Raw genomic sequence first — 144,179 nt, 5'->3', positions numbered from 1 at the left:
CTGATAGCCACGATAAAAAAACCAACTAATATTAATAAGTGAAACAGGTTTCATATACTTTATTGAATGTAGTCCGTTCAAATAATCCTCATTTCAGTGTGCATACAGCTGCTGGTTTTTCCAGTGTTCTCTTGGAGTGAGGGTTTTGGGCTCTGGTGTGTGTGTGTGTGTGTGTGTGTGTGTGTGTGTGTTTTACTTCCAGCACATCTCAGTTTGGGTCAGCCATATTGCAAAGGGTGAGTGCTGCCGGCTAGAGGCCATTGGGTTGACTAGTCCAGCTATAAAATATCAGGGTCTGTCTCTGTAACCCTAAGAGGAATTCGATGTAATTTTATCTGCGTTTGTTAGAGTGCCATTAGCCCCAGGGCCAATACACTTCTTCTGAGCAGTTGTAATAAATCTTCATTGACATGGAGACAGTGATCCTCTCCCCCTGTCCCCCAAGCACACCCCACACAATATACTGTCACTATATAGTGTCTCCCTAAACTGCAGGGAGTCTGTGCTCTGGAGAGCTGGTCCTGTCAGAAGGGGAGTTTCATCCTCTGCATGCTCCCTGATTTTTGGATGAGAAAATGAATGGAGGGTTTTTGTGGCTTGTGGAGGTCAGGTAACCACTCTACCGAACTGGAAGGGATTTGATGCTAAAGCCTTCACTGTGACTCTAGGGCGTCAGGCACTCACCTTCCTCTCCCCTCACTCAGCAGATCTGTGTGGGAGCAAGTGTAGATGCTTGTGTATACTGCACCCGCTCTGCTGGGGTGGCCTCCATTAACACACTTTGAGTGACAATGAATTGAAAATAGGTCTCTCGTGCTTTTCCGGAGTGCAGAAATTGCACCCTTTGTCCCTTCTTTGATAGTCACTGGAGACCAGATGATTTTGAGAGACTATCAGTCCTCCCCAAGCCGGTCCCTCACCCCCAACTCCCATGTTCTGGATAGATCATGGAGGAACCTTTGCATTGAAAATGGACAGGTTTTGTTCATGCTTTCCAAGAACTCAATACGAACCAAATCAAAACAGAGAATGTTTCCAGGGAACTGCTGGATTGGAGATGCTGGCGACAAGACTGGGACAAAAGGAGAGGTCTGTGAGCTGGGAGAATGCATGTTACACACTTGTGCTGCATCGGTGGCTCGGTGCAACAATAGAACAAGGTCCGGCTCTGTCCTGGCCTGCCTCTTCCCTTGTTTTAATTAGAACTGATCTGCCCATCAGTGTTTCTCTATACAATGTACACAGTGAGCTGTAGCATCTTAAATGTTTGGCAGGACATTCATGCTCATGACATCACATGCTGGGAGGACAGGGAGGCCACTGTGGGACTGGCCCCGGGGAGAGGCAGCATCAGGATAGCCTTTGAGATGGCCCCACAAAAGAGTGTGTGACAGCCAGATGTGCAGCTTCATGGGGACTGAAGCGGGATTGTGGGAGGAACGTTGGCACATGCTGCTCGTGGCTTGAATAGCAGCTCTTGAGGAATCTGTTTCTGTAGCTCGTGCATACTCAGAGCTCAGGCACCGTGGCCGTGTCTGGAAGCGTGAGTGGAGATGGGGGGACTAGTCACTGCTTTTTATTTCTGTAGAAATAAAAAAAGAGAGTTGAAGCAATTCCTAGGGGACCGTGGGGGACACGTGGATCATGTCTGGGGTAGCTTCAGAAGAGTGATGACACCCAATTGTCATGGCCAGGGGTTTTCTTTAATTAAAATGGTTTTGTCTCTCTCTTAAGCTGAGTTATTTGTAGCTCTGCTAGTTAATTCTTGTTAAAGTGAAGACTCTGACTGATCCATGTGGTCAGCCCCAAGTTCTGCATTGACTAAAACAATGGAATGGAAATTCTTGTTTTTCACTGATTTACATGTGTGTGGTCACACACATGCCATACTGTGCTTGTAGAGGTCAGAAGACAGAGGACCAGTTCTCTCCTTCCACTGTGTTGGTCCCAGGGATTGAATTTAAGTTGCTGGACTTGTCAGCAAGCACCTTTATCCCCTGAGCTGTGTTGCTGGCCCTGATTTCACATTTCTAACAGGCTTTCAGAATGTGCTGGTACTGCTGGTCCATTCTGGTACTTGGGGCAACCATCCCCTAGAGGCTGCATTCCACGGAACACAGGCCAGCCTTATGTGTGCACACAGTCTACAGGCCAGCCTTATGTGTGCAAACAGTCTACAGGCCAGCCTTCTGTATGCATACAATCTTCAGGCCAGCCTTGAGCATGCACGTAAGTAGGCCATCCTTTCTTAAGTGTGAACATAATTACAGGGTGGCCTTATACATATACACAACCACTTTTGCACAAGTTACTGGGGATTGTTCCTGTCTTTCTGAATAATTCTACAATGGTCATTGTGGTGTAGAATCACTCATTTGACTTCAGGCCCTTTGTTCCTCATCAAAACATTAAGTAGCCTGTAGGGCAACTCAGGAAAGCTGGCTATTTCAATTCTAGGGATTTCGTGTGCCAGTTGGTGTTACACAGGCAGCTTTGTAATAGCTGTGGTGGCACATTTGTACCAAACACTACAAATCAAGCTTCTCTTCCAGTTGGCTCCCAGTTTCTGGGTAGTCATCAGGTATCGGCCCACTCTAGCCCATCTAGGAGAACCGTAGATTAAGTCAGTGGAGTGTATCACACCTTCATTGTGAAAGACGCAGCCCTCATTTTCTTCAGTATAAAGGAAGGTAGGGAGAACAAGGAGAATGTGGGGAAACTGAGGAAAAGGGGAGGAGCTCTCCTAATAGAAATTGCAGTTGTATCCTGGTCCCACGTTGAGTGAAGGCCTCAGTACTTTCTCACCTTTTAATAGGAGCCTGCATCTTTGTTTTGGAGTACAGGTGGGAAAATTCAACCACCAGGGCTCCCAGGCAGGTGCCTAGAGCCACGCTGATGGCACTGAACACATTTACTGTAATTGTTGGTCTCCTTAACTAGGTTCCTGAGAGTTTTTCTACCTGATTACAAGAGTAATAAATCTGTTAACATCCACTGGAAGTGTGTTCTTTACCGGGTACAGCGATTCTCTTAGAGATCGATAATACCATGATCTTCATAACTTGCAAATCAGGAAATCAGGACTGCATCCCTCTTTACAGATGACAGGGTTAGAACAGGGGCGATGCTTCCTGAGTGTCACAGTCACTGAGTAACTCCTGTTCATAATAGAAAACATGAGCAATGAAAAAGGCAAAAATCCCCCAAAATCCATAAACCCAAAAACAACAACAACAAAACAAACAAACAAACAAACAACCCCACCACCAACCTAAGAATTCCAAAATACTCATTAGAGTCATTCCTTTGGAAATATTCTTCCCTGATTTTAAAATAAAAGCCCACGTTTCTACATGTAGTTTTGTATGTTCCTAAAGAGAGAAAGGGTACTGGCGGGCACTTCCTCATGCCCTTACATAGTGTTTAAACTTCTACACAATCTTTCAGTGTCTGAGTGTATCCTGGTGAATTCTCAGGAATATTTTTTGCTAATCTGGTTCCTTTCTAGTTTCTTTTGAGAGGAAAACCTTTGCTTATCTACATGGTGAACACTTCAGTTCTTAGGAAGTAATTCCTGGTCCTAAATATCTTTTATTTGTAGAGAGAGGAGTCTAGCTTCTCCTAATGCTTATAGTAGAAGGTTGTATTTCAATTTTTGATGCTGTTCCTTTAAAATTAATTGCAATTTTTTTTTCAGTTTCAACGGCATGGTATCATAGATAAAAAGATTTGGAATAAGTAGTTGGTAGAAAAAAACTTTAAAAATATTCACAACAAGAGAAAAGGTGTGCCAAGGAGAGGTGGGGAACTGGAGTCCTCTTGAGGTCATCTCAGTGGGCTCTGCTCCTCAGAGAAAGGAGACTGCTTATATTCCAGAAACTCTGCATGGAGGTATGCTGATACCTTTATACTTACAGTCCCAGGTTTGGACGAGGATTCTAGGTCTTGTTAGCTAAACTACTTCTTAATTTTATAGCTAAATATAACCCACAAGACAATTAAAACTAGGAAAAATAAGTGGCTTACCCATTTCCCAAGCCTTCATTTATCTTGTGTGTGTGTGTGTGTGTGTGTGTGTGTGTGTGTGTGTGTGTGTGTGTGTGTATGAGGGCAGGTGTAAGCTTGCCATGACCCACATGTGGAGGTCAGAATACAACCCCTGGGAGTCACTCCTCTCTTGCTACTTTGTGGGAGTTGGGGTATCGGTCTTCAGGACTATAGGCAAGTATCTCTACCATCTGAACCATTTTGCTGGCCTGCCTTCCATGGACAACTTACCTCTCCTCTTCAGCCTGGTTTTTTTTCCTGTTTTAATGACAAGTCATGGAAAGAAGCATGGACACATCTAGACATAGGTGTGAGAAGGCCCTGCCTACTGGGGATCAGAACACTTGGGCTGCCGAGGGTCTTTGTGTGTCCCCTTTGCTCCTGTGCTGGCCTCTGAGTAAAGCTGAGCCCTCCATCACATGGTGAGGGACCTCACTCCTGCCCCACAGGGCTGACTTGGCTGTGTGACCCTTCCTTTGGTTACCAGGCCACTTCCTCAGCTCCTTCAATAGCACGGATCCTAGATTGCCTGGTCACACAGGTCCAAGCAAAGCTCTCCAGTCATTCTCTCTACCATAGGAATTATCAGACACACAACTCACTCAGTAAAATTCGTGACTCCCACCTCATCCCTGGGTGTGTGTCGGGTAAGGAGTCAGTGACTGGAGGGGGTGCTTGGGAAACTAGCCAGGATGTTCTTGTTCACCCTAAAATCCAAGAACCATGGAAAAAAGGATCAACAAATATGAGTTAAAGTGATTTCACTTGGACATGTTGTTAAGGAGTCCTGTCTGGTGGCCCGAGACTTTTCAAAACAATGGGGCTGTGGTTTAGGGCAATGCTTCCTGTGAACAGCCATTCTCTCAAAGTAGGAGCTGCTCCCCTTCTGGTTGTGAAGTGAGTACCTAACTCAGGCTGGACCAATTATGGCACTCCCTTCCCCTAGACGAGTTAGATTGGCCCAGAGGGTTAGTATTTCACCCCCTTCAGAGCAGCCATGTTCTTTCTTTGGAGCTGTGGGGAAGAACACCTTTTGCCTTGACAGCAAACAGGAAGGGGGTGAGCCTAGGGCCTCCCACCAGCAGCCATAGTAGCTGTGTGGAAGGAAAACAGAACAACAACAACAACAACAACAACAACAACAACAACAACAACAACAACAAGCCAAAGCCCCTCGTCTGAGACAATGAGGTCAGGATGCAGAGGGAAGCAGGACTCTAAAAAGGAGCAGATGATGTATGGGAGACTGGCTCACGCCTCCTGAGGCCTTTTGCTTACATAAACAGGTATCCCCACCTTTCCCCCTTGGGCTCTGTCAGCTGAAGCCTAAAGCATCTTGCCCAGGTGGACTGTAGTTGTAGTCACTATGGAAACGCCCTTGGATATTCTGTGGCTTCTTGGGACGTTTTTCATTTACCAGCTGTACAATCTGAGTGGAACTGTGGCCCCATTCAAGTCCATTCAATTGCCATTGGAGGTCCAGAAGGTGTGTGTGTGTGTGTGTGTGTGTGTGTGTGTGTGTGTGTGTGTGTGACATCAAGTCCTCTTCATGCTTAAGTTCTTCCAGTGCTCATGGTGTCCGTTGGCCTGGTGTGGCGGAAGTTGGTAGCAATGGAGAGGAAGCAGACATCAGACATGGAAATCAGCGCACCAACAATGTCAGCCCTCTAGTACTAGGTAACTGGGGAGCCAGCACACGGCAGGATTTTTGGCCAGAGCTAGTATACTAATTACTTTTCTTAATTAACAGTAATGCTGTGATAAACACACAACAAAAACAAACTTACAGGCCGTAAGAGGAAGAATTACAGGGAGAGGAAGAATTTATTTATGTTCATAAGTTTGAGGGCCCAGTCTATCACCTGAGGAGGAGGGGGAGGGGGAGGGGGAGAGAGGGAGGGAAGGAGGGGAGGAAGGAGGGAGGGAGGGAGAGAGAGAGAGAGAGAGAGAGAGAGAGAGAGAGAGAGAGAGAGAGGTAGATTTGGGTGGTCTTCTTCCTTTCATTCACCCATAGGATGGACTACCACAATCAGGGAAGGTCTTCCTTCCTCTCTGGCAATACTGTCATGGACACACCCAGGGCTGGGTCTCCTAGGTGAGTCAGTCAAAAAGACAAACAACAACATCACATCTGGTCTCAGGTGAGGTGCTGGCACTTTCTGTTATTTCCACCTCCTTCTCCTTCCTCGCCCCCCTCCACTTCCTTCTCCTTCCTCGCCCCCCTCCACTCCTTCTCCCTTCCTCCCACTCCTCCTCCTCACTTAGTCTCACCATACGTCCCAGGCTAGCCCGGAACCCACTGTACAGATAACTCTGCAGCAGTCGACCTGTCTTGGTCTCACGCATCTGAGACCTTTCACCAACCACTGAGGCTGTGTGCATGAGTCACAGCACCAGCTAATCACTGTCATTTTCCATTAAAAGCCTCCCCGGGGGCCTGCAGAAACGGCTAGGTAGGTAAGATCACTGGCTGCTCTTGCAGAGGACCCAGCTGGATTTCCAGCACCCACATAGTGGCTTACGGCCATCTGTAACTGCAATTCTAGGGGACAAAATTCCCTCTTTTGGCCTCTGTGGGCACCAGGCACACACACAGTACAGACACTCATATGCATCAAATAAAAATAAATAAATCTTAAGAGGAAACCAAACCAAACCAAAAGAGAATTGGTGTTTTTAACCAAGGAAAGGGGATGGTGATGCTAAGAGGATCCAAATAGGTGTCCATGGTACTTCCCAATGCCCCATGGTTTAATTCAAGCTCTTAACTTCTTCTACACTGTCCCCACCCCCAGCTGCTGTAGACCCATGACCTCACCAAGAGCGAATCAAACACTAAACAAAGGACACTGTGTGGAACTGTATCCTGGAGAATTAATTGTGACAAACCCTTCCTCTAAAGCCATTTGCATTTTCAGTAAATCTACAAAGCTTGCATTAACTAAAATCTCTCCCCCATTCTGCCTTCTGTACAGAAAGAGTGAACGCTGAAGAAGCAGGGTAGGGTACCAGCTACCAGTCTGCGGCCGGATTTTGTTTCTGATCATATTACCTTTCTGACAGAGACCTTGGAAATCTGCTTATTTGGTGTCTGAAAATTCACAAACTCTTAGAAGTTTGGTCATTTATATTGGTTTTGTGAGCATCTGCTAAGATTGTGTGTGTGTGTGTGTGTGTGTGTGTGTGTGTGTGTGTGTGTGTGTGCGCGCGCGCGCGCGCATGTGCATGTGTTTGTGTATCTACCTATGTAAAGATGCATGCATGTTGTCCTGGGTTGTTTTGTGTTAACTTGACCCAAAGTAGAGTTATTTGAGAGGAGGAAGCCTCAATGAGATCTTATGCCTCCATAAGATCGGCCGTAAGATATTTTCTTAGTGGTTGATGGGGCCAACTGCTCCATTGTGGGCAGTGCCATCTTTGGGCTGATGGCCCTGGGTTCTATAAGAAGCAGGCTGAGAAAGGCATGAAGAACAAGCCAGTAAGCAGCATTCCTCCATGGCCTCTGCATCAGCTCCTGCCTCCGGGTTCTGGCCTGTAGGCATACAGTTTTTGCAACCTACTTTTAATAAGGGTTCAACCTCTGATCTAGCCCACCACCCAGCAGACATAGTGGAAGAGAAATGTTATTAAGATATGGGAGAAGTGGACCTGTTCGGCAATAGTTCTTTGGGGGTGAGCTCAATCTCCTTGGGCAGCAGTTCGGTCCCATAGCAAACACCAAATACAACTCAGCATCTGCAGAGCAGTCCTCTCAGTAGGCAGACACCAGGCACAAACCAGCAGCCACAGTCCAGTCCTTTCAGCAGGCAGACACCAGGAAGCTGTAGTTCAATCCTGAAGAAACCACCAGGCTCACCAACCCACCTGAGGCAAGGCTGTGGAAGTAGCAAGCTGCTGCAGGAACTTCATGAGCAGTTCTTGGGCAAGTTTCCCTCAGTGGCGGCGTTACCACAAGTTGAGCTCAACAATGCTATATAAGGCGAACCAATACCTGGGTGTCTTTAGGGAAGAATAATGAGGTGGAGCAAACCAAACCAATGCTCAGTGCTCGACCCCACTGTCTGTGGGGTCATATTTATACTTCTTCATCCTGGGTCCTTTCACGTGTCTGCTATATCCAAGCATCCTTTTCCCTGTGTCTGCTTCAGGAAAGCAATCTTTAAAGTCTTTGCTGTATCAAGACATCCTTTCGCTTGTGTGCCCCAGCAAAACATCATTTGACACAGCTAAATTTCCAAAGAACTAGAAGTTTCCAGCTCACCTGCCCTGTTTGAGTTCCTGTCCTGGCTTCTTCAGTGATCGAAGTATACACAGAATATACACAATGAACTTCTACAGGGAAGCAGAGCTGGATAAACCCTTCCTCTCCAACTTGCTTTTGGTTACGATGTTTCACCACAGGAGTAGTAACTTAAACTGAGACACGTGTAGAGGCCAAAAGACAACATCGGGTGCCATTTCCCAGGTGTCACCCACTTTTATTTTCTATTTTTGAGACTGGGTCTGTCATTGGTCTGGAACTTGGTAAGTAGGCAGGGTTGACCAACCATTGGGCCACAAGGGTCTGCCTGTCTCTGCTTCCTTAGCACTGGAATTACAAGTGAGCCTATTATTATTATTATTATTATTATTATTTTGACAAGGTCTCCCTGTGTATGTCTTGCTGTCTTGGAACTTGTTATATAAACCAGGCTTGCCTCATATTCACAGAGATCCTCACACTGCCTCCCAAAATCCTAGGATTAAAGGTGGGCATCTCTGTAATGCCTGGTTCTACTCTACTTAAAAAAATAACACCCATCATCACCATCATCATCATCGCCACCATCATCACCATCATCGTCACCATCATCATCGCCATCATCATCATCGCCATCATCATCGCCATCATCATCATCACCATCATCATTGTCACCATCATCATCGCCATCATCATCATCGCCATCATCATCGCCATCATCATCATCGCCATCATCATCGCCATCATCATCATCACCATCATCATTGTCACCATCATCATCACCATCATCATCGCCATCATCATCATCACCATTATCATTGCCATCATCATCATCGCCATCATCATCGCCATCATCATCATCACCATCATCATCACCATCATCACCACCACCATCATCACCATCATCATTGCCATCATCATCATCACCATCATCATCGTCACCACCATCATCGTCACCATCATCATCGCCATCATCATCGCCATCATCATCATCACCATCATCATCACCATCATCATCACCATCATCATCACCATCATCATCGCCATCATCATCATCACCATCATCATCATCACCATCATCATCACCATCATCGTCACCATCATCATCGCCATCATCATCGTCACCATCATCATCGCCATCATCATCATCACCATCATCATTGCCATCATCATCGCCATCATCATCATCATCATCGTCACCATCATCATCGCCATCATCATCGTCACCACCATCATTATCACCATCATCATCGCCATCATCATCATCATCATCATCACCATCATCATCACCACCATCATCGTCACCACCATCATCGCCATCATCATCATCGCCATCATCATCATCACCATCATCATCGTCACCACATATATTCATGTGTGTGAGTGTATCACATGAGAATACTTTTGGGGGTCGGTTTTCTCCTTCCATCTGTGGAGAGCTTTTGGGGCTGCTTGGCAGGAATTTGACATTGGGCCAGGACAGGGAAGTTAGCTCAGAGAGGAATCTGATTTTAGGCTAGAACAATGAACTAGGCGTCAGGCAAGAGTATGACTTTGGGTTAGGACAGGAAGTAGGCTCAAGTATCGTGGTCTTCCTGATAAACACCTGGAAACAGTGATCCCAGGACTCTGTTTATTGCCTTGCTTGCTCCTTGACGGTTTGTGTTTATTGTCTTGCTTGCTCCTTGACGGTTTGTGTTTATTGCCTTGCTTGCTCCCTTAGCCTAGAACTGTCCTTATTACTTGCATGCAATTAAAAGGGTATAAAAGCAGACTGGGGAAAAAATAAATTCGTCTTTCGGCCTCAGAACTGGCTGGGGGTCATGCTACAGTGTTGTCTTGTTGTCTCTTTTCAATTCTCGCTCTGCCGCTGGAGAACCCGTTGGCTGACTGAGCTGGCTTGGCTGTCCACCTTTATGAGAGTTCAGAGGTTGAGCCCAGCTTGGTGAAGTTTGGTGGCGAGTGCCTTCGCTCACCGAACCATTTGGCTTGCCCCAAATTTAGCCTTTTCACTTTCATTTTCTTAATTAAGTTTATTGATTTATTTTTATGCTTTGTCTGCATGTATCTGTGCATCGTGTGGGCAGCCATGTGGGTGCTGGGAATCAAACCGTGGTCCTCTTGAAGAGCAGCGGTATTCTCAACTGCCGCACCATTCCTCCAGCCTCCATTGCTTAAAGAAGAAGGATAGTTTTCACTCTTCCCCTGACAATCTGATATATGTAAACATATACCTTGGTCATATTCACCTCTGGCTCTCCCCTCCTGCCCACCGGGCACACACCCAGCATGCCCCACCCCTCCCTGCTTCACGTCTTCTCCTTCCCTTTATTAACCCATTGAGTCCTCTTAGCGCTGTGTGTTGGAGGCTGACTGGTGGTGTTGGCTTAATCTTGTGCAGGTAACTGCAGGGGCAGTGAGTTCACGGCTGTAATGGCCATGTTGTATCCAGAAGACAGTATTCCACACAATTCTCCCTCAGGCTGTGGCTTGGGCAGTCTTTCTGTCCTCTCTTCTGGGATATTCTCTGAGCTTCGGGGGAAGGGGTTGATATCACTACCCCATGTAGGGTCAGGAGACAGGGGTTTCAGGATTAAACTCAGATCCCTGGCAAGGCAAGCACGCCATCACCTGGCCTGTGTCCCCAGCCCTCCTATATGCTGTTCCTTTAACCTTCTTTTCTTGACTAAGAAGCCGTTTAGTGAGCACTTCTCACATGACTGTGAGACATAAAAAGGAAACACGAAGACAGCCTCAGCCCTCAGGAAAATTCAGTCTGGGTTGGACTCACACTCTGGACTATAGGCTGTGTAGTGGCACTTCAGTGCCTGCCACTTTCGTCTTGGATCTACACTGGGAGGTCACACAGGCTAGAAAGGGAGACCGGAGCGTCTTTTCACACAGACCCTCACCGCGGCCTGGAGCTTGCTTGGGTAGGCTAGGCTGGCTAGGCCCTGCGCCCCAGCCAGCGATCTGCCAGTCTCTGCTTCTCCAGCACTGGGGTTGTAAGTGTGCACCCCACACCTGGCTTTCTCGTGTGGCTTCTGGGTGTGGAACTCAGGTCCTTATGCTGTACAAGGTGAGACTGTCCTGTTAATGATCTCCTCTTGAGTTTAGCTGCCCGCTGGCTGCACAGAGCTGCAAACAAGGCTGAGGAAACAGAGCTGCTGTCAAGGCTCCTCTCAGAGCCTGGGCCACTCATTAAAGGTGTGAACACAGAAAGCTTTAAAAATCGGCCTCTCTCTCTTATTGGGTTTTCACTATTTAATGTCATTCTCAGTAAAGACAAATAAATACACTGATGACTTTAGCTAGTTGACTTTTATAGAGTACAATACCAATTTCTAAGAAATATTTATTATTACTTTATTTGTGGCTATGTTTGTTCTGTGTGCATGTATGTAAACCTGTGCAGGAACCCGAGGAAACCAGAAGAGAGCATGGGACCCCTGGAACTGGAGTAACTGGTTGCTGTAAGATTCCAATGTGTTTTCTGGGAACTGCACTCGGGCCCAGTGCAAAAGCAGCAAGTCCTCTTAACCACTGTGTCAGACGCCAGCTACAATGAAAGTGTTAAATACAAGTAAAGGATTAACATTTAACATTTACCCCCAAACAGAGAAACAGGACAATGTACTCAATAACTTGTACATGCATTTATATTTTGCTTTTTTAGTGGAACAATGAAAATATCCCTTACACAACTAAAACTCTTTTAGGGACAAGGTCCCATGTAGTCCAGGCTGGCCTCAAACTTAGTTTGTAGCCAGTCTTCTTGCTCCTACCTCTCAAGTTCTGGGCTGATAGGCAAGAGACACTATACTAGGTTTCTACCTTAACTAAAATAGCATTTCTAGGGCTGGAGAGATGGCTCAGTGGTTAAGAATGCTCTTGCAGAAGACTGGAATGTGGTTCTAAGCACCCATATCTGGTGGCTCACAAATGCTAGGAATTCCAACTTCAGAGGATCCCTCACCCTCTTTTGGCTTCCTCAGGCATGTATGTACACACACACACACACACACACACACACACACACACCCCTGAAAAACAAAATAAACCTTAAAAAACATATTACCTCAGTGTACACAGGCTTTACTCCTGCTGAGTCAGGGAGGACTGGCTTGCACAGAAACTGGGTGGCCTTCTTTCTCATCCCTTCTATACCATCACTTCATTAGAGTCACTGACTCATGCAGCGAACTAGCAGAAGCAAAGCTATGCTGGGCTTCTTAGTCATTTGCGTTTCTCAGAACTCTGTTGTCTTCACTCTTGGAAGAAGTTCTGGTTTCGGTGGTAAGTGTGGCCCCTCACAACTACCATTCACTGTGTGTGTCCACTCAGTCATAGGCCACATAGTCACACACTTAGCACCGAACCTGCTGAACACCTACCCAACAGGTCCACCTGCGTTCTGTGCTCATGGGACACTGGGAATGAGTGGCTCCTGCAGGCAGGGTGTGAAGAAGCTTTCTGAACGCCGAGCACTTCATCTGCCCCCCCCCCCCCAGCATAAGCCCCCACCCCATAGACTCTGCTTACAAAACACAGCTTCCCTGAAGAAGTTATCAGTCATGTGCAGATGGTGGGAGCAGAGCTCTAAGCTAATGGCAGCTTCTGTCTCTGGGGTGCTGAGATTGATGTGGCGTTTCCCTATGAAGCTCGCCCTAGTCTTTTAACTAGCTTGCTGGATGCCCAGGGATAATTTAGATAAAGTCTATAAAAAAGAAGAGAACATAGTGGCTGCCCAAGCCACAAAGTTAGACAGTTCCTGGGGGAATGCACCTTATGAAGAGCTAGGAGGGGCTCAGGGAGCTGCAGGAGGAAGCCCACTTACTGAATCAGTAAGATCCTGTGTCCTTGGACATAAACACAGTCCTCATTAAAAATGTTAGTTTTAGCCTGATGATGCTGGTGCACACCTTAATTCCCAACATTCAGGAGCCGGGTGGATTTCTGTGCATTTGAGGCCAGCCTGGTCTACAGAGAGTTCTGGGACAGCAGGGTTACAGAGAGAAACCCTTGCTTTGAAAAAACAAAAACAAACAAAATATTAATTTTAGATGTAGGGTGGATTTCTGGGTCTCTTTGTCTTCCAAACTGACATTCTTTTTTTTTAAAGGGGGAGCTCGCGAACGCAGCTCCCCCACTGCCACAAATTATGCAGTCGAGTTTCCCGCATTTGGGGAAATCGCAGGGGTCAGCATATCCGGAGTGCAATGGATAAGCCTCGCCCTGGGAAAACCATCTTCGTGATCATGGTACCAACCAAACTGACATTCTTAAACAAGGACCCTCTATGTATCATCAACTTGAAATAAGGAGAAGGCAGCTTCTTCACAGTCCAAGGGCTATGGGATATTGCTTTGGAGAGAGGAAATATACACTCCTCCCTACCTACCCACACAGGTTCTCAAGAAGGAGTGGGTGTTGCTAGCCAAGGGGGTGAACTCAGAGGTAGGCTTTTGAGGACCTAACTAACCAGGGAGTTCATGGTTTCTATTATAGCTGTGGGGTCATATGGGAGTCTCCTGTACCAGAAGTGCCTCTGCTGACTCAGCATGTTAGGCGGGCATGGAAGGTGTTCATGCTGTAGGTTTGATTGGTAAGCAAAATGTTAAAGTGAGTAACACACTTGTGAGTGTCCATTTGAAGCGCGCGCGTGTGTGTGTACACACACACGCGCGTGCATGTGTGCTGTGTGTGGCGGTGCCTGCGTGTAAGTGTGCAGCTATGCGCATGTGCAGACCAGAACAGGCCATTTGGCATCTTTGACTATTACTTTTTCCGTGTTGCCTTTCTACAGGGCCCCTCACTGAGTGAAAACCTCACCAGCAGCCTAAGCGTTTGGCTGCTGAGCTCTCAGATCCACTGTCTCTGCCCCACCACAGCACTGCAGCTGTAGGCATGCACAAGCGTGCTGGGCTTTTTATGTGTGTGCTAGAGGCTGGAAATTAGGTCCTCATGCTGCATAGCAATCTGTCTTACCACTGAACTTCCTCCCCAGCCACGCTCTTCTTTCTCTTTAAACATTTATCTTCCAATCCTGGAAGACTCTTACAGGGCCCCTAGGACCTCTTTTTGCTCTTTTAAACCGGCTTTGTGATGGAAAAGAAGAACCAGGGATCTGATTTCTCAGCACTGTACTGTCCTTCCTAGGCAAGGAGAGAGCAGTGTACCAAGACCCAGGAGATCATCAAAGAGCCCCCCTGCCTGTAGGGTTGGGAATCCCCTTCTGCTGTGAAAAGAACAAAGGAATCTCTGGGTCAGACTGGGTGACCGCTGCGCTCAGGGTGGGGCAGCGGGCTAAATTCCCTCCTCCAAGACCTCCCCCAACCAATCTAGTCTCCCTAGCTGGCTAGAGGTTGTTCTCCACGGATTTCTCCGACCCCTCCTTGAAGACTGAAATGTTCCAGCTACTCTGTCACTTGGAGTTAACAAGGGCCACATGTTTACCACCCAGGGTGAGAGTAGTTTTCCCTTTCACTTGTCCTCAAATTGCATCTCGCTGGCTGCTTGCTTTACCCCATCGATTGCTCATTTGGCCGCCTCCTCTCTTTAGGTCTTTAGTACTAGGAAAAGCTGTTCACAAGCGGGAGGGTCTCCCCGAAGAAGCCCAGTTAACCGTTTTGCCGGCTTCCTGGGCAGGGTGGTGAACGAAGTCTGTTCAAACGCATCCATCTTCTAATCTAAGTGGAAACAACAGCATTGCAGAATCCACCGGAAGAAGACAAAACACGATTCAATCTCATTCGCAAAACACTGAACTGCTACAGGTTGATAAATGAAGAAAATGCCTCTAATTTCTTCCTGGGTTCTCTCCTCCTAATTGGCTGGGCATTTTCTGGCACCAGAGACTTTCAGTCACATCCGTGAGTTCAAATAAGTGTGCTCTTAGGAAAGATACTACACGTGCTTTTATTTGGTAAAGTGAATTTGCTTAATAATCAGGGTTTGACAAAAATGACACATTGGGTATGTTTTCAAGATGCACACCCGTATATTATGTGTTCTTAGACACACACACACACACACACACACACACACACACACACACACAATTAGGGATGGCATGGTGGCAGGAGCTCATAGCAGCTGGTTACATTGTGTTCAGTCAAAAAACAGAGAGGGATGACTTCCCTTTCCTCTTTTATTGAGCCTGGGACCCAGCTCAGGGAAGCGGTTTCACCTACATTCAGGGCAGGTCTTCCCACCTTGTTTCAGTCAGTCTAAGATCCCTCCCCAGACATGGTGATTTTAAAACCAGCTGACAACAAACATTAGCTATTTTCTCTTTCCCCAGTTTTGTGTCTTTCCTTATAGAACTCATGGCATCTTAAAAATCTATGCTAATAAACCTTACCTGATTTTCAATATGTGAACTTTTATTGGCTATCTCTTCTATCTGGAGTTGTATGTATGTGTAATATGTTTGATGCATAATTATACAAATCTGTTACGCACAGTAGAAGATGATCACAAATATTGGAATAATGGGAAAGACAAAGCAATGCCTAAGTTTTGTTTCATTTTATTTATTAATGATACAAACTGTTTATCTATCTTTTAATACTAGTGATGACATTTTAGTGAGACAATGATTCTGACCAGATAGCCACTGAGGACTAACTTCCATAGTACCGGAAGATGTTCTGCATCTGTCAAGGGAGAGAAGTAATCACTAGCCCTACCCAGCTGTGATGCCATGAGCCCAGCAATGTCGATCTTGGTAAGATAGCCCCAAAGAGCAATAGTGGTACTTATATCTTGGTGGTAACCAAGTCTAACTGAACTTAAGGCCCACTAAACAGGGAGGGAATTATGCCTGCTACCAGAAGCCTAGGTAATTACTCCTTGCTGGTTAGACCATGGACCTTAGAAGAGAACTTACTGACATTTTCCCAAACCAGTATTTTGAACCCTTTCCATTATTTACTATTTACATTAAAAATTCAGTATCTCTAGTGTTAGTTTTTTTCCTTTCCTGTCTCTTTTTCCCCCTCTTATAAAAAGGACTTATTTTTAAGTGTGTGTGTGTGTGTGTGTGTGTGTGTGTGTGTGTGTATGTGTATATGAGTGCAGGAGATCAAGGAGGTCAGAGATGTCAGATTTCCAAGGCAGTTGTGAGGCATCTAATATGGGTTCCTGGAACAGAATTCCAGTCTTCTGCAAGAACAGAATATACTCTGAATTGTTCAGTAATCACCCCATTCTTGCCCTTTCTCCCTTTCTTCCTCCCTTCCTTCCTCCCTTCCTTCTTTTCTTCTTCTTTTCCTTTTTGGTGCTGGGGCTGAGGCAAGAGCCTCATGGACCAGAAGCGTGCACTGGGTCACTGAGCTACACCCTCAGTTCTGTAATGGCTTCTTTGGCAAAAAATATCTCCTATGCATATATAGACTCATAGTTGGAAAATACATCGGTAGATTATTACACTGTGTCAACATCTACCAATCTTGCAATGCTTTTGTTAAAATCTGACAGTTCTCATTTTCACAGGTGGTTTCCTTTCATTCCTGCAAACTAATCAGAATCCATAATACTTTTGTACTCCCAAGACATGTTTTGAAAGCCTAAGGACATTCTTCTTGATTTGTAAGATTATTATCCTAACTTTAAAATTCTAAAACGTCTTCAGATATAACCATCAACTGTTTGCATAGTTGAAATACATGACTTTTAATAGTAAGATTATATACACATCCAAATGTCTCTTTACACAGTATTAATTTTCTTTGAAAATCAGTTGCTGTCTTAGTTAGGGTTTTATTGCCATGGAGAAACACCATGACCAAGGCAACTCTCATTAAGGAAAATATTTAATTACAACTGGCTTATAGTCTCAGAGGTTCAGTCCATTATCATCATGGTGGGGAGCATGGCAGCCTTCAGGCAGACATGGTGCTGGAGGAGCCAAGAGTTCTACATCTTGATCCATAGGCAATGGGAGACTGTGTTCTACTCTGGGTGTAGCTCGAGCATAGGAAACCTCAAAGCTTGTGCCCTCAGTGACACACTTCCTCATCAAGACCCCACCTACTCCAAGGCCACCCCTCTCAATAGTGCCGTTCCCTGTGGTCAAGGATTCAAACACGCTGGTCTATAGGGGCCATACTCATTTAAAGCACCACACTTACTTTCTCACGAATTATCACAAGATCATAGATTAACAGTGTTTAGTGTGTTAAAATCCCAACAAGGTAGCAGACCTTTGAACTTTTTACTGTAATGGTGTCTTTGTAAAAATCTTTTAAACTGAGTTTTTCTGGGCTTAGTTTGGTAAAAATAATAACACACTATTAGAAATGTACTTAAATGGGCATTTGTGATCTACAAATACCTTATCTTATGAACTACATTATCACACTATAGTTCATAAATTTGTGTAATTACTTTGTCAATTAAATATTTTCAAAAAATTAATATTTGGGATGCAGGGAGATGGTTCAGTTGGTAAAGTGGAAGTACAAATGTGGAGATCTGAATTTGAATTCCCAGAGAGTAAAGGCTGGTCGTGGCGGCCAATGGATGTAGCCCTAGTGCCGGAAGTTATGTGTGGAGACAGGTCAATTGCAAGAGCTCATTGGCGACCCACCTAGACAAATGGATGGGACACGGACTCAGTGAGTAGCTCTGACTGGGAATAAATAGGGTGAAGAGCAGTAGAGCTTTGGTTTCATTACGTATTGTAATGCTAACTACTGTCTCATAAGGCCTGGTTTGCCTCCAGGCATGCACACAAGAGGTGCTATGTAATCTTGCCCCCAAGTTATCCCTGATTGGTGAATAAAGATTCCTACAGTTGGGCAGCAGAAAGATTGGTGGGGTTTGGGTTCCTAGGCTTGGGGTCTGGGGAAGACCTCGAGGAGAAGATAAAAGAAGGTGGAGAGAGGACAAGATTCCATGGGTAGGTAAGTCATGAAAACATGGCCACAAGGGCTAGCCAATTGGAGTTAAGAGCTGCCCAGAAGGAAAACAGTGTTATAACTTGGGATTACTGATAGGGAATTAGAAATAACAGCATAGAGGGTAGTTATTTGCCCAGATCCAGTGGAAACAGCTTATTATAAATGCAAAGATTGTGTGTCTTTTATCTGGTAACTGAATGATCAAAGGTGGGGTAGAAACTCCTGATTGAGATTAAATATTTAGTACAACAGAGAGTAACTGAAGAAGATGCCCAGTGTCAACCTCTGGCCTCTGTGTGCATATACACAAACATTCACCACACACCTACACGTATAGAAACGTGTACATAGAGCATACATGTACACATGGAAAATCATATTTTGAACAAAAGAGTATGTTGCTGTGTGCTCTCCTCACTGATGGAGATCTGCCTCCTTGACTATGAGGTTCACAGAAAGGCAGACTTTTGTTGTATGAACCCCATACAGAATCCACCATTAGCTCCATAATATAACACAATGCAATGCAATGAAAATTACCTTTCATATTAAGTGTACAAGAACTTGTCCTTAACATTTAGACCAGGGATAATCTGGAAAATTGTTCCAATGTGTGTATATCTCATATCTTCCTGGATACTGCATTGACATGTAATATATGCTTGTACATGATGAAGAAGGTTTCACATAGCATGGCATATGTGGTTGGAGGAGAGGGAGGGTCAAAGGGCAAATTCTAGAAATTTAATGCCAAATGACACACTTAAGAGGAACTTGAAGGGTGAAAGATATGTTCAAATTGACGGAGAGATGAGGGAGATTTGAGAAGCCACAAAGAAGATGCGACTGTATTTATACACCAAGGAGTGTGGAGCCAGGAAACAGAGCTCCTCGGGGGCAGGGAGGCACCAGACTAGAGTTGTATGGACGCAGATTCTGAACGGCTTTGTTCTGTTAGCCTTAGGGAGACACTGGAGATTAAAATAAAGGAATGACCTCAATGGAAGATATATAACATTTGTAAAGCTTGAAGAACATGGGTGTTTTGAAAATAATTTTTGATAAGTGTAGATGAAATTCCTTTGAATATAACTTAATAAATGCTTATTTGACATAGTCTTTGTCAGACAGGATTACCAGGGCACGATAGAAGTAAATCAGAACATATTTTATATCAGGTGGAAGGACTAAGCTGAATGTTTGCCATGATGCTGCCAAGATTTGCCAACATGTTCATTTCCTTTAAAATTGTGTTTTGGGCGTGGAGAGAAGGCTCAGCGGTTCAGAGCTGCTCTTCTGGAGGACCCGGGTTTGATTTCCAGCACCCACACAGTGGTTCACCATCATTTGTAACTCTAGCTCCAGGCGATTCCATGTCCAAGAGGGTTGTATTACTCACCATTCTGCGGTGGTGATAAAACGCCAGGACAAAAGCAACTTCCAGAAGGAATGGCTTATGGTTCTAGAAGGGTACGAGCCCAGTAAGTGAGGAGGTCCAGCACCAAGTGTTAGGCATGGTGGCAGGAACAGGAAGCTGAGAGCTGATTTCTCCAAATCATGGTCACATGGTCACAAAGTCACAAAGCAGAGAGCGAGAGCGAGAGCGAGAACTGGAAGTGGCGTAAGGTTTTAGCTCTCCCCCCACCCCTACCTCTTCTCCATGACATACTTCCTCCAGCAAGGCAGCACCTGTAAACCTTCCCAAAACAGTGCCATCAACTGGGGACCAAGACTTCAAATATTTGAGCCTGAGGGGACCTTCTCACTCAGCCACTAGAAGAATGAGGTACCGTAACCAGCACACACTGACAAGGAGAGAGATATCAGGACAGTGTGAACTCAGAGCACAGCTTGTTTCTTGTGCCATTATTTGTAAGAGGAACCAGGATGACCTTTTGGTTGTCTGTTAAGGGACATGGAAAATACCTGAAAAAAACAATAAACCCACCCAAACTTCCAGCGGCCCTGAGACTACTAGGATCAGTGTTGCGGGGTGGCTCAGCGAGAAGGGAGACACGCCATGCACGACCCACAACCTTCGTTCCATCTTGGGCCCTGTAGAGAAAGGAAGGAGGGTGCTAACTCAGGGACACTGTTCCTTGCCTTCTGCACAGCCACACACAGTGGCAGGTGAAAACTGCAAGAAATAAATGAGATCAGCCACATTTTGTTTCAGGCTATGGAAGTGAAATTTGCCTTTGAAAGACAACTGGGAGAAAAGAACAGCATACAGTACACAGAAGAAAACTCAAAACCTGCCCTATTGCACTTCTCAGGGTTGGTGTTGGTCAATTCAGAACGATTCCCAACTTCTGTGTAGTCACCGTGTTATAGGACATTGTGCTGTGCCTCCTCACTTTAACTGGCGTGTACCTCTCTAAAACCGTAAACCTGAGTAAGTCCTTCTTCAAGTTGCAGAAAAGCAAGTAACCCAATCCCCTTGAGCATGGAGTCTCCTGGAACTAGAGTTATGTTTGGGACTTAGCATGGTGAGTAGAGAATCCACATGCTATATAACACATGCCTTTGCTTACCGTGAGGCCCAACGGGCTCTTTGTGTCTCCTCTCTATGATTCAATTAACCACAGTTTGAAAATGCTTGGGAAGAGAGATGTCCATACTGTACTTATGAGGACTTGCATTCTTACTATTCCCCAAATGTCACATTATGGCAAGTGTTTATACAGAATTTACACTGTACTTGTTATTGTAAATAATCTAGAGATAATTTAAAGCCCATGGGAGGACTTATGCACCTATATACAAAACCACATCACTCTGTAAAAGGAACTTTAGCATCTGTGTCTTTTGGTACCTTTAAGGGAAACCTAAAAATCACCCCATATGGGGATTATCAAAGGACAGATGTCTTGAGTTATTTTTGTTGTTCTTTAATTAATTTGAACCCCCAACCCATCGTTTTGAGGTTTGGTTGATTACATTTTCCATGGTGATCATAAATATGTCCTCTGGTATAAACATCTGGCCGTATCTCTGTTTATTTTCCTAGGGCTAGTTTATGGATGTAAAGAGAGGACCTGGAATTTGTCAGACATGCGAGCCGCTGACCACTTACATGGGATGATGGGAATTAGCTTCACTTTTGCAAAGGCACAGCAAGGCCCCCTAGATGGTTAGTGTCTATTGATTTCCTTACCTAATGCTTACTGAATGTGGTCGGTAGCACAGGCTGTCCATCAGAAGAGAGACACACATACCCCTCCTAGCAGTGACCTGGGAAGCTAGAAATCATGGGTCAACTTGTTTGAGGATGAGGAAACAGGGGGCATGTCTTGTCATAGTTTATGTGGTGAGTGATGAATGATGGACTCTCACAGTTATCCCAGCAGCCTTTTCTTCCTTCACAATGGTCTTTGGAGCGTCTTGTCAGGGCTGTGGTATCTTTCATCCCGGTTGATCTATCTCTGAACAAGACTGTGAGGTAAAGAAAGGCGAGTAGGCCTTTTGGCACCCTGACCTCTTGATTAGGTACCTTCTCTCCTCCTGGTCACCCCAAATTCTGCCATGCACCCGAGGGACTTTGTAGTCATGTCTCAAGACTTATGCAAACCTGAGGGAGTACATGGCACCAGCCATTCCCATCTTTCTGTGGATGAGTTAAGACCCTGTGTTCCTTCTTTGGACTGTGGGGGTGAATGGTGGGCATGTGGGTGGGCAGGTGAGTGGGTAGGTGGGTGGGCAGGTGGATAGGTAGGTGGGTGGGTGATGGGGGTAGGTGGGGGGCAGTTAGCCAGGAGGTGTTTAGAATAGTTTATTTTTCCCCCTGAGGATCAACAGACATTGTTTCCAGTGGAGGAAGCCCACTTGCTATCTGCTGATAGAGCAGAAGGACTTTTCTCCTCAGGCCCTCAAGTCTCTCAGGCTGATATGAAAAGCTTCTATTTGTCCTCCCTTTCCTCCAAGCTTGGCTCACACAGTCTCAATCTTCTCATCCAAGATAGAAGGCGAGTGGCAGAAAATCCAAGGATGTTGTATTAATGTCATGCCTAGAATAAATTTAACCCCACCCCATTCAAGGGGCACCATTGGAAACAGAGCTCCACAGACTAAGAAAACCCCACTACCTGCAACCCCCTCCCTGCTTCCTTTGCCCCACCTCACCCCATGAGGAGCATCTCTGGTGGTGGGGAGGGAATTTAATCGTTGTCTTTTAGCCACCAGGATTGAGTTTGGACTCTGTTCCAAACTACATTCCTGCTCTGTGTTTGATGTTAATTAGAGCCACAAATCATTCTTATTTCCCCTCTCTGCAAGAAAGCTAGCCACGGCACGCACCTCATCCAGATAACGGATGAGGAGAGGGCACATTCCTTTCTGAAGATATTCTCAATGACTGAGGGGTGCACAGCAGCTTTGCAACAATGTCTGTAATAAAAGCTTGGAGAGCAGCGATTTCTGGGTTATGGAACGGGGCCTTGTGGGTATTTTCTGAGATCTGTACAGTTGAGTGTTTCACTGCAGTGGGTTTGCTAGAGGGTGGTAGGAGAATGGAAGAAGGTACCTTGACCAGGGAAGCCAGACCTGTGGGCAGAGGAGGAAGGAGATCCCCAACCAGATAGACTGTTTGCCAGCCAATGGACTGTCGACAGCTGGAAAGAAAACACAAGAAAGCTGTCATCTTAATGTTTGGGATGTGGAATTTCTAAAATTTCTAATGGAACAGACACTTGTGTGTGTGTGTGTGTGTATCTGGTGTATGTAGATGGATGCAAATAGGGGTGTGTGTGTGTGTGTGTGTGTGTGTGTGTGTGTGTATAAAGGTTAATATTGTGTGTCTCCCTCAGTTATTCTCTCCATCAATATCAGCGTCACCATCATCACCACCACCATCATCATCATCTTAAGGGAGGATCTCTCATTGATCCTGGAGCTCACTGACTTGGCTACTTGGCCAGCGAGAGAACTCCAGATCCCTGACTGTCTTTACTCCCACAGAGCTAAGAATTGCCAGTGCCCTCCACGCCTGACTTTTGCATGGTTCCGGAGATCTGAACTCAGAACGCCATGCTTGCATTGCCAATGTTTTGCCCATCTCTCAGCCCCTGACATGTTTGATTTAAAAAAAAAAAACAGTTTTAGAGTTATAGTTTAAGGAACCGTTGCCTCTGAAGCAGCTCTCGCACTCTGAATGAGAGACTTCTAGTTAAAAACCTGTGGTGAAATGTCTGCGACATGAAACACACCACCAACATCATCATCGTCATTCAGAGGCACGGAAGACACTGCTTTGTCTTACAACCAGCACGGCCTCCCGAACTCTTCATCTGCATCCCCTAAGCCTCACCTGTTGCCTGCAGAGTGCTCAGCAACCCCATTTCAGTAAGTACCCATGGGAGCAGAGTCCTCTAGCATATGCTGTTTTATGACCCGTTCATTTCACATAATGTAACATTTTCAGTGTTCACCCTGTGGCCTGCGTGAGATTTCCTATCCCTCTGAATGTGGAATTTTCTGTTGTTGCTGTCTGCCACTTTTGCAGACCCACTGTTGAGCACCTGGGGCTGACTCCTGGTTTAGCTGTTGTGAAGGATGCAGATGTGTGCAGGCGTGTTCACATGCCTCTAAGACCTTGCCTTAATTCTTTTGCATATATATAATACATACTATATAAATGGCTGGATCATATGGTGACTCTAGGTGAAATACTTTGGAGGTAATGCATTATTTTCCATAGCAACTATGACAGTAAACGTGTCTGCCAGTCAGTGTACTTAGGTCCAATCTATACACACTCTAACACATGTTCAATACTGATGAGAGCCATGCGACAGGGTTGTATTTTAGAATGTTAATCTAGTCAGTTATTGGTAATTTCTGGTGCTAGGCTGTTCTGCAACCTCTTTCTGATATGATTTAAAATTTCTTCAGTGGGGAAAATCTGTAATCATTCTACCAGTTATGGGACTAAGAATCCCCAAGACAAAGGGAGGTTTGGTTAGACTAAAGGATGATTGCGAACCTACCTGCTGTTCTCACTATATCATGGGAAGGAGAAGAGAAACAGAGGCAGCATGGAGAACCCTCCCCACAGTAGCTGTTACAGTAGGAGCAAAGACATCTCCTACCAGTGGGTGGGCTAGTTGGAAAGGACATAAGTGATAATGTATAGTTAAATGTATGCATAATAAACTCACCAAAATAAAAAGCCAGTTCCATTTTAAAAATCATTTCTTAATCTGCACGGTGTAGTCAACATCACCACCATCAATTTCAAGCTAGTGATGTGAACCAGCCCTGCTAGAGTTGGGGAGAGAGGGAACATCATTGTCTAGTAGTCCCTTTACATAAAAGAAAGAGCTAATCAAAAATCTTAAGGAACAGATAGTAAAATGTAATACAACAAAAAAATTTAAAAAAAATAATGAATCGAGCAGTTAGCGGTTAGTGTTTGTTACACTTTATTGCGCATCCTAACATTACTAACCTATTTATAAGCTTCAAAAATGATTGCTTGAAAAGCTTCTCATCACGTCTGAGAGATTCTGTGGCACGCACTGGCTCAAAGCTTCCATGATGGAGCTCAGAAAGGACAGCGTGTTATTGGAGGAGGGGACGGCTGCATACCCGTTGCCTGAGGTGGCACATGTGGTCCCTCAGGTCTCAGGACCATGTGCTTCTGAAGTGGACCAGCAAAGGCTTTGATTCTGAATGGAGAGGCACCACTTTTCAGGAAAGTGACAGCTGAGTTGTGTCAGACAATGGACTGGGACAGTAGCACCATCCTGAAGGCCAGATGACCAGATGGGCCAGTCATCTTTAGAGGTCAGCTGTCCAGGGAGTAGCCTAGGTAGACAGTGTGAGGCCATGTCCTTGATGAACTAGAACATGCTAGTTTTCACCTCTGTCTGCCTTCCTTAGGAGATCCTGTGAGTTCTTGTGTGTGCATGTGTGGTACTGCATGAGTAGAGGTTAGAGGACAACCTGGGGCGGCTGTCCACACTTCCCACCTTGTCTGAGACAGGTCTATATTTACCACTGCATGTAACAGGCTGGCTGGCTGGCCCTTGGGTTTCTGGGGCTTCTAGGGATTCTCCTGTTTCTGCTTCTGATCTTAAAGTAGGAACACTGGGATTGCAGGTGCACACTGACATATCCAACTGCCCATGGACGGTGTGGATGATGGGGATCTGAACTTATTGGACCATCTTTCTAGCCCTGTCTCTTTTTCCCCAAGACAGGGTCTCGGGCAGTTTAGACTGGCCTTGAACTTGCAATGTGGCTCAAAACTACCGAGCGCTGATGTTTCTGCTTCCATCTCGCAGGTGCTAGGATTACAGGTGACGTCACCAGGCCTGGATAGGTATCAGGTGTGTTTTATGGAATCGAAACAGTCAATATTAAGCCACTATTTATGCCAGGGTGTCTGGGTCGGGATGGTGGGCAGGCAATGTTTTCCTAACTTGTTTTCAGGATGGGAAAAAATGAGTAGAATATTCCACATTAATCTTACTGAGAGGATCATACTGAGGGGCGAGGATGCTGTGGCACTGGGGTTGGGGCAGTGCCACACATAGAGCATGGTCAGAGAAAGGTTCTCCTGGAAAGTCCACCAGAGTGGATAATCTGGGCCGTCCTCCAAGGAGAAAAGTGAATATAGAAGGTTTTGTGGTTCTGACGTTCTGCAGGTTTGCCTTTATTAGTTGATAAGCTGTGATTTTAGGGGAATTTTGATGCTGAGGATGAATGTTTTATAATAAGAGTAGTTCTAAATGGAGCCCTTCTGTGTCCCTTCCACAGAGGATAGTTGAAACGTGGACGGTAAGCATTGCTTCCGCATCTCCGTTCCGGGATGGAGGAGAACAGCAGGCGTCAGGCACTGTGAGGTGTGAAAGAGCAGGGAATCCTCCCATTTCTCCCCTCTCTCCTCGGGCAGATCTCTGAGTAAAAGTCTGACATACTGTGAGCATTTAACAGCAAGACAGTTTGGTTTCTGACTTTCTTTTTAATAACCAAAAATTTAAATGTAAAGGCACACAATAAAGCTTTATGCATTTATTAAAATATACACATTTTGGTAAATTTATAACTTTCCCTTAGTATCTTGATAAATCAAAATATTATCAACGCCACAATCATTTGAAAATAAAACACACTTTATAGTACATCTGCATATTATCTCTTTTGTCATGGTACATTACAAGACCCACCCCATTGTATAGTGCACCAATGGGAGTTAGAAACCACAAAACGAACACACGTTAACAATACAGCAATTTCATACAGGAAAGAAAAAAAAAGAGTAGCAGAGAACACACCAGAAATTACCATCTGCAAATGCAAGTTATACTTTGTAAGGACCAAACGAAACGGAACCAAGTTAGTGAAATCTACAGGTTGTATTATAACTTTGGGATAAGAATTGAATGGTTGTGTTACTTTTCCACAGTGAGAAAAATCTAGCATGTCGGGTTTGGATGGCGTGACTTTGTGGAGTGAGTACATTAGCCGCCCTCTTAAAAGCCTGTAGCTCCTTTCTCAGCCCAGAGAGTTGAGGTATTTAGGTGCCTTTACAACATCAACAGAGTCTCTGCTTTGGAAAGTGGGTGCTTGTGATTCCCAATGTGAAGTCTCAGCTTCATGCCTGTGAACATGACCATAACATCAGCAGCCACACTCAGTGGATGTCCTTGGACCGGACACCATCATCCCAACGCCAGAGTGAACACAGCCCTTCAGGGTCTGTGCTTCTCACAAAATTCACACCGCCCAGTTTCCTTTAGCTAATACCAGGAAATGTCAGGAAAGCAAACAGAAACAGAGTGCAGATGGAGTTCTTAACATAAACCCAGGCTGCCCCTGCTTCCTGATTCTAACAGAATGCCATGTCTCTTCCCTATGTGATCTAACGTGCACTAAATATTCCTAAGGAGTCAGAGGTTAGAGCTACCTGTGGTCAGGAGCCGTCACCCTGGTGTCTGTGGAAGTCTCCTTTGGGCATGTGATTCCATGCATGTAGAGTACTGATGAGTGGTTTCAACACTATTCTAGCTTATGTGGCAGAGTACACACGCATTTCTGGTGGACTTTAATTTTTCTCTAATCCCTTTGGGGTTTTAATCCCTAAACAGGAAAAGAGGACATCCCATATTTCTTCAAAGAATTGTTTTTATTTAAAGTGTGTGTGTGTGTGTGTGCGTGTGTGCGTGTGTGACTGTATGTGCATGTGAGTTCAATACCCGAGGAGGACAGAAGGGGTTGCTGGAGCTCCTGGAGCTGGAGGTATAGGTGAGTGGAGGCCACGGGTGAGCGCTGGGAATCAAACTCAGCTCCGAGGAAGGGCAGCTCTTCACCACTGAGCTCTCTCTCCAGCTCCTTTTTATAGAAGCAATTTTGGCAAGAGGCATGTGCCTGAGTGCTTCAGAATGATTTGTGAGTTGCTGAAACAGAGTGGGGGGTGGTGATGAGTAAAGTGTTTCAGAAAGGAGGTTGCTTTTGAGGAATAAAAACTAAAATGAAAACAAAAGCAAACGAGACAGTCCTGTGTTATAACACCTTGGAGGAAGTAAAGCAGGACACAAGATTGGCGGGGGCGTGTCTTACTGTCTGCTTGTCAGCGTTCCAACAGATACTGAGACAGCTCCAGGAGGAGGCAGCCTCTGGACCTGCTGGTGGAGATGAGGTTGGGATGCTGTTTCTAGCCTGAATAGTGTTAACTGAAACTGAGAACGTTTTCAAGGTCAGGCCACTGCTGATCGACTGCCGGCCTTAGGGGCTCCAAAGGGCCTCTCTGTGGATGAAGGAACGATCAGCATTAAAGGAGTAACTGGGAGCAGGGCTGACAGACTTCATAAAGATGTGTTGGAAACCCCTGTCTTAACAAGTCTCTTTGACACGGGCATGAGAGTGCACAGAAATGTCACCACGCTGCCCCAGCACCTTCTCCTAGCTCTCTTCCCTACCCCTCTCCACAGGGAGCAGAAGCCAGCTCTGGTCCACTCTGTTTATGGACACCAGAGTCTAAGAATGGACCACGCCTCCCGGGATTCCCAGAACTGATCCCATTCTGGCTTCGGCGCATTTCCTGACTTTCGACTTTATGTCATAGAGCATCAGACATAAGGCCGGAAACCTGTGTCTGGGTCTCAGGGATTCTCCAGGCCCCTGGTAAAAACCCAGTGGCAAATGGGACACTGGTTTCCCCTAGTCTCTCAGGTGGATACTTGGATGGATAGAAATTCTATTTATGATTCTGTATATTTAGAAGAGGGAGTCTCTGCTGATGTGCTTTCCAATAAGAACGATTTAAAGGGTATCGAGTTTCTGAAGCCTTTTTAGCAGTGTAGATATTTCCCTTGGTCTTATTTTCTAACAGCGACTGAATTTTAGCATATGACCAGCACAGAGGCACAGAGGCACAGGCCCAGATTCTTTGATTAATTCCAACCTCCAGCTTCTCCCTCTATTTTAAAGCAGCCTAGTGCTCAATTTGAGTCAAGCCGGGAGCGGAGGTCTTACTGTTCAGATCACACGATAAAAGGAGTTTGTTAGATTCGGTCTTTGAAAGGAATTTAGAAAACTGTTGTGGCTAAAAAAAATTGTGTTATGTGTCTGCAGGCCAGAAGATTACACGTTTCCTAAGGTAACATGGAATCTCACAAAGAAGGGAGAGTAGTATGTTGCTTTGAGTCTGCCATGTTTTCGTTACCATGTTAAAGGAACTCAGTGTACGTGACCGTCCACTCCTTGCCTGGGTAATGATGCCACTGCCCAGTTTTCCTCAAGTCCAACCTTGCCTGACTCACTGCCCAAGCACTCCCGACCCTCGGAGAACCTGTGGGCTGGCTGTGGCAGTCCTGACACATGCGAATCATTACAGCTCCAGTCAGACTAGCTCCTTACTGGTCTTGGAGGAAGGCAGAGGACAAACCTCTTTGAGGACAGCGCTCGGCCATAGTCTGGATCTTAGACATCATCTTCCAGTTCTACCTCATGGTGACTCTGCTACTTCCATAGGCTGCACGCGTGTGTATACTGTATTCCTTGCTCTTTCCAATGTGTGGAAATTTAAACCCAAACAACATGCTAACATCTTCAACTCACATGCCATCTTCGGTACTATTTGAAATAGATCCAATTTCTCCAAAGAATTTTGTTTTCAAATATGCATATGCATCCATGGTGTGTGTGTGTGTGTGTGTGTGTGTGTGTGTGTGTGTGTGTTGTGTATATGTGTATGTATGTGTGTGTTTGCCCACACACGTATGTACATGGGTGCATGTGTTCCAGAACACCCACATTACAGAATAATGATGTGGAGTCAGTTCTCTCCTTTCATATTCATGCAGGTTCCAAGGATCAAAGGCATCAGGCACACCTTTGACTCCCCCCCACACCCCGGGCTGTCTGGCCAGCCGTAGATCTCATTTCTTAGGAGCTGAATCTTTCACATATTATGGCATCAGAGTACACCAGAGCACACAGTAGGCCCACTATGAATAATTGCCGAAAAGTTGATTTCCTTCTATTTCATTCATTCACTCAGTTTTCCCAAGCAACCAATCATTTCTTCCAGGACAGGCTTTCTCTGTGTATCTCTGCCGATCTCAGAACTCCCTCTGTGGGTCAGGCTAGCCTCTGCCTCTGGGTGCTGGGGTTAAAGGTGTGTGCCACCACCACCCAGCCGGTATTTCTTGACAGCCACTACCCAGCAGGCACATGTAGCTAGTGCAATTTAGGCTTGAAGCCTCTCTGTGCACTTCAGTGGTTTGTGGTATTTTAACATGCTGCCCTAATAGGGGAAAGTCTTATTTTAAATCATGTGGCAGTACTGGTTGTCATTACTGAGAAGTCTGTAACTTTCTAAGATGCCCTTCATTGGAAGACTTAGCCACGCCTTGAGAGTACACACTACCCACACACACCTCTGGCTTTGTGCTACCTTCTCTTTTTTTGTTTTAGTTGTTTTCTCCCCTCTGTTTTAGAGCACATACAGTTTAATAGCTACTTCCAATCTTTCTGAAATAATGCAAAGTGCTAATAAATATATAGAATACAAAGATATTAAATTATTGGCTCCACACACACTGAAACCCACCAGAAGAGCTTTCCTAAGATATTATAAAGTGATCCATCTTCTAATGCACTCTCACAAATACAGTGTTCAGATGTGTTAGGAAACCCCTAATATTGTTGTCCCTGTGGTTGATGGTGTTTGAAAACCGCTCTGTGAGACCTGGGACTCGTCCATGGGAGCTGAGAAACACGCTGACCCTTGCTATGTACCTGAGAACACTTTCCAAATCACAGTTTTTAAAAACCAGAAGAGCTAAGAAGATGACCCCAACAATGTTAGAAAAGTGAAGAGAGCAGCGCTCAAAAACATCCAAAGCTACAAACGGAGACACACGGCTTCTGAAATGACAATAATTCCCTGGCTCTGCACAGAATCAACACCAATGGCATTAACTAGTAAAGCCCATGCTCGCTCTTCTTATGCTACAGAAGTTGCACCACAGCTGCCACCAGACCATTGCTACTTTTATACCTAAACACTGACAGTAAAAGGAAACTTTCTACTCACGTGAAGATGTCACTTTGTATCCATACATCTTCTAAACATACCTAAGGGAGAGACCCTTACCACATCTATCTAGACACCGCTCCAGCTTAATAGAAACTATTTAACTAGGCAGATTTCTTGCTCGTAAACCAGTTTAAAACTTAGTTTTAACAAACATGACATCATTATTTGACACTGAATTCTCCAGGTGATTTGTCACAGGCCAGACACTGAATCATGATGGTTAAGTTTAGGCAAGAGGAAACACAGTTTTGTCAGACATTATGTAAGAATGATCCAATAAATACTGGGCTCTATGTAATTAATATGAAGTGATCTAAAAACTGTAGTTATTTGAATGCAATGGCATACACTAGCTAGGGGCACGATATGCAATTTATCGAAAAGCACTGTCTTAAAAATAGTTTCAATTGATCTTTATCTGTTATGTTGAAGCCTCTTGCATTGGTCATGGGACTCCAAAGCTGGAACTCCCTGTACTGTAAGCTCCAAGGGCGGAGGTTACAGGTCTCCTCATGCCTGTCACTTAGCCATTGGTGAATTTCAGTGAGTTAGCTGAACAGGAAGGGCACTTTCTCTCTGGAACTCTAGTGCATGCTAAGAAAGCACAAGCTTCAGACTTTAAGAAAGAAAAGAGGAGAATGTTCGTTGATCCTTAGGAGAATTTTTGGGAGATGATAAACTGAGAAAAAGAGGGTAGGGGATTTGCTTTTTGCCCTACTTTTTGAGAAAATTCTCACAAAAATCTTATTATGAGGAAAATTATCTTCATATACATGTATGCATGGGCCGTTGAAGCCATAGGATTCATGGCTGTCAGGGGATGTAACTTACACATTGTTCCTGTTGCAATTCACCTATCCTGTTTTGGGGGAATTCTTCTATGCATCCTGTCCGTGGCGTACACTTAAATGTCACCAGGTGGCATTTCTCTGGGGCTCTGTGAAAATACTTTGGGAAGGAACAGGAAAAACACTCTAAAAGCGGGCTCTTCAGAGGCATGAGGTCCATAGGAGAAAGTGATCTCTCTGAGCTTAATGACCTAAGTCCCTGGCCTCTGCACCTCTGTTTTCAATGCAGCTGCAGCAAGCCAAGTGGTTGCCTAGCTTAAAAAAATTCTCTCTGCAGATTTTATAATTTTAGAAATATGAAGTAGGATTTGCAATGTGATCTCAGTGGCTGAGTTTCCTCTTCCCCCAAAGACTTTTATCAGATTGTAAAACAAATAGCCTACTTATTCCAGGCATATCAGAGGTACGGCATCACACTCCACCGCTGCCCTGTCACCATAGCAACAGGAGCTTAAAGTCTAGTATAAGGGAACGCATGACAGACAGTTCCTGTCTGCCAATGCCTTTCCGACCTCTGCAAAAGATTGCTATCTAAACTTTTTTCCTTTTTTTTTTCCCCTGGAACTCCGATGGTGTATCTCACTATACTATTGTGTCTACACGGGTGTTTTATGAGGGAATGTGTTCTCAGTGTCCTCTATCCTTTCTGGATCCTGAAATTATAGTCTGGAAACCGTAAGAACTTTGGTGAGTAAGGAGAAGGCTGGGTCCCTTCCCTGGTTAGTTTAGGGGGAGGTGAGATGTAAGGACACAGTGTTGCTGACAGAGAAAGTCCTGGAACTGCCTGACCTACTGACCTGGGAGAGGAGCTCCCAGGGCTGCTCTGGCAGGGCTGACAACTGCTTTGCACCTCAGCCACCTTTATGACTCCTTCCGGGGTGGGGGGGCTGTGTTCTCAGCTTGGGTGGAGGAAGCTTCCTCATCTTAGTAAGAAGCACAAAGACCCATCCTGCAAAGCGAACATTTGCTGCCATCGGCTGGACGTCTCACTAACATAGGATTTCGTGGAGTCTTTTGATTTTGACTTTTTTTTTTTTTAACGAGAGGGCTGGCTAAGGGCCCTGGGTAAAACCCTTCAACGGTATTCCCCTGAACAGCAGAAACAGCAAATGACAGATTATGCCTGGGGATGGACCTTGGGGAAGGCTGGGTTTGTGAAATGAGAGTCGGAAGAAGTTTCCACCTTCTAGAACACAGGCTGATTTACCCTCTCTAGGCTCCTGCGCCTTACTCAGGAGAGCAATCTAACTCGTCATTCTCGATCAGGGCCTCCGAGTTCTGTTTGTGTTTGCTTTTGCTTTTCGCTTTGCTACTGGTCCGGCTGTTTGCCTTCGCATCTGACATCTGTTGGTAATAGAAGCCTTTGTCCTCAGCCGGCCCACCCCAGTCCTCCTGGCTCTCGCCCTCGGTGGCATAGGAGAACCCCTCCTCCACGGAAAAGGGGTCATCCACGTCGTAGCGCTGGTATGTGCTTTGGTGCAGGGCCTGCTCTCGGGCGCTGATTTCCAAGGTGCTGTTCCAGATACCATACCCAAAGTAAATGAGCATACCTGTTGGGAGGGGAAAAGCACGATGAATAAGCAGTTGTTTTGGGGTCCGGGGAGTCACTGGGGAGGTCACACTTGACTAGAGCTGGGGTGAGGTACATTCTCAGATCTACCACATTTTGAAAAGACTTGAATTAACGCCCTTTCCAGCCCCAGAGTCCACATAAAAGGCCCCTTACGGTGGTCCTCGCTAAAAATCCAAGCTCTGGGAGGTAGGATCAAGCAGATTGCTGGGGCCCATTGGCCAGTCACCCTAGCTAAACTCCTGAATATCTGGTCCCAGTGAAAGACCGTGTCTCAAATCAACAACTCCTGAGGAAAGGCACCCAATGTTGACCTCTGGCTTCTGTATACACAGGTACAAACATAGGCCACCCACCAAGAGGCACAGCCTTCACAAAACTGGCAGATCTGAGTATGGCGGGGCATATCTACAATCCTAGCACTGGGGAGGCTGAGGGAGGAGGGCGGGAATTCGAGGCGAGAGTGGTAAGACCCTGTCTCGGTAAAGGAAAGCAAGTCAACAACAAAGCCAGAGTAACATTGAGGAATCGCAGCCCAAATTTACAGCTTCCGTGGAGGGTTCTGAGGCAGTGTCTTTGCTCGTCCTAGAGGGTCAGGCTTTGACTGACAGTGAGAGATAGCTGCCTCTTTAGACAGGATCTGGCCTTTCAGTCACCTTAGCCCTCATCTCCCATCCTTACCTCCTCTCCCTGTCATTATTCTCACAGAGCTACATACCAGGGATCTGCATCTTCTGCCCTGGTTTGTACTTACAGATCAGGGAGTCCTGTGGGCATTAGAACAACAATGGCCCCAAGGCTCATAGATTTGAATGCTTAGTCACTGGGAAATGGCAACGTTTGAAAATATTAGGAGATGCCTTATTGGAGGAAATGTGTCACTGGGGGAGGCTTTCGAGGTTTCGAAAGCTTGAGTCAGGCTCAGTGACACCCATTGTGCTGCCTTTGGATCTGGATGTGCAATCGTTCACTGATTGACTGTAGCGGATGGACTGGCTGGTCAGAGATTCAGAAAGAGCACGATTGGAAAGTGAGAAAGACAACATGTGGGGAAGAAGTTGTGGCGAGAGCTCTGCAAATGGCTGAAGGATGTAAAGACCCTCCTGTCCCACGTAAATGCTCATCAAAACTTCAGCTGAGGAGGAGTTCAATAATCAAATGGGTAGGATGACCCGCTCTGCGGATGGTCAGCCTCTTTCCCCAGCCATCCCTGTCATTGCTCAATGGACCTGTGAACAAAGGGGCCATGGTGGCCAAGATGGGGGTTATGCATGGGCTCAACAATAAGGACTTCCAGTCACCAACGCTGACCTGACAGCACCTGCTGTTGTGTGCCAGATCTGCCACCAGCAGAGACCAACACTGAGCCTCAGGTACGGCACTAATCCCTGGGGTGACCCTCCAGGACCTGGTGGCAGGTTGACTACTTTGGACCACTTTCTCTGTGGAAAGGACAGCACTGTTCTTACTAGAGTAGGTACTTATTGTGGTTACAGGTTTGCCTTTCCTGCATGTAAACCTTCTGCCCAAACCACCATAAAATCGGAACCATCTCAGAACATTTGTCCCCGGCCTCCATGTCAGGCCCTGGCACTTGCTCTGCCCTTAGCCATAGACATATGTGCTTTATCTTCGTGTTTCATACTCACCAATGGAATTTCTATTTCTGACCCCTAAGCTGTTTCTTTCTTCCGTGTGGACTTCCAGGCCGCCTAGTGGTACAAGCAACTGTTATGACCCATACAACATCTGTCATGTGATTATCTGCACTGGGTGCTTCTAGTGTATAGTCTTGGGCAAAAACTGGCCCTTAATGTGTGTTAACTGAATGAATCAGGATTCCTGATGAACACAGACTGGTGTACTGTCTCTGCGTTGACTTCATTCTAACCAAAGGAAACTCATTTCACTGGTAAAACAGCCTTCACCTGGCTAATGTTCCTTTTCGATATTTTTTATTGGACATTTTTATTTATATTTTTTATCCCTTTCGATATTTTTGAAAAGCATATTAGCTTCCTTTTTAAATTCGAAATGCCCTTGAAATCCAGAGTTTGTAAAGGCAAGGTTTAGGGACCTATTATAAGAGTGTGGGACCTGGGTTTAAATCCAGTCTCCACCATTCTAACAGACATAACCTTGGACCTATGGTTTACCCTGTCGGCCTTCTATTCTGTAAACTGTGAGAAGCAGGGCTTACGTGCTGAACAAGAGTACCTGCTTCTAAGTGTGAAGACCTAAGTTTACATCTCAGTGCATGCACGTGCGCGCGCGCGCGCGCGCGCGCACACACACACACACACACACACACACAGAGAGAGAGAGAGAGAGAGAGAGAGAGAGAGAGAGAGAGAGAGAGAGAGAGAGAGAGAGAGCGCTGGTGTGGCCATGCATGTGCCTGTGTGGTGAAAGTGGAGATGGGGACAGGAATGGGAGGATTGCTTGAGTTTCTGCTTACAGTTCAGCCAGAGACCCTCTCTTCTGTGAATAAGGTAGAGGGAGATGGAGCAGGGCACGGGATGTACTCTGCTGGCCCCTAAATGTTCTTTAAGAGGTGTGAGCACAGGAACACACCTGTGCATATATCACACACACATTGAGCATACTTAACACACATACACACGGAATACACACAAAAGAAACCATAAACACAAACAAAACCAACCCCTGTCCCTGTGAGTCAGAGTGATTAGTGGACAACCTGGGGTAAAATGGGGCCATGGTCTGGACACTGAGGTCCCGCATCCCTTGTCAGCAGCAGCAGCAGCTCCTTTGTCTCCGCTGACCCTGGCCACCTGCTCAGCTGTTTGCTCAGAAGGCAAAACCAGCCAGCTTTCCCACTCTGGCCCTTGAGAACTTGTGCTCCATCTTGAATCTGAAGCCCGTCTCTTTAAGCTTGGATTTCTCCCCCCTTGTCTCAAGTGACTTTCTCCCATCCCTTCCAGCCCCCCACCAGTCAGTGAAATCAACTTTGCAGGAGCCAAAGTAAGCAGAGATTTATGGTCCTAATTGGTGGTAAAGCTTGGAGTTAATCGTTTGCAGATGTAGATATTTGGGCTCAAATAGCCTGATCTTTTTGGGTGGGGGTGGGGGAGCCTTTATTGTCTGGGGGCGGAGTGGAGGAGGCTATCCAGGACCGTTATTACTCTGTGTGGAACCAGACCCCCATTCACACTAAAAGGCCAGGGTGTGCGTGCTTAGAGAATGCGGGCTTGAAGCCTGCCTGGGAACCGAGGATTGCACGTGGCTAGGTGGGACCAGCAGCACAGCTCTCAGTTTCTCATTGTTCCTCATTTCTCCTGAACATCCAGGCTGGGGGCCAGCCTTGCCCCTTACCCCTGCTTCATTAATCCTCTCCCCTTGCCCCCGACCCAGTTTATAGGTGATTCTTTCTCCTATGGAACTGAACATTTTTCTGTTTCCCTTGCTTCCACATCTCTGCCCCTCCGCGGATCAATGTGACTGGGTGACATTTGTTCTGGCACACTTTCTCCCAGAGCAGGGTACGTGAGTGTTAGGTAGACTCCTGTTACAGGTCATGATGTAATTGCTCTAACATCACAGATAATAGAGCCAGAGATGACACTACAGGTGAAGAACCTAACCAATGACTTCATTTTACTGGAAAAGCAGAGGCTGCGGACATTAGGAGCCGTGCTTGGTTCTGCAGGGGGCGGAGTCAGCCTTCTCGCTGGGTAAGGTCTTTTACACACCCAGTCCTTCACACTTCCCTCCCGAAGCTGGCTGACGATACACTTACTGTAGTAAATATTCAGTAAGAGTTAGGTCTATGTGTTCTTTGGGAATGCCAGGCCTGGAAGGAACATGTATAATACATACCAGCCACAGATACGCTAATGGGTCTTTTCGTGTTTGCTGTGGCATCCCTGACAGTTACAAAGGCTCGCTATTCCTTGCCAATATACATTTCAAATATGTGTGTTGTGATGGGCAGTGATTCAGGCGGCCTGGGTGCACAGAACCATCTAGCATCTTACATTCTGTCTGCATTTTTTTTTCTTTTCCTGGCCCTTGAGTCAATTTGGGAAGACTGGTGTGAAGTAGAGAGAGAAGGTGGGAGAAGCGAAAAAGTGGAGAGGACAAAGCACCAGAGGGAACAAGTGCAGAGGGTGAGGGAGGACTGCCATCTGTCACATAAACAAGGGCTTTGTGTGGAGGAGTAAACAGCGAGGCTGAAGGCCTGCTGTGTGCAAGCAGGGCTTTGTGTTTCGGCCTCTCTTCTCAGCTGCGTAGAGAAAGATGCACAAGGTAGTGTCTGCCACCTCAGGAATTCTGAATCCCGAGTCACCTAAACTACCCTTCCCAAAGCACTGCACACCAGGTCTTCTGGTTACAGTCAGGTTAGAGTACTTGTCTCTCCAGGAACTTAAAATGCTATGTGTGTACTGGTGTGAGTGTGTGTGTGTGAGTGTGTGTGCACGTGCTTACGAGAGAGAGAGAGAGAGAGAGAGAGAGAGAGAGAGAGAGAGAGAGAGAGAGGAGTGAGGGGGACAGAGAGACGGGGGACAGAGAGACAGAGAGACACACACATAGACAGTCGGACAGAGACAGAGAAGGATGGACTGTGTCTCATGGGCAGGGAACTGGGATATAGAAGAAAATAAGGCAGTAGGGACCGGAGAGATGGGTGAATTGGTTAAGTATTTGGTGCACAAACAGGAAGACCTAATTTGGATCTCTTGAGTCCATGTAAGAAGCCAGTCCAGTGGCACATGCCTAGAACCCCAGAGTTAGAGAGATGGAGACAAGTGATCTCTGGGGTTTGCTGGCCAGTCTGGTTAGCTAAACTGGTGAGCTCTAGGTTCAAAGAGAGAGTCTGTATCAAACAAACAAATAAATAATAAAAGTTAAGGTAAAAAATAATCAAGGAAGACGTGGCAGTCAACTGTTGTTCTTTACATATATGCCTCACGTGTACACACACAGACAGAGACAGAGACATACAGACATAGACACAGATAGGCACACATACTCAGACGCACAGACACACACAGAAATGCGCATGCACACACGCAGACACACAGCAACACTTCCAGATATCTCCTTGCCTGGGTTCTGTAGGTTTTGACTTCTCCTACAGCTTCCATTTTCCAGGAGAGATTCTGGAGAACACAGATGAGGTTGACATCTGTGGGAAGCAGTTTTGCGTTCTCGAACATCACTTTTTTTATTGTGGTACTAGGGGGTCGATTTAGAATTTTGAACATATTAGGCATGTGCTCTACCACTGAGTCACCTGCCCAGAGATTTCGAGCCTTCTGTTCTGAAGTATTTCAAGAATATACAGAAATGCAAAGAATACCACCATATTATTCATCCAGCTCCTGAGCCCACTCCCCTGCCTCCCTCCTAGATTACACTGAAACAAATTCCCCCTGCCCTAGGCAGTTTGTAAATATTTCAATATTCATTGTAGGATAGTACTATTTTAACATATTAACTGACATGCAACAGTGTTCAACATTCCTCACATTACTACTCACACAACACACCTTCCCCGCCATATGAGATCACCCTCTTACTCTGATGACAGCTTTGTTGTGAGTGGTTTGGGGACAGTTTTACTTGGGACTGTCACCAGGCTTGTATCATATTCTTTAGTAAAAATTCATAGATCGGAAAACTTTTCCCTTTGAAGGTTGGATTGGCTATTAGCATACGCTAGAAGTAGAACCAAGCTTAAAATCAAAATGGCTGTACAAAATGGAGATCTTTGCTGACTCTACATCAGACGGGATTAGTATCAGATACATATAGATGTACAGAAGGAAACACCCAAACCGCCAAATAATTCAGTCAGTAAATGTACCAATGAATTGACTAGACAGTTTTCAAAAGAAGAAACAGAAGTAGCTAAGAAAGACTTGAAAAAGTGTCCAATATCCTTAGCCAGCTTGGAAGCACACTGCCTTGAGGTTTTCATTTTATCCCAGTCAGAATGACCATCAGTAAGAAAATAAATGACAGTGGGATAGGGGAAGGGGAGACGTTGTGTGTGTTGGGGGAGGGCTGGAGAGATGGCTCAGCAGTTAAGGGCACTGCTTTTCCAGACGACCTAGGTCCAAATCCCAGCACCTACATGGCGGCTCAGAGCTGTCTTTAACTCCAGTTCCAGGGGATCTGGCAACTCAAATACACAAACATGCAAGTAAAACGCCAATGCACAGAAAATAAAACAAACAGGCAAAGAAATAGATGATGACAGATACTGGTGGGGGAAGGGAAGTCCCTGGTCATTGTTAGTAGAAATGTCAGTGTGTGCAGCCAGTGTGGAGGTCAGCCTGCAGGTTCCTCAGAAACGGAACATACAATTACCACACGACCCAGCTACACCAGTGTGAGTACTTAGCCCAAGGGTTCCAAGTAAATACACCACAGAGACACAAGAGAGTCTGTGTTTAGAGCAGTACCAATCGCAGTAGCCAGGGCATGGACCATCTAGAGAAGTCCACCCAGGAACGAACAGATAAAGAAGATGTGGCCCACTTTTTTTTATGAGAGTAAATATATGAAACCATGACATTTGTAAGAAACGGAATACAACTGGAAATTATTATATTCGTTGAATAAGAGCCAGCCTAGAAGGTAATGTGTTTTTTCTCATATGCAGAACCCAGATTTAAAGTTTTATATGCATGTATATGGAATAAGGTTGCTAGTTAATGAATGTGATATTTTACTTTACTTGACTATTTGATTCTGCTGCTTCTTATGTGCTTTAAATTACTGATTTCCTATTGTGTGTGTTATATCTATCATCAATTACCTAATGGCAGGTGCGATTGACCTCAGAGGGGAGAAAGTGCTTGTGTGGTAACAGGGTCCTGGAGGCTCTGCTGCTAAGCTGGAGATGTCTCAGGTAGGTGTTGGTGGGGTGTCCGATGTGGCTAGGACAGACAGTGGTCAGTAGAAAGCACGGGAGCCTATTGGCAGTTCAAAAATAGGTGCGAGGTACACACTAGTTCTTAGCAAGGTAATGGCCGCGTGCCCTCTGACAGCATCAGCGGAGGAAAATATTTAAAGGGAAGCTTTGGCTTGTTTTCCAGATGAAGTTGCCTGGTGGAGAAGGTACCTGGGGGAGGTCAGGCTAGACAAGATGAAGACTCATCCCCCCCCTCCCCCCATCGCAAATGAATGGACTTTCCTTATGCAATAAATACTTTGTGATCTTAAAGCTCTTCGCAAATATTCATTGTATCAGATGCCAGTCCAGAGAAGTTAACTACACAGCAAATGAGGCATTGGAACAGCCCTGGAGCTCACTGTTCCTGCTAGAAGATGAGGGGCTGTCCCCGCCCCACTTCGGAATCTCCAGGGAAGGGACTCTGTTGAACTTGCCTTCAGATGCTAGGGTGCCCATGCACCAGCTAACTAAACACTTAGCAGTTTATGTGGCTCCACCCTGGGCAAACTAATCACATGACTCCAAAGCTTCAAGTGAAAGGCCTGGGTGGGATACTGGGGAGGCACCCTACATCCTACGGAGGCAAAGCTGCAAGGAAACTCAAGCCTGAAAAGAGACCGGGGGGGGGGTGGAAGGTGGGGGTGGGAGATAAACAGTAAGAGCAGACTGTCAACTCCGCAGGCACGAACTCAGCTCCAACTTTGGGTCTCTGATCTCTCGAGTCCCAAGGGAGCGCCTGGTCCGCTGTAGCTCTGTACTTGGGCTGAAAGAAGGTGGGTCACCTGACCCCAGGCTGGGTGGAGCAACCTCTTCCTGGGGTGCGCTTTCCAGCAGGAAGCCCTGCCCGCAGCAGATAGCAGAGGCACTCCGTTATGCCCAAAGGGCTTTTTATTTTGACTGCTCCGGGATCAGATTTCCAAAACAGACCTTTGCGGTGCAGGAGCAGGAGATTTGTCCGCGAAGAGAAGGTGTACGCCCCACCCACCCAATCCCCACCAGCTCCTATCCTTCCCGATTATTTTTTTACATACCGCCATGAGCCCTATAGATTGCAATAACAGTGAGGTTTGTTTAATGTGGTGAGACCAGGAGGAGCAGGCTGGATGGGAGGGGCTCTATCTCTGGCCCTGCGGTTGGTCTAATGTGAAGTCAGTGTCTCCTCTGTAAGTCAGGGGACCCTGTCTTCATCTGAGCCGTGTGACGGCTGATGACTGAGTGAGAAACCCAATGTTATGAATTAGTAGTCTCACAGCGCACAGAGACTCAAGAGAAATGTGTCCGCTGTCCACTGAAGAAGACCTGTAAAAGAATATTCACCGCAGCCCGATTTATCCGGAGCAAATGGAAACAACCTAACAAGTGACCAGAGTGGAGCCCGCATTGTGGCGTGGAAGGCTAGTCAGCAACCACAATATGACAATACGAGTCACAGTGTGGGTGGATCTCACCAGCAGTGTTGGAGAACAGAAGCCAAAGGCTTGGAGTTAGTTCCATGCGTACCCACGTACTGGCTCCAGGGCCTCCACCTCTTCCACTGTTCACTCTCCTGACATTCTTTTGCCTGGGTCTGGAGGCAGAGCCCCTTGATTCCCTTGGCCCTTCTTTCTATGCTTGCCTGTGTCCAGAGTTCTGCCCTCTCTGTAGACGGAGTACCTTAGGCCAGCTTTCTCTGCATAGGATCTCCTTTTAAGCATCCCCCATCCCTGTGGCTTTCCTGTGAGGCCTACATGACTTGTTCTTCACTCTCCTGAGCATGACTGACATTGAATAGCTCATTGTTTTCTCCTCTCCCACCAGAAAATGTGTCAGCCTGATTGATTATGGACATACTATCAAGAATTCGGGCAGCCCAGCACCCTTCCTCCCACCTGGGGACCCGGACTAGGTTCACTTGGGAGAATGCTTGCTTGCCTACCGAGCACAAAATCCCACAAAACCCCACGTTTGCTCACTAATAATGCATGACCCAACAACTGTGGGACAGCACGCTTGTAATCCTAGATCTAAGGAGGTGGGGAGAGGCGGGTCTGGAGTTCAAGGTTATTCTGGTGCTACATAGAGAATTTGAGGCCACTCTTGGATATAAAAGACATTGCCTCAATGAACAAACAAACAAACAGGAGGAAGAAAAGAACATTTATATCCTGGCATAAAGCACACTGTCCAAATCCCTAGTCCTATCTTCTAATTGTAAAGACAAGACCATCTTCCTCAGAAGGATTGAATAAATTATAAATAAAGACATGGCTGTTCTCATGGGAAAGGTACTGTGAGCTAGGCTACCTGATAATGAATTCTTTCTAGGAGCCTAGGGGACGGGGGATAGGCCTGAAAGAGACCCAGGAGCATTCCACTTTGTCATGCTCCCACCCTAGTATGTCACAGTTCCCGAGATGGTGTTTGACCCCTGGAGATGCTCTACCAGCCTGCATCCCCTCAGAGGAAAGAAAGAAGCTGAGCTCGGCTTCGGGCTCACTTTGTTGGGATTAATACACACTTACTGTTTGTATCATTTCTCTTGTCTAATGGAAAGGGAGTGCCGGGAAATCTTGTCAGGGCTCAGTGAGTTATGTTCTTTTGAAGGTCAAAGCTCACAAAACACTGTTACAAATCCTCTGATTAAGATTCACTTCGAGAAGGCTAGATAACAGAGCACACACCGTCATCCCCTTATGACTCAGCTGTTAACCAGGGAAATTTTGTCAAGAAGCAATTGATTTCATAAGAAGCTTCATTTAAAAATATCTCTACTGTTCTTCCCAGGAAAGTTGCAGTGTGCATGAAGAAACAGCCCGGGTCTGGGAGCCTCATCAATCCAGAGGAGGGATATTTATTGTAATTGTGTAAGATCATTAAGTATTTTTATAATTCAATTTGGGGCTACAGGAAAGCTATACTTATATAGGAAAAATCTTGTTTTTGCAAAACAGACTTGGTAACTAGATTACCTTCCCTGTTTGTCTTCTCTCCATAACAGCTCTCAAATTTGAGCGTGAATTAGAATCATCTAGATGGTTAAGTCTTATGTTGCATCCCAGCTAGCCCACCTTTGATATTAGGACCACTGGTTTGAGGTGACATTTCGGGAAGTATTGATTCAGAAGACTGTAGATTTTTGAAAACCTGGCTGCACATTAAAAATTTCCTAGCTGAGCTCTAAAATCCTACTCCATGCTTGACGACGCTCGGGGTGTTTTCCTCTGCTTGATAACAAGCAAGGCGGCTGGAGCTGGGGATGGTTCCCATTGTGTGCTGCTGTGTGAGCCAGCCTGCCCAGGTCGGTGGACAATGAGTGACTCAGAGCTCTGGAGATAAATGTTTCTTAGTACTTTCTCCATCGTTTTCTCATGGCTGAATAAACCAAAGCGTTGCAAAGTTATACAAATTTTCTAAATTTATAAGTCAAGGTTAGAACAAGGGCTTCTATTTGAACCTGGCCCTGCTCGGTGCCAAAGGGGCCATTTGGTGCCATGGGAACCAGGGATGTGATATAGAATCCTCCGTTATAAGTCTGTGAGACTCTGTGCAAAAAGGAAAATGCTTGCCTGGTAATTTCCTGTTCAGAAATTACTTGGAATTCAAGACAGCAGTAGCAGCAGACTCTTAACCCAGGCCCAGGACCCTGCACATAGGGTATGACCAGGAATTCAGGGCCAATGTCAGGTTTTAGCCACATCAAATATTCAGATCAAATAAGAATATTTGTTCAGAGGTACGTGGTGAGGTGATTTGAACCCTAGAACTAAAGCATGGGTATTCTGGATTCAAGAACCTGCTCTGCCACTAACTTCGGTTATCTGACCTTTTGGAGTGTTAGTTTAATCTTACGTAAAATGAGTGGGACAGAAGTGGTGACAGGTGGTGTAATTACCATAGTGGCCATGGTAGGGGACTCTAATTTAAGAAGCTCATGGTTTGTTTGTGGTGCTAGGGGTCAAATCCAGATTTTTGTTCTTACCAGGCAAACACTTTACCAAGCCCTGTCCTGGCCCTGATAAGGGACTCTGAACTTGTTTTGCCCCATCCCCAGAGTGCTAGCCTTAGGTCTGCAGAGTTTGGCTGTGGGCCCTTAAGCAGAAGCTACTGTTTCTTTATCTGTACAGTAGAGATTGCCATGAGATTTAAACAGTGAGGCAAGGCCCTCACAATAACTTGTAAATAGCGCTGTATTTTTAATTACTCCTAGGAGACAAAGGGTTTGTGTATATGTATCAATGATCTTTTCTTTACTGTTTCACTTTTTAAATAAAAAAAAAATCTATAGCAGTGTTCTCCGCCTCCCTAACGCAGTGACCCTTTAATAGAGTTCCTCACGTTGTGGCGACCTCCAACCATAAAATTATTTCATTGTGACTTCATAACTGAAATTTTGCCAGGATTATGAATTGTGATGTTAATATCTGATAAGCAGGATATTTGGTATGTGACCCCAAAAGGGTTGTGACTCACAGACTGAGAACCACTGACCTCTAGTGTCTTCCTAGGCATAAGCATTTGTGAAATCACAGGAAGGTTTTTTTTTGGGGGGGGAGGGGAAGAGTAGACTTATTAAATGTTCTACAAAGCTCATGTAAATAGTCTCTAAAACTATGGGGTGGGCACCTGGCTGTGGGCCACCCTGTTCTGGATGCAGAGGCCCCTCCAGCTTTGCCTGTTCAGTGAGCCTGTGAACATGGGTTGAGATCTGTTTTCATTCACTTGACAGTCACACAACTAAAATCTTTCTACCTACTTCAGTCACTTCTGCCTAGAGCAGCCCTCCCATTGGCTAGCTACAGTGCAGACACGTGTGAAGAGAGATGAGAACGTGTTAATAAAGCAAACAGACGGAGAAAATATCAATGAGCCAGTGGGGAGTCCTCTCGAGAACACCGACTGAAACTTAATAGAGGACTAAATAGAGAGGGAAAAGTTGGGATAAAATGCTCCGAGAAGACACAATGTAGCCTGGAGAGTTAGACTCTTGGAAAAACTTGCCGTTTCTTTTGGTTGCTGTTTTTCCTACTTCCATCTCATTAAATCGTTCCTTCAGGTCCCACTCACATCTTCCCTTAGGCCCCAACCATATCTTCCCTTCAGATCCTACCCACATCTTCCCTTCAGGCCCAACCCACTTCTTAAGGTCCCACCCACTTCTTTCCTTTAGGTCCCACCCACATCTTTCCTTAGGTTCCACCCACATTTTCCCTTCAAGTCCCATCCCCTTCTTCCCTTTAGGCCCTACCCACTTCTTTCCTTCAGGCCCCACCCACATCTTCCCTTCAGGCCCCACCCACATTCTATTTTTTCCAAGTGCTTTTCTGGCAACTCTCATTTTTCTCTCCTCTGAGAAGTACGTCATTATCATTTAAGAGGTATTTCTTGAGCACGTTCCACAGGTGCTTTGCTCTAGGCACACACTGGTCTCAAGTAGTGGACAGGCTGCTAACCAATGTGAATGCTTACTTTAACCTGACCAGCTGATCCATGGCTATTTCTCTTGCTTTGTTAGTCAGGGAATGCTTAGTGTATAACTCTCCTGCTCTGCAAAGCTCCTTCACTAAATATTTGGGGAACCCTCAGGGCTACCAAGGACAGGCGCGGTGAAAAAACGAACTTTAAAATGTGCTTAGATACCCCTCTCAAGTTATCACTGATCCACCCCCAGCCACCTCATCAACGGTCAGACTGAATCAATACAGAAAAAAGTATAGTACAAACAGACCACAAGTCCCATTAGATTTCTTGGGAAGGCCTGGGGCTCTTGAAGACAGTGAAAGTGAGTTTTGAGAATAGCATGCATTTGCATCAGAAGATGGCAGAGGCTCTAACAGAGTCAGGCCCCTCATTAATGGCAGACAGAGGTCGGCAAGCATGGGCGCATGATGGACACCTTCTGTTGGCATTTGACAGGGCAACATAAGGACCTTGGGGGACAAAAGCCAGTGTGAACTGACAGATGTAAAATGGTGCCGTGATAAAAGCTGTGTTGGAAAAATAATGCCCCAATCCACACTTGGCTCACACTTTGTTTACTTAAAAAATTAGACCGTAATTGACCTTTAAGTTTAATTTGGTCATATTAAGATCAGTGAACCCTTTTATAATTTACCAGAATTTTTAGTTTCTAAGATAGAAGTCTAGCCAACCATCCCCCACATCCTACTATATCTCCCTCTACTAATGTTATGCCTTTAAGAAATGGGTATTCATTTTGAGCAAACCTTTTCTGGCACTAATTATTCTCACACGCTGACACGCAATATCAGTGACTGGATATTAATGAAGTAATGGATTGATAGGCATCGTTCTTCCAAGAGCGTATCAGGCGGAACAGGGGTCACTGGCTTTATTGACCAATGAAGAAAGCGTGGGTCTGTAGAACCAGCCCGATGGAGGCGTCTTATCCAGTTAGGGCATAATGTTGGGATAAGCCTGCTCAAGACCTTAAAAGAGGAACGCCCAAGGCTCCAGAGGACATCGCTTACCCACAAAGCACCAGACCGCAAACCGGATCCATGTGATGGTGGAGAGCTTTAGCATGAGATAGATATTCACCAGCATGGCAAAGGCAGGCACAAAGGGGAGGCAGGGGGCCATGTACGGCAGCTTCTTGGGGTTCTCTGGCTGCTGCAGGATGACGAACACCAGCACGGTGATGAGCAGCAGCATCAGAACAACCAGAAGGATGGCCCACCAGCTCTGGCCTGAGATGTACTCGGAGCCAAAGATGACGAAGGAGCAGAAGATGAACATGAGGATGAACAGCAGGAGCACGCAGATGGTCACTGTGTGCCCGGTCGCTGCCGTGGGCCGGTCCATTTTGCCTGGAAGCCCTAGCCGGATTCTCATCGTGTAGTAACGGGGTCCGATCAGCTTCTTCAACTTGATGAGATAGATGTTTTCTGATTCATCGGCTTCTATGCCGGTGGTCATGTCCACGGTGCCATAGTTGGGGTGGTTGACGTTGTAGGCGGACTTATCCGATTTCCCTATGAGCATCTCATTGTCTCCCAAGGACGGCAGGTTCTTGGCCCCACAGGTGTTGGTGGCTGGGCTGGAAAATTCCTCCCCTTCACTCACGGGAGAACAAGTTTCCTTCTCACAGTCAGCCAGGATGCCTTCCTTCTTCTTGGTGTGCTCCTCAGACAGGAACTTGACAAAACCATCGATGTCGCTCTCAGGCTGATAACGAAGAAGCAGGACACAGACAGAGACCAGGGTGTAGGCGAGGAGCGTGCCGATGGACATCATCTCTATCAGGTCCCTCAGGCTCACCAGCAGGGAGAGGAGAGCCGCCAGGAATCCTGATACGATGCAAGCTACCACTGGCGTCTCTGTGTAGGAGCTCACATGAGCCAGGAACCTGAGGGAAGGTGCAGGCACAGGGTTAAGGGTCATAGCACCTGTGGTGACTGATTCTAACATACCAGTATGTTAGAACTGCAACGTCAACAGCTTGCTGAGGTTAGCTCCTCCTGGCCCCGCCCTTCTGATTAATTCCTGTTTTTACCTCTGCCCGCTACACCATTCTCAAAGTTTGGATCAGGGGATATCATTAAAGAATTCACTTTACAGGATTAGGTGCATCCTCCCACTGAGGCCAGAGAAGGCAGAACTTTGCTACATATGTTTTGGGGGCCTCAGACCAGCCTGTGTATGCTCTTTGGTTGGGATGTAAATAAATAAAATAATTTAAAAAAGATTTCAATTTAATTTCATGGTTTGAAGACATTTTTCTTTTGAAGCTGAAGGTCCTATTCAGTATGTGACAAGAAGGGATGATCGAATCTAGGAGGTATGTCAGGAACCTACACGGAAGCCCGCCAAAGCGGGGAAGATCTTCAATCTGAAGTATTTCTGATGCTTGTTGGGAATGAGTATTCTCACAAGGCCTACGGCAACAGAATCTTTGAAGGTGATACTTTAAAAGACACCCGACTTTCCAAACCTGAGGGACAAGGCCTTGCAAGCAAAGGTACAGAGGTGGAGTTGGTAAAATAAGAAGCTCATAGACACAGGTTCAAGTCCACCTGAAGATGAGGTCAGCCAAGGTGGCTGAAATATGGGTCCTCCGGCAGCTGATTGGTGAGCCCTAAGGAAGTTCTCCTGCCCTCCTCCCTCTTCTTCCGGCCCCGCCCCCTCCATTCCTCTCCTGCCCGCCTCTCTCTTCTTCTGGCCCCGCCCCCTCCATTCCCCCTCATTTCTCTTATGAATCTCATAGCACTGTGCGCTAGGCCCACAACATCTTTCCTCTTAGGGTTTTTTGTTTGTTTTTTAATGGCAGGAAAAACCTTATGGCTGTGTAAATTTGTCACCCCATCACCAATATCATCTCAGTCCCTTTCTTGATCACCACAAACGCAGCTCCTCTGGGGTGAGTAGAGGAAATGGAGCAGGAAGTGTCAGCTAGTGGCAGAAATAAAGCTTGGAACCTGCTCTCTTGACATTGCTGGGAGCTACTTGGCCTCCCATGGTAAACACTGGGAATCAAGAATAGGGGCATGTCCTGTTTTGTCTGTGCAAAATGGACCAATTCATGGCTACCCAAAGGCTGGCACTTCAAAAGTGTTGCTACTATCAAACGTCTGAGCATCAGGGCTGGAGGGATAGCTCAGTGGTTAAGAGCATGGGCTGTTCTAGAGGAACTGGGTTCAATTCCCGGCACCCAAAAGGCAGCTCACAACCATCTTTAACTCCAGTTCCAGGGGATCTGACACCTTATGGCCTTCAGAAGCCAGATACTTGTGTGGTGTATAGAGACATGCTGGCCAAATACTCAGACAATTAGAAGTCTGAGTTTCAGAGCCAGACATGTTAATTTCTGGTAGAATCATCTGCAAGACAGAGTGACTGCAGGAAACAAAGGGGCCACAGCAAACAGAGCACCCAGCTACCAGTGTTTACAACTGTTCCTCAGACAGCAGTTTTCATTACAACAACCATCTTCTCATCAGAGGATCTTATCTCCTCTCTGATTGTTAAATGTTTTCAGCTTCTAGGTAGCTATGCCGAGAGAAGCCAGATCAGAGTCAGGCCTAAGATTTCCCTGGGATGGGCTCTTTCTTCTGAAAGTACCCTTACTTTCCATGTAGTATTGTGGACCAATAGTCCACACAAGGGAAATACCCCCATAAGAGGAGGGAGAAGGACACATGTCAGTTGGTTCTGGACTGAGGGACTTAGGGTCAAGTGAGAGTCTGTTTCAGTGTGAGCTTTTTAAATCTAGACTTTGGCAAGGTTCTGAGTCTTTAGGGAAGGCAGTCACCAAGATGGCTATCAGCAGTCGACGGCCCTCCTAGATAGGAGCAGCAGAGTAGAATACATTTCCTGAGGACCCCTTACCTGAAAAGCAGCCCATCACCGGCCATGGCATAAATGACCCTGGGCATGGGGAAGAGGGAACCCAGCAAGCTGACGGTCAGTCCTGCCACTGACCCAATGGCCACTACAAACTTGGCAGCATAGAAGCCATGGGCCACAAACATCTCCATGAGCGGGGACTCCGTGTCAATGGCATAATAGGGCACCATCAGAGTTAAGATCATGCTCACCTGTGAAAAGAGAAGAGACAGGCTGGAGGCAGACAAGACTGTCAGTGTGGACAGGGGACCCTGGCCTGGAGACAGGCTTTTATGGTAGTTTGAATCTGTCATTAACTGGCCATGTGGCTTTATTTTAATCCATATGATTTCCATGTTTTATGTCTTATCTGTCTGTCTGTCTGTCTGTCTGTCTATCTATCTATCTATCTATCTATCTATCTATCTATCTATCTATCTATCTACATCCATCATCTATCTATCTATCTATCTATCTATCTATCTATCTATCTATCTATCTATCTATCTATCTATCTATCTACATCCATCATCTATCTATCTATCTATCTATCTATCTATCTATCTATCTATCTATCTATCTATCTATCTACATCCATCATCTATCTATCTATCTATCTATCTATCTATCTATCTATCTATCTATCTATCTATCTACATCCATCATCTATCTATCTATCTATCTATCTATCTATCTATCTATCTATCTATCTATTTGTGTTTTGAATGTGTGTGCATGTGCCTGTGTGCACGCGTGTGCGTATACACATGCTTGCATGCAATGGTGCATGAGTGGAGGCTGAAGGACATCTTAGGGTAGCTCAGTTCTCTTCTTTCATGTGGATTGTCTCAGGTTATGTGTGTGGCAGTCAGCACCTTTATCTACTGGGCTATGTCACCAGCCCAAGGACAAGATCTTCCCTTCTTTTATTCCTTTGGGATCCTCCCAATTCTTACCTGTGCACTCCCAGCTGAGCATTCCCATCCTGAGAGCTCCAAACTCTGAATGTATTTTAGACCTCCACAGACAATGAGCTGACAGAACCACATTAAGGACTGACATTTGCATTTCTTCTGCCTGGCTTAGTGCTGGGGGTCATGAATGCCAACAATGAACTGTGGCATCAGAAGGGAGCCAATCGTACTCTGTAAAGCCACCGTGTCTCTACTTAATCAGGATACACTTGTCTGGGGACTCGACTAGGGGTCCTGCTTTCCATTCTATGTCAAAGGTCTGTTATAAAATGGTTTCTTTAGCATTGGCCCTAAACAATGGATCCAGCAGTCACATGTGCCTCTCCTTGGAATATAAAGAACAACCCTGACATGAAAAAAGGGAATTGTGAGCCAGAAATGGGGAGGGTAGGTCCCATGTAGACCACTCCTTTTCCTGGTTGTCAGGACCCAAGGTGCGGCCCAAGTTGGAAACCCACAGACCACCAGGGACGATTATGCCACGACAACCCAGCAGCTTGCTAGCAGAATAGCTGTTTACTGACCAGGACAAGACCAACTGGTCCCCAAGGCATGGCTGAAGCTGGTGTAGTCCAAAAGACAGTGGTCCTCAGGGATGGGCTACTTGCCTTTGAGGATGCAGTAGAGTGGTTGGAAGAGTGTGGTTGATTCTCAAGGCAACCCTCAGAGTCTCTGGCCACACAGGTCCGTAGGGGCTAAGCTGCCAGATTGGTAGACGCAAGAAAAGTGCCCTGTAATCTCTGAAGGGCCATTTAAGGAAGGAACCATGACGGTAGGAGTCATTGTGTGTGCGTGATGTCAAGGCCCTCTTCTCTGGGAAGTCGGGAAGAGGGAGGGGTGGGATGGTAAGAATGTGGAGCGAGACGGCAGGGCAGAGGAGATCTATCGCTCCTGCCCTGACTCCTCTCCCACTATGCAGGGACAATCAGGGTCTGAATAATACAAAGCCACTGAACTGTGTGTGCATAGAGGGGCATAATAATTGGCCCATTGATAAAATGTCTGGGTGGGCAACTGAATTGCTATCAATAGACAGCTCTGTTTTGCATCTTTCCTTGTTATCCGGCTTAAATATGATTTTTTTTTGCAGGGGTCAGGTAATGAGGGATTGGCAGGTTGACAGGCTCAACCCACATCCTGACTCCTTCTAATCGTAATGACTTTTGACTTATTAGACATATATATTTCTTCAGATTAGTATGCAGAATCTCTGGGGGTGATGCCCAGCAAACTATACTTTAAAGCCAACCTATGAATGCTGTATTTCCCCCGGTTCTAGTGACCCAAATAGATAGGCTTCAGGACTTGGGGTGTTTGTATCCTGGTGACTGGTCAGATGGCCATAGGAACTAAGAAGATGTCGGGTGAGGCAAATAACTTCTATAATAGAAATTCTGCCATGGGGACTGAGAAGTGAAACATTAGAAGTATGTGTGGGGGGTGTACTTGTGGGTCCGGAGGAGACCAGGCTAGAGGCTTCATTCTGAGGGAAACCCCAAGGGTGAGTTTGAGCTGGTGTCAGAAGGCTGAGCTGAAAAAAACTGCACTTCTTCCAGATTTCAGGGCAAAAGTGTTTCCCAAGGACAGTGTGTTCTCACCCCGGTCTGTGGGAGCCTTGCCTCTTCACTGCCGGGAAGCTCCCAGAAGACAGAAGAGCATTGAAATCTCTGCACAGAGGTCACAATGCTTCTGCTTGCACACCACCCGTTACTGCCAGCCTATGACCCGAGCCCCTTGGACAAGAGCCCAACCCTTGCACACTATCCCTAGGCACAGGGAAGAGACTTGAGAGGCACAGGCTGAGGAGAGGGCTTTGGGTTTTTTCTTCCCCTCCATTTTGAGATCCTGAGGTGTTTTTTTTTTACTTGTCTCCAATAGGTAGAACTACAGGGGGACAAAGAGAAAAACCCATGCAAGCACCAACCAACGAGGACTGAGAAGTCTATGTACTGAGACAGGAAGAGTCAAACTTGTACAACCACATTTGTTGCTGTTGTGTGGGTGTGTATGCCTGTGTGTGCAGGTGTGTGTACAGCATTGTGTCTAGGATGATTACGTATTCCTCAGGTGCTGTCTATCTTCCCCCCTCCCTCTCCCCTCCCTCTCTCTGAGATAGGGTATCTCACTGCTCACTGGTGTGGAACTTGCTAAGAAGGGAAGCTGACTGTCCACTGAGCCCCAGGGATCTGTCTGTCTGCCTCCCCAGAGCTGGGATTACAAGCACATACAACCATGCCTGGCTTTGGTTTTTCCTGTGTGCTGTCAGGATTGACCTCATATTTTTGTGCTTGCACGGTGATCTCCTTAGCCCCAGAGCCATGTTTTACGATAGAACATAAAGAGCCATGAAGAAGGTCCTACTGGCAGTTGGTACTTACAGACACATACGCTGTCAGGCAGATGACCAGGGATGCAGTGATGGCATACGGGATGGATGTGTTGGGGTTCTTGGCTTCCTCGCCAGTGGTGGCAATGATGTCAAAGCCAATGAAAGCATAGAAGCACGTGGCTGCTCCCTGCAGCACCTGTAAAGATGATGTCATCTGTTAGGCTCAGAAGATGAGGGACAAACCATGGCTTAAACGTGGTGCCCACAGTTGCCCGATGCTCGGCAGACACTCTTGAGTAGCTCAGGGCATGGGGAAGAGCTAGGGATCAGCACCCACGCTCTGTTTCACTCTACTGTATAACTCTGGGAAGTTTCCTCACCTATTATATACACATGAGAATTTTATGGCCAAATAAAAATTGGACTAGCCAACATTTTTTTTTTTGGAAAAATAATCAGTGTGTTTTTTTGGGGTCATAGAACACAGGGCCTCATGCATGCTAGTGAGGTTTTTGACCACTGAACTGCCCCCTTCCATTGTGCTACCTGTGTATTTTGTGCTTTATCCTTAGTTTTCACCTAGCAATGCTCAACCATGTTGTAAATCGTTGTAAGGAATTTTTGGAAATGTGCAAAAGTACTTTCGACCGCCATGAATACATTGGACGTGAGCTGCTGGCCTTCTGTGGGTGGGATGCGTATACTTCTGAGCAAAGTATTATTCTGGCCCAATTCAGAGAGATGTCATCTCTGCTGTAACTTCTACACTGCAAGGTTTAGATTTCTAGTGCCTTTGAGAGGAAGATGGGGTAGAGACCGGCTTTCTGTTCCTTTTGGGGTTTGAATGACCTAGTCTGGTATGAGGTAGGTAACTGGACAAAGGTGGGCGGATGCCAATCACCAAATAACGTTTGCTGACGTCTGTCTGCAGGATTGAGGTGACCTCCAAGAGTGGCTGGACCTTCAGTCACAATGTCATTGAAATCCTTCCATCGGGGACCATGTGACTGACTCTCTTTTAAGTGTTCTTTCCTAACCTTGATAGTCTCCCTGTCAAGTGACAATGAAAATATGCCTCTTCAAACAGTTGAGATGCTTTGTAGGGGGCGATAATCTGGTGTGTTCTGGATGAAGACACAAACTCTGACCTGGGACAGGGGTCCAGGAGGACAGAGCATGGGGACCACTTTCCTCCCTTCCCACTCATGGTTTGTAAGGGAATAACGTGTTCATCTTTCACCTTCCCCATTGACTTCTTCATATGCACAGACAAAAATACTAGATAGAGCTAGTAAAATGTCTCAAAATTGATAACCTTTCTCAAGCTGACCAGAGTAACCTCCGCCCATCTGTGAATAGGGGCCGTTTTATATGGAGGACCCCCAACTGGTTAGGCCATGTTCTAGACTCCTAACCTAGGATTTCTGATTGAGGGTTGATGGTGTTATGGGAAATTTATGGATTTTTCTAGAAAAGAATCACATTTTAATTTTCACTAGTCTTTAATTAAATTCTGGGGTTTCTTTTGATTATGGGTGTACTATAACTTTTGTCATCAATAGAATCAGGTATTTTCACATCATGGGACTTTGGCAGAGATAGGGAAAAATTGTCTATGCTGGCCTACATTACGGGAGCTTTTAGATATAGGTACTAACAAAGAAGTGTACTGCCATTATGACACCATCTAAGAATATGTATTAGTTCATCTCAGTAGAATTTCTTTATGATTTCTGCATAATTAGGTTCTTCATTTGAAATTTCACTCTAATGTGGGAGGTCATGCACTTTGCTTCACCATGTTTAAAGGGAACTAGAGCCCAGAGAAATGAAGAGCTGCTCGCTCCGGTGGATCAAGTGGGCATGGGCCCTCCCTGGGAGAGAAGAGACCTATTCTTCCTCCAGCAAAGCCTTTGTATCAGGACATGGAAAGTTGCTGTCAGCTGCCAGAAGAAGAAAGGAAGCATATTTTACTGCATCATACAAGCAGGCAGGTCCGCCATAGTGGACGTTTGTTTATTTTCACTTCTCTGGGGAACAGCGCTGATTTTCAAGGATGAACACATGCTGGGATTGCAGGCTCACGAGGCTGTCTTAATCATATTGAAGCCATGCTTTAAGGTAGGTCTTAGTTTTCTTTTTAAACAAATTTCTTCTTCTTCTTCCTCTTCTTCCTCTTCTTCCTCTTCTTCCTCTTCTTCCTCTTCTTCTTCTTCTTCTTCTTCTTCTTCTTCTTCTTCTTCTTCTTCTTCTTTTCCCCCTTTCCTCCTCTTCCTCCTCCTCCGTTCACATATACACGCACGCGCACATGCATGCACACACACACAGACACACACACACACATACACACACACACACACACACACACACACACACACACACCTCTCATAAATTTACAATGACCTGGCACCATGAGATAGACTGAGGCAAATCCTTCTGAGAAGGTGAGGGGGTGGCAGCCATGCTACACGAGGAGTTACAGGGAGCCTGAGAGTCTGCTCTGAAAAGCAGGAGAATGGATAGAGGATCATTTTCTTCCATCACTTTGAAAGCATTGTGTGCTCCAAAGGGAATCCCAGAGTCATGCATGCAGGTGTGTCTAAGCCTCCTAGGAGTGTAGTCTTTATAGACTGAGAGACCTTCATTGTGTTGTAAACTAGCTGGATGACCTAAGATATGTTTCTAATTTGTTGGAGATCATGGTCTTCATTACTAAAATGGAGAGGGTAATAACTAACAGGGTTAAATGATTAAATGAGATAAATTACAACACAGAATGTGGTATGAACTCAATATGAATTAGCTTTTATTGTAAGTACTATTATTAGTTCTGTGAATTGTTCTAGGGTAAATGAAGCCCAGGGGCACAGTTCGGAGTTCCTCCTCCATTTGGAATATGACACACTTTATGTTAAGTGCTACCGTGTGCCAAACACTGAGTTTGGCAAGGAGAAGAAAGTACTCCGAGATTGGCCTCATGGGCTTGAAGTCCTGGGGACACTGCAGGGGCGCAAATGTAACATAGACTGTAGAAATAAACTGAAAAATATTAATAGGCATCTATATTATTTACAAAACACAAGTGCTTCTGTTCTCCAAATGAATGAAGGAATGGATGACAGTTATTGATAATGATTAAATGCTAGAAAACTGTGATCGAGCTGGGAAGAAGGGAAATACACTTGTAAAGAGGATGAAGATTTGTCTGAGCTTACATATGTAGAATTGGAAAGCTATGTTAGTTGAAGAAGGACCAGATCAATCAAACCCAGAGCATTTGAGGGCATCTGGGGGTGGTTGAGGCAACCATTACTGTCTATAAACTTGAGATCTAACACACAAGGTTAAACTGACTCCAGCCTAATAAGATGGATGAAATAAACAAAATCAGCAGAAAGTTCATTCTGTTTTAGTTGAGTTAGTTTTCCACTTCATTTTGAGAAAAGGTTTCCGTTCATGATCTTGGATGCTCTCCAAGTCAGGAGCCGCTTACCTGTGTCTCTGGGCTGCTGGGATTCTGGGTGAGCACCATTGTGCCCCACTACTTGATTAGATTATTTCTTTCCTCTCTATCTCTGTCTCTCTCTTCCTCTCTCTGCCTCTCTAACAAAGGTAAGTACAAACAAAGGCATGATCACTACAGCCGCATTCTCCCTCACTCTCTCTAGATGTCAGAAGGCCATCAGCATTGATGGTCAGAATACCTGTAATGTGTGGAAAAACCTGTGTGTGCTAAGCCAGAGCGATGCTTACACACACAATTCAGAACAGGCTCACCCTGCCAACAGCTCTGCAGAGAAGCATCACATCTCACGTGGTTGTCAAAGACATTGTCGTGAGGGCTTGCTACTCAGTGTGCAGGGTCCCTAATGGCTGCTCTGGGCTTTGGTGATATTTGTGAGGGATTAGGATGAGGTGGGCTTCCCATATTGTCTTGAGAAGCTTCAAGACGCTAGACAATAATTTGGCGCCTTTATCTAATTTACTGCCAAGGTGACAAGACAGAACGACAATGTTAACAGCATTTTCAACCAGCCTCATGCCCCAGCTCTATTAGCAGCTTGTCCACAGTGACAGTGGAATGTGTTAATAGGTTCCAACAAATGGATTCAGACAAGGAGACCATGAAAAACAATACCTTTCCTTTGGAGGCCTTCGGAATTCCTCACAAATTCTTACTATGGACTATTTTCCTGGGAGCTATTTGTGCTGGTAAAGTATCTTATTTGGTTAAAGAAAAACCATAAGATAGCATCAAGAACAAATAACACGAAGGGCGTGCACAGCCAACAGTGTCCAGGGGCTGAGAAACTGTGGATGGAAGCAGGGGAGCGACCGAGGGCCAGAGTCACTTGATATGGGGGAAATGTTTGTTGTTCTTGAGCTCCTCAAGACCAAAGAAGCGTTTGACCCAGAACCTTTAAGTGAGTAAACCAGTCCTTAAGCTATTTTCTTTGGAAGGAGGTGGCTGGAAGAGAATTGTGGGGGCCCCATTGCCAGAGGACTGGTTGTCCATTAACCCTTTCGTGGCCCTGGTGAGTTGTGCTTAACTCACTGTAATGGTGTCCTCAGGATCCTACCTCATTTCCTCACCCCCTGGTCCCTAAAGCACAGTGCACCCCAACACATCTGGAACTGAACGGCAGGGTTCGGTTTCTCTGAGCAGCACAGACATTCATGTAGCTGCCAAGTAAGGAAACACAGCTCTGTTGACCTTTGTCAGGTAAGAGTGGGAGATGCCTTTACCACTGTGGCAGATGATGGAATCCCGAGAAGGGGTTGGGATTTTACAATATGTGACTTAGATTCACGGTGGCCTTGCTGGACAAGAGAAATGATTTGTAAGCAAGGCTGAGGCAGAGCGAGGCCAGGTTGCTTCACTAGGGAAAGACATGTTTGAAGCAGAAATCCAAGGCCAGGCAGGGAACAGGGAGATGAGTCAACATCTCACACGTGCCCACTGTACTTAGATAAAAAAAAATTTTTTTTGTCCCAGCACAGGGGCATACATTTTTTTCGTCTAGGGAGAATGAATATGCAGTAAAAAACAAAAAACAAACAAACAAACAAACAAACAAACAAACCCAAGCTCCTAACCAGGCTCTTTTGGTGGCCAATGACAAGGTGAGTTCAGCGTCCAGAGATTTAAACAAAGCTAGATGGTCTCAGGGGGTTGAACCAGGAGATGGGGTATGAACCAGCTGGACTTCCGGTCGCTCAGCACTGGAATGAAATTCCAACTCTCGTGCTTACCAGGACTGTCATCCTGGGTAATTTAAATGTCAGTTATCTTGGTGCAGAAGTGGAGATGATTGGGCTTGTGAAGAATAAATAAATACATATTAGAAAGAGTTTGTCACAAAGAAAACACTAAATGGTAGGAAAGTCACCCTTCTTTATGCCTACATTTAGACCTTTTCTTTCTGTAGAAGCAAGTGAGAACCTAGGGTGCATAAATTGAGGCCCCCAAAGGTAGGTCTGATGACCCCTTGAAGCAGTGGCCTCTTGACTAGAAAAGGCATAGAATCCCTGAAGCAGGAAGAAGACACCCCCCAAAGAGAACAAAGACCGCAGAACAGAGCACCAGAGGAAAGAAAATGTTAAACGATGCATCCAGGTTCTTCGCGGCTAGGAATGGGGGATCGTACAGAGCCCCTCACTCCTTCTGGTCCTCTCAGTGGGGCTGAGCTACCATATGTCTAAAGCCTGAGTGAAGACAGAACTTGATATCTCTTAACTGTTTCTTTCAGGTCCAATATTCCATTTCAGAGGCCGGAGAGTGGCTCTGCAGTTAAGAGCAGCAGCTGCCCTTCCATAGGATGGGGCCTTCATTCCCAGCCCCCACATCGTGGGTAACAACCATCTGCAAATCCAACCCCGGGGGCTTTGCTCTCTCTTCTGACCTCTGCAGGTACTGCATGCACTTGGTGCACAGACAGACATACACTGGTGCACAGACAGACATACACGCAGGCAAAATATCCATACACACACAAAAAAAAACCTTCAATATTCTAATTCTTTCTGAAGCTTAAAGAAAATATGTAAGATTAGTTGCTGGCCCTGGTCAGGGACTTCAGACCCTGCGCTGACCAACTAAGTGAAGTAGGGTCAGGTTACCGGTGGCACTGAGCCTTGTGCTGTCCAAGTGCATGGTGGGGATAAAACATCACCTGTTTAATGTTTGGTTATAAGGGCAGAGCAACAAAGATGGGGCAGGCATCTAGAACGGTAGTCAGTACTCTCACAATACTACACAGAAGCAGCCAAGAGGGTGTCCTTTTCTGTGAGCATTTGGTACAAGTTTGTCTCTTTCCTTGACAGAAGAGCTAAGGGCACAGATGTGAACTGGTGCCCAGTGCCTTCCAGTAAGTCTTCCAGCCGGTCACCCCTCACAGCCTTGAGAAACACGTGAGGCCGCTTTCAAGAGTTACATGTGAGTGCAGTTGGGGTCTGAGGAGCCCTCCTCCTTTCCTCTCTTATAATCTGCTGTTTCTCTTGTGTGATAGGAAAAGTACAATTTGTATGATAAGAAAATGTAGACTCGGGATCCAACAGTGAGTCTTTGTCCTCTGTGAGAGGAGAGATGCGCTTTGTGGTTCTGTGGAATTTCTACAGAAAAGCAGCAGACTCAGTTTTGGCTTAAATGACTTGCTTATTTCTCTGCACCGAGTAGCAGGACATGGCTTGGAATAAACAGAAGTTATTTTGAGTGTTCTCCAAGAGTGATTTCTGATCCCTGGACATCTTGGAGGAAAACCAGTCTAAGCAAAGCTACAAAAGCAAATTGAGTAGAGTCCTGCACTTTACCAAAAAACAGACTGACCCACCTCTCTGGGCCTCTGGGTAGTCACTCACATGTGAAATGAAGGGACAGGACCTGGAACGTCTATGATCCCTCCATCTGGAAAATTTCTCATTTATGTTCCACTGTCAAACAGAGTCTTATGATTTTTACCAATAAATGCACGAAATAAATATTTTTCAGTTCCACTGTAGGAAGAAGTGAGGAGAGACTTAGAGGTACTGGGGAGGAGGTCTAAGGTGTCCTTTATGTCCACCTCGTCCTCTTGCCTCACCCTGACTACACTAGCTAGACTATGTGCCTCTCAGGACTTCGAGCTGTCATTCTGTTGAAACTCCTCCAGTGCTCTTAGGCCCCAGTGGGACTCTCTTCCCAGCTTTGGATATTGGAGTCTGATTATAAATGATTTCCCCCTGAGACAAACGCAACCCTTTCCTATCTACGCAGTCTTCTGGCTTTCTTTACCGATTTCTCTCTTTCTGTGCATGGCTGCTTCTCTTAGCAGAACTGAGCTGTTCCGCAGTCTTTGGAACCAGTACTCCTGGCTTTGGGTTCTGATTCTGCCACATGCTGTGCTTAACAGGGAGTCACTGTCTCTCTCTGGGTGCCAGTGTTTTCATCCTTTCATCCCACTCGTGAGGATTTCCCACCCAAGATCATTGCGATGAGACGGTGCACACAGTACTTAGCGTGGAGGTAGGCGGTCGAGAGAGAGGACCACTTCAGAGCTGTCACCGCTACCTGTGTGGACTGGGATCTCAGCGAAATGGCCAATAAACAGTTCAAAGTCAAAACCCTTCTTCAGAGCATGCCAATTAGAGGAACATGCTCCCTTTAAAATGTGTCTTAAACTATTTCCAGCATGCAGGGCACCCCACCCTCTGAGAACAAACTCACCCCTGACCAGCCGTGGGGCAGGAACTGGCCTTCAGCCCAGTATTTGCCATTGACGAAGAAGAGGCCTGCGATCATGATGAACACCCACACTGCCAGGTTCAGCACATTGAGGACGTTGTTGAAGCCCACGGAGTTCTTCACACCCAGAGCCACAATGATGGTCACAATGACCGCAATCACCAGAGCCAGAAGGTCTGGGTATGATTCCTCCCCTTTCCCTAGAGGAGGAAGACATGGTTAATATTGTCTAAGGAGGAGAAGGTGCCCCGTAGACTCATTCTGCCTCTTCGAACCTGGGTGGTTACAACCCTTAGAGTGGTGATTAGTCTGTCAGAAAGAGCGGTGAAGGCTGCCTGTCTGTCTTTCTCTCTCTGTACACACAACACGCCATTGTCATGGTCCATAAGCAGATATAAATGTTTATCTGCAAATGAGGAAGTTTGGGACACAGCTAAGATGGCCTCGAGTCGTGCCGTAGATCAAAATTCAGGACACGTAACAGTCACAGTGTACCCGTGTAGGCATGGGAAGCGCATGTAGTCAGGAGCATCTTGGGACATTTGAAACACATAGATAGGTCTAACGTATTTGAAAACTCCTTTGCCTTCATTATTGTAAGCTTTGTGATCTGTATGATTTCTATCTCATTCCCACAATCTCTGCTTTATTAGCACGTATTAAAATGTGCGTATTTGAAAGCCATTCTGGTGGTTTCTCGTTTGCAGTGTGGGGTTGCAGAGAGAAAATGCCAGGGGCCCGGGTCCTGCTGATGCTTGGGTCCTGGTGGCTCAGACCATCCATTGCCCAGTGGACTCCTGCCCTCTACAGAGAGGAAGACGCATTGCCTCAGCAGCCAGGGAGCCTGGATTCCTGCTGCACTTTTGCAGGCAGCCCACCGTGAGGCCTTGGGCACAGTGCCTCATCTGCAAAGTGAGTGGGATGGATGACTGATTTGGGATCATTTCAGAATTAAAATGGTATGAATTCTGAATGCAGCCATGATCCTTATACTTGTCACTGTGGCATTGGGGTGAGCAGCAATTTAAAGAAAAGACTTATTTTTGTTATTTGTGATTCTCTGTGTCTCTGTGTCTGTCTGTCTCTGTCTCTCTGTCTCTCTCTGTCTCTGTCTCTCTCTCTGTGTCTCTCTCTGTGTCTGTGTCTGTCTCTCTCTCTCTGTCTCTGTCTCTCTCTCTCTCTCTCTGTGTGTGTGTGTGTGTGTGTGTGTGTGTGCATCTGTGTGTGCACATAGCCCTTGGATGCCCTGAAATTGAGTTATAGGAGGTTGTGAGCCACCAAACATAGATACTGGGAACTAAACTCAGGTCCTCTGGAAAAACAGCAAGTGTTCTTAACCACTGAGCCATCTCTTCAGCCTTGGCCAGCATTTTTGTTAATTAGTTTTTGAGGTAAGTGCACTGAAGTCAAATGATTTAAGAGAGCCTTTGATTTATTTTTGTTCTCTCTCTCTCTCTCTCTCTCTCTCTCTCTCTCTCTCTCTCTCTCTCTCTCTCCTCTCAAGGTCTCAAATGACCACATAAGCACTGTACTGCTGAACTCCATCCCTAACTGTCTTGGGAAATTCTGAGGCAAGACTGCAAAGCTTCAACTATCAGTATGAATCCTGTGGATATGGAAGGATGTATCAGGTATCAGGACGGAAGCGGTGGCAAGTCACAGCTGGTCTGTCTCCTGGTACTTGTTAGATGACCTTTGACCACTCAGCCCTTGCTCAGTAATAGGATGCCCTGCGGAAGTTGGTTGAACCGGAATCCATTTTGTTCCTTAAAATTGTTTATTTGGAAAAGAAAACATTCATTTATTAAAATATAATTTATAAAAAAATTACAAGGAAAATCACGGTGAAGTTTCTACAGTTTCTTAGGTTGCATTGATTTTATTTTTACAGTTATTGGCAGGATGCATGTGCGGTACAGCCCATGTCCATTGCTATGTGACATTACATTATAAATTAATCTATTTTTTCATCTTTTTAGTTGCCAGTCACACAATATGCATCCACAATTCACATGGTCATTTGTCCCACTGAAGAATTTTTAAAAATTACAGTTGAGCACCCATAATCTAAAATTCCAAAGTTTGAGATGCTCTGGAATCTGAAACGTTATGAGTGGCCACCACAGTGCCACAAGTGATCAAATTCACACACACAATGGAACTTTATACAATGTATCGAATAATATCTTCAGGCTCTGTGTCTGAGAGGTACATGAAGAACTAATGAGTTTTATGTCAGACCTGGCTGTCACATGCCAATCCCAATATCTTATCATTTATATTTCAAAGTCTGAACAAACCTCCAGGTCTAAAACCTACTGGTTCCAAGAATCTCAGAAAAGGAGTGTGCACCCCATAAAAAATAAGACAGGGATGAACATCTTTTTGTATGATGTAATAATGAAAATTAGAATAATTTACTTTAGAGTGAAGAATTGCTTTGTAAAAACAAAAGGAAGCATTTGACATTCTTGACACATTTTTTCCAAATTGATGTGTGTGTGTGTGTGTGTGTGTGCACGCACACATGTGGACGTGCATATGTAGGTATGTGTGCATGCATGTATGTGTGTTCTGGGAATACCAAACTCAGGTCCTCATGCTTACCCAGCAAATACTTTACCCACTGAGCCATCACTCTGGCCTCCAGACTGCATTCTTAAAGGAGAATCTAGCCATCTGGCTCATGAATTTGCATGTTAGGGGGAAAGGACCATGTGATCTCACCCAGGCCGTTGAGGGTTCCCACGGTGTCCACCATCCAGCGGCTGATGGTGTGGTTTGCCAGGGAGTCAAACATACTGCTCAGGGCACTGGCACCAGCTGCAGTGCCTATCAGGTACTCCAGGATCAAGTTCCAGCCAATGAAAAAGGCCACGAACTCCCCAACAGTGACATAGCTGTAGGTGTAGGCAGATCCTGTGGTCTTGGGGACTCGAACTCCAAACTCTGCATAGCACACACCTACAAGGGACAAAGAAAACAAGTGGTGGGCTTCTGGAGATAAGCTAACATCTTGGTGCCTGACACTGTTAAGAAGATATCAGTAATCTCTGCCCCATTGGCACCAATACTCAGAAATTTATGTATAGCCACACATCACTGAATGATGGGGACATGGTCTGTGAAATGAGCTATTAGGTAACGTCCTTGCTATGAGAAGACTGTGGTGTGCTTGTACAAACCTAGTTGGAATAGCTTGCAATATACCTAGGCTATGAACCTATATATGCCATGCAGATACATACACCTAAATAAATATGTATCATATAGCTTATTACTCTGAAATACAGGAGAAAAACGCTAGAAGGAAGAGACACAATGAATGTTGCTATATGCATTGCTGGTGCAATGTGGCATACTGCTTTGCTGTAAACTTTTCCTTTTATAAGTGATATTTAATATGCTGATAAAGAGTGCATCATGAAACAAAAGCCGGTAATGGAGGCATTTATTATCCTTATCACATATCATGTCCTGCACACAGCTGTGTGCATTATGCATTTATACTGTGGGCAGAGCAGTGGGTCTGTATCTATGTCACCACAGACAGGCTGAATGGTAGACATTACAGGGTTGCAGCAGCTTCCTGGCCTAGTCAGTAGCGACTTTTGAGCTCCATGAGGGTCTTATGGGACTAAATCATGTAAGTGGCTATCACTGACTAAGATACTGTTATGTGGACAGTGTGTGTGTGACACAATTCCAAGCCATTCTAGCCATTTCCAATCTCGTCTCCTAAGAAGCATTGGTTGTTTGTTTCTTTGGATCTTTTGAGAGAGGAGCCTCACTGTGCAGCAATTCTACTTTGGTTTCTGTTGCCATGATGACCAGAAGCAACAAGGAAAGGAAAGACTTACCCTTTCAGGTCACGATCTATTTTTAAAAGAAGTCAGGAAAGGACTCCTGGCAGGAACGTTATAGGGCAGGAGCCACAGAGAGCACTACTCACTGGCTTGTTGTCTCTGGCTCTTGCTGAGTCAGCTTTCTTGTACATCCCAGGACCACTTGACCGGTTAGCACTGCCTACAGTGAGCTGCCCTCCTTATAATAACCAATAAATCTCCTCAGGACTGTCTGGACTGGACAATCAACTCTCTCTTCCCAGGTGACTCTCAGCTAGATAGAATTGATAAAACTAACCAGGCTAGTAGCCCTGGCTGGGCTTTGACTCACTATGTAGATCAGGCTATCCTCTATCTAATGATAGTCCCACTGCCTCTTCCTCCCAAGTGCTGGGATTATAGGAACGCATTACCTTGTCTGGCTTTCAAAACCTTTTTGACCATTGTACTTGGGAAGGCAACGGGAACAAATTTTCCTCAACGACTGAGAAGTGAACTATATTTAGAAAAATCCTCATTTGTTGCACATTTCTATTATATTCTTTCTATTATATTCTTTACGTGGGAGAAGCCCTGAGTGCAGGCCTAACTTGGGCTGACCCAACCAATGACGGTGGGTAGACTGCACAGTGACATCTTTCTTTTGGTTTTACACATTACAGGAGATGCTCTTCCCTTGAGAGTGATACTCAAGCTGGCTGTGGAGATGCTGCACTATAGCTAAGGGGAAGACAAAAGCGCACAGATAAAGACATAGTTATCAATAAAGGAAATTGCACACAGCCCGAATTGGATCAGAGAATATCATGAAAGAATGTAAGAACCAGAATAAGGAAGCCATCTTCTGGACAGGACAGGGTCATCACATCCACAGCTAAGCAGCAGATGCTGCTTGTACAAGCTCTGCACAAGATCAAGCCAGTTACCGTTCCACCACCGGGCTGGTTATGACACCCCAACTCTAAGTGAGAGCTATTGGCAGTTGATGGCTGCCAGAAGACCAGGAGGAGTCAGTTTTTTATAGGTGAAGCCTCTAGTACGTTGCTGATGCTCCAGTAGATAGCCCTGTACCCGTACACATATGGTCAGCATTGATTGGACTCTGGACGACAAGAGTGCTATGAGACAGTCTTCTGGATTTGACATGACCATTGCAGTCACAAGCACACAGCAGCTGTGGCTTCCTGTATGAGTTGGGCCTGTTAACGCCTATCATGGACGGGTGAGGGGCTAATGAGGCCTCACACCTCCCTAGGGGCTATTGGGAGCTAGTGGATTCTAGAGGAGCTGAATGCCTTTCTTCAGTGGTATAACCACTGAGAGGTTGTCCATGCTTCGTTGAATAGTCCCCTCTCCGTGTTCATCTGGCAACCCTAATTAAACTTGGGTAGACACACGCACGTGTATACACATCATGTGGAAGCAGAAGGGAACCAGATGAGAGGAAGGCAGTCAGTCGATGTGGAGAAACAAAAAGAGGGGGTTGGGAGATGATTACGGTTTCGATATATTATATACACGAATAAAGCCATCAAAAATAAAAAATAAGGGGTTGGGGATTTAGCTCAGTGGTAGAGGGCTTGCCTAGCAAGCGCAAGGCCCTGGGTTCGGTCCTCAGCTCCGAAAAAAAAAAATAAAAAAAAATAAAAAATAAGAAACAAAAGCTTAATTTCTTTCTACACCTCATCAAAGAAAACCATTAGGTGCACAGACACTCTCACAGACGATCTTTTGCTGAAAAGGATCAAAACGGGTGGTCATTCAGCCTTGAATGCCCGTTCCTTGCAGGGAGAGACTTCCCACTAGCATGCAGCTTAGCTTGCTTTGGCCAATTTCCCTACCTACTTACCGACTAACTCAGCATTTTCCTAAATAAATGCTGACGTCCTAACTCCCCCACGTTGTGCAGCACCCACTGTTACACACCTACTAAACCAGGCACGCTAGCGTGTGCTACAGGCATCACCTGCAAGTAACAGGGACTTCCTGACCCTGAGACACCTGTTTGACTTGAGGAGTTTAATGCAGAGCTGGCCCCATGTTGTCGAGTATGAGATAGCCTCATATTATATCCTCTGGAGGGGTAAGCCCGGTCTTCATGGTGGATGAAGCAGCTTCTTCTTATCTCAGAGGACCAAGAAGAAGAGAGCTTAGCTGGAAGCATACTCTGTACAACATCCAAAGGCCCGTCTGTCTCCAGTGGCCCACATCAAGAAGACCTGTCTGTCATCAGTGGGCCACCACCTCTGCCCAGCAGCCATGCCTTCTTTCTCAATGGTTCTACACCCTTTCTAATAGCTCCTCCAGCTGGAGACCCAGAGTTTCAACACAGAAACCTATAAAGAACGCTCAAACCTGAACACTTGTCAACCGCTCATCAGGGTTGTTGAGTTCGAGAGGACGTAATTGAGTTCCAGAAATGAAGTTACATGTCCACTTGATGACAAAGCTGGGGCTGCAGTCAAATTTTAATAATCAGTCTTGATAGCTTTCCAATTCACTCATTTCATTTACCCAAGTCACGTGGAAAGCAACATCTCTGCCTACTATGCTAGAGTTGAGATAAAAGGTGAACAGGAGAAATGCAGCCCTCTCTTTGGGTGATCTTTATAGTCTTTTGCACAGCTTCTTAAACTGTACCATAGCCCTATATGGGGTAGCATTCTAGTTTCCTTTCTGCTTATATGATAAAACATTGGCCTAAAAACAACTTAGGGGAGGAATGGGTTTATTTCAGCTTATAGGTTACAGTCCATCATTGAGAGAAATCAGGGCAGGAGCTTGAAGAAGAAGCCGTGTAGGAATGCTGCTCGCTGGCTCACTCATGCTTAACTAGGTTTCTTATACAACCAGTGGCTATTTGCCTAGGGAATGGTGCTCCCCACAGTAGGCAGGGCCTTCCTACATCAATTGACTGTCAAGACAGTCCCCTATTGACATGCCCACAGGCCCATCCAGTCTGGACAATTTCTCATTTGAGATTCCTTCTCCACTGACTCTAGGCTATGTCAAGGTGACAGCTAAAGCTGATTAGGACAGGCTGCAAAATGGAATGAGAAAGTTGACAACAGTAAAAGTTTTCTGCATGTGCAATGATTCAAAATCAAAGGTGCATTGAAACTAGAGTGTTTCTGGCCATGCTCCCTTGGTTTGCACGGTCTGACTTCATTTCAACCTTGGTTCTGAAAACACAACGTGTGTATTGTACATTCAATATATGTAAGTATCACACAAAGTCAACTACCGTGATCTAAAACACCTGGACTCAGATTAGAGGCCATCATTTGCTATTGTGCCGGCTAGCTTTACCTTAACTTGACACAAACTGCAGTCATTTGGGAAGAAGGGACCTCAATGGAGAAAGTGACCCCACCAGATTGGCCCATAGGCAAGACTATGGTGCATTTTTCCTGATTGATAATAGATGAGGGAGGGCTTAGCCCGTTGTGGGTGGTGTCATTCCTGGGCTGGTGGTTCGGGGTTGTATAAGAAATCAGGCTGAGCAAGCCTTGGGAGCAGGTCTGTAAGCAGTGCCCCTCCATGGCCTCTCCACCCAGTCCTGCCTACACAGTCCCTGCCCTGACTCCCTCCCATGACTGATGGATAACCATGAGCTGAACCTTGAGAAACACGTTCCTCCCCAAGTTGCTTATGGTCATGGTGTTTTATCACAGCAGTAGAATCCCTAAGATGGTTATGAACTACATTATGTTTACTGTGCACATAATGTTTTTCTGCTTTTATAGAAACAATGGTTTAACGACAGAGAAAAAAATTTAAAATATTTCCCTGCTGCCATTCCTTAGCATCTAAATATCAAATTAGTATACATTTAAATTATGATGTGTTAGAATGTATGGTTTTTCAAATTGTTTCTGAGTTGATGACCACTTTGTAAAAAAAATTGTTAAATAAATTTTCACTTGAAATTAGGCTAGAATTTCCAAAATTTTATTAGACATACTTCTTCTATTTTGTACTACATGTCAGCGTGAGACAATGTTCTTAGTCAGCATTGACACTTTTAAAATACATGCTGGGTGGTGGTGGTGACTCTGCCTTTAATCCCGGAGCTCGGGAAGCAGAGGCAGGCAGATCTCTGAGTTTGAGGTCAGCCTGCTGAACAGAGTGAGCTCAGGACAGCCAGAGACAGCAGGACTACATAGAGAAGCCTTATCTGGAAAAGCCCCACCCCCAAATTAATACATTAACTCTGAAATTGTTAAAGATGATTTGTATTCTAGAACAACAAAATAGGCAGTAAAGGCCTTTACTCAGAGAGCCATCTTGCTGGCCCTGGAATGGAAATGTTTAATGAAATAATTTTGTAGCTCTTCAGTCTGGGGCCCTGTTGGGCTGCCCTGGGGTGGTGGGATGGGCTGATGGATGAGTTCGTGGTTCTTCTCCTCTCCATCCAGTTCTGGCTTAGTGTTAATTATCTTCCAACCCTCAGCCGCAGGAAGGACCACACTGGACCACACTAGTGTGATGTGTCACTGAGCCCAGACATGGCTTTGACAGTGTTTTCTACAAAAAAGGCCATTTGCCGAGATCGATGCCACCTGCTTTCATACATTCATAAGGCATCTGTTTCTTTCATAAGTTTCCAGTGGGCTAAGCTCCCTGGCACATATCACCAGGCGGCTAGTCCTTTTGAAATGTAATTTGGTCTGGGATATGACGAGAAATTACCGGACCTCAGAGAGAAACAGTGTGGCTCCTATAGGAAACATCGTTTTTTTCCATGACATTGAACTCCAGCTGCCCAAGTGCCCCCATCCCAGCTGTTTCCCCTGAGAAGCAGGTTTCTGGACTAAGAAATACTTTTCTAGCCTCAGGTTACATGCAGCTAATCCAGGCAAACTTGCCCTTATACCATCTTCCTGATGCTCTTGGCTTGCCACGAACGTTTTGGGTTTTCTTTTTAGGGTGCGATGCCTCGGGCTGCATCTTCCTCCCACCTCCCCACCACTGGCTCTAACCTGAGCAATCTCGCTCACCATCGCCTGTCACAGAAACCCAGCAATTTTTACAAATGTGTCTGGAAGAGAAGCAATTTGTCTGGGAGCACTTCTCTTTCTTTGTGTCAAAGAAGAGACTTATGATTTCTCTGCCAAACCAGGGCCAGACAGACAGTAACTGCCCGTGTTCAGGGACAGCCAGCACCATCGATCAGGAAGAGCCTGACATCATCAGTTATTGAACCTCACAGGTCTCAAATTAAAGTTGGGTAGGGAACGGAGAACCCCATAAATGCCCAAACCATGGCACCATTATACTGACTTTTAATTGAGAAGGAAATAGGCTACCCTAATAGAGAATTGATCCCTAAATCAGGTCATGTGGAATAATTTGTTCACTAAATGCATGAGTAGCCTACAGGCTTAGTCTTTTCCCTTGAAATCACCATCCGTGAGAATATTTCTGACATTACCAGAAGTATAGTTTCCACCTTATAATCAGTTCAAAGCTTTTCTTGTGGTTTGCTTGTGCGATGATTAGTGATCATGGAGGATGCAGGGCTCAGCTAGTTGTGCTTAACAGACCGTGTGGTGTCTAATAGTGGAGTGGCTGTATGTAGTGCTCTGAGGGTTAGCTGTTCCCTGAGCTAATCGTTTGGCCCAAGTTGGTGCTTTTTGAGCCTTAGTTCCCCATCTGGAGAATGGCAATGGCGCCTACAGTATAGGTTGCTTCGGGCTTTGGATGGACACATATATAAGGTAGGGAAGACTTCGTGGTTCTATAGTTTCTCTTCACAGGTGAGGGAATGTCTTGGCCAGCAGCACGTCTTGGAGTGTTGATGCAGGAACATTTGCATCAGAGGAAGGTTAAGAGACACACACAAGTGCTACTAGCTGCTGATGGTTTCAGGGACTCAGTACTGTCAGGACTATTGGGAATCTAGTGTCTGACCCAGTGTCTGCTCAGTGCACTTCTGAAACAGAACTTGGACACTTTTCTTCCTGGGTTTTGTGTCTTTAATAGAAACCGTTTGCTCTGCTTCATGTCTTCCATGAGAAACAGTGAGAGAAGTCTCCCACTTCTTGCTAAGCACTTATGAGAACTGTCTCCCTTCTCGAGGCGACTGAGCTGCAAAGACCTTTGGCAGTAAGGACAGAGAGGGAGTTGAGGTGGTGACAGTTTGCTATTCTTGCTCCAAGTCCTCTTCAACACGCCCTCTTGAGGAACAGGAGGGGCCCCCTCTCCCTATCTTTTTCCCTTCCCTTTTAAGACAGTGTCTCTCAACGCAGCTCTGGCTGTCCTGGAGTCCACCATGTAGACCAGGTTGACCCCAGCATGCCCCTGCCTCTGGAGAGTTGGTGTGCCCTTATCTTGTACTTCAGCGCATCTGAGGAGCAGGTGAGACCGCCAGCACGTGGAGCCACGTCTCAGCTTGGATCTTCCCAAAGTCCCTTGACTTCTCAACTTCCTTCACTTTGGGACAGCATGCAGGGAGGGGCTGCATGGGCCAGGGAACCTCAGTCTAGGGGTCTTGTGAGAGATTTATGTGGGCGTGGGTGTTTGTTACAGCCCCTACCTCCATCTACCATGGCTACTTCCCTTACCCAGTGTTTTCTTTCTTCCCGTCTATAAAAAGAGTCATTTATTTGTACTTTATATGTATGTGTGTGCCTGAATGCATTGATGTACACATGTGCAGGTACTCATGGTGGCCAGAAGAAGGCCTCAGATTTCCTGGAACTAGAAATACAGATTGTGAGTCATCTGATGCAGATGCTGGGGACCAAACCTGGATCTTCTGCAAGAACAGTTTTGCAATGCTAGCCGCTGAGCCATCTCCCAGGCCCCCTCCCTTCCCACACTCCTCTGAGCTCTAGGAAATATAAGTACACATTTTTGTGGTTTCAAGTGCATGTATTGCCACATGCTCATCTGTGCACTTTGAAGGATGGAGCCCTTGTGGACAGTGACCACAGGGTTTTCTGGCACACGTGACAGACACAGGTCAGGGTTCTTTTCAAAAAGTCTTACATTACTAAACAATCTAAGGGCTAGGGCTGTGGAGACTACTCTGTTAGTATAGTGCTGGCCCTGTAGTCCTGAGGACCCAAGTTCAATTTCCATCCCCATCCCCAACATCCACAAATGCTGGACATGGCTGTAGTGAGGATTTTGATTGCTTAAAAAACCCAGTTATGTTATATGAATATGTTTTTTATTTAATCCCAGGTGTGGGATAAAAGGCAGCTTCACAGCAGGTGATTATGATTTGCCTCGTGCTCTAGCAGGGGTGTAATTTTTGCCAGGTGCAGGTAGTTTAATTTTGGGGACTTTGAAGAGGGTATAAATGAGCCCCACGAAGGCATGTGGCAGCTGCTGCCCCTGCTACTGCCCTCCTCCCCACTGCTGCTGGTTCATCAGATGGATCTGCTGCTGCATTTACTGCTGCATTTGCTGTTGCCGGATTGTTGGATATTCTGACAACAAAGATTGGGCTTGCCCTAAGGAACCCAAAGCCACCAATCAGAAGAAAGTAGCTTATAGAGGTCTCTGCTCCCTTTCCTTTTTTAACCTTCTTTCTCTCCAATCTAATGTTGGGGGGTTGGAAGGGATTAGGGTGGAAGGGAGGTAGAGATATAAAAACCATATAAAATAGCTTAAAAATACGTCAACACATGGTGACTTGTACTTATAGTACCAGTAGTGGGGTGGAGCACAAGGGTTCCTGGGACTCACTGGTCAGCCAGCCTAGGCTGTTTGGTGAGTTCCAGACTAGGGGAAACCCTATCTTTAAAAAAAAAAAAAACAAAAAACAAAAACAAAAGAAAAACAAGATTTATGGAGGCTTGAGGAATGCTACTGGAGTTTGTCCTTTGACCTCTATGTGTATACACAGATGTACACTTGAACACACATAAATACCTATACACACATTCACACATATACAGATAAAATGTGAAATTATATGCTGGGTTATTAAAAACCAATATCTCAAGATATACAAACACAGTCAATATTTTTCAGTGAATATCTTCTAAAATAGAAAGCAGGATCTAAGGGACAGATTTTGCGTACGTGTGCACATACATGTAACAGGCCCTAGACCTTCAGCCTTGGAACCCAGCAGTAGGCAGCAATGCCTGCCAAGGAGGAGCAAAGACAGATCAAGTCAACAGTCCCAGGATGCAGTAGGGGAAGTCCTTAAATGTACTAACTTTGCTATTTGCTTTTTGCTAACTGTTCTTGCTAACTGAAGTGTGCCAAACTAGGATACAGTTTTTGTGCTAAAAAGCCAAGAACCATTAGCCTCAGGGCTGCATGATTTAGCCACTGGTGGCTGTAAAGGCTTTCTATTTGACTTGAATAGTCCATGTGTCCTCTGAAGGAGTACACACACACACACACACACACACACACACACGCACACACACACACACACACCCCTAATTGTTTAAGTTATGAATTCATGTTTAGTTACTTTGACTCGAACCTTTGCCAGATCTGTGGAAGCAGCTAGTAGTGCAGCATGTCAAATAACGTCAGCAATTCCTTTAGCATGAGAATACACTGTAGCGATTTCATTTTCTGTACAGAACAGTCAACACTGTCAGCATCAGTGATATATAGTAGCAATCACATTCTCCGTACAGCACAGTGAAGCCTGTGACCAGGAGGAAGGCAGAGGGAGGGCCCATTCAGTTTCTTCATGCTTTCTCCTCTCCATGCTAATGCCACTGTTAACTCTGTGGTATTTGCTTCCATTAGAACCCAGAGACCGCCATCTCCAATCTGAAGGTCGCCTTTCATCAGTCTCTATGGCATGCACATGCCATGTCCTGCTTGCTAGTGTGAAATCTGTCTCCTGCCTTCCCACCCACTGTTGCTTCCTTAATTCTTCTCCACCCGTGTGCAGCCATTTAAAAAAGTTCTGCCCGCTGCTCTTTTTTCTTTTCCTTTGATGTTCTCATTTCCTGCATCATGCAAATGGAATTTGCTGGAAGCTCTCTGATTCCCTTGAGTGGTTGTGACCCTTAGCTGCTGTCCCTGGGCAAAAGGACCAGGCCAATGTTTGAAGCGGATAGACTGGCACCGTCAAAGCCTTTGAGCTGCTGTGGGCAGCCGGTTAGACAAAGGGTACAAAGTTCAGGCCACTGAGGTGAGGGCTGGGGCTTGGCATTCACTCTTCATCATTAGCTTTCCTGCCTCAGGTATTTATCCCGAGGTCATTTGGCAGTGCCATGCCTTGCCGATCTGTGTGTTTGCCTAACACTCTGCCATGGGACCCACTTTATTTTCCCTCAGTATCACACAACACTTACAATTACTGCATTTGCTAGCATACATGGGTTTTGAAATAGCCTATTTGTATGTTTGAAAGCATAGCCTTTTAGAAGGGGACTATCCCTGTAGAAAAGATAATGCTTCTGGCTTTGATACCTTTAAAGAGGAAAGTACGCTGCCCTTGTACAAGGTCTACCTGCAGACATGTGCACAGGATGCCTGCCACTTTAATCTTTTTTTTTTTTTTTTTTGCTAGGGGTAGACTTGGGGCTTCAGATATGGAATCCTGGCTACCTTGTCTTCATTAAGAAGGGCCCTCACTTCATCAGGTTAGAGTGGTCATAGCAATAATAAGTGTTAATATTACTGGCCATAGTTCTGTGTATGGGCTCCATTAAGTGCTTTGCATACACAGTCATAATCTTCAAAATGGCTATGTTAATGAAACCGTTATTATATTCGCTTAGCCATAATGAATTCGAGATGTAGATGGGTTACTAGGACTTACTCTAGTCTGTAAATTACATTAGTCTGTAAATTGTTTGTGCGGATGTGGAGAGGAAGGTACATATAAAAGAAAAAGGCAGCTCATAAATAGAGGTGATTAATCCAGGGTTCCCGGCATACCCAGCTTCCCCAGGGCTGGGGGATTAATGCTCTGGCACAACTGTAACTTCCCACCTGTTTGGAATGCTCTAGGTTAAGTGCATTTGGAATCACATAAGTTAGCCGATGGGCAGGGCTTGTACAGAGACGTCTCAGGTGCATAGACTAATTGTACCTGGCCTCCAGATGCCACAGATGGGGCTTCGAGTTTGCATGTGGGGAGATAAGGGACTCTGCTCCTTAGGTCATTCTCACCCCCACTATAGGCAATCTAATCTGGGCTCTTCATTCTATAGTGGCGGGGGCAGACTGAGAGGTGGGATAGCCTGTCCAAGGACCCTGAGGTACTGAGGAGCACAGCTCAGTGAGGCCTTGGGTGTCCTGACTTCTAGCGTAGGCTTAGTTGGCTTTGGAGTGTTCAGGATTTCTTCACGGACGATCTCTTGCTTTTCTTCACAGATGTCAAACCCTTGCTTTGTCTCAGAGGTCTTTCCTATGTTCAGTGTCAGTTCTTACCATGCTGAGTGCAGAGTTGGTGGTCTGTGTGCCCCGTTACCACTGGACTGTCCACTCTACCACGGCCTATGGAAGATGTAAAAGGAGCCCAAGGTTTCCAGAAGGAAACCAGGTTTCACCATCAGCCATTCGAGAAATGTGCAAATTTCTATTGAGATGCACATACCTTCTCTGAACCAGTAACTGACAACCTTCCTCCAAGGCTGTCAATCAAACCTCTACAGCAGAATGCCATGAACTCCAAGTACCTTTCTTTTTGCTGCTGACAGGTGATAGAAGACACTCAGCTTAGAAGATATTTTCATGACCCAATGTGACAGAAGTTTTGACCCACAACAGTGATCTTCTAATCAGTAGCTCAGGGAGAGCTGTGGCTGCATTCAAAGCTCAAGAGGAGGGAGGCTTCCTTGTCTGCTAGGTTTGTAGCTGAGGTTTGTGATTTGGGAGTGTGAGTCTTGTTCAACTTGCTTGGGGACAACGTCCCCAGGAGCCAAGCAGAGCCAAAGTAGTCCTATAAAAGTCACCTATTATATCAGCCTCAGCACTGTTATCTGTAAAGTGAATATTATAATGTAAACCATGATTTGGTGGAGTTCTTGAAAATTATGTTCTGAGTGTACCCACATGCGTGTGGAGGTCAGAGGTCAATTTGTGGGAACTGATTCTGTACTCCCAGCAGGGATGGAACTCAGGTCATCAAGATTGAGAGCAAAAGCCTTTACACATGATCTATCTCAGCACTGTGGAGTTTTGTGGTTGTTGTTGTTGTTGCTGTTGTTGTTTTTCCTGTTGTGTCATCATCACACAGCTGACACCAGGCATATCACATTAAAAGCCTTCAAGAATTTACTTACTATGATGACCGTAAGCTGGAGTCACTAATAAACCTAGTTTGCATCCCTTGTATGACATTTATCCAATAGACATCACAGCAATAATAAGGGCTGACATTCAGCGAGGGTCTTAGCATGCTTTAGCCATCAGAGACCCACACATACTGGCTGGCTGCCATCCTTACTAAAGTTCCAGCTATGTATTTGGACACTACTTTGGAGAGCTGGTCAGCCCTATCTCTGAGGGTAGGGATGTGTTTACTCATGCATTTCCTTATTACTCTCTTAAAAGCATACTTTCCCCATCCTGGTGTGGTAAAGGAAAACAGAAATGGGGTCACCAAGCACCAGTACTCATGGTTCACCCCCAGTCTGTTTTTCCTTGGAGGAGTGAAATGGTTTGTTGTGCCAAAAAAAGAAATTAGAACTCATCAGAACGTGTGTGTGTGTGTGTGTGTGTGTGTGTGTGTGTGTATGTATATATATATATATATATATATATATATATATATATATATATATATATATATATCTCCATGTCTCTCTATATATTTTGACTCCTTATGTCTTTCTTTGGCCATGACACACCAGCCTGTAGTCCCTAGGAGACCGTATCAGCACCCCGTGAAAGAATGGCTTCGGGAGCAGGCCAGCAAGGTTGGTGTAGTGGCTGTCAACTTGACTATATCTGGAATAAACTACGATCCAGAATTGGAAGGCTCATCTGTGATCCTGATCTTAAGGCTGGGAGATACAAGTTTCTGACTTGGATCTTGGTATGGAGATCTTGAGGCATAGTGGCCATGAATCCCAGGAGACTAAGGCAAGGTGATCTCTGAGTTCTAGGTCATCTGGAACAAAACAAGTCCTAGATCCAGGCGTGGTGGTACACACCTTCTGCTGGAGAACTACATGAGGACAATGGAAGAAGGAAGATTCTCTTCTTTGCCTGCTTGCCTTGTGGGACTCAGCAACTACTAGATCCTTGGACTTCCATTCACAGCTGTAGCTGACCATTGTTGGGGAGTTGGACTACAGACTCTAAGTCATCATAACAAATTCCTTTACTGTATAGAGACTACCCATACATTCTGTGACTCTAGAGAACCCTGACTAAAACAGTTGGAAAGACAGACACTCAATTAGGGCTCACCATGCTCCCTGTGTCCCTTCTCTCCAGGAGTTCCATCACTACTTAGGGGTGCACCTGAGGATAGGTGGAGGTGCTGAAACCCTTAAGGTTGAGAGGAAGCACACGCTACACACTATTACGTAGGTATGCCCAACCTTGGACATTGTGTCACGATGTCATCATGTGCAAAGTTCATGCTTCAGCACTGTATCATTGAGTTACAAAAAAATTGCAAACCCTCCTCATGCCTTCTGTCTTGTGCTGGAACACATTCATTATTACACTTGGCCACACATGGCTATGTGCTACAGATCAGATACGTCTGCCCAGGTCTAATGCCAGGCCATATGCTAACATGCTAAGAAAAATATACTCGGTATCTTGGGATTTAAATCAACATCCCTCTGTCTCTCTGTCTGTCTGCCTGTCTCTTTTGGCACATGAGTATGCCATGATGTCTGTACAGATGTCAGAGGACAACTTGTAGGAGTTGGTTCTCTCTACCACGTGGATCCCAAGGGTGAATCTCGGGTCATCAAGCCTAGTGGTGGCAGATGTCTACCTACTGAGCCATCCTGATCACCTGAGATTTTTTTTTTAATGATCAGAAAACTGGCATCAAGTAATCAATACATTTCCAGCGAGAATGTTTCTGGCTTCCATGATTCAAAGGTGGCCTCCTGAGAAGAAAGGGCTTTGGGTCTTACAGTTTCCAGTCTCAGTTCTGGTTCTTACTAAAGAGCTGCAGGATGTACAGGAAGTTCTTTCTGACCATGGCTCTGACCAGAGCCAGTCTCCCTCAGTGGGCGGGTGAAGATGGAAGGATGCCATGTCCATACGTGAGCTCGCACCCACAGGGTTCTGTGTGGCCCTCCGTGCTAGTTTTCAATCTTGTACCTCACTTTCTGCTATTAGAACTATGTTGTCAAATCCACCATTCTCATCGTTTCAGAATACGAATCCATTACGTCTTTTCAGGGCCAGAAGCAGAGTGTCTTCCTCTTGCTCATTGTCCTTAACCCACCCAAACCCCCTCCACCGTAGGCTTCATTTTGACATTCACTGTCAGAGCTCAGAGCCCTGAGTCCTGTAGTCTCTCATATGTCTCACCGTGATAGCACGTCTGGTTTTCTATCCTCCTTGTGTCTCCACCGTGTAACTAAAATATGTATCTGCTTGTGTCGTTGAACTTCTCCATGCCTACAGAGTAACATCTAACCTCAACTTGGCAAGTGTTAGGGATTGACCACCCGAGCTGTCTCCTCAGTCCCATGAGCTCGGTTTTAATTATACCAAAAAGGAAACTATACATAAACTGAGGGGAAAACCCCACCACATGTGATACTCTTCCCCTCCTCAGGCACATGACTGTCTCTGGGGACTTTGAGTGGCCTGACGTTGTGGGCACAATAACTTGGCTTCGTTTCATCCGCAGCCAAGTAAATTAGAGAAACTGCACAAGCCATCCCACCTCCACCCACTCTCCACAGAGATGTAGGTAAGAACCAGGATGAAAAAAAATGATGCTCTTTATCAAAACATACTATTAAAGGGACTTCGCAGGCTTGGCAGGGCACAGGGCCTGTGGAGTTATCAAAGAGCAGATAAGGCCACTGGACAAAAAAGGAGAGGTTGGGGACAAGCTGTTTCCTCTGATAAATGGTCCACCACCTGGGACAGGCCAGAGAGCACTGACCACGTCAGAGTGGAGCCCGGTAAAGTATCTGGGGAAATTAGTGGACCTGTAGGTCATGTTCAGTTGGAGAGAGAGTAGCTTCAGAGTGGTTTCATGTTTCACAAAGGATTATGTAGCATGGGGAATGGAACTACATGGCCAAAAAAATTCCCTAGGAGAGCCTGCCTGCTGTATGAAAGACTCCTGTTAGCAAGCTCCCTCTCCATGTGGGTCCTAGCTGTGGCAGATCCTAGCACCCCACCCAGCCACAGCTGAGTTAGAATTTCAGGTCGTATACTTTGGACATCAATATTTTAAAATATAAATAGACAAAAAATAAAGGAAGAGCCACAAACTAGGAGAAAACATTTACAAAGCTACATATGTAAAGCCAGGTGTGACTGTTCACACTTTTAATCCCAACACTTTGGGATGCAAAGGCAGGAAGCTCTGTGAGTTCAAGGCCAGCCTAGTCTGCATCATGACTTCCAGGCCTATTAAGGCCATATAAGACTCTGTCTTAATAAAACAAAACTACATATTTAATGAAACATTTGCATTTAGAATATATAGGAAAAAATCAAGACACAGCTTCATGTAGCCTACACTGGTTTTGACCAAGAAGTGCTGCTGTCAAAAGGGGACCAAATAATGCTGTGCCCCTGACCCCCCCTCCCAAAAAAACCCCTGTAAACTAACCAACCATTTCTTTTTCTCTATACATTAGCTAGATTCTGGCATTTAGTTAAAATAATGTAAATAGAATAACAGAAATACTATATATGACAGCGGGTACCTACAACAGAGTTTCACACAAAACAACTTATTTAGTGCAGAGTGCTGGGCATTGTACCAGTACTTGGTAGGTACTTCATTTAGATCTCTCGGCAACCAAAAAGATAATTTTATTTCCATAATGGGGAAACTAAGACCTAGAGAAGTTACAGTGCTTGCTTCAAGTCTAGATAGTAGTTTAACCAGATTCCAGGTCTAAACTCAGTCTTACTGGTTTCATACCACTTCAGATTTCACGCATAGTTCCTCTCTGACGTCACTTCCTGCCTTTAACCGCACTGTATTTTTATTCCAGTATTCCTCCTTCATTGAAATCTGCAGTTTCCACTCATCTTACCACTTTTCCGTTTATACTGATTGCTACTAATTTTTGTTAGCATACAAAACAGTGAGCATAGCTGTAACATTTTTCCTGTGACCAGTCAGCCCCCCCGACCCCCCCCCCGACCCCGGCATTTTGCGCATGCGCAGTTTGCTTCTGTGCAAGTGCCCCCTTTGTCTCATTGTTCTTTCCTCTCTGCTTGGGACAAGCTGAATCCTGTTGTTCTAACATCGTCTGTACTCCATTCTTATCACCCAGCAGTGACTATTGCTGGAGATAAACGTACCAGAAGGTAGAGACTGGGCTTCCTGGTGCTGAGTAGGCTTTTAATTACAGCCAAGAGAGAAGGAGAGACAAGTATTACCAAGGGCGGGGAGGGAAGGGAACTGGACTATTGTGGTGTGGAGAAGCAGGGAAAGGTTGGTTAAAATCTAAGTGACATGGGGATGAGAGCGGGGAGGGGAATCAGATAGCAGGGAGGGGACATTTGTGACCAGAGAGCACGGCAGTGCCAGACCTGACTGGAGAGACCCACTGTAAATCTGATAATATCTGCACGAGCTATTTTGGTTTTGGCTCTGGCTGAGGCTCTGAAGGATCATGGCTGGCCTCAGCCGGAGGATGAGTCAGTTACTGAGAGAGGAGAGATGCTACGGATGGGACCATCTGGAGAGAGGGGGAGAGGCAGGCGTTTGTCTTCTGGAGCCTGGCCAGTGGTGAGGAGAAGCTGGAGAATGCTTAAAAACCGACTCCATGGCAAACAAAAACAGCAGAAACAGAAGCCCCACCACAGCTGACTTCAGGTCCACAATCTGATGTCACTGATTGTAAAGTTGGAAAGAGGTGTGGTCTGCCAGGGCTGCAAACTCGCTCCCACAGAATACTGGCTGGGTGAATTCTGAGCTCTCCAGCTCAGCAGGGAAGAGGTAGATATTATACAGTGCTGTGGGCACTGAGGCTGGGCTGAGTGCTCCCAGGATGCAATGGCTTTCATATAAAGGATGCAACTGCCTGTGGCCAGCCGTTTCACGCTTCTGTCGCTGTGACATAACCCATGGGGCTGGACTGTGAACTGAGATAAACCTGCTTCTACCTTGAGTTGCTTCTGGTTAAGGCATTCTATTACCCCTAGCAAGATGCTGTCTCTTCCGCCATCTCCAGTCAGTTCTACAATGATAATTCTTTTAGGGGTATGAGTCCGTGGTGAGTAATCTCTGTCAATAAGACTTGGGAAGAATTGCAGTCACCTTACTTGTTCTAAGTAGCCAGGTAATTCTTTCATTCATGTGAGAAAATCATTTCAGTTTAAAGGAACAGAAGTTCTTTAATCCGCATAAACCCAGGTTATTAGAGTCTTTATGCAGGAGAAAGGGTGATTCCAGGACAGGGGGATGTCTAGGGAATACAGCAAGGATGGGTCCCGGTGGATCTTTTCTTACTAAATGAAAAGGGTCAGATAAGAGCCAGTATATTTGTGAGTTTGTACTTTCTCTTGCTCCTTTATGAATGGAGGCTAAATATTAATAGGGAAGAATGATACTATAGGGATTTTCTTGTGATGCTGTGCATAAGTCACAGAACTCCTGCCTATATTAGAATAACCTTCCTTTCCCTTCTCCCTCTGTCTCTCCTTCCTTCCTTCTTTCCTTCCTCCCTCCCTCCTTCCCTTTTTTCTTTCTTTCTTGTTGTCTGTTGACCTAACTCTGGAAGTCTGGGGAGATACTATGGCTCACAGGCCTAGAGAAAAAGAAGGAAAGCAAGAAAGGCAATTGGAGAGCCGTCCCACACATCACCAACATGTAGGTCTCCGCATCCTGCTTTTGGAAGAGTTGTTTACCCTGGGTCAGGGGAGAGCAGTGGCTGCTGGGCTCCCTGTAGGTGATGCGTTCACTGAGGCCTGAGGAGGCAGTGTCTTTTCTCTACAGCATCCCTACGTCTCCTTGCTTGGCTTCCTCCTCCTTGCGTCCCACTGCCATCTTGAGGCTCGTCAACTCCCAGGGGACTGCCTTGCTACCCTGCACAGCCTTTGCTACTATTCTGCACTACCTGTGTGTTCCGTTTCTCCCCTAGAAGACCCAACCTGTCTTCCAAGGAGAGGGAGAGTTAAAACGGAAACAGAGTAACTAGAACACAACAGAGAGTGAGAAGCCGGGGGAGCAGAAGGCACTGGAATAGTTGCTTGTACTGAAAGCCACAGAAAATGGAAGCTGTTACAATCAGGTCAAAACCTGGTCTCCTATCTAGGATTGGAGACCAAAAAAGTAAACAAGCTGTTTCACTGCCCCAGGTACAGCTCGTTACTAACTATTATAAAAGAGGGCTGGGGAGATGGCTCAGAGGGAAGGGTGTCTGCCAATCATACTGTCAGCATGGGTTCCCCAGACCCATGGTGACAGGGCAGAACTGACTCAGCAAACTGTCCTCTGACCTTCACACACAGGCTGTGGTGTATGCCCCCACAACACACAAAATAAATAAGAATAGTAATACATACTCTGTAAGGGTGCGGTGAGCAGCAGCCAGGGCAGTGAATGACCTTGGTGAGGGACCCCTTCCCTGGACACGTACCTGATAAAATAGATGCGACAGCAGCGATAATGAATGACACGATGACCCCAGGTCCTGCCATCTCCTTGGCCACCAGGCCAGACACCACATACATGCCCGTGCCCACACAGCTGCCGACTCCGAGAGAGATGAGGTCTACAGTGGTGAGCACCTGGGCTAGCTTGGTACCGTGCGCTGAGGTGGCCCCAGTTCCTTCCAGCATGGACTCCACCGGCTTGGTGCGCAGGATCCGAGAGTGCATTGCATACCAGGCAGCCCCCCACTGTACCCGCCGGGGGTCCAGTGAGGACAGAAAGCCACTCATCTTGAACAGTAGCGTTGCAGTGAAGGCTTGCGGATGGAAAAGGACTATGGAAGCCTCAGTGGATGATTCTGGAACTCATGGAGCAATTAGTGCTTGTCCCTTTAAGAAAGGCCCAGTGGGAGCCACGGCAGCCTGGTCTTGGGCATGAACCTCTGCAAGAGAAACAAGAGAAAGAAGATAAGAACTGTGGGTTCAAACCGTGACTTGGAGACACATTTGGCATACCGTCATCAACAGGATCGAGACCGTCCTTTGTGTTTATAACATGTGTTCTCTCTCTGAGTTTCCTTCCAGTCCTATATGACCACCGGAAGCTTGTCTTGTGTCTCACAATCATCTCAGAGCCTGGCTTATTCTAGCACTGGGTGTCGGTCATTTTCTTTCTCTGTACTTCAGTCTCAGTAGTTCAGGGGCTGATAAGAAGGGGTTCTGAGGAGACTGGTGTGCCCCCCACCTTTGTAAATTCCAACTATTCTTCAAGGAGTTTGATTTTTTCCAGGAATCTCTTGATTGGACAAGGGAAAGTTTGGGACTCTGGTGTCAGCTGCAGGGAGAGTGTGTCTACCAGAAAGATATTCCACACAGTTGTGAGGACTTGTCAGACCACCTCGGGAGAGCCTGAGGGCCAGATTTTGACACTGGGACCACACATTGACTAGGGCTGCTTAGCTCTACTTATCTTTAAAATAGTCCCCTGACTTAGTCTCATGTTAGGATGGGCTTGGGAGAGGGGCTCACTCAGTCCTTTGCTTTCCTAGCATTGCCACACTGAATAAGTCTGCCCTTCTGGTTTAGTCAGTAGCTTGTCTCTTTCGCTTGTCCATTGTGTTCCTGGCTTTCTATTGCTGTGATATGATATCCTAACAAAAGCAACCCAAGGAAGAGAGGGTTTTCTTTGACTCTTGGTTCCAGAGGGGAGAGTCCATCACGGTGGGGAGGGGTGGCATCAGGCATTGGAAGCATATCATTGGTCAGGCTTTCAGTTACAGACAGGAAGCTGACAGGGAATCACCTGATAGGAAGCAGGGCAAGGCTATAACATCTCAGAGCCAATTGGTGTACTTCCTCCAACAAGGCTCCACCTCCTACAAGCTCTATAATCCTCCCATACAGTCCCACCAGCTGGCCATCAAGTGCTCAAATCCGTGAGCCTAGGAGGGACATTTCTCACCCAAGCCTCGATACCCATGGAGGACAGGTGGCTGAACCTTATTCATAAGGGCTGCCAGGAGCTAGGCTCTGACGCTACCACTCCAGCAACAAAGTCATTTGCTTAGTGTTAATGTAGGTCACAGCATGCACGTAAGGAGCTGAGGACAACGACTGGGTCAAAGGAAGCACTCAGCTGCCTCAACTCCCACCTACTTCTTACTTGGCTCTGGCACGATATGAGCTGTGATGCGGAAATATTGTAAACACAATATTCTCATTTTTAAAAAACAATAGAATGTAAAACTAGATCTAAGCTTTTTAAGAGGGGCCATGGGCATGCCACACATGGGGCTATTTTGAATTTAGCTTTCAGATAAAACAGAAAATGTCTCTGGAAGATGTCACATGGTGTTTTTAAACATAAGCACCTTGGCAATGGTGGTCTGAGGCTTAATAATGAACTGAAAAGTCTGCTCTCTGCGTCAGCATGCAAGGTCTTTGGATGGTCTTAAAATATAAGGATGTCAAAACTTCCAGGAAAGCCTCTTCGGGACCCTGAATAACTGGGTCCCCGCTGGCGGGGACAGAAAGCAACTCTAGAATAAGTTAAATGGGGGTCATAATCTGATGCGCTTGGAACTTAAGAGGATTGTTCACTCTCTGAGAAGACTGAGGTTCCCACGGCAGTGCTGCTCATGGAGTCAACATGCAGCCCCTTCTAAGAGCTGGCCGTTGAGAAAGGGCATGTCTTAAATGAGTGTTCACTTACTATGTTGGTTAGCTGGTTTGGTCATCTTGACACAAACTGGGAAGAGGCCACCTTAATGGAGAAAATGCTTCCATTAGATTGGCCTGTAGGCAGGTCTGTGAGCATTTTCTTCATTGGTGTTTGATACAGGAGAGCATTCGTGTAGGGAGCCCCGCCCACAGCTACTTTCTTGGGAATTCAGAAGGTTATAAGATTCTAGAAAGAAGGGGCTGGGGATTTAGCTCAGTGGCAGAGCGCTTACCTAGGAAGCGCAAGGCCCTGGGTTCGGTCCCCAGCTCCGAAAAAAAGAACCAAAAAAAAAAAAAAAGATTCTAGAAAGAAAATTTGCAGTATGTGAAACATTGATTCCAAGCCTAGGCTATTTACACAAAGTTCCTGCTGATGTGATCCACAAGTGTTACTAGTTTTGAACCAGGGTGTCACTAGGTGGTGTGACTGGTGTTGAAGTTGGCAGTTCTGCGTCCTTGTCCCGAGTGCTGTGATTGCAGGTGTGTGTGTCCCGACACCCAGCCTGCTAATATTATTAATTAATACTACTTAGCACTTAATGCTGCGCTTATCTCTTCCCGAAGGCTTTGCAAACACTGGGTAATCAGGAGAATCAGGTGAAATGCACTAGCTTAGTTCACAGGACTTGGGTGACAACCCTTCTGGTTTAATTTACTCTTGGAGCCTAGGGTCTGGATTGTGCTCCTTCTCTGTCTGCTCCAAGTTCTGGATACAAGCCAGCATTCCTCAGAAACTTGTGAAGCCAGTACTCCTCATCCAAAGGAGCCATTCTTTATGACAAGTAGGAGGGACAAGCACCCATCTGTGGTGGCTATCAGTGCATCAAAGCACGTGCTGGCCTCAGCATCACAAGCACCTGTTACACATTTCAGAGCCCATGTTGGTATCCTTGGTCTTCTCGTCAAGCTCCCAGTCCAAACTTCTCCAGTTCATGGGCTCCACCGCACCCCCAGCTGCTCATTCCTCCTTACAACCCTGCTATGTCAGCTGGGCTCCTGGTTGCCCACCCCTGGTCCTCTTTGTGTCTTCCTTTCTCGTTCCCCTCCTCCTGCCCTCATGGCCATGTCCAATCTGCTGACAGTGTACCACTTTCTCTCTCTGCTCTGGACTCTTCCAGATGCCTCTGGTTGGCCTCTCCCTCATACTTACAACAAAAGCCTTCCCCTCAATGATACTTTTGAGTGGCCATGTGGTCAGTTTATATACTACCCCCCTTAAAAGGACAATATAAGCCGTTTGCCTCCATTTTAAGGACCAGGCCTGCTTTCAAAAAAGGCCATAGGGCAGCAGCTTCAGGAACAGACAGTAAGTCCAGAAACTTGGTCATAAGACACAAGCTCTAGGAACAGAGCATAAAACTCAGAACAAGACCATAAAACCCCCTCCCATAGAACAGCCTGGGGATAAACACAAAAATGGGGAAGCATCTCACCTCAGAATGGATCATCTGCACTGGGCAGCCTATCTCAGCACATGGTTGAACGTTCATGACAGGAACCACTGACCGCCTGTGACCCCCTAACACTCACCAATAAAATTTTAGATTACCTAATCCTTCTAGAGAGTTCCAGAGTTCCCTATAAGAAGGCCTGGGCACCTTCGTCTGGGGTCAACATTTGAGATAATGGTTGACTCCCCACATGCAGGTTGTTTTTGCAGAATAAATGCTCTTTGCCTTTGCATACTGAGTCTAGGGTCTTCCTTCAGTGATTTTCAGACCCTTATACCCTTCCCTGCTGGCTCCCCATCTCCCCTTTCTCCTTTATCCATAGCTCTCTTCTCTTCCTCAGCCTCATCTTTCTGTGTCTTCTTTCCTGATTAGCGAAGCAACGGGAGCCACTGATCACAGGGCACTACTTTGGACTCTTAGAGGAGAATGAGGGTGGAGGCATGTCTGTGGCTGCACTCCTAGTCAGAGGTGTACTGCTGTAGCAGCCTCAGCAGACCAGGACAGGCTGCGATGGAATGAAAACAGGGTGACAACACCAGTTGACCTGCCAATGTGGACATGGAGAATTTCACAAGGCCCCACACCTAGAGGAAGATCTACAGTCAATCAATGGCTGCTGGGAGAGAGAGAATCAGTGTTCTCCAGGAGCAGCCCCTGGCTGCCTAGCCAGTCCCTGTGGTCAGCCCTAAACATGTACATACAAGCAACACTATATGGACTTAGTAGGCTATATGTGTGTGTATGTATGTTGCAACAGCAACTTAACTGTAGCAACAGATACCAGAGGAAGCAATGGAGGCAGAAAAGGCACAAGCCCCTGTCCAAGGTCACTGCCTTCTTCCAGGGTCTTCAATAGGTCTTGCAGGGCCTGGGCTTGGGTACTGACTTAACTTGATGAAAATGCACAGGGGTCAGGCTGGTGAAAGATCTGCAGTGTGGGATTGTCTCTAAAGACACAGTGAGGCCACCGGATGACTTCATTCAGTGAGCACCAGGAGGGTGTGGCTTCTCTACCCATCCACTGCAGCTGCTATGCAAAGTGTAACATGGAGGGAAAGCCATTAATAAGAGACCCAGAGGTGGAATCAATCCCTCTTTGGGAATTTCACAAGCACAGTCCAGGGAGTAACTGTAGTTACTACCCAAACTGTTGGCTGCAGAGTGCTGTGACCTAACACCACAGGGCAGCATGGTGGGGGTAGGGGGGCAGGTGACTGACAGGTGACATCAGCTTTGAGCAGGCCTGAACTTTAGCTAGCCAGGATCACCCTTATTTGCATAACTCTGATTTATATGGCCCTTTCTTGCATGGCAGAGATCTCACAGTGGAAATGACATGGGTGGTGGCTGTCACTAACCTTCCAGGACTTTAGTCCCCCAAATTCAGACTGTCTTCCTTTGAATAGTGTGAATTATTCACTAGGGAATTACAAACAAGGAAACTTTCCCTAATGACAAAAGTACTCCTTTCAAGCAGATGCCCCCGACACCCACCATTTTCTCAGCCTGTAGGGAGTTCTTTAACTACTGCTCAGCCTGCTTTGGTCTTGAAGTGTACTGAATAAACTACTCTCTCTCAACTTTTCTATGGCTGTGACCCTTTAATACAGTTCCTGCTCCAAGTTTTGTCTCTGTATCTCCTTCTATGAATATTTTTGTTCCTCCTTCTAAGAAGGACTGAAGCATCCACACTTTTGTCATCCTTCTTCTTGAACTTCATGTGGTCTGTGGATTGTATCTTGGCTATTTGAGCTTTAGGACTAATATCTACTTATCAGTGAGTGCATACCATGTGTGTTTTTCTGTGATTGGGTTACCTCACTCAGGATGATATTTTCTAGTTCCATCCATTTGCCCATGAATTCCATAAAGTCATTGTTTTTGATAGCTGAGTAATATTCCATTGTGTAGATGTACCATGTTTCCTGTATTCATTCCTCTGTTGAAGGGCATCTGGGTTCTTCCCAGCTTCTGGCTATTATAAATAAGGCTGCTATGAACATAGTGGAGCATGCGTCCTTGTTATATGTTGGAAGAGCTGTGTTTTCTGATGTCCTCAGACAACCCTTGTGAAAAGGTTGACCCCAAAAGGTTCGTGACCCCCAGGTTGAGAACCATTGTCAATGCTGTGCTAGAAAGGGACTTTGTAAGCCATGCTGATGTTCTCCCTGTTACCTTGGTGACTGGCCCATCTGCACACTACATTTAGTTGAAGAATTATCAGTCCTTTTGTTGGCAGTGGGCTGGACAGGGGTGTAAAGGGTATGGTATATAAAGTCTGTAAAGTGTCAAATGTGCTGGGTACAACTGCTACAGCAAAAGACTGGTAAGCAAAGTACAATTCAGTCACTAATGGAGAGGCTGACACCCATTCTCAGGCTGTTGAGGGGTGTAGTTGAGTGTTTCCATCTTCAGAATCCTTTGTAAACAGACAAACAAATAAACAGGAATAAGGTTGACACCCAATGCCCCAGGTCAGGCTTAATGATGTATCATGCCACAGGGGCTTCATCAGCAGGTCCTTCCTGTTTCCTGTCTTGTCCTGTCCTGGGTAGGTTGGTGAAGTCTCTTGTCAGCCTGCCTTTGCCAGGGCTGCATTCACTGCATAGTCTACACTTGTTCCCTGGAGACCAGTCCTGTCAGCCCTGTATCAGACACTGTCAAAAGGACATTAGAGAAACAGACCAGCCTCATCGGGGAGGGAGGCAAGAGCCTCTATTTGCATTCCATACTCTTGGCTACAGGAAATGCTAATGACAATGTGGATGATTAAGTAGAACAAAGGGTGAAGGTGGCAAGAATTTCTTCCTGGCTCAGTTCCCTTCAGGCAATTCCTCTGAGCTTGGTGCAAACAGGGGTTTAGGGATATTTCCTTTCTTGGTAGGAGAGAACAAAATGTGCAAAAGGAAGCAAGCTTCTAGGTGGCTATTGACAATATCCATATTCATCAGCCACAGATTATGCTAATCAGACGGTTGTTGTTGTTTTTGAAGCTTCACTGCTGTGGTCTTTCCAGGATGAGCAATAAAGAGATGTTGTGCTTTCTCTAGCACTTGAATTCAATGTTCTGAAAATACTTCACAGCTATAACTAAGGCTTTCGGAGCCTGGGGAGAGAGAGAGTCATCCTGGTTTTCCTCCTCTGTTTGCCTATTTGTGGCTCCAAGTCTGATGACGCTAAAAGCAGGTTTGTTTCAGGACAGAGATGACTATGGTTCAGACGTTTACTTGGTAAACAGGCTATAGGTTACTTTGGTGACTATGAGAGAAAGAAAACTAACAAAACAGTAAACAGCCAAAACCCTATTCTCACCAGGCTTTCCCCAGTGGTAGGGATTAGTTAAATACTTTCATGACCATTTTTGGGGGCACATCTGGGTAGTGAGGACAGGGATCTCTGGTGACAGAGGCTGCCCCTTCAAGTGGCTGGCCTAGTACAGCTATTATAGACAGAGATTTTCTAAGCCATGTCCTCAAGCCAAATGGTATCACAGTCAGGAGAAAGCTGCCTGGTTTGCTCCACACCTGCAGGCCTGAAGACCCCTCTGAGGCCCCTTGCACCTCTCTAGTCCCGGGTCTAGGGATAACCTTCCAGCCTCACAGATTCTCCAAGGGGCCGAGGTTCCAGCTCCTGACTAAGGCTGCAGCCTCAGGTTTCAAATTTCAGCTTTGCCTTTCCCAGCTTTGTCCTCGGTTCTGCTACCTCTCGAATGGGACAGTGCTGGTGGCCAGCTCACAGCTGGGCTGAAGAACAGAACAAACCATGAAGTCTTTGGTGATGATTCATCTTGTCAACTCTGCCATCTGCTGGGACTCCAGATGCTCCTTTTGTCCCCTTTACAGACCTCACTCCCATGTTTCCTTCCCCAGGTGCTCTCTGAGAGCCCTTGGCCTACCTGCCTCCCAGCCCTCATTCAGGACGTTTTTCTGTAGAAGCTTCCCAGGTTTCTCCTGGTTGGAGACTGCAAAGCACACTATTTACTCAAGGGACTCAAGTAGCCTTGTGCAGCCACACCTGCAGGGACCAGCTTCCTCGCCCCCTATGTTTGTTCATCATAGTAAGGGATTAGGGTGGAGAGTGAGGTCATAGGATGGCCACAAAATGGCTGCCAAGTCTGAAGACTCCAGTTTCCGCAGAACTCACCTGATAGTAGGAAAGAACTGATACCCACAAGTTCTGACCTCAACACTTGTGCAGTGGAGCATGCATACCACACCCCCTCACACATTAAATAAATACATGTGCCTTAAATTAGCATATAAATTATCTGCATGTACACCTGCATGCCAGAAGAGGGCATCAAATCCCCGTGTAGATGGGGACAAGTTACTTGGTGGTTGCTGGGAATTGAACTCAGGACCTCTGGAAAAGTAGGGAGTGCTCTTAACTGCTGAGCCAACTCAGCAGCCCCATGAGCTACAACTTTAAGACAGTCACATTCAGATTGGGCACACCAAAGCTTATTATGGTGGATAATTTTGGTCTACAAGAGAGTGATTAGGAAGATGTATTGCCTGTTTTGTTTTTTTGAGACAATGTCTCACTATGCAACCTTTGGCTGGCTTGGAAATCACTATGTAGACCAGGTTAGCCTCAAACTGAACAGAGACCTTCTTGCCTCTTCTGTCTCTCAAGCACTGGTACTAAAGTTGTGTGTCAACATTGCTAGACTATAAGAGAAATATTTTTGATTACTCTGGCCGTGTGTGTGTGTGTGTGTGTGTGTGTGTGTGTGTGTGTGTGTGTTTGCATATGAACGCATGTACATGTGTACTCATATGCATGAGTATGAACAAGTCCTTCCTAAATTATGCTATGTTGGTGCCTGACAGGTTCATCTGAGTGTACAATTGGTTTCAGTGCTGGGCTTCCTTTTTTTCTATCAATATTCCTAATATACCTTTATTAGGTGCTTAATTCATCAAACTCATGTGAAAAGTTTTTCTGATCATCTACCATATTATTAAACAATGTGCTACCTCTATATTGTTCACAGAATCTCAGAAACAACCGACTCTGTTTTGCGTAGAATTCCTTTGAAGGGATTTGAATGGCTAGCGGATTCCCTGGGCAGCTCTGTGGAAGAGGCAGTGCCATTTTAGCTTCCTGTTCAGTCCTTTCAGTTTCTGCCTCTGTTTCTAAAAGTCACTGGCTGGCTAATCAATGTTTGCAGCGATGACAAGCAGCTCCAGGTTTGGATAGATTACACACTGCCTCTTGGCTCCTGATGGGAATCTATTCAGAATTGTGGATTTTGAACAAATCTAGACAGTGAGTCTATGCCACCAAGTCATCTTATACCAAGAGTCAGACTGAAGGAAACATCTGCCCATGACGTGTCCTGTTCCCGTGGCAATGAGATGTGCCTCTTCTGGCATTTTCAATGACGCTCTATTAGCTAGAGACGCCATCTGACCAAGCTCTAGGTTGGTGGGTGGGATGGGTTCTCTAAGAGAGTCACGGTGTTCTTCTAAAGGATGATGTGGTGAATGTAGCTCTGACTACAAACAGGGCTCAGTAATGGATTTTTCTTTGATTTATTTATGAACTTATTTTAGGTCTCCTATAGCACAAGTTGGCCTCAAGCTCACCAAATAAACCAAGGATAGCCTACTGTCTTCACTCAAAAGCTCTGGGGTTGAAGGCGTAGCGTATACCACCACACCTGTATTTTTCTTTTGAGTCTAATTCCTGCTCCTCTTCCCCCACAGACTGCAACCCAGGAATAAACAGAAGCCTGGCTATAGAGGACCTCCAAGCTTAAAGAGAGCCTGCAGTGTTCACTCCTGAGGATCCTCAACGAATTCCATAAAGATGTAATCATCGATTTCCTTTAATGGCCAGCTTAAACTAAAAGCTTATCGGCTCCAGACACTAAGCAGAACAAAACCCAGCCAGTCTACCTTTGTTTGTTAAAAGTAAATAATTCTCCAAGGATGGGGGTGGGAGTACTTCTGAGGACAATTAATCTTCATGTGGTGTGAGACAATATTCCTTATGGGTTTCCCATTATGCCCAGTTCATCAGTACTCTAGGGTGGACCATGTTATCTTAATGCTTCAAGAGAAGCAAGCAGCTTGGTTAGAGATCTGGCCTTTTGGCAGTGAGGGGCTGTAGTCTCCTCAGATGCCTGACAGTCTGATACGAGTCTCCCACCATTGCCCTCCCCAGGGTTCAGGCCTCCGCTGGGCCACACACCCCTGCACGTGGCCACAGCCTGACGTCACCTTCCCCTCCCACTGATACCAGGTCCAGGGTCTTAGAGCTCTCACCCATCATGTGTTGGTCACTGCAGATGGCAGCTAGAATCTAGAAATGAACAATTTCTCCCATTTCCCCAGAAGACCAATCTTTTTTTAGAAGAGACAAACCACACAGGAAGTCACTTAATCTTACATTCCAGTGTAATGGATTTGGGAATTTATATTAGAATAGCATTGCAGAACTGTTTAATGAAGTCCTATCACGTACTTAAAAATAGTTATGACGCACATCAATTGCTGTACGATGTAGAATACCAGAAATTTATACAAAGGGCTCTGGGGCCACAGATTCTGTTTGTCCTTTGGATTCTCTCATTGCCCTGACAGCTGGAAAGCAGGTTAGGACTGAACCTATCGAAAACTCCCTTTCTGTCTGACTGGATTGATTGGGGGAGAGCCAGCAAGAGATCAGGGGAGTGGGTGAGAAGGAGGCTGCATGTTTGATCCTAGCAGTCCCTTCAGCTCAGTGTGGCCAGATCCACCCATTAGACCAGGCTTCCTGTTAGGTGGCTCCACATGTCTCCTCTCCCCTCCCCTCCCCTCCCCTCCCCTCCCCTCCCCTCCCCTCCCCTCCTCTCTTCTCCGCTCCTCTCCTCTCCCCTCCTCTCCCTCCCCTTCCCTCCTCTCCCCTCCCCTATCCTCTTCTCTCCTCCCTCCCTCTCTCTTTCCCTCACATCTCTTCCCTTCCTCCTTCCCTCCGTCCCTTCCTCCCTCCCTCCCCCCTCCCTCCCTTCCTCCCTCCCTACTTCCTTTCTTCCTCTTCTTTCCTCTTGTGACAGAATCATCCGATATCTGACCAAAGCTTCTTTGGTCCTTCAACTTGGACTCAATACTACCGACTCCCCAAGAAGTGTCCGAGCTCAGAGCCAGACTAGAAACCTGACTCTCAGCCTCTCTAGTATGCTGATGGCCATTGTTGGACTATCCACCCCATATTGTGTAAGCCAATCCAGTCTCTATCCTCTCCCCCCACCTGCCTGATATAGTGACTTAATGTAATTCTGTAAGTTCCAAAGTATATTTTCAGGTGATGCCCACAGTGCAGGTGATACCCACAGTGCTCCTTTGTACTCATGAGATTTAGTGGCCATTTTGAAGTAACAGGGTCAGAGGATGTTTGTGGTAGAGAAGGCGTTCAGATCGCACCTTTACACCATGTGTCACCTCAAATCGCACTGAGCTCCAGATGCCAGTTTCTACCCACTTGGGCTCTATGCCCATCCCAGCATGTCCTCACACCAAGTCAGGAACACCAACTGGACTCCTAAGACACTGAGGAAGGGTAGACTTCACAGAAAGCTATTCGACAACAAAACAGAGAAATGCTATCACGAACCCAACGGAACCCATTCCGTGAGCTCCCACTGATGCTCACGTGTACTCAATGACTTGAAACAGTCCAAGGCTGTCAGTTTACAGTTCTGAGTCTTCAGGAGTCTAGCAGGCAGTCTGTCTCCTTCGAGTTTCCAGCTTGGAGCACTTAGGCATCACCTGTGTTCCTTAACTTGTGGTCCTTCCACCATCGAAGCTGGCAGCACAGCATCTCTCTAAACTTCCTTCTCCTCTCTTCTCCTCCCCTCCCCTTCTTCCTCACTCAGTGTCTGACTCAGGGCCCTGATCATGCCTGGCAAATGTTGTTTTACTAAACTGTATCTCCAGCTCTCAGGGGTAGCCCAGGCTGGCCCGAACCTCTCTGAATCCTCCAGTCTCATCCTCATTGGCACAGTGATTATTGTCAGGGTCCGTCACGGTTGGCTCATGGCCTTTCTTATAAGGACCTTGTGTACATATCATGGCCACTCTATCAGCCTACCTCAAGCTCTCTGACTTACCATCTCTGCAAACTCCACCTTATTATATGAAGTAGCAGTTACAAATTCCTTGGATCAGGACATGAATGTCTATGGGGATGGATGGGGGAGCGCTTTGCATCTGACATGCAAAAGACCCACTCTTCTAGGCATCTCTTTCACACACTGTTAGGCAAATTGGCCTCTCTTCTTCTCTCTCCTCCCTCTGCATACAACTGAACCCATTCAGCCTTTCTCTCTCTATTTTCTCCAAAACTTTGCTTGCCCTTAATTAAACAAAATCCTCTCTTAAAAGTACCCCTGTTAGGCATGTTGACAAAGCTGTTTCCAGAGTTTGGCTGTGAGATGAGTCCTGAGACTACACACGAGATACTGACACTCCCCCTGTCTAGGCTTCTGCTCCTTGCTCAGGAAGGTGAGTAGAGCAGTGTGTCCTTTCCCTGTGTGATGCTGTATGAAACATCCATTCACCCAGATAGCTATGTGCTGCCCCCTCCCCTCATTTTATTACCTTATTAGGCTTCATATTTAGTTAGCTTATGTGTTTGTGACTTCAACAATGTCACAATAGTTTTCTGCTCTTTGATAAGAAAAGAATGCTGGATGCTGCCAGAATTTTTACTTTCAGATAGTGTCATAGGGTTTTTGGATATCACAACATGGATCCCTTGATGTTTGCCTTAGCCCACACTGTACGCAGATCTCGGTGTCTTCCTAACTGTCTTAGTTGTAAGACAGGGTCATTCTATGTCCACAGGTTCAGGCAAATCTAATTTTGCTATAGGCCAGGTTAGTCTACAGCAATGTCTCAAATTCTGGATCATTCCGAGTGTCACCAAACACTGTTTCTGGAAGAGAAAGAACAAAGGGCTACCAGTTCAAAGGTCCAATGAGCCTGTGGACAGAGGTCACCTTGGAATTGACATATGCCATAGGCTAGAGGACAGTGCCAGCTGCCACTCCTCAAATCTAGCCACGGTGTATTTTTGTTTTGTTTGCTTGTTTTAAACAAGGTCTCTTATTGTTTGGAAACTTGCAACTTGCCAAGTAGGCTAGGCTGGGCAGCCAGTAAGCCCCCAGGATCCACCTGTCTCTGCTTCCCCAGTGTTGGGCTTATGTGTCACCATCAAATTCAGATTCTGAAGCTTTCAAGGAAAGCAGTTTACCCACTGAGCTATCTCCCCATCTCTAAATGCTGCTTTAAAAAAAAAACAAAAATCCAAAACACTTCAAATCCCCAATATGTATTGTTCCCAATACACACTGTTTGCCTTCCTTACTGAGCTCAGTGGGTTTCTGATTGCTTAGAGGAGTCAAGGGAGGGGAGGAGACCAAGCCAGCAGTGTTTCTTAAACCTCTTCCCAGTGATGTGGTCTTGATGAGAATTTCTTTTCTGAGTCAAGAGGACAGAGTTCGGGCGGGACTCTTGTAAATGTATTTGTTCCCGGTATTAAGCAGATGACTTCCCTGTGGATGCTAGGTGACAACCCCTAATAGATACATCCCTGTGGCTGCACCCTGAGGATTCCCAGTAGAAGCTCTCTCCTGAATCACCAACTGCAGTTTGGGTGACTGACTGTGCCTCTGGGTTTGGCTCACCGTGGAAACGACTTTTGTTTCCTCTGCTCACTGCAGATGTTTGGATGGTGCGTTTTTGGAGGCTAACCCCCTGTCTTCCACTATTCTCCAATAACTATAATAAGATTAAAAAACCTAGCATTAAAGAATATTTGATATTTTTTTAATCAAATAAGATTTAAAAAAAAGAGTAGTACTTAAGTGAAGCCAGAAAATTTTCAATGAGACAGATCCAGATTCTGTTTTTTTGTGATCCAACAATAAACAGATAAATGAATCTTAAATTATTTATGCTCCGTGAACTTTCAATTCTCAGCAAAGGCTGGCCCTTCCACGCCCAGCCCCACTCTGCCCCTGGCTTCTACTGGTCTCCATACACACTGTTTACTTTACGGGGCTCAGTGGGTTTCTATAAATATTCATGAAGCACCTGGCAGTTGTGTGCCCAAGGTTCAAAGATAAAGCCAGGAGAACGCAGTGGCCCTTCCTTTCCAGAGTTTCCGGGCTTGCTGGGGAGCAGGTGTGAGGTGACCATCCAGTGTGACTCCGGCAGGTCTCAGCTCTCCCTGTGATAAGCAGGTCTCTCTTGGGGGCTCCCATGCTCTCCCCTGCTTCATTGCCCTTTCATGACTTTTTCCACCTTTTCTGTTGAATCCAACCCCACACCTCCATGTTCCTCTGGGACTCAGTTCATCTGAGAGAGTTGTCATCTCTCCTTATGTGTTATGTTGACCATTCGAGCCCCCTGCTCTCTGATTTCCTATGGAACTTTCTGCTCAATATACATTCTTTGTCTTGTGTGGATTGTCAAGCACCCAAGGGCTAAGATTTCTTCGTAAGTGTCTCCAGTGATTTCGTATCACAAACACGACGAAAACAAAAAAATCTCATCACAGCCTCCAGGGCGCTACATAGTTTGATGCCTGCTTTATTTCTGAGTTCATCTCTTAGTTTAACCCTGTTTCTAACATGTACTGAACTTCCTTCCTTTCTTTTTTTCTTTTTAATTAAGATTTACTTATGTAGTGTTCTATATGCATAGACACCTGCATGCCAGAAGAGGGCATCAGATCCCATTATTGATAGTTGTGAGCCACTATGTGGTTGCTGGGAATTGAACTCAGGACCTTTGGAAAAGCAACCAGTGCTTTTAACCACCGAGCCATATCTTCAGCTCTCAAGGCTTATTTCTTGTCTCTGGAATATCTTACTCTGGGTCTTTGCATGGTTATCAATATTTAAACTTCTGCTGACTTTTTTTTGTAATAATTTAAACTCTATCTAAGCTAAAAGTGTTATCTATCTATCTATCTATCCATCTATCTATCTATCCATCCTTTCTTCTACCTACCTACCTACCTGCCTGCCTACCTACCTACCAACCTCTCCATTTTTAAGTAAATTGTCCTGTTTTGACACTTAAGTGACAGTGTTTTTGTTACCCATGTGTCTCCTTCCTGTAGACTGTGACCTGAAGGCATATCCCCTGTCATATCTCCAGTGACTTGAGCAGGGACTCATGCAAAGGTAAATGGCAAACCTTTGTTTCCCACACAACTGTTTTTGCTACAGTACACAATGAAGTTTATTTCCTCATAAAAGACATAATCTCCTATGGAGGTTTGTGACAATCTCTGCTATTTTGAGACATCTTTTGCCATGTCAGACTGCCATTTTTGCTAACTACTCTCTGCATCAAGTCAGAGAGCACAGAACAGTAGAAGTTCAAGTCCCAGATTTCACAAGTGGAAAAAAATTCTCTTTTCTTTGGCTTCCACAAACCCTTTTGAGAAATACAATTATCTGAAACAATTAGGCCTAATTATAAATGAATTATCTCCCTATGACTTTTATCCTTTCATATCCATTAAGCCAAAAGAATACTGAATAAATCTACACAGGATTAGAATATAAAAACATTGAATATTAAAACATTAAAATTTAGCTAAATTTAGAATTACGTTTTGAGTAGAAGTCCCACACAGTGTCTTGGAAACTTTGGGCTTTAGCCAAACTTTGTGGTGATTCAGTGTAGAAGAGAAGTCATTTTACAAACCTGTGGCTTGCTTCATTCTTTTTTATCTGGGAGAAAATAACAGGAAGCGTTGACAGTTTGGGGATTTGATATATTTTTGAAGAACTAAAATGTGCATTGCACTTTAGGGAAGCTGTTTATTTCTAGCTTTTAGAGTCTTCTTTGAGAGATGGGAGATAGAAATGGGACAATCCCCTGGAAACTCATGGGCCAGATACACCAACATAGACACTGGTGAGCAACAGACATTCTCAACAAGGTGGGAAATGAGGGCTAACAGTGTAGGTTGTCCTTTGACCTTCATGAAAATGTTTTTATCACACACATGAATATACCACTCTGTGGTGGTTTGAAAGAAAATGGTCCCCAGAGGCTCATAGGGAGTGGCACTATTAGGAGGTATGTTTTCGTTAGAGCAGGTATAGCCTTGTTGGATGAAGTGCGCCTCACTGGATGTGGGCTTTGAGGTCTCAGATGCGCAACCAGGCCCAGTGTGGCAGTCTCATCTTGCTGCTTGCCCATCTGGATGTAGAATCATTAGCTACCTCTTTAGCACCTTGTCTGCCTGCATGCTGCCATGCTTCCAGCCATGGTGACAATGGACTAAACCTTTGGACTGTAAGCCAGCCTCAGTTAAATGTTTTCCTTTATAAGAGTCACTGTGGTCATGGTGTCTCTTCAAAGCAATACAAACCCCAATTAACACCCTCATTCCCCCATCTACCCCAACACATACCAAGACACAGGAGGATGACATTAAGCGACTATTAAAATATTATTCTAAGTAACATGTTAAAAAATGCCCCTCAAAATATATGATATAGAAACAACTACAACCAAGGGCATGCAACTTGGCCATAAAGTGTATGCTAGCTCCACTCCCTTCTTCACAAGGCGCCACAGTGGTAAAAGTGGTAGGATTAGGAGGGATTTATGTACTCATAACTTCTGTGGTTGGTATAAAATCCTACAAAATGAAAAAGAATGTAACCTTCAACTTATGGTGGTTTGGCTTTAAGATGATACAAAGGTGACACTCATGACCTTGAATGTTGACATTCTCCTGGTTTTACCACATTCAGGGTAATACTCCCGTGATGCTGGTCAGCAACGGTGCACACACGATCGATTGCACATGAATAGCCTGGTTCTTTGGTGTCCTGTGTTGCAAAGTCACGCTATTCGGTTCAGTCTGTTTGATGTGTTCAGTGCATTCTTGAGTAATCCCAGCTTATGAAAGGCTCGCTGAGATGCAACTCCACAGTAAGCAGAGAGACATCTGTATTTAACTTAAAAACAAATCCCAGATGGCTCCAAGAACAGCACACATGCTCCTGCTCCTGGCTATGACCCCAGAGGATTTTTTAATCTCTTCATTTTGGAGTCATGCTTCCATAACTTGCTTGCATCTCCATTTTGGCAAACTGACTTAGGATCTGTGCTCTCCACTGCTGCATGAAGTTCAGATCCACAATGGGAGGAGAGAATTTACCCCAGCCCCATGACTTTACTGTCTTAAAGCTTGGTTTTCCTTCTCTTCACATTGATGTCCCCAAAGACAACTAATTTGTATAAATTCATTGTCTGTTCTGAGAACCCTAGCTCTCCTCCACAGGATATAGAACAAACACCACAGCCTCCAGATACTGCCAATTCCAGAAACTTTCAATTCTGGTCTCCACACCTTGACTCCTATGCATCCCTCCATTCTGCCATGACTTCCCCTTTCTGAAGGCATCAGTTGCTTCTATTTGTTTCTCATCTCCCCCATCTCAAGCCCTCTTCTCTGAGGGTCTCACTTATTACCTGAGATTCAGATTTCATTTCAGAGCTGTGAAGGCCACGGTTGTGTGTGCAAGGTAACCATGACCTCCTGCCATTTTTTTTTTTTTTTTAGCCAAAATGTAGGAAGAATCCCTTCTCCAGAATGCCTCACTGTTGGCTCGCTTCCAGTCCTCACTGTGGTGTCTGCAGGATATGGAATCACGTGAGCACACAGAGGACAGCATATATCCACATCTAACCGTTTTCCGTGATGCTTGGAAAAGCTCTGCTAAAACCACAACCTAAAGTCCCAATCCGTCCTCCTGCCTATGCAATGAGTGAAGCTGAGGCTGCAGGTGCAAAGTGCCCTTGCCAGACCGGACAGGCAAGCTGGGTCCTGCTCTATTGTGCCTCTTCTATATAACAAGGCTACGCAGACTGCTGTGAAGACCCAGCTCACAGGAGCTCACGGTACTGTGCTCTGCAATCAAAGGCACACAGGAACTCCGGACCCTCTCTTTGCCAGAAGCAGTTTTTCCAGGGCCTAGGGAATGGGAAGGAGGACGTGGCAAACTACATCTCGTTTTTTGACAACTAAAAACATTCCAACAAAGAAGCCTCCATGTTTGGAGCCTGGTCTTGGGAATGCTTAATGTATTTTGCTGGCACAAGCAAGATTTGTGAATTCAGTTCTCCCTGCCTGAGTTTTAGGTCCAGATCTTTTCCATTCATTTAGTTAGGAATCTCCAAAGCAAAACAGAACATCAGCTCTGTATTGCTCCGAAGCCTAGGTTTCCCATTCTGTTGCAAGAAGGTGAAGAGTTGAGATAGACCAGAAGAGACGGTCTTTTGGGGGGGCTAACCTCGGAGCAGTTGGTGGTGATATATCTAAAATGCAAACCACAGTACTTAAGAGTCCCCAACTCTGAATCTTCTAGATGTTCTCATCTAAGGAAGAAGTATTTGTTGACTTCTATGTGCCAGATGCTGCCTGTGTCTTAGGTGATGTTCAGCTAGAGAATTGCTTCAGTTTGGGTGATGTTTACTATGTACCAGGTGGGACACACACACACACACACACACACACACACACACACACACACACCCCTAACAACCCTAGGAGAGATTTTGTTTCAGTTACTCTCAAATTGGAGATGAAGAAACTGAGAAACGGAACAGTTGAGATAGAGATTGGAAGCCCTGCAGCTCCTAAAGGCAGGGGTGGGGTGTGAGCCCAGATGGCTCTGTGGTGTGGGCTCCAGGTCTACAATTCCAGGCCGATGAGACATTTTACACGCTGCCCAATATGGCTGCCACTAAGTATACGTGTGACATGTGGCTAATGCTGCTGAAAAAAATGAGATTTAAATTTTTACTACATTTTAATTGTAGATATGCCCCAGAGATACCGTGGGTTTGGTTCAAGGCCAGTGCAATATAAGTGAATACTACCATAAAGATATTGCAATAAAATCAGCTACAAACTGTCTGTGTATATAAAAGTTACGTTCCTATTGTTTCATAGGCTAAGTTTTATGCAATACTCTTGTGCCTAAAGAATGCATGCAGCCTAGTTAGTTCCCACAAAAGAAGTGCAGCGGTCAAATAAATTACTGCAGAAAATGGTGCCAGTAGCTATGCTAGAGACAGATTAGCTAGAGCCCGTCAGTGGAGAGGAGCTGGAGGGATGGCTCACTTGGTGGTAAAGTGCTTGCTGCACAAGTGTGATGACCTGAGTTCAATACCCAGGACCCAAGTTAAAACTGGGCGTGGTGGTAGGTTTATGATCTCAGCTGGGAAACAGAGCCCTGAGCCCTGGAGTAAATAAGGTGGGGAGAGATTGAGGAAGACACCCACTGACCTCTGGTGTCCAACTCCTCAGGTGTGTGCACGTACAGACACACATGTATACACACACACATACACACACACACACACTAACATAGTCATACACATGCACACACACAAATGGATATACATACACACATGCACAACATGTACACACACAAGCACACATATGCACACAATCACACACATACATATACACATGCACACTCATGAGCACACACATGCATACACTCTCACACACATATGAACACATGCACACTCACAAGCAAGCACACAAATGAATAGGCATGCACACACATATATCATACACACATGAACATGCATGCCCAAGCACACACAAATGCATACACATACATGCACACACAAACGTGCATGCACCCACATACCATATATAAACAATGCAGTATTATAAAGTGCTCGAAGACAAAGCCCAGCATGATGAAGCACACCTATCATTTAAATTTGTATAGCCACATGTGCTCAGTGGCTCTTCTACTGGGTAATACAACTGTACATCTTTTTTTTAAATTGGATATTTTTTATTTACATTTCAAATGTTATTCCCTTTCCCAGTTTCCTGTCCATAACCCCCCCCATCCCATCCCCCTTGTCATGCTTCTATGAGGGTGTTCCCCTCCCCAACCACCCCCCTTCCCATCTTCCCACCCTGACATTTCCCTACACTGGGGGAGTCCAGTCTTGGCAGGACCAAGGACTTCTCCTCCCATTGGTGCTCAACAAGGCCATCCTCTGCTACATATGCAGCTGGAGCCATGGGTCTGTCCATGTGTACTCTTTGAGGGGTGGTTTAGTTCCTGGGGGCTCTGGTTGGTTGGCATTGTTGTTCTTATGGGGTTGCAAGCCCCTTCAGCTCCTTCAATCCTTTCTCTAATTCCTCCAATGGGGACCCCATTCTCAGTTCAATGCTTGACTGCTAACATTCGCCTCTGTATTTGTCATTCTCTGGCTGAGCCTCTCAGGAGATGGTATATCAGGCTCCTGTCAGCATGCACTTCTTAGCTTCATCAATATTATCTAGTTTTGGTGGCTGTATGAATATGGGCTGGATCCCCAGTTGGGGCAGGGTCTGGATGGCCTTTCCTTTAGTCTCTGCTCTAAATGTTGTCTCCATATCCCATCCTATGAATATTTTTGTTCCCCCCTTTAAGAAGGACTGAAGCACCCACACTTTGGTTGCCCTTCTTCTTGAGCTTCATGTGGTCTGTGGATAGTATCTTGGGTAATTCGAACTTTTGGGCTAATAATCCACTTATCAGTGAGTGCATACCATGTGTGTTTTTCTGTGTTTGGGTTACCTCACTCAGGATGAAATTTTCTAGTTCTATCCATCTGCCTAAGAATTTTATAAAGTCATTGTTTTTGATAGCTGACTAGTACTCCATTGTGTAGATGTACTACAATTTCTGTATCCATTCCTCTGTTGAAGGGCATCTGGGTTCTTTCCAGCTCCTGGCTATTATGAATAAGGCTGCTGTGAACATAGTGGAGCACGTGTCTTTGTTATATGTTGGGGCATCTTTTGGGTATATGCCCAGGAGAGGGATAGCTGGATCCTCAGGCAGTTCAATGTCCAATTTTCTGAGGAACCTCCAGACTGATTTCCAGAATGGTTGTACCAGTCTGCAATCCCACCAACAATGGAGGAGTGTTCCTCCTTCACCACATCCTTGCCAGCACTTGTTGTTGCTTGAGATTTTGATCTTAGCCATTCTGACTGATGTGAGGTGGAATCTTAAGGTTGTTTTCATTCACATTTCCCCGATGACCAAGGATGTTGACCATTTCTTTAGGTACTTCTCAGACATTTGATATTCCTCAGTTGATAATTCTCTGTTTAGCTCTGTACCACATTTTTAATAGGGTTATTTGGCTCTTTGGAGTCTAACTTCTTTAGACAACTGCATACTTAATAACTGCAGAGATAAAAAGATGCTAGCATCCTTTAGAAGAGGACACTGAAGGTGTCCAGGAAAACTGGAGGATTGATTCAAGATTCCAGAGTTAGAGCACAGAAGAACCAGGACACAGCTTCTAGAGCCACTTGCTCTGTCCGCTAGCGGTGTCTGTCTGTACACCCTGGCTTTTTTGGTTCTTTGTCTCTTTCCAAAGGGAACTGGAATCATATCTTTGCTCTTTCGCCCTTATCCCACAGTCTCTTTCCATTCCTCTATTATTAACTGTAACAGTAGAAGAGCGTGCTGTGTGTGAGGCGGCTGTGTGTGAGGCCATGAGGAGGCCCCGTTGACCGGCCAAACTAACCTTAAATCTTGCCCTCGTCATAGTATCCTAAGGGCTTATGTCTTCTTGATTGTTCTTCCTCTAACCTGTTCCACTCTACCCTTACTAGAAACAGCTATACCTCATATTAACAAAATAGACTCTGGCTAAAATTGCTAAATTTATATCCCCCTCAAAGCTAGCTATTCAATTTCTTCCACCTTGTCAAGAGAGACATCTTCTTTCAGTTAGATAATGTTATTCTAGAAAAAGAACATACACTGGTCTATGGCTTGGGGGACTATGATGTTCTTCTAAGCACCCTTTCAAACAGAGCAACTTTATATTGACCTGTGCTGAGTCAGGTAAGTGGTCTGTACTGGGTCGCCTTCCTCTTCCCCTTAGCGATTCAGAAGTCGCCTGAGTAGGAAACCTTGCTTTAACAATGAGCACAAACAGAGCAAACAAACACAGATGCTGGTCATGCAGGATAAAGTACCAGTGTATCCCTTTAGGCATTGGAAGATGAAGGATTCTTTTACTCAGATAGTAGCCTGCCTGGTAAATCACAATGGATGATCACTGTTGTGTGCAACAGGGACAGACTCACCTGACTCCCAGACACACTGGGAAGAATCTAAGGTTACTGTGGGGCAAGGACCATGTCAGTGTTTCCAGTGACCTGGAAAGCAGAGCCTGTTTGGAGAAAGTGGCTGAGGAGGGCTGACTTTTAGGTCAGTGAAAATACGGGGAGAAAGGGCACTTATGTGTTCATGTCCCAGATGCCGTCAGTCCCCTTGCCTGTGAAATGCTGTAAACCTGGCAGGTTCGAAATGCAGACTGACCTATATCAGTGCAGCCATCTTGCCACCATGTCAAAATCCAGAATCGTGAACCACAAATGAGACAGAACATTGGGTGTTTGTCTTTCTGGGTCTGGTTACCTTACTCAGTATAATATATTTTTAGTTCCATCCATTTACCTAAACATTTCGCTGTCTCATTTTTCTCTATGGTCGAGTAGAATTCCCTTGTGTATATGTATATAATGTGGAGTAAGTAACCACAGAAACCAGGTAAGTAAAAAGGGACAAAGGAGGTGAGGTGGGGTGGAGAAGTGGCTATGTCTAGGGGAATAGCAGGGGACAGGAGAAGGCAGTATGAAAGGGGGAGATGGGAAAAGTGGGCAAAGGGCTTAACTGGAGAGAGAAATACAGATGGACAGGAAGGGAAGAAGGACAGACAACCTAAGGATGTTTGAGAGATCCACAGTGAATTATATTATTTTATATTTACTCAAAATCGCATGTAATATGTACGTACACACACATTTGAGTGAAATTGCTCCTCCACTTGGGTGATCATGCTATTTAACAAAACCCCCAGCCCTGGGCACGGCGCTTTAAACTTTTGCTTAGGGGAGTCGAAGAGACCCCCCCATGCAAGGTTGGCCACTGTTATTACACCTGGTTGCCTCCCAGAATTTGAAGATAAGTCCCTATTGCTGATGACACCACACGCTTTGGGCAGAGAACTTGGCGCAGTTAATCTTCAGTTGACCTGAAGCCTCCTTCCTCAAGACTAGCTCTCATTATACCAGCAGGGGCTGTGAGAGCTGACATGTGAGAAACACAGTCATCTTACCCAGCTTTGACACTTATAAACCACAACAATGGCCAGCTCAGCCAGACGTCCTCAGAGGTGAAATAGTGGCGCCTGTATCTTGGCAGCAACCAATAACTCTCTAATTAGACTTAAAGCCTGCTCAGTCAGGAGATTGTGTCTGGTCCTGTTAACCTAGAGTCACCATGTTACTTCCCAAAGCCAGTATAATTTCTAACTGCTTCCTAAATACTTATTCCTGTGCCTGCAGGTAAGTTCTAAATCGAAGAACTTCTTTTTGCAATGGACAGAGACAGTTACAGACATCGACAACTGGTCAGAATGAGGAGACCTGACCGTGGGGTACCTATCCCAACTGGTGCATCTAAACACACCCTACACCTAAGGGTCAGGGAACACTGTGGAAGAGTGTGTGTGTGTGTGTGTGTGTGTGTGTGTGTGTGTGTGTGTGTGTGTGTGTGTGAATCACAAGAGCCAGAGGACCAGCATATGTGCTGTGAAATTGTGTCTTCTATAAGCGACAGGGACGTTGCTTCCCTGAAACTTCCTCCATGATAATGATTGCTTAAATCAGGCTTCTGAAAAGGAATCACATCACAGGCTGACATGCTAACTCAAGTGGGGAAGACCACAAAGTCCCTTTCCCTGGCCCACCTAGATGAAATTATGTAATATGTAATTAATGACTGCTTTGAGAGAGAATCACTTTTTCCCAGGGAGACCCTCCTAATTGGCTGTCTATTGTCAAGTGCAGCCCTAAAACATAAATATAAGCAACCCTAAAGTTAAAAGGAAGAGTCCATGAATCTGAGGTGGAGTGAACCAGGAGGACCTGAGGGGAGGAGAAGGAGGGCCAATATGAAAAAATGGTTAACATATATACAATGCTCAAGAAAGTAAAAAAAAAAATTAAAAGAGAAGAAACTGGCTCTTATGGTGGCATGAGCAGAGCAGGAGAAAAAGATATGAAGATATCTGTGATTTCTCAAGATACTAAGGCTGGGGATGTAGCTCATTGTAGAGTACTTGCCTTGTGGGTATGAAGCCCCTTATTTAATACTTACTACCAAGAAAGGAGAGATAGGAAATGTAGCATTATATTTGAAAATTATCATTATTATGTGTGTGTGCACAAGCATGGTGCCTGTGTATGGAGGTCAAAGGTTACTGCATCAGTCTTAGCAGCTTCCATAACCTAAAAATCCACCTGACTCAAGATGTATTCCCCCATAGTCAAATATATGCTGGGTGCTAAGGACATGGGCATGTGAGCTAGGGTTCTTCTCTAAGGCACTTTCCACCCTCTTATCCAATGCTGCTGAGTGTGTTGGTGTGAATTTAAAAAAATCAACCTATGTGTTTTGTAAAAGGTTTAGAAACCTTTTAGTGTCCCCGAAGGTTTAGAATAGAGCCTGAAGTTCTACATTCCTAAGAGGTTTCCCCAGAGACACTTGTGCCTATACAGTTGGTCACATTGAGTAGCAGGCTCTGTCCTACCTCTGGGCCATCCCAGGAGCTATTTAATTTGCTTATCTTGTTTCCCACCCCCTTTTTTGCCTAGCTCAGTAGTTTTTATACCGGGTGATGCCTGAGATCACCCCAGAAATGCAACAAAAACAAGAGCAGAAACACAGCTCCCAGTCTTCCACTGAGCTGCTGCACCCACACATCTGCATTTGGGGGTCTAAGAATCAGTGATACGATTAATCCGAGTTAAGTCTAAGAGTATGAACAAAAACCTCTTGACCAGATTGTTGTAGTTGCTTGCTAGAGAAACTCCTAGCACCCTGAGCCTGCTTTGAACATCTCTTCTGAACATTTGAGTTTGGCTTAGCCTATCACGTTAAACTTTCATAGCGCTTTGCGCTTTTCCTTGAGACCACTCCGAATGGCCGGCTAATTAGGTGGGTAATCATTAGCATCTGGGTCTCTTAGTCTCTGAATTCTCTGAACTGCGCTTGTCTTGGGCACTGTGGTATTTTTGGTACCAAGCCAAGGTCTACTGCCATGTAGGTGGTATTTGGGACACAGGAATGAATGAATGAATGAATGAATGAATGAATGAACATCTTGCAGCTGTTCTCATTAAATGTTCATGAGTCTAAGAACTACAGACTTTATCATTTCTATTTTCCATAATAAAAAAAAGGCCTCTGGGGTATGCAGAGAAACAGAACCTATAGACTGAATATATATATCCAAAGGGGGTATTAGATTGTCTTACACAACACAGTTAGTAGTGCTATAGTGACTGAGACCCTTGTAGGTCATGAACCTTCCTGTCACAGTTGCCACCACATTGTGCCAACGGCCTGGGGGATTCACAAGAGCTCCCGGTTTTCAGTTCATGCTGTAAACCCAGAGAAACCATGTGCTGACGTAAATGAAGGAAGTAGGCAGCAGTGCTGGGGGCACTGGAGAGAGGGTGGATGAACTTGCCAGCAAGATGTGAAGGCAATGGGGGGTAAAAAGCTTTCTCCCTCAGGCCTCCCTTTATCTGGCTGCCACAGGAAGAGCTGCCTACGTTAGGGTGAGTCTTCCTAGGTCAACTAACCTAATCAAGAAAGTCCCTCACATTCCCTTTTAGTCCATTCCTAAGCCAGTTGAGTTGGCAGCCAGTATTAACCATTATATATAGAGAAAATGTCCCAGTCAGTGATGACACAGTATGAGCCCAGCCTTCTGAGTCAGTCACAGGGTAGCTCTCTCTGCATCCCTCTTGGATACTCACTACAGTTCTATATGGAGTCCAATCTGGGGACATTTATTTAAATGCCCCAATGTGATACTTGGTAGGATTGCAGAAATTAAGAATGCTAACAGCCTGCCCCACCTGGCATCCCAGGGAGAGGCACTTAGCCTGAATTGTGTGTTACGGTAAGTACATCTTGTAGGAATACAGTGGTTTCCCCTAGTGACCTCCATGTTTTGCATTTTTAACTTGAACAGAGGAGAAATTGTACCTAGCTGAAATCAGTCCTCCCTCAAACCCACTGAGGTTCAGGAGCCTGGATGAGAGCAAGAACTGAACAACAACCAAGCTCCCCATGAGGGCCCCGTATAATTCCTGAGAAGACTAAGTGAAAGCTTTAGTTTTAAAAGGTGACGAAAGCGGGGCCGCTGTGGCCTCACCTGTGGTAATAGTATGTGCAGAGGAGAAAAGAGAGCCTGGATGGTGAGAAGAGGATGGTTGGGAAGGATTGTGTGTATAACGAAGGGTTTCTCTGAAAATACTGCAGTGGTCTTCAGTTCTATTGGCCTCCATGTGTGAATAGGCAGGCACTGCACACGTGATGGGCACCTTTACCCTGTAGTAAAGGATGTAGACGATGTAACAAACCCATAGTTACCCAAGGAAACTCAATAGGGGCCGTTTACTACAGACTAGAAGACACCTAATTTTTAATAAACATCCTCTCCAAGCTGTAATGCTCAAGCACAATATAATTAAACATGGATTCATGCATGGCATAAAGTGAGGGCTGTTGTTAGCTCAAATGCTTATGCAAGGGCTTGTGGGTAAAGTACATTTTTAAAGTATTAAGCAGTTGTAAATTTCTCTCTCCTCCCTTTCCCTTTCCTTCATCCTCTCCCTCTCCCTCTCTCTCTCCACAATGTGTGTGTGTGTGTGTGTGTGTGTGTGTGTGTGTGTGTGTTGTGTATATGCACTCCCACATGTACGTGTGGGAATGTACACATGACAGAAGTGAGCTAGTGTGCTGGTGTTGGGTGTGTTCTAGGGATCCAAACTTAAGCCTTAATTCGTTCATGACAGGTGCTTGCCCCCCTGATCCACCTCACAGCCCCAAATTTACATTTCTGAAGGGCATCATTTATCTCTCCTTAGTGTATTCAAAGAGCTGTGACCATTCATTCCTGTATCGTATTTCAGAATATCTTTATCACCCTCAAAGAAACCCACACTTCCAAGCAGTTAGACGCTCATTACCTCTTCCCAGTCGCCTAACCACTGACCTACCTCTGACGGCATGGATTTGCCTCTTTTGAACATTTCATGTAAATACAGTAATGAACCATGTGGCCTTTGGATCCAGGTTCTTTCACTCATCATCTTGCCCACCAAACTCATCCATGTTCAGTTATGTGTTAGAGACTGATTTCTTTTTATGAATCAGGTCCATGATAGGGATGTACTGCATTCTGTTCATCTATTCACTAGTTGGTATCATTTGCATTTCTTCACTTGTTTATTATAAGATATGAGCGATTATTCACAGCACTATACTTGTTGAATACTTTGCAGGTTTTTTTTTTTTTTGGTGTGTGTACCTTCATTTTTAAAGATTTATTTGATAATTTATGTGTCTCTGTGTCTCTGTGTGTGCGCATGCTGTGCCCTCCGAGGCTGGAAGAGGGCGTCAGGTCCCCTGGAGCTGGAGTTGTGAGCAAGCTGACGGGTAGAACGCAACCCCAGTCTTCTGGAAGAACAGCAAACGGCTCTCACTCCAGGCCCTGGATTTCTATTTTAACATTTCTTGGTGATGAACCAGGAGTGGAATGACTGGGTCATATGGCGTTCTGTGTTTAACAGATTGAGGAACCATCAGACTAAGCTTCGAGGCAACAGCACAGTTTTGCATTTTTCCAGTTCTCCTTAATACTTGTTATTATTTAATCTTTCTAATTACAACCACCCTAGTGGGTGTGAGTGCTTTCTCATGGTGGCTGCGATTTTCCTCTCCCTCATGACTCATGCTCTTGAATCTTTCCCCATGTGTGTTTATTTGCCCCTTCACATAGAGTTTGGGAGAAATGTCTATGCAATTTCTTTGTTCACTTCAAAACTGGGTTGTTGTCATTGTGTCGTTGAGTGGTGGCAATCCATTATGTACTCGAGATGCAGCATTCTTTTAAGATGGATAATTCGCAAATATGTTCTTTCATTATGAGGTTTGTCTTCTCACCTTTTTCATCTTTCATTTGCAATTCAGTTTTTAAAAATTCTGTGCTTGTTTGGTTTACCTATTATTTTCTTTGTTTAATGACCTTGCTTGCCCAATCCCAAATCATGCAAATTTATGGATATGTTTCTTTCTAAGCATCTTTTCATTTTAAGTCTTCTGTTTAGGCATTTGATTCATTTGAGTTCATTTTAATGTGTGTACATGAATAATTCCTAAGCCTTTTCTGAGAAAATAGGCAGCCTGTGAACATAATTTCAAGGAGGCCTCCAGCTCAAAACACCAACACCATTCCATTTATAATCCCTCCATTGTACTATTACCATCATCATCACCTCGGTTGTCATCATCAACATCAGTACCATCTAAATCATCACCATCATGATCAATGTCATCTAAATCATGACCATCAATATCATCCAATCACCATCAATATCATCCCCATCATCACCATCACCATCAGTACCATCCTGATCATCACCATCAGTACCATCCCCATTATCACCATCACCATCAATACCATCCCCATCATCACCATCACCATCAGTACCATCCTGATCATCACCATCAGTACCATCCCCATCATCACCATCACCATCAGTACCATCCCCATCATCACCATCACCATCAGTACCATCCTGATCATCACCATCAGTACTATCCTGATCATCAACACTATCCCAATCATCACCAACAGTATCACCACCATCATTGCAGCTACAACACAAAATGCTCCAGAGTAGAAACTCAACTCTAATAAGGCAAAGTTTTTGAGTTTCATAAGGAGAGGGATGGCTTAAAATTCAAATCTGCTCTCTGAGATAACCCAGAACAGTGTTGACATCTCCTGGAAGAGGAGCAGAGGCTATGGGGGAACTTAGAGCAGTCACAGGGCACTGGCTTCTGCAGTGAGGACCTGTGGGAGAGCAAGCTTGCTCAGTGGCAGCTGCTTCATGTACATAATGTATTAGTCAGGCTTCTCTGGAGGAAGAGATGTGATCAATCAACCTATCGATCATCTATCTATCCTTCTCTCTCTCTTCTTTCCTTCCTCCCTCCCTCCCTTCCTACCCCTTCTCTCTCTTTCTTTCAATCCATCCACCTATCTATCAACATCTACCGACTACCTACCTACCTATCTATAGAGAAAGGGGATTTATTAGAATGGCTTACAGGCTGTGGTCCAACTATTCCAACGATGACTGTCTACCAACAGAAGGTTCGAGAACCCAATAGTTAGTCGTTCAGTTCATGAGACTGAATGTCTCAGTTCATCTTCTATACACACTGGAATCCCAAAGAAGTAGGCTCTAATGCCAGGGAAGGAATGCCATCAAGAGCAAGAACAAGCAGGCGGAGAGAGCTAGCTTCCTGCCACATCCTTTATGTAGGCTGCCAGCAGAAGGCGTGGCCCAGACTAAAGGCATATCTTCCCACCTCAAAAGATCTGAATTAAAAGTGGATCTTCCCACTTCAAATTGTTTAGTTAAGAAAGCTATGTCACAGGTGTGCCCAGCGGCTTGGTGTTTAGTTAATTTCGCATGTAATCAAGTTGACAACCAAGAATAGCCGTGACACATACTGTCCTTCCAAAGACTGTGTTTGAGTCCACCATGGTCATCAACTCTCCTAATACAGCTCTAGTGCCTATGCCACTGTTAAAACGTATGTGCATGGTTCGATATTTAAGAAGTAAACACTGTGTTTTCACCTCCATAACATATCACATATGTTGACTCGAGGAGTCCTAAGGTCTATGAGAAAGGGGATTTATTGGAATGGCTTAGAGGCTGTGTTCTAACTATTCCAACAATGCTCATCACTGCCCACAGGTGTCACAGTGACTATTACTTTTATGCTTGTTTCCAGCAACTTTGGTTCTCTCTGATGTTTTGAATCTGACTCTGATCTTCAGCTGTTAGGGAAAACTGCAACTTTCAGAGCTAAAAGAGAAAACAAAGGACAAGATAGCACACAGAAATACCCAGAAGCTCACCAACCTCTTTGTCCAGGGATGGTTTGGGGTGTGGCTTTGAGTGATTAGAATCACAATTATGTTACATCTTCATTTGCTCTGCCATGGCGACATCGGCAATGCAATTCAGAATGGATGATGTCAGTAATGCAATTCAGAGCGGTCAGGATGAAATAAAGCAGGAGTCAGATGGCAGCTCCCGGCTCATTAGGCTCGTGGCTTTACAGGGAGTTTATTAATTCAGTGGTCTCCCCTCTGCCTGTATTTCATTTTGACACAAAGCCTCTGTGTTTGGTCTCTACTCCACAGTGAGTATGCCTTACAAACTCCTGCTCAGGAGCCTTGCACAATGCCCGGTACACAAGGAGTGAAGTTCAACCCTCAGCACTACCTACCTCTCCAGCCTTACTTGAAGATGCCTCCATGGAAAGTCATCTCTGAAACTGGTTGCTAAGCACTTTGGAAAATCACTCCTTGTTAGCTAATTGTGGCACAGAGTTTTGCCATAGTTGACATTATAAATATTGGTTGAATTAACACAATTTACTTACATTTTCCCCCATGTTAGATGAAGGTGTTGAACAATTTTCATCTGAGAAATGAAATTCTCTCTCCATCTTTCTCTCTTGTGTATGGGCACATGTGCGCATGCGTGCGTGCGCGCACCTTCGGACCTTAACTAAGATGTATCTATCTGAGTCATGATATCAGGTTACAGCTCAATATTTGTGAATTCTCAAAGGGCTTGGGATGACCTGAGGATGGCCAGTCCAGAGGCAACGTAGCAAAGTGGGAACTTGTGCAGGACCTCAGGTATTGCATATTAGATTTTCTATGACTTCAGCCTACTTTTAGGCTTGGAGGAAGGACTAAATGGGGGTAGTGTATGTAGGGTTCTTTTTTAAGGGAGGTTTTAATTGTCACAGCTGTTATTGTGAGGTACACTTCAGTGAATCACTAAGGCATTATATGACCTGGATGATCATAAAAAAAGTTGAAATGTTGTGTTAATATGAATATATTCATATATATGTATATGTATATGTATTTATGTATTTATTTATATCCTTGCTATTATATAGCTGAGGCTGGCATCATGGTACCAAACTTGCCGTCCTTCCTTCTCAGCCTCTCTAGTTCTGGAACTACAGGTGCATTACTACAACAAACTCTATTAAGGATGTTTTTTTCTTGTCTATGGGTTGAGATGTGTGTGGGTGCCTATGCATGTGAACATCAGAGTGCATGGGTGTCTTCTTAGTACATTGAGGCAGCGTCTCTCAGTTGAACCCAGAGCTAGCCAACAAGGGCTAGTCTTGCTAACCAGTTTGATTTTAGAACCTTGTCTCCCTCTCTTATGTGCTGGGATTAAGGATAGACTGCAGTGCTCACGGGACCTTTGCATGGGTTCTGTGGAATCCAAACTTTGTTCTTTACCTGCTGAAGCAGCTCTTCAGTGCCATGGCTTTCCTTAAGGGCATCAACAACCAGGCGATGATTGTAATAGCCAAATAAGTGTAGCCCAGAAAATACAGAAATACTAAAGGTTGTTTTTCCCTGCCATACACAAACTGACTCCTATTTCTGCATGTGAGCTATTTCAAGAGTTACACGATCCCATTAAAATATATCCTGCTATGTCTTCCCTGCCCACTACAATCTTCCCAACAAAGGTAAAAATGGATGAAGTGGCATCTCATTTAAAAATAGTTTTCTTTTAAAATGGTTTATTTATTAATATTGAAAGTGTACATGACGTGTTGTGGGATAGCATGCCTGCCATAGAATCGGTGTGTGTGTGTTTAAAGGTCAGAGGATGGCTTTATGCACTGGATTTTCTCCTTCTACCTTTGAGTGGGTCATAGGGATCAAACTCGGGCATTTAGGCTTGTAGCGGGTGCTTTTATACCATAAGCCATCTTGCCAGTCTAAGAACAATTTTCAAAGAGGCCGTTATGCTGATGTTGAAAACCCCACCGTCATATCTTTCTGAATTCTGCTTAGTCAGATAGAGAGGGGTCTCCAGGCATTTTGCTGTTTCTCCTTCCTGTGATTTCCACGTGTGCTGTGCTACACCATTCTTGCAGATGTGTTTCTGTGGTAACTCTGCCTTTTGGGGAGGAGAAGAGAAAGGTAGAAGAAGAAGAAGAGGAGAAAAAGGAAGATGAGGAAGAGGAAGATGAGAAAGAGGAAGATGAGGAGGAAGAGGAGGAGGAGAAGGGGGAGGAGAAAGAAGAGAAGGGAGAGGAGGAAGAGGAAGTAATGACGAACTGGCTGATTTCTTGGCCAGGTACAGGTCATATAGACATTCTAATGTGGCACATGATGGGGGGTCCACTGGTAAGGCCGAACTCCACCGTGTGTAGCTCATTTCCCCAGGGAACAAGGAGTTCTGCAGTCCAGCTGAGCCTCTGGTGCAGATCACAGAGGGATTACAGGGTCTGGCCGAGAGGGCAAGTATGGCTGAGGAGGATCAGGCCGGATGCAGCCAGTCCTTGCTCTTAGGCATGGTCTAGGCCCTTGCTGGCTGCATCACAAGAAAGCGCAGCCCATTCCCTGCACTCTCTTAGTTTGTGCCCTGGTTTTTTTCTTCTGGGTCCATCTGGGGTGGAGCGAGGCATCTTCAATGTGAATCTTTTTACTTACAAACTGACGACGTGATTTGGGGAAAGCCCAGTCTGACTGGACTACCATAAGTCTTACACTGATATCAGTAATGCTCTACCTTTGGGACAAGACAGTCCTAAGAAACACGGGCTATGCTGTCAGTAGCTCCAGGGCATGTCTATCTGTGTCCACAATCTTTCATTTTCTCATGTGTGCATTAAGAGGCTTAATAGCAATTCCCTTACAGACAGGGTTGTGAGCAAATACATATTCTAACATCTGAAGGGCCTAGCACTAAGTCTGAAAGCATTAAAAAGAAAACGAAACAAAAATTCAGACCTAAATAAAACCCAAGTCAAACTTTGTTTTAAGATTTTATTTCATTGCAAGATTGATTTATCATGTGTGTGTGTGTGTGTGTGTGTGTGTGTGTGTGTATTGCACACATGTGTCACTGTGGGTATGTGGGGTTTCAGAAGGCAATTTGCAAGAATCTGTTCTCTCCTCCCATCCTGTGGGGCCTGGAGATCAGATTCAGGTCAGCAGGCTTACAGCAGGCACCTTGACTCAGCGCGTCATCTTACTGGTCCTACTTGTTTGTCCTTGAGACATGGTTTACTATGTGTTCCAGGCTGGCCTTGAGCACACACTGCAGTCCAGGGTGACCTAAACCTTGCAGCAGTCCTCCTACCTTGGCCTCCTGAGTGCTGGGATTGTAGGTGTGTGTCACAGTTCCCAGTTCTAACCAACGCTCTGCATGTACAGGACTGCTGCAGGTCAGGAAGCTCTGAGGTGGTATTCATGGATGTTAAGTTGTGTGGTTCCACATCAGCTCCCAGGAAAGGCAGAGGAATTGCCCAATCTTGCAATCTAGAGACGTTCAACTCCATTAGTTAAACTCTTCAAGGATGCTGACCTTTGCAATCGGCAGGTACGAGGTAACAGAAGTGGAAGGGAGCAGCACCGGCACCCACAGAACTCACTCTCAGGAACTTGTAGCCCATGTAGTAAGAGTGTCACTCAACTGGGGGCCTTGGAATGGAAGAATTCACAGTAGTGGGCCAGAGTGGGGATCTGGTGTCTAACTTCCTTTAATCAAATCACAGCCCTGTCACCCTCCATTTGCTACTTAACTGAGCACATTTCTGATTACTGTTTTTCCTTTTGTAAATCGGGATGATAATAGTTTTTCCCTAGAAGACATTGTCTTAAGGATTAAACAAGATGCTCACTGGAAAAAGCTTAGAGAATGAGGGTTTATAAAAGTACTAATAAATACAGTTAGTAGTACTGTTGGGAGTCAAGGACATTTAATTGTAGTCCTTTGGTCATTGGGTGTCTTTATGGTCTAGAGACAGACTCATGCTCCTGGATCCAAAAGCAAGAAGTGGCTGTTGTGTTGCTAACGTGACTGCCTGACGCAGGAACATTGGCTTATATTACTAAGCACTGGAGGCTGAGGTGTCTGGAATTCCGAAGTTTCTCAGGGTATGTGAGCTGTCCTGCATCTCATTTGAAATCAGGAGAAAGTTACATAAGCACAGCTCAAGAGGACACCTTGAGCCTTAGGATTCTCAAAACCACATGGAACTGACTTGGTGAAGACACCTGTAACCTAGCACTTGTGAGGCAGGGGATTGCTACAAGTTGGAGGCCAAGCTTGGTGAGATCCAGGATGGGTAGGCTGCATAGTGAGATTTCAGCTCAAACAGCAGCAGCAGCAGCAGCAGCAGCAGCAGCAGCAGCAGCAGCAACAACAACAACAACAACAATAACTCCCCCCCCCCCAAAGCTAAAACCTAAGGAGCAAGCAGAAGGTGCTCCCACCAATGCTTTTCCTTTTAGCTTTCTGGATTTTATACACAGAGTGGTCTGGGCTAATAGCCAGTTTTATTTTCATTTCACCATGGAAGGTTTGAGTGGCTCCGTATTAAGACTGTGTGGCTGAAATTCAAATAGGGAACACACCCACTTCATATGAGAAATGTCAGCTGACAGAGTTAAACCCGATGGTTTTTCCTACAGTGACATTTTGCATGGAGAATTACAAAGTTGGGCTTCAATAATGGGTCTTTTTGGGGTGGGCGGGCTGTAAATACAAGGTTACGGTATGAAACTGGCTTGTTTAAGCTTTTCTTTACACCTAAAAAGAAGGGGTAGTGTTTTCTTCTTCTTATAATAGTGCTTATCCCTGATATAAATTGTTCTCTCTGTGAGTGGCCTTGCTCAGATGAGCGATGTGAGCTGCTGATTTCCATGCTAGGAACTTCCGGGTAGTGACTTACCTTGGGAAGTTTACACAGGAGTTCTACTACACAGAAAACCCACGGTAACATCGACAACTGGGGGCTACGGACGTAGCTCATTTGGTTAATGTCTGCTAAGCAGACACAGGGACCTGACTTTGGATTCCTAAAACCCATGCCAAAAGCTAGGCATGTGCATGCATGCGTGCATGTTTTACCCCAGAACTGGGGAGCAGAGACAGGTGGATTTCTAAACTCATTGGCAAGTCAGTCTGGCTGACTGAAAGAGCTCCAGGTTCAGAGAAAGACCCTGTCTCAAAAAATTAGAGCATAGTGTGACCACACAAGAGCCAACATTCACCTATGACCCGCACACGCATGCACATATGTGAGTATGCATGTACAGGTACACACATCCATGTGACTATGTTTACCCATTGTACAGACATTGCCTCCTGAACTGTAACCTTCAGAAACAAAACCCTGCAATGTGTTCCTACAGATTTTTAGTATTAATATGCAGGAGACCCACTTACACATTAGTGAAATTAGTGATTTTAAATGGCGTGTTCATCCTCAGATAACTTGATTTTTTTATTCCTTTTTATTTTTGCTCATGAAAGAAGTTCCCACCGGTATGTTAATAAGAAATGAATGACTTAAAAGCATTAACTCAACTAAGGTTCCCTTGAAGCCAAATTTTACATTCGCTCTCAGGTGGTTATAGGAGCAGAAATTTCTTTCTCTCTCAAAAGTGGATTGTTAGAATTGATTGCTTAATGATTGTCGCATTGCCTTCTGAGTACCAGGGAAGATGTGTTTCTCTCAATCACTAGGACTGAGTGATTTCAGAGATGCTCCCTGTCAAGGGTTTCTGGTTCTGTGAAGCGATAACTGCTACTGTGGAGAATGCAGTGAACTAGAACAATAGCGCTCCACTGCGAGGCCTGCTATTGCCTCTTCTCAGTTATTCTTTATGTAAGCCATATTGTACACGCAGAGTGACTCTTGTTCAGTAACTTCTTCCCTCTGGTAAGTTTATGTTCAACTAAACACTGGCTAGTCTTCATTATTCAAGGAAGGGATATTAATCCACCCATGTTCTAATGAAGGTCTATTTATCAAAACAAGTCACTACCAGCAAATATGGTTCTGGCAAGGTGGCTCAAAAGTGCCTTCAGTGTAATCCCAGATCCCATGATGCAAAGAGAGCCAGTTCCTGAAAGGTGTCCTCTTGAACCTACAGGTGTGCCATAGCATGCACACCCTATAATCACACACACACACACACACACACACACACACACACACACACACACACACACCAGTAACTAAATGCACACAAAACAACCAAGCAGATCGAACTCACAATGCACAGATTGTATCTTGCTCTGCCTCTCCCTTATTCTCTAGACTTTGGGAGGCCACACTGGTTGGCTTCGTTAAGAAGGATTCTACCCTCACACAATGCACGATTATAACCAAAGGAACCAAACACTTTCAGAGATAGGAAGACAAGCTCAATCCCATGAACCCCTGGCTCTCTGTACATGCTCTCCACTCATGGGGCTGGGTTATTAAACCACACAGACAGTGACAAGACTTTCAGATTCAGGGAAAACATTATCTGGGCACTGTGAAACTTTGGTGTGAGGGATGTTTCTAGACTGGGGATATAACTCAGTGGTGAAGACTGCCTGGGTACAGGAGGCCCAGGATTTGATTCTCAGCTACCCCCCCAAAAAAGTAGGGGAAAAGAGATACGAGCACTGTTTTCATTTGTTAAACTAGCTTCGAGAGTTAACATAATGACCAAAGATCCCTGCTGATATTTTTTTACCTACTTTTATTTGATGCCTAAGACAAATTATACCTATTCATGGGAATACTGAGGTATTTTGAAGTCTGCAGTGTATAATGTTTGAATCTGATTAACCATATGTAACTCCTCAAATAGTTATCATTTACTTGTAGTAAAAATGTTCGAAATTTTCTCCTAGTTTTTACTTAAATTTCTTCTTTCTTTCTCTCTTTATTATGTGTGTGTATGTATGTGTGTAGGCTATGGTTTATGTGTCAGAGGAAAACTTAAGGGAGTCAGTTCTCTTCTTCCATCCAGTGGGTTCTAGGAATTAAACCCAGGTCATGAGAATTGGTGGCAAGCACCTCTACCCATTTAGCTGTCTCACTGGCTCCTTCCTCGGTTTCCCGAAATGTGCAGTCAGTGCATTGCTGTCTCTAACCGTCTTACTGCTCAACAGCCTGGCAGGAATTCTTACCCTTGTCTTGCCCTCCCATGGCTATCAGCCTCCATTAGCATATCACGTTGCCATAGGACTTGTTGCATCTTCGAGGGTAGACAAGGCAGCCCAGTTAGGGGGAAAGGTCCAAAGGCAGGCCTCAGAGTCAGAGACAGCCCCTGCTCCTGCTGCCAGGGATCTCACACGGAGACCAAGCTACATATCTGTTACATATGTGCTGAGGGCCCATGCATGCTCTTTAGTTGGTGGTTCAGCCTCTGTGAGCACTCGTTGGTCCAGGTTAGTTGACTCTGTAGGTTTTTTCATGGTGTCCTTGACCTCTCTGGCTCCTTCATTCCTTCCTCCCTGTCTTCCACATGATTCCCTGAGGTTGTCCTTAATTGGACCGGTGGCATCTCTGGGATGAACTAGAGACCCAGGACAGGGGGAACTCTTTAGGAATCTATGAGGGGGACCCTAGTTAAGACTCCTAGTAACAGGACACATGAAATGACCACCTCCTGTCATTGGCAAGACCTCCAATGTAGAGATGGGGACACCAACCTTTGAGATTCATCCCACAAGAGGGAGCCCACCCCCCGATAGTATTGACGATATTCTGTTATGCTTGCAGACAGGAGCCTACCATAATTGTTCTCTGAGAGGCTCCACCCAGCAGGTGATGGAAGCAGATGCAGAGACCCACAAATTCTTCCTTTTAACTGTAACTTCACACCCCTTGCTCGACGTCTTCTGTCTTTCCTCTGTATGGCCTCCCCCCGCTTCTGGCCACTACCCTCTGACATTCAGCTTCGTAGATTATTTTCCTGAGATCCATGTTTTAAGAGTCTCTATACGAGTGTGAGCATATAGGACTCGTGGTTCTGTATCTGACTTCTTCCATCTCACGCAGTGACCTCCAGTGCAAGCCACATTGATGCAGGTGGCAGGATCTCACACCTCTCGTGAATGGAGGATTCTCAGCTGTGTCTGGACCACATTTTCTGTGTCATTCCTCAGCCAGTGGAACTATTTGGGGCAACTTAGGTTGTTTCTACTCTTGGTTGTTGTGGGTAGTGCTAAGGTGAGCCTGAGAGACATGTCAGGCCATGCTGATACTCTAGGTGGCTTAGAGGGAACTTACGTTTTGATTGTTTAATGCAAAGTGTTCTATCAGATCTCGTTCTTTCTTCTCTCAGCGCTGTTCCATTTTAAGGCATCACACCACGTTGATGCTTCTGTAAGCCGAATGCTCACTTTGACATCTTGTTTCTACCTCCCTGCTCTCTCTTGCCACTCTGTGTTTTGAATAGATTTGTACTGGGGGCCTTTTGCTGCATAGAAGATGTGCTTGCATTAGTTCAACAAACACTGTTTCTGAGTCTGTGAATAATGCAAGCTTTTGCAAATAGATCGTCGTATTTTTGCATTATATTTAATGCTGCTGTCCCTGGTTTTCAGCTGCATTTACCAGGGCCATTTCCAGTGCATTAGCTCTGATAGCTGTCTCCATAAGAAGACAATGAGCACAGGATGAGTAGGAATCTGGGTGATTCCCTTTATTAAGTGAAGAATCCCTGACTATTGATGATCAGCCCAATCTAACATCTATATGGCCTTATAACAGGTTCCTGTGAAAAAGGTTTGTGTGAGTTCATGATGTTTACACACATGAGTGACAGTATTTAGCACACCCCTCCCCTCTCAAATGTCGTCAGAGTGCCATTGAGTGGCAGGGGGATAAACAGCCATGAGTGCTCTGTAAGCCAGCCTGAGCGGTGTGTAATCACAGCCATAGGAACGACAGGTTCTCTTTGGAGAGCAGAATTATTTCTGAGACATTTCCCACAGTGTGCAGTGCCCTCTCCTATATAGAAATCTGGTTGTTGAGGAGGGGTGCTGGCCCTGTGGAGGAGGCATATGACAAATGGACCACACGCTCTGAAAGGAATAATTAAATTTGGTAATCTCATTTCATACACAGGAAACAGAAACAGAAACGATGTGATGTGTGTGGGGTCAGGGCTGGTGATCTCATTTTACAGGCAAGGAACCAGAAACCCAGTGCGTCACACTGCTAGTTACAGGCAGTGGTCCCAGAATTCCAGAGGCAGAATTTACTGGTTTTAGTCTTGTTTTATGTTGCTCGTGTTTTAGTCCTATTAAGTTTTTGAAGTCAGTTCTCCCTTGCCTATCTGTTTACAGATCTTTTTTGTTTGTTTGTTTGTTTAAGTCATAGTTTTCTTGCCTTAACATTGAGGATCATTGTCAAAATTCCTGTTAATGGTATGAAATGCCTGGTACATTCTAGATCAAGACACTGATTGGTCAGTTTAATTGTCTACTTAACACAACCTAGAGACTCTGGGAAGTGAATTTTAATGAGTGCGTGTCTAGATCAGCGTGGCTGGGTCTGTGGGGTATTGTCTTGATTGCTAGTTGATGTTCAGGATATCTTGATGTCTAAGAGCAGCACCATTCCTTGGTTTGGGGCCCTAGACCTTGTAAGAGGAGAGAAAGCTAGCTGAACACCAAGCATGAGTGCACTGACTCTCTCTGCTCTTGACCGTGGAAGTGGTATGGCCTGATGTCATAAAGTGCCTGTGACTTCCCTGTTGTGATGGACCACAATCTAGAATTATGAGCTGAAATAAACCTTTGCTCCCCTAAGTTGATTTTTTTCGGGTATTGTATCTCAGCGATAGAATCAACCAAGGACAGGCACTGAAACCGGTGTTGTTCTGGGTGGTTGGTTGACCTGATACTGTTGTTGTTCTGGGCGGTCGGTTGACCTTAATGTTAATGTATCCTGTACTTTGCCAAGTACTTCCTCAGTAATGCTCACTTTCCTCATCTCCCCAGCTGCAGACTGTTTGAAGATTCAGGTTTCCATTGACCTAGCTCAGGAACCACGCGGAATTCTTTATTTACTTTAAGGATATCTTTCAACTTTATGGTCTGTTTCTTCTCACAGAATCTTAGATTGTTGAGAGGAAGCCTATAGCCTTGTTATGGGCAGGAGGAGAGAGAACTGGGCTGTCATAAGAAGGAATGGAGGTATCCATGCACTGTGTAGAGAGTGGGGCTGGGAGTAAGATAGAGAAGAGTAGGCTGGGGAGACCCTGCTCAGCTCCGGGGAAGATGAGCAAGGCAGGAACGGGAGGGCACTCCAGTGCACTTGTGGCTCAGGAGAAGATGCCATTGACCAATCAGTCTGGCTGTTCTTGAGAATGAGGCAGCCATGGTTATTCTGACCTTCAGTCAGGTCAAAGTTAGACAGGGCCATTGCAGAAAGAAGGCTAGAAACTTGTGTGTGCATGTGAGTGTGTGTACGGTGACTATTTCCAAGCACAGTTAGAATAGACTTATATAAATCATTACCCTCTTTTCCAAGGAAAAGAGAACAACAATATAACTAGGATTATAGGATCCTAGGGACTGAGGAAAATTTTACAGACTATCTGGGAGCCCAAAGCTTGCTAAAGAAAGAGAGCATTTTAAAAATTAAGTCAGTAGGGAGGAAAGAATGCTTTCCCTTGCTAGTACAAGGTTGGTGTCTCCCACTGAATGGTGTGGGGAAGAGATTTTTGGCTTGTCTTTCATGCCTCTTTGTCCTGTGGATAACACAGTCCTCAGCTTCTTGATTTGAAGAAGCAGCCTCCTCCCTGCTCTTGATAGAAAAATGAAGAAAACCATCAAAAGGAGGAAAATGCCACAGTGGGAAAGTAATGTGAAAAAACCAAGAAGTGGAGGGCAGAACAGAAAATGAGGAAAACTAGTCCCCAGAGGCTTGGGCCCACGTTGAAACAGAGCTGAATGGAACATAATCAGGGAAGTGTATCTTTACGTTAGTAATAGACTGCTTCCAAGAAGGAAACAACTACAACGTGAGGATGCCCTCCTGTCATACAGATGAGGATCAGAGGACCAGAAGGACAATGGGTGCTGTAGTCTGTGAGGCCAGGCTCTTGTCACTGGATGGCTAGGATGGAACCACTACCCAAATCCACCATTTTGGAATTTTCTTGGTTCTAGGTATGCTGAGCTCATCTGGTTTTTCTCCCTCTCTGCAGCTCTGTTCATTTTCCCCAATCCCTTTGTAAGTAAAATGGCTCCTGAGATGAGAGAGAAAGGGGGCCTTCTTATAAGGTAGAGGAGGGAAACAGCACGCTCCCTTTAGCTTTCTGACGGTCTTGAGGCTCTTTCCAAACATGGGGGTAAATGGTCCACTATTATCTAACATAGATACAGAGCCCCTGGTTCCTACAAGCCGAGCAATGGTCTGTCTCTTACACAATTTTCAGTTGACTTGACCATTCCTGGGCTTTCTCCTCTCCTTCCCTTCAAGTTGTAGCTCATCCAGTCTTATTAAAGTCTTCCGTCACCCTCCAATTATGATCCCTCCCTGGTGACCCCACTGCAGGTGTTCTAGACTCATCACCTCTGTCAGAACTCAATGACCAGCAGATGTGAGTTTTATTAGTCTCAGAGTCATGAAGCTTGCCATGAAACAATTATCTAAATAATAATAATAATTAATGATAATAATTGCAAGCAGCTGACCCCCAAGCAAAACAAGTTTTGCACTGTGGTTTGTTTAAAAATAAAGCAGAAGCCTGGAGGGATGGCCCAGTGTTTAAGAGCATGTACGACTCTCACAGAAGACCATCTGTGAGAGTTCTGCTCCAAGAGCCTGTGTAGAGTACGTCACAACTGCCTGTAATGCGCACACACACACACACACACACACACACACACACACACACACACGCACACCATTAAAAATGAAATAAGTCTTTTTAAAAGGAAATGAAATATCTTGAATTTTGCTTTAGCATTTAAAGTGAGTCAATCAGATGATCATGCAACAAGCTCTATCTTAAACAGCCTGTGAGGTTGTATTTTATCTGACACCTTAACAAGAACCTGGCCCTATGTGAGCACTGAGCTGTGAGTTTAGGCTGGAAATTACCTTATTTTCTGTTGACGGTGGATTCCTTTTGATTTTGGTTCGGTTTTGGTCTTATGAAGGAAAAGCTTTGATGTGCCTTGCCTGAAGAGAAAATTACCCTGCAAGTCCAAATGTGGCTCTTGTGTGCAAATTAGGCCTCCAGGCATGGTTAGGGAAAATCTATTAGTTAATGGCTTCGTGATGGTTGCTCCACAACTGATTACTGGAAATTGGCGACTAATGGAATGATTTGCTACTGAGAAGGGCTGGCCATTTACTCATTTATTTCCATGAACTTGTCCAAGATACTGACCAAGCTTCGACTCGGGGAATTACAAGCAGATGATCCCAGCCCTGTCTTCCCTATATAGAAAGGCCCTGCAAAAAGAAGATAATTTCTCCCCTCTTCTTTTCTTGTTGATTTGTTTTTTTTACTCTTTGCATTGATGGTTCGCGCTAATTGTCAACTCGACAGAACCTGGGAAGTCTTGGGAGATGGGCCTCTGGGCATGCTTGTGGGGATTTCATTGATGTGGAAGACCCATGTTACTCCGTGGAAACCATTGATTCCCTGATAGAGGAATCCTGGAGTGCATACAGTGAAGAGGGTGAACAAGCAGGCATTGCTACGTCTCTGCCTCTCTTAATATGAGCAGTTTCCTCAAGCTCCAGACGCCGTGTCATCCCCGCCATGGTGGGCTGTAATCCCAACCATGAACCACAACAAACCAGTCCTCTCTGAAGTTGCTTTCGTCAGAGTATTTTATCACAGAAACGGGTAATGAAATGAAGACACTCACTCAATATTTTCTTGACAGTATACTCTACCAGATAAGGAAACACCACAGTTCTCATAAATGAAACAAAATGGCCATTCAAATCCCACGTTCCCAGTTTCCTTCAGTGCCCCGTCTGCCTCCATCTCCTACCAGCTTTCATTTCTGTGCCGTGGTTTTGTTTTGCCTGTAAGAAATGAGTCCCTGGCATATAGAAATATATCCTGAGCTTCTAGAATTATTAAATTGAGTCTAAAGATACACCATGTACTAGATAGCTTAGAGAAAAATCTCTTTTCCACAAATCCTACTTGTGAGAATCTTGAGCTCCAAGTCTCTGCTTTTCCTAAGTTCTGACTTGTTTCCCTGGCAGTTACACAAGAAGAATTCGAAGCACCTCCCCAATTAAGACACCATCCCCAAAGCACTAATTGTGAATATCCTCCTCCGCAGATCCCAGAGGGCTGGGATTTCGCATTATTTTTTTATTTCAACAAAAATGTCATGGCTTGTGGCTCCCATTTTATCAGCAGTTTGTCCTCACTGGTAGTTTCATTTTTAAAGCACATTTGTTGGATGAATAAGTAAGTGAATGAACGAAGAGATCGTTTCCCCTGAGATGAAGTGACTTGAGTCTTAGAAACTGTGCAACTTATCTAAAGTTTCAAACCGAATCTTTGCAAACCTGGGTCCAGTTCTCTGCTGCTAAGGTAGTGGTAAGCTCGTTAGTTACTCTTACTGCTGGTATCCACGGGTGAGCTGAGAGCTGAGATAGGAGAGATCTGCTTCAGTGAGAATTCAAAACCCCCCCGGGATGGGAGGGGTGGGGGTGGGGATGGGGCTGTGCTATGTGATAACACATTCAACCCTAACTCACTGCTGTGAGACTCATTTAAATTCCGACACTTTTTTGTGAAGGGAAACAGCAACACCTAATTCAGAGATGAACCAAGTGCGTGTAAATGGAGCTGGGTGCATGAAGAGATGACATCACAACGTTCCGCTGTCCAATGGGGTTTTTTACTTACTTATTTTTTTGAGTTAAGGTTTTGCTCTGAAACACAGGCTGACTTCTAATTCATAATCTTCCTGCCCTAACCTCCCAAAGCACCAGACTTGCAGGCACCGGGATAGCACAATAGTCTTCACTTATAACTGATGGTGGGACTGCGCTTAGGCGAGGACAGAGTACACATATGCTAAGCTTACACTGAAGGAAAAATGTCTCGCTTCTATTTTGATGGCTGATCTCTATAGTGGCATATTCTAGTTGTCTATATTAAGAATTTATTTCTGGCACGGCGGCTTATACTCATTCAGATATTTTCCTTCTCTGCCTTAGGATGCTGGGAAGTGTGTCAAAAGCTTTGTGACTTGGACAGAATCTAAAATCAATCCCAGACTGTCTGCATAGTTTATTCCTGTTTGGGGCCAGGATAGCTGGTCAGCACAGGATAGCAAAGGCAGTCAGAAAGTCAGGTTATTTGGCCTGTTTGAGAAGCAATGGAGTTGTCTGGTTAAAAACAAACAAACAAACAAACAACCAACCAACCAACCAACCAACCAACCAACCAACCAAAAACCGAACCCACATGAGAGCCAATTTCATCTGCACTTTGAAAAGGAGTTATCAGCCTAGGACTGTTTTCCATATTAAATTTCAAATGTCAAGGTCCTGAGTGGAGGTGTCTGGCTAGGACAAGCTATCTGCTGGTTTGCTCACAGCAAGGCCAGATCATAATATCTTCTGAAGTGAGAGACACAGACTCAGCACAGAGTGCAAACGATAGCTCTCTCACAGGAAGCACCCAGCCTCTTCATGATTATCCACGGAGCTCCATGAATTCTGAGGTTTCTACGGCAGGGTTAGGCTATGACGTCACCCCACACATGGTGAGATCAGCACCTTGTGTATGCAAGTCAGCCTCTGGGGACTTGGCAAGCATCTCTTGGTTCTGTTCTGGGAGATCGGTGTTGGCAGAACTGATCAAGACAAGTTTTTGTACACAATAGGTTTATGAGAGAAAATAAAGCCCTACAAAGCCCTGCCTTGAAAGCTATTTTTTTTAATTCTTACCCCTCTCCCTGACCTCTTCTCTTCTCTTCTCTTCTCTTCTCTTCTCTTCTCTTCTCTTCTCTTCTCTTCTCTCTTTTCTTCAAATTTTATTGCTTATTTGTGAGTTTCACATCATAACACCCCAGTCCCACCTCATCTCCCCATCTCCTCATACTCACTCTCTGTCCTTGCAACCTCCCTCCCAAAACAAAATGAATGAACAACAAGATAAAGCAAAACAAAGCATAGAAAACACCTGTTTTGAAAGCCTTGGTGTGTCACAGCGTGTCCCATAGTCTACTCCTCTGTCCACACATCTTCACTTGCAAATGTTCATGCCAGTGACCTGGCTTCTTCTCAGTGTAATCTTTACTGAAACACAATCTAAGTTTTACCTCTAAATGATTCCTCAGAAGCAATTTAGACAAAATAGTGCCACGGGTCAGAAAAATTTTATCAGCATACATTTGTACATACAATATGAAATACATTATACTGGTTAACTCAGGGAAAATACCTTGCTTCCAAGGAAGAGAAGCATCTGGAGTTGTATTGTTTCTCTTTCTTGGTTTCTGCATGTTACTCTACTGCCTGCCTTTTGACTCTCTAATCACCTTACTTTGAATGGTGGGTGGAAATCTGCAGGATTTGCAGAGATCCTGGCCTCTGTCTCTGTGCGTTTACTATTTCCTTGTGGTGTCATTGTCAGAACGATGACTTTATGTATTTCCTGCACCAGAAAGCTTTCTAAGTGTTTTCTTAGCTAGCTTTTTTTATGGGATGTATGAACTGGTACTGAATGGTGGAGAGGAAGCTGTAGCAACTTTTGACAAGGTTTTGACACGAACCCGTGGACACCATGTAGACAGGTATCTGGGTTTACTCTGGGAGGGCTGGGTAACGAGAGGGAAGGGACTTTTGAGACTCGACCTGGCAAAAGCAGTTTGTTATGGAGGAAAATATGCTCATCCTGGCAGAGTACGGTTCTAACTGTAATCCTGCTTTAACCACGCAAAAGTGGGCAAGTGGCTTTCCTTCTCTGGGTCCAGGTTCTTACTCTTAGAAAGCGAGTTCGTTAGCTTAGATAATTTGTACCAGATGTGAGTTGTCTTAAAGATGAAAGAAAAATAGCAAGACAAGAAAGGTAAGAAACAGATGATCTCAGAATCTCAAATATTCAGATTGATTTGACTGAGACAAGAAATCTTACACTATAAACTTGGATAAATTATTAGAATTATGTTGATGCAAGGTGAGGAACTGAACTGTACCACAGATCTCATCAGAGCTCTGGGATCTGCAATTCTGCATCTGATGCGTTCAGCCACAGGCTGCATCATCTTTCTGAAGGCTCTCTCATGTAGAAAATGGGCTGTGATACACAAGCACAGACAGAATCACTGGAGATTAAGATCCCTTCTGTTCAGGCTATGTCTCTGTAATCCCTGCCGGTCTGAAGCGAGGAGGCAAGGGAGGACGTGTGAGGTGGGGGCTGAGAAGCATGCTAGTGCACCAGTGTGCCCTTCTGAGGGAGGATGCACGTCTGAAGAGGATGCACTCATGTGGGCACAGCCAGAGACCCCATCCTTACCAGGCTGTAGGGAAGAATCTTATCTTAGTAATAAGCAACAGAAAACATATAGACTCTTTGGTGTTTAAAATCAGTCTCCGTGTCACTGGACTATGTTCAGGTGGTTCCTGACGGCATGGCAGAGCAGGCAGAGTGCAGAGAACACTGACTTGAAGTCTTGACACTGGTGTGAACTTGAGGCTGACCTTGGACAACTCAGTGTCTCTGAAGCTTAGTATCTTATAGCTGTGAAGTGGGAGAGGAGATAGCTGGGATGATTTCTGAAATATCTTCTAGTTCTAGGGTTAGATTCTGACTCTGCTGAATGCCACAAACTAGACTTGGCTCCAGTGGTTTGCCTAAAACACCATTGAAAACACTCTGTTCAAAGGATAATCTCCAGGCTACACGAACAGTCCCACCCCCACTGCAGTCAAATCTCTCCAGACTCCTGCCATTCCCAGGGCCACACCTCGGTCCTTGTGTGTGTCATTCCTGTTTGCATGGCTAGCACGTCTGTTGTTCGAATTTCCTCAGCAGCCTTCCTCCTTCCTCACTTAACCCTGGAGAATCTCTGGTCTCTTCAGACATTCCTCCACAGCATGTTGTAGCATATGGTGTGCCGTATATGCCACGGCTGACGTTCACGCCCCTCCCACTGTCAGACTGCTACCGGTATTTGCTGGGAAGGGGGTCTAAGCTTTGGGTTTCTAGATAACTCCATGCATCATAAAGAAAAGCCATAAACCAACAAACCGTATGGAGGGCACTGTTCAGAAACATGACCTACTATTTTGGGTCCTAAATCCAAATCTTTCCTTTGGGCTTCACATCATGCTGACTTATTAATACTCTGGCCCTACTGAAACTGGAGAGGGCTTCTTGTAGAAGCTTTTAGAAGCTGGTTTGTTATTATTTTTAAATAAAATTTCTGTTACATTTATTTAATTTGTGCGTGTATGTGCATGTATGTACTCAGGTATGTTCAAGTTCACACATGTCATGCCATGTGCGTAGACTCCAGAGGACAACTTTAGGATCCAGCTCTCTCCTTTCATGATGCGGGTCCCTAGGATTGTCATGGTTGGTGGCAGGTTCCTGTACCCACTGAGCCCTAAGGATGATTTTAAAACACTGATTTTTGACCCAGTTTTTTTTTAAGCTTCTTAATAAAATCTGTAGGAGCCTGGTAAAGCTTCTGAGTTGTTTCATATCTCACACAAAGTGTATTTCACCTCAGGGAGGCGAGCAAGAGTAAATTCTCTCTGTACCAATTGATGATTAGGAACCAAGAGCAGGACACAGTTTAGAGCAGCGTTTGTCGTGGAGGAGAGCATGTCTAGCATTTGCATGGAACAAGCCTTATTTTGAAGGCTTGTTTTGGCCAGTGTACTCAGTACATGCTCTCTCCTCCGTGTCTGTGGTGGTTTGAATAAGAACGACCCCCATAGGCTCATATATTTGAACGCTTAGTCACCAGAGAGTGGCACTATTTGAAAAGGATTAGGAGGTGTGTCTTTGTTGGGGGAAGCTTGCCACTGGGGATGGGCTTTGAGGCTTCAAAACTCATGTCAGGCTCAGTGTTTGTCTGTCTGTTTGCCTGTTTGCTTCTGTCTGTCTGTCTGTCTGTTCTCTGGATGTAGCTCTCCACTGCTTCTCTGGCACCATGCCTGCCTGCCTGCCACCACACTCTGCACCATGATGACAATGGACTTGACCTCTGAAACTGGAAGCCTGCTGCCAGTGGAATGCTTTCTCTCATAAGAGTTGGCATGGCCATGTCTCTTCACAGCAATAGAGCAGTGACTAAGACAGTGTCCATGAAAATGAAAAACGCCTGCTATCGAGGTGGTGCTGCTCAGGCTGAGAACCATTGCTTTTAGAAGAAACCAGGAATCCTCCCACACAAGCACAATTTTCTGGACTAGCAAGTTTCCATCTAAGATTTTCTCAACTCTAATTGCATTGAGGATCCTAGTGTGTTTGTATGCGTGTGTGTGAGTATGTGTGTTTGCGTGAGTGTGAGTATGTGTGTTTGCGTGAATGTGAGTGTGTGTTTGTGTGTGTGTGTGTGTGTGTGTGTGTGTGTGTGTCAGAGGTCAAACCCAGGATTTTTTCCTCAGTCCCTCTTGACCCTATTTTCTCAGATAGCCTCTGGGCTGGCTGTCTAGTGAGCTCAAGGGATTGGTCTGCATGCCTCTGCCTCCCCAGCACTGGGACTACAAGTACACGTCACTACACTCCACTTTTATGTAGGTTCTAAGGATTGAACTCAGGGTCTCATGCCTGCCTGGCAAACCCCTCTGTGACTGAACCATTTCCCCAGAAGATAAAGAAACCTTAAGTGATGCTGGCTCAAATGTTGTACACTTGGAAGTTGAGAAGGAAACCAGGTCTTTAGATTCACAGACCATTTCACATCCCAAATTAACTAAACCCACACAGACAGAAGCTGGCCTATGCAATAGCTAATCAACTTGCTGGTGAGTCCTGGGGCTACTTTACTAAGTTGGAACACACACACACACACACACACACACACACACACACACACACACAGAGAGAGAGAGAGAGAGAGAGAGAGAGAGAGAGAGAGAGAGAGAGAGAGGGAGAGAGAGAGAGAGAGAGAGGCACTCCAGTCCTTCCACTTTCTACTTTGGTAAAAGAGTTTGGTAGAAGGACTTAAACTTGCTGCCTAACCGAGCTGTCATGGGTAACAGAAAGATGCATGATGTTTAGAGATGCAGTGATTGGAGAGAAAGGAGCCCTTTGCCACTAACTTGGATGACTATGCTCAGCTTAGATTTCTGTGGGCATAAAGTAAGAGAGATGGATTATGTAGTGGTTACAACATAGCAGTATAACAATATTTGGTAGAGACTAGATCTCTAATAAACCATCAGTGAAGACAAATTAGGAAGACCATTTTATCTGCAGAATGCTCAATGCCTGGGTCCAGTTTTTTTTTCTCACTGATAAAACAGAAGAAACAAAGGGGAAAAACATTTCAAACAATGAAAGGGCTGTGGAGACCAGCCTGCTCACTTGTAAGTTGGCTTATTGGGTAGGAAAATTTTGCCTTTGACAAACAAGAATCAATTAATTCTAAGCATTTGTTTATTGATGAGCTGTACTGAATTATCTCTCTCTCTGTGTCTCTGTCTCTGTCTGTCTTTGTCTCTGTCTGTCTCTGTCTCTCTGTGTCTCTCTCTGTGTCTCTGTGTCTCTCTCTGTGTCTCTCTCTGTGTCTCCCTCCCTCCCTCCCTCCCTCCCTCCCAGTAAACACCCTTAAAAGCAGACCTGGTTATTCCAGGAAAAAGTACCCGTCTGCGAGCCATCAGACCCTAGGGCTCTCCCATAATTAATGTCACTACCATGAAAGCTGACCAAATCCTGTCAAGAAAATGACAAGTTAAAGTGCAAAAGCGACAAGAAAATAGAAGAAGACACACAACTCAATCTAAGCTTAGAGCTTATGGAGTTGCCTCAGCCCAGTGAAATCTAAGACCCGGCAGCTGACGTGTTCCCTGTCCTTTGATGGTGTCAGCATGACATAATTCTTAGGACTAGACTATCTTGGCTAGTATTACTTCCTGCGACTCACTGAGGCACTGGGAATATCAGAATAAATTGTGGTGTTCTAGGTTTGTCTAGGTTTGTGTCCTGTTTTATTTGTTAAAAGCTTATACCATGAAAACATCCATTTTTTTGTTTCTTCTGTGTGTGTTTGTTTGTGGTTGTGGGGTGTGTGTGTGTGTGTGTGTGTGTGTGTGTGTGTGTGCTATGCATGCATGCATGTGCAACGTGTGGTTGTGGTGTGTGTTTGTTGTGCATGCATGCATGTGCATGTGTGTATGAGGGTGCACACATGGGTAGAGGCCAGGTTGATGTGGGGTATCTTTCTCTCTTGTTCTCTACTGAATTTGGAATTCACTGATTGGTCAGATTAGCTGGTCAGCAAGCTCTGTGGATCTCTCTTCATCCCTGTCCTCCAGCTCTGGGGTTGCAGGCAGAAGCCATCACGCTTGGCTTCTATATAGGTTCTCAGGATCCAGATTCTGGCTTTCGTGTTTGCACAGCAAATACTTTACCTATTCTCTGAACCTTCTCTTTAGCTTAGGAAATATTCATTTCTTTTTTTAAAAGAGTAATTTTACTTTATGCACATGAGCATCTTGCCTACATGTCTGTCTGTGTGCCATGTGTGTGTCTGCAGAGGTCAGAAAAAGGGAGTCGCGTTCCTCGGAACTGGAGTTAAGTTTGGTTGTGAGGCACTATTTGGCTGTGACCTAAGCTCAGGTCCTCTCCAAGTGCCCTTAACCACACAGCCACCTCGGTAGCCCCAGATACTCATTTCTTGAGAGAGGGTTCACCAGCTGAGTCTATGGCCAGTAAGCATATGAATGATATCCTGAATTCAGCAGGTACTTTTGAGTGCTTCTGTGCCAGACTGTAAGACTTCAAGCACCCTTGCCATTGTGCGTCTGTGGCAGGACAAGACCACATTATTGATTATTGATTGACTGCATGCTCTACAGGCCAGTGTCAGAACTAAATCATCAATTCTCTGTCCTTTCGATATAAAAACAACCCAGAGAATTCCATTAATTAACAAACACGGAATATTGAGCTCATTTCAGCTCGGAGTAACAGCATTTCTGCTTTTTGAAAACCTAGGCCCATCCACAAAACAAACAATTTGTACTATGCAAATAGTTGACTTCCAACCGAAGGTGCCGATTGGTTAAACTAAGGTGATTTACTAGGTCAGGGTCATCTGCCTTTCGCATAATCTTTCCTTTAGTGATGTAGTTTCATGTGTGAGGAAGGCCTGAGAATGAAGGCTTGGCCGCCACCCAAGAGTGTGTCTGTCTGATCTGCTTCCCTGGCAGAGCATCTTGCAAGTCACCACCCATCTCCTTGTCACACCAAAATGGCTGAGAAAGAAAATGTCTTGCCAGAGAGTCTGATTCCTCTTAGGCAGTCTCATTTTGATTTCTTAGGGGCTCTGCTGATGGAGTATCAAAAGGACTCCCCGAGTCTTCAAGATGAACAACAGCTGTAACAAATGTAATCAAGAATTAAAGTAGGGAGGAGTAGGGTGGTGGGTAGATCTCTGAGAGGCGTTGAGGGGAAGAGTGTGGGGAAGGCGGTGAATATGATCCAGTATGTGGCCTGAGTATGTGAAATTCTCAAAGAATTAATATTCTATGTTTTTAAAGAAAGCAGTCATCTGCCGGGGGAACTTCATCTGCAGGCTTATCTTGTACATTATCTGAGCTCCCTGTTGGCCTAGTGTTGAAAGAGGAGAATGGCTAAGAATCAAATGTGGAACAGGCCGTGGCTGTACATGAAAGCTCTCCTACTTGAGGCAGGAATAGCATCAAACAAAGTACAGGGATAGATGCTAGGCTTGGGGGTCCATGCTAGCTGCATCCTTGAGTTCTACTGACCACCCACACAGATTTCACTAGAGAATCACATTACAAATGCTCCTATTGAAGGCCAGGATACTTAATGCAGCCTCAAGAATCCAGTTGAAGTAATAGATTTGTACCTTTCTTTTGGTTTAATCAATGCATGAGATAGGGTCATCTTTGTTCACACTTGTGAGATGGGTTGACGCTCATTTCATTAGTAATAAAGTGTTTCTTTTAAATTAATCCTTCTCGCCGTCTGCACTGAGGAAAACCCTTCTTTGTTTCTGAATCTCTAACACCATAGCAGTTTTCTTTGAGACACTAAGACCCTTTAGTTAATGACATTTTTTTTCCTGAGAGGGAAATGTTCAGGTTCAAATAAACTAAACTATAAGCAATGCACAGTTTCTATTAATAGAACTTAACTAATGGGAAATTTTAACAATCAAAATTTTAAATGCAACATTCTGCTTTTTAAACAAAAATAAAGGTAAAGGTGAAATGTATTATTATTATTATTATTATTATTATTATTATTATTAAATATTTAAAATACATGCAGAAGCCATTCCACCTGAACTACCCTGTTTGGGCACTGGCTCTATCATATTTGTAAGTAATGATCAACCATTGTATTCAACCACGCGCCTTAAAAGTACTCTCGCCTCGCTGTTCTTCAGTCTTCCCACACTGTCTGGGGCAGTGATGGAAATCCCATGAATGTTTTACAGATGAGAGAAGGGAGTCTAGGGAGGGTGTGTATGGCACCAACTGGCACCTGTACTCCTGGTTTAAGCCCCCTATTACTCCCCGGCTTATCACAACGTGCTTGCTAAGACAAGACAGACACACATGACTATGTGCTTGAACTGTGGACAAGAGTAAGGTTACTTCTAGTTTGGAACTCAGGAAACCAAACCAAACCACCCACCCCATTCACAGAGTTTATGGGAAGCAAACTCCTGAGGTTACCAGCTCCTCACCGCTGACAGGGAGCTCCTTGCTGGCTGGACTTCTGCCCATCTTTGGGACTAGAGACACAGTAGGCACAAGTATTCTTTTCTCCTTTCTGGTCAGAAGCTTCAAAGAGAGTCTTAAATCATTAATTTCTCTCAATGCCTAGTTCTTTGTTGCTGTGAGGTTTTGTTTATTTGTTTTGTTTTTGTTTTTGCACTTTCTAACTTTCTAAGTGGCGCTCTCTAACAGACCTTCTGACAAGATAATTACTTGTCACCTATGGTCGATGAGCACTTGAAATATGAGATACTGACTTATAAATATTTTAGTTACAGGGTGACTTTAAATGGGTCTATGTAGCTCTTGACCACCATACTGGATAGAGAGGTTCCATATGATTTAAGATTATGGCTCATAGGACCCAGAACACAGCGCCAGTGGCGTCTTTAGGTTTGTGGGGTTATTTAATGTGAATGTAATATGAGTTATGCCTTAACTAAGCCTCAGGAGGGGCTGAGGCAAATTGTTGGCAATGGCATTAAGAAGACATTTGGGGATCTCTGAGGAATGGCTAACAACAAATGGAGGATCCATTTGCATTTCAGTGCCATTTGGATTGAATTTGAATTTCTAAACTGGAGCAAGACAGCACCATCAATTCGCTGTAAAAATGTCTACTCACCAGGGCTACAGGAATCCAAAGAATGAAGATGAGATTTTACTACAGGCTGTTAAAAGAATCAAGGAGAAGTGAATGAGCTGTCAGAGTCTGCTGGAGTGGCCAGCAACCTCAGGACTACCTCTGATGAAGCTCAGTACTTAGGAGAATTGGGGAGACCCCAAGAAATAATAGATGAAAGGACTTAGCATCGTGACTAACCTGTGGGAAGCATTTTATAAACACTGGCACAATTTAGTGATTTGTATTTCTTCCTAGATTATTTTAGAGCCTCTTTTCAAGTCCGTTTGAAGCATGGAGAATCGCTTAGTGTCATCAGTTTTGGGGAAATGGTGCCGTTGGACTGGGTCAGGGAAAGGTTAGATAACCAGGGAATACTGAGGACAGCCACAGCACCATCCCTGTTTATGAACTGCTTCATGGGAAACATGTCACCAAAGACTGACTGTGTGTTCCAGGGACACTGAGGCCGAAGACACTGGAGTGGAACCAGAAGAGGAAAAGGTGAGAGAAATAACTGTCTATATGTTAGGCATCTGTGCTGTGTCGTGACACTGATGTCCCATGAAAGGTGACAAGAGGCACTGTGCATAAGCATTTTAGGCCCTGTGGGTGAGTGAGAAGGGTACTGGCTCTGGAACACATTTGCAGGATGCAGATACTAACTTCAATTAAGTGACTGGGAAGAATGAGATCCCTGGGTTCCCACATTGTGCTTTCTGTAAAACAGTGTTGCCGAACATACACGTTCACCACCATTCTAGCCCCAATACAGCAGCACAAATCTAGAACGAAGGCATATCTGAGTTCCCGGACGCACTGTCCTACTCTTCTGGTTCTTGTCCTTCCAGGAAAGCCTGCTGGTTTAGCATCCAACCTGTTTCTGTAAACCTGGAGCTCAAGTCGCGTGAACAGTTGTAGCAAGCACAAGACAGTTGGCAGGGCGGGGGTGAGTGACAGCGGGTGGGTGAGCAGATTAAAGAAGAAATGATTGGAGAGAGAATGGAGCGTGTGAAGGAGAAAGCAGCCCTCCCTTGTCATTTACTGTATCTCCACGTCTCATCACGGCTGCTGAAAGTTACATGCATGAATAAGATCACCAAAGTGACTTGGACATGGGAGCTAAGCAGAACACAGAGTGAATGCAATTTCTGGATTCAAGACCCCTAACCTCAGATTTTCCATCTGCGTTAAGGGTTGGCGTGAGGTTTAAATGAGATGGCATTGTCTAGCAGACTTTAGGTACTCAGTAAATAGTCTCTTACCAACCCCCCACCATTGCCTCAGCCCCTTTTTCATCTTACCCATGGGATGCTAGTTAAAGAAACAAACCTACGCATATTAAAATTTGCGTTTGGAGGATGCAAAATCCACACAGTGGTAAGAGAAGTGTAAAGAGAGAAAAGTCATAACCCAAGCCCCAATCCATCTCCTTTTTAGTTAATTCACTTTTTTTTCTGTAGCCTTACAGTTCTCTGGTTCCTAAAAGCTACAGAAGTGTTTATCAGGACAGCATCCTTAACGGCCTTTTCAACACATTATGAACTGGACGGCTCAGAGCAGGCAGAATGAGAGATCATCTAAGCCATATCCTGGAACGGCAGGTCCCCCTTCTTTTTCTACCCAGACATGCTGTGAATGTCCACAGAAAGTCTGGGAAAGCAGAGGATCCTCGCTTGTTTTCTTGGTAAACGTGAGACAATGCCCTTTTGGTGTTAGATCTCATTTGCAGGGAAAGCTGGCCAGCCAGCGCGGATGCCACCAGTACCCAGATATTTACCTCGCAGCACACAACTTTCAGCACCACGGACAGAGGCACAGCATCTGGTCTTTGGCTCCCCTGCTCTCTCAGCCCGGAGGGAGGCAGGTTATCCTCTCAACCCTTAGCTACTCTGGCCAGTCACTGCCTCTGCCACCCATGCGAACATCCTTTGAGCCTCTGGTCTCAAGCTCTCAATGAACCGAGTTTTACACGTAGCGGAATCACTACCAAGAACAGGAGACAGCCGTGCTGTTCCCACCTTCCCTCATCTTTTCTCTGTCAGTCATTTGACAGCTTCTACCTTACTGTTTGATCGTGATGTAAAATGCACACTTGGCGGGGGAGGAGGGGTGACTCAGTGGAGACAGGAGGCTCGGGGCCACGGCACCCTACTCTGGCCCTCAGAATTCGTGGGAAATTGAATTACTTTGGGGCTGGGGAAAAGACCATGCTAAAGAGGCGAAGCAGTGCGGGCTAAGAGTCCTCTCGAGAGCCTCGGGCTCTAGGCAGGAACCTACCCGGATACCTCTCCCGTCACATCCTCCTCGCCGCACAGTCTCCCGGTTGGCCGGGGACAGATGCCCCTCGTGGCGCACCAGCCTAGTCGGGGCGCCGGGCTCTCCTGTAGTCCCTTTGAAGAGTTTTGCTCTGGTAAAAAGGACAGATTGATGTCCCCGCCTTCCTCTGGGACTGCAGCCCGGAAAACACCTCTCCTTTTTCCAAGGGCTCAGTCCCAGACCGAGAGCCCAGTTGCCCCATCAGGTGCATGCATAGGCTTGGAGGACAGGATGGGCCCCGCGACTGCGGAGACCCGGGAGGCCACACTGCTCCCAGCATCTTAGCCTCGAGCTCCCGCCGCGGCGGAGGCTGCGCCAGCCCGCGCTCCACCTGCCAGCTCCCGCGCGTCCCTACATCGCGGACGTTACCGGGGCCCCATTCCCAGCGGGAGCCCGCGCGACCCTGACCTCGCTCCTTCTTTTTTCCAGGGATCCCCTTCCCGTAGGTCGCCCTCAACCTCCGCGCCATGTTCCCGCTTCCTGCCTGCGGGTGTCTGGAGCTCCGTGGTTCATCACAGTCGCGGGGGTCCGGCTGGGAAGAGAGGGGCCGCAGAGGGGGCACAGACTGTGGTGAAGGGGGCATCCACTCACCAGAGGGGCTGGAGGTGATGGTCTGGATTGGATGCTAATGTCCGGCGGTCTGCACTTACAGCTGAGATGGAGGCGGTGGTGGTGATAAAGGAAGGCAGGAGGCAGCGGCTGCTGCTGAATCGCTCCTCAATTATTCAGATCGAAACCCCTCCGCACCCCTCCCGCGCCTGCCAGTCTGCTCTCCAGCTTGCCTATCTCCGCCTCCTTGTCATCACGTGGCTAACCCAGCCCCTTCCATTACTGAGTCCTAGCATCACTCCCCCCACCCCCTCCCCGGGTCTGTCACTCACTACACCTCACCCGCCTTCCTGAACTTCCAGGTGCGGCCTCCAGCCTCCTATCTCTTCCACTGCTGGGAGCAGAGGAGCCCCTGCGGGCAGTTCTATGCCCTGGGAAAGCAGGGTGGGGTAGGACTCTGCAGTGTCGCTGTTTGGGATGACTTCTGCCAGCAGCTCCACATCTCCTGGATTCAGCTACCCAGCTAGGCCTGCTTCCTGCCCCTTGGAACCTACCCCTTACTCCCAATACACACATCCTTAAAGAGGCCTTGGTACTTTTAACTGTCTTCCCCTATCTCAACGTTACTGAAAACAAGGGCTGGGGAGATTTCTCTCTCAGCTCTCAAAGAAGACAAGACCAGAAGCTCAAACAGATGAAGCTCATTTTAGAGTCCACAGCATTTCATGGATTTGAGGTTTCTGAAGACCTACAAGGATTTTCAATCTGTGACCTTGTAGCGTTTAGCTTCTTGCTTTCCTTCCCTTGTCTGTGAAATGAACATCTCCTAGGACCTATAGAGAGAGTTGACATGTTCTTGAAGTTGCCTAGCTCCATGCTGGACACACGCAGAGATCAGGAAATGACTCTTTCTCTTGCCTCTATTAAAACAACAATAAGTTTCAGAAAGCAAGAAGCATGTTATGTGTGTATCGAAGGACTGGAGATATATTTTGGAACAGAAAAGGGGTCCCCTATGAGGTCAGGTTAGATAGTGATTCGGGCTAAGTGCTCAGAGGAGATTCATACAGCTTTAATTTACACTGGTTCCTTAAAGTGGGTGTCCCGGAAACATCTATCTCAGAACAATATAGACAATAGACCTCGGGCACTAGCTAGGTGTGGTGGCATGCACCGTTAATCCCAACATTTTGGAAACAGAGGCAGGAGGAGTTCTGTGACTTCTAAGCCAGCCTTAACTACATAGCAAGTTCCAGACTGGAGGATGGGGGAAAGGGGATGGTGAGGTGAAATGTTCGCAAGTGCTTCACACATGCGCGAAGGCGCCAAAAAGTAAATGAAAAGGATTTACAAAATTAAAAAATATTCCAACCCAGCTAGGGCTATGCTATAAGATCTGTCACAAACAAACAAAGACTCGATGGTCCTAGTACATCTAACCGCATTAAGTGAAACAATCATTTAACATATATTGAGCAGACTGATTTGAAGCAAGGTACCTTCATAAATTCTTAGACCCTTGTCAAAGCCCTTAAAATACATGGGAGTTGATGACATGTAAACCTCTTTCATTAGAGAGAAAAGTTACTAAGCTTGTTGTGTTCAGGGAGATTACTGGCTGGCTGCTGTCTTTTCATGCAGGGCAAGTTCACATCTAAGCTGAGGAGGGTTTCCCTTTGTCTATCCAGTCATGGCCAGGACAGTCTGGGTCCATCCACCTACTTCAGGCTCTTCACTGCTTTGGGTCTACGGGAGCCTTCTTGAGCCATCGTGATGACTTAAGATTCTAACTAGGTGTTCATAGTATTTCTGACTTCTTCAGGTCCTACAAGTTTGTGAGATGTAGCAGAAAAAGGGTAAAGTGGAAAAGTCAGAATTTGGGATGCTGAAGCAGGCTCTTGAGGGCACTCACGTGATCCTTGACTGATCGCCCGAGGCTTCTGAGCTTTATCTTAAAAATGGGCAGAGAATGTCTACTCTCTGAGACAGTTGTGTTGTTCAGATGGGCTAATCACTAGCCTATGAGAATCTATAGTGGTAAAACATAAACAAATACATAGTAATACTGCGGCCTGCAGGAAGTGTTGCCGAGTCTTAGTCTGGGTGCATTATGTGTTTAGGAGAGGGAAGCTGGGGTTTGTCAGGGAAAGCGACTGAGAAGTCTCCATGTCTGTAAGTTTACAAGTGTGTCTGAAACTCAAGGGCTGTGCAGGCCTAAGAGATTAGTACCACTCTCCTTTGAGATGGATTTTTTAAAAAATTAATATATCTCCTCACGCACAACCACGACTTTTATCTTTTGAACACCATGCAGAATCCGCAGCGAATACTTAATAAGTGGTCTAAGTTTGTTCCCATATTTCAGTGTAACAGGATTTAGGTTGGTAATTCAAAAAAGGATGGGTCAGTTCCAAATCCCGAACATTCTTATCCCAAGAGCAGCTTCTGGGATCTTAGCTGGAACGGTGGTAACTGTTTTCTAATCCACGGCTAACAAACCCAGACGCCAACAAAAGAATCTGCCACCCTTAAGTCAATTCCAACCCCCAGTCCCGGCACACTTCCCTTCAATAACCTTTAGATGCCTATCTAGGCCTTCCCTATTTTTCAGGGAAACCATAGAGCCAGGAGCCATCAATGTTCCTGCACATACTACTTTAACATGTGTCCAGGCGAAGCGTTGTCTCTGGCTCCCTATCCACCTCTGCCCTGCTGTCAGGAAACACATAGACAATTAAATATGAAGTCACTTAATTTGACCTTAAACATCAATTTACTTTATGAGCAATTACTTGGATAAGTATGCATTTGAGAAGATCTGGGATACCTTTACGGGAATCGTGTAGGACTCTGATCAGAGACAAATCAGTTCTGAATGCCCAAGATAGTTTTAGCTAGGGCAGCAGAGGGCAGGGTAGGAAAACTGAGGGCCAGATCTTACACAGATTGCAACACAAGGTCACACTTCAACATGATTTCTTGATAAGGTCCTTCTCGCCTCCTTCTTTACTGAAAAGCTCCTGGTGAATACCAACGTTCTCAGAAGCCCTGGCATTATTGGAACAGAAATATTGCCACATATTTAGAGCCATGCATTACAGTAAGGATCAGCACACGTCATACTGTCACTCTTAAATGGTGACATTTCTAATTAAATCTGGACAGGCTACATCTTAATTTCCTTGTTCCAGCAAATGGACTATATAGAAATATTGATTAACTTGTTGAATACATATTTGTGATACTCAGGATGTAGCCATCAATAATGCAAAACTGATTACTGCTCTCTGGTACTGAAGCTGTGCATGCTAGGACCCTGAGGAAAATAACACAGCAACAGCCTCAGTGGTCCTGGGGCTTCCCTTTCAGTTTAATGATGGAGACCAGATATGAAGAAATATGAGCACAGGACGTCTTACCCTTCTGCTAGTACTGATTGTCAGCAGGGTCATCAGTGCCATCCCTCTGACTGGACTACTTGAATTAATGATAATCAGATTAGGGAGGGATTGGCTGGAGGCTTTAAGACAACGACTTAATTTTGTCTTCTGGTTCATGAAGGTGAAAGTCTTACGCTTTTTTATTTCCCTAGAAGATTTCCAAGCTCACTGGTGCTCTTGCCTTTGACATATTCAGAAACTAAGAAGTCTAAGCCACTGTACGCACTCTGGCCAGAGAGAGGCTGATGCCCTTTGGCTGGTAGCAGTGCTTCTGGGTTGAGGAAGATTAAAAAAGGAAGGCACGAGTTGAAGCACAACATATGTCACCTTGAAGGTGTGCTGGAGAAATAACCCTGGGCTGGAGAGAGAGCTCAGCTCATCATGTGCCTGCTACATGGCTGTGAAGACCTGTGTATAGATCTCCAGCACTCATGGGAGTGGCACGTATGTGCCTGTAACTCCAGTCCTAGAAAGGAGCAGTGCAGACCAGGCAACTAAGTGAGCAGCCAATCAGAGAGCTTCAGAGTCAGTGAGGAGCCATCTAGGAAAGACTCCTGGTGTTGACTTCTGGTGTTTCCCATTGTACACTTGCCTGCATGCACACACCCACACCACAGTACACATGTACAATAATCATATATAATATAACTCCTCCCATACATACTATTTTTTTTAAATTCATTTTTTTTGGTTCTTTTTTTTCGGAGCTGGGGACCGAACCCAGGGCCTTGCGCTTCCTAGGTAAGCGCTCTACCACTGAGCTAAATCCCCAGCCCCCCATACATACTATTTTAAACAAAGGAAGTCAATAATCCTGATATCAATTGGACTGGATATTTACTTATCTTCAAATTCTATACTAGATCTCTGAATTCTAAAAGTAAGTTCTGAACATGCCCATCTCACCCCCAAATGTATAATAAATAGGGTACTCTCCTCGCAGAGTATATAAAATTGTTTAATGAGTGATGCTGAGTAAAGAGATCAGGAATGCCAAATGGTTTAATAATTCCCTAACCTGGAAGGAAAGTTCAAAGCCACTACATCTCACTGTGTGTTCTCTGTAAGTACAATTCTTCCTATAGATCTGTTGGAAAATTTTTCCTTCACTACCTTATCTGGAAAACTGGTATTGGTTGTCATGAACAAAAGATAATCATTGAAGTTAAAATAAAACGATCAGCCTAACCACCCTTGCCTCTCCCGGAATCTGAGGCTAGCTAAAGCCCATTTTCTTGCTAAAATAGTTACTAGCAGTTGTGGGTGCGATGGTAAAGATGTTCTGGCCTCAAAGTGATATTTCCCTTATAAAATAATCAGGAGGATTGACAAATAAGTACAAAAAGAACAACTTGGAGTTCTGCAGTCCTAAGTCACTTAACGTCAAGTCCAACTCCCATGCGACCAGTTTCCTCCAGCTTTGAGGTTCACAAAAAATACCTGGAGATCTGCTAAAAATACAGAATGGGGCTTAGTAGATCTGGGGTGGGACCCAAGAATTTATATTTTTTCTCCTTTTCTGTTACTGTGTGTGCATATGTTCATGTATGTATGTGTACATCTTCATGTGAGTAAGGATATGTTTATGTTCATGTATGTATGAGTCTATGCAGCACCTATGTAGGAAACAACCTTGGGTGTCATAAAAAGAACACTGTCCACTTCTATGGAGATAAGGTCTCTCATTGGCCTGGAGCTCACCAATTAAGCTAGACAGGTTGTCAAGCCGTCCCCTGGGAACCTCCTATTTCTACTTCCCCAGTGCTCGGATTACACATATGTACTGCTACTCTTGGCTTTTGTCAGAGTTATGGGAATTGAACTTCAGTTCTCATTTAAGTAAGGCTCAACAAGGCAAGGTTCAAAGTTTACATTTCATATTCTAGTGCTTTCCCCCAAAAGATTCATTAAATTGCAATTTAATGGTTGTGGGGGGTTACTTCTAACTAACTAACTAACTAACTAACTAACTAACTAACTGAAGTCCATCAAAACTATCAGCAAAACCTTTACAGGGGTCACCATGTGAAAGCCAAGGTCTAGAATATGGTGTTCTATAAGAAATTTTTGATGCTGGAACACTTCAAGAGCCAGTAGCTTACAGGAGCAGAAGTGTCTCCATGTTCTCGGGTCCCAGTGGCTCTGCTACTCATGTTCACTCCTGTTTTCTTTTCTTTTTTTTTTTCATGTCAAGCCAGGAGAGGAAGAGAGGGAGAGAGAGAGAGAGAGAGAGAGAGAGAGAGAGAGAGAGAGAGAGAGAGAGTGGAAGAAGAGCGGAAGGAAGAGTGAGAGTGAGGAAAAAGAGTGAGAGAGCTCACTCCTGTTTTCTGATGCTCCACTTTAACACCATACTTCATATTTCACTGTGGTGAACAAGATTAGGTCTGGTGGACCCTGCAGCAGAAAATCCAAGTTTAGTGCCACCTCATCTCTATTGCCCACTACTCATTGGCCAGGCTATTCACTCTGCTCTACTCTACTGCAAACACAGGGAAGAAGAAAATGATAATGACTGCTCCCTGGAATGAGAGCAGGGTCAGCCACAGGGCACTTGGGCTACAATATACATGGGTTTTCTGTAAATAACAACCTTTCATTATTTTACCTCATTTTATTCCACTTCTCATAATCTCTAGCCAATACAACCACCATTTGTTCATGATTCTTCTG

The 144,179-nt window shown here is 45.3% G+C and overlaps 1 protein-coding gene, 2 long non-coding RNA genes and 1 other non-coding gene across 4 annotated transcripts; 2 read left to right on the top strand and 2 right to left on the bottom strand.

The window, feature by feature from the left end:
* Positions 1–13,407: 13,407 nt before the first annotated feature.
* LOC120101379 (U1 spliceosomal RNA) lies at positions 13,408–13,570 on the bottom strand. Its single transcript, XR_015679047.1, has one exon. It is a non-coding gene; the product is annotated as a U1 spliceosomal RNA (small nuclear RNA).
* A 19,014-nt stretch (positions 13,571–32,584) lies between these two features.
* On the bottom strand, positions 32,585–138,445 carry Slc7a14 (solute carrier family 7, member 14). The gene is given in 8 exon segments (NM_001438269.1): positions 32,585–33,134; positions 46,547–47,424; positions 49,404–49,612; positions 52,753–52,899; positions 60,406–60,623; positions 63,151–63,387; positions 81,959–82,414; positions 138,112–138,445. Coding segments are annotated over 7 exon segments (2,316 nt in total). The 5' UTR covers positions 82,263–82,414; positions 138,112–138,445; the 3' UTR covers positions 32,585–32,811.
* On the top strand, positions 39,629–40,349 carry LOC147996203 (uncharacterized). The gene is made up of 3 exons (XR_015671509.1): positions 39,629–39,760; positions 39,952–40,034; positions 40,222–40,349. It is a non-coding gene; the product is annotated as an uncharacterized LOC147996203 (long non-coding RNA).
* LOC147996202 (uncharacterized) lies at positions 70,486–76,839 on the top strand. Its single transcript, XR_015671508.1, has 3 exons — positions 70,486–70,628; positions 74,903–75,051; positions 76,058–76,839. It is a non-coding gene; the product is annotated as an uncharacterized LOC147996202 (long non-coding RNA).
* Positions 138,446–144,179: the final 5,734 nt, after the last annotated feature.

The sequence above is a fragment of the Rattus norvegicus genome, chromosome 2 (genome assembly GCF_021556685.1).
Source record: "Rattus norvegicus strain SHRSP/BbbUtx chromosome 2, alternate assembly SHRSP_T2T, whole genome shotgun sequence".
NCBI classification, from domain to species: domain Eukaryota; kingdom Metazoa; phylum Chordata; class Mammalia; order Rodentia; family Muridae; genus Rattus; species Rattus norvegicus.
The sequence above is the reverse complement of the archived record's forward strand: the minus strand, read 5'-3'. Positions and strand labels throughout refer to the sequence as shown.